Genomic DNA, 137,458 nt, shown 5'->3' on the forward strand with positions numbered 1-137,458 from the left:
AGGTGGCCAGGAGGGCAAATAGCATCCTGGCCTGCATTAGGAATAGTGTGGCCAGCAGGAGCAGGGAGGTCATAGTGCCCCTGTACTCTGCTTTGGTTAGGCCGCACCTTGAGTACTGTGTCCAGTTCAGGGCCCCTCAGTTTAAGAAGGACATCAAAACACTTGAGCGTGTCCAGAGAAGGGCAACAAGGCTGGTGAGAGGCCTTGAACACAAGCCCTATGAGGAGAGGCTGAGGGAGCTGGGATTGTTTAGCCTGGAGAAGAGGAGGCTCAGGGGTGACCTCATTGCCCTCTACAACTACCTGAAGGGTGGTTGTAGCCAGGAAGGGGTTGGCCTCTTCTCCCAGGCAACCAGCACCAGAACAAGGGGACACAGTCTCAAGCTGCACCAGGGGAGGTTTAGACTCGAGGTGAGGAGGAAGTTCTTCACCGAGCGAGTCATTCGGCATTGGAACGGGTTGCCCAGGGAGGTGGTTGAGTCATCGACCCTGGAGGTGTTCAAGGGGAGATTGGACGTGGCACTTGGTGCCATGGTCTAGTCGTGGGATCTGTGTTGATAGGTTGGACTTGATGATCCTCGAGGTCTTTTCCAACCTAAGTGATACTGTGATATTGTGATTACAAGTGGCCCACCAAATTCAGAGGAGATAGCATTTTAGTTTGTGCTGATTTCTAGGTGGATGCTGCTTTATAAAAACAAACCTGACGTGACTCTTTCCCTCCCACAGAAGCTAACGATGTTTCCTGCAGCACTCCTAAACCTAAGTCATTCCTGTTTATTGGCCCAACTTCAGCTAAAGGCTTTACCTCCCTCCAGTGCAAACTCAGGGGTCTTTCTCCTTGTAAATAATTTGCTTAGAAAACATTAAATGGGGAAGAAAGGTTTTCGGAAAGTATCAGCTGTCTGACTTCAGCTACATCTGTGTGCTGCACTAGAAATCTGTGCCTCTCATTACCAGCCCTGTTTTATGGAGTGTCCCCATTATCAGTACTGCCAGGGTGAGAGGAGTTGTCACAGCAGCCAAAAAAAGAAACCCCACCCAGCCAGCCCCAAAGCTTTCTAATGAAACATCTATTGTGGAATCAATATACTGCAATAGTTTGCCAGGAACTCTATATTCTGGACAGTGTACTGAAATCTCCTTCATAGATTGCCTTTGTAATACAAAATTTGTCAGTCCTCCACTCCTGAGTCCCTCCAAAATGAAAGCAAACTGAGAATGGTGTAAATATTCCATGTGATAACCAAACAATCAGACAAAAGCCCAAACTGATACCAGTACCTCCTCCTCATAGGATTGTAGTTTGAAGTGCCTATTGCACTTGGAAGCACAAGCCTCAGTATGTTGATAGTGTTTGCAGGAGGAGCTGGCCAAAATGAATGGGTTTTTGGAGGCAACTGTCAGCTGGTGTGATGTGACTATATTGGAGCAAGATTTTGAGAGCTGTCAAGATTGCTTGGGAAAAGCAATTTAATTTCAGGCCAACTAATATAATCCTTTTGATGCCAAGAGATTGGCTACTGCTAAGTCCAAATACGAGCTATCTCACCAGCACTTTTATTAAGGCAAACTGTGGGAAAGGTTCACTCCCATTTTGATGGACAGGATTATTAGGGAAAAGCAATAATTTGCTGAAGCCTTATTTACATGCCATTTCTATAGATGGCATTAAAGTTAGCTGCAAGGCCAGCTCTCCCCTCTCTCCCCACCTCAGGATGGTGTGGAGGTGACAAACTCTACCAAGAGTCCTCTCAACACTATTGTCAGCATTAGAAACACAGCCTGTATCTATGCCTCAGGAATAAACAGAAGTAGAGCTCTTCCCTAAAGTAACCTAACCAGAATTCATTCTCCCCTACTTGTTATTGTTTGGTTCACCTCTGTAAAGCTTTTCAGCATTTCTATTCATTTTACACTGTCCAAAGCTGAATAGGAGTAAGATAACAAATGGTTCTGGTAGCAGCTGTCACCACCTACTGTCTGTGTATGCCTGTGTGAATCTCTCAATGGAAATAAAGTACTTTAATAACACATTTTCTCTAAGCTGTCCTCATGGATAAAGTTACTTTCAAATCAGTCCATGAACAGTTTCCAATTTGGTGCCCACTTCAGCCTGCTTCTCCCTCTCTTTCCTCTGCAGTCTATGTTGGTATGCAGCAGCATGATTTAAAGACGTTTCAGATAGAAAATATTTAACAGCACACCTTCTCTGACCACCACTTGCCTGCATTAGCTCCCTTTTTTCATGGTTGTTATCAAGTTCAATCACTTTGGTGCTAGGCTTTCATAATTGCCTGTTATTTGCATATCTGAAAAACATGATCTAAAGAATACAACCTGAATATGTGGATGGATCTAGAACAGACATTTTTTGCTTAGAGTAGAGCCAAGCAGTGTATGATATTTACAACGGGTAAGGCAGCACTAACTTTAGTGGTACTGTTCACATCCAGTGCTATGCACACACTTTTCTGCATCAGAGTGTCTAACTCAAAGTGGTGCAATATCAGACTAAAGGTTTGATTTCCTTAAATCTGGAAAAAATATCTGTAAACATTTTACACTAGAAACCATGACTTTGAGTTTCCTGATCTTTGAGCTTTCAAAAAGCTGTGGGCAAAACAGCCAGGGTTCCAATCTCAGCAGCTTAAGTTTTCTGCTTTTCTCTGCACCATCTCAAATTTGCCTATATCTGAGCAGAGAGAAATTGGAAATGATCCAAAGAAAAGCAACAAAAAGAATAGAGAGGTTTAGAAAACATGACCCAGGAGAAAATCCTGAGAGGATTGAATTAATTTCATTTAGAGGAGACTGAAAAGAGGCAAGCTAAGAGGTTGCAAGTACAGAGAGCACAGGGTGGTTAGTGGCTCTTCGTGTCAAATAAGGATACCAAAACAAATGTATGGGCTATTTTGCAGCATAGAAGATGTGGAAAAACTTTGTGTCAGCTTGCTAATATGGGTGAGAAGTCCTACTTCCTGCAGATTTTTAGTCATGAGTACAGAAGTGTCTTTCAGGGATATTCTGGTCTTTGCTTCTGCTGAGGAGCCCCAGCTCTACAATTCTGTGATTTCCCAAGCACTCTGCCCACAAACCCGAAAAGGAGTTATTTAATATCTGTTCATTCTTTCACTAGGATGCCTATTAGCTAGCTTTTCCATTTCCTGTTAGGAGACAAGTACTCTTTTCCTTTCAGGTGACAAGTGTTTTTGTCCCCATCAAGCCTCGTTCCTGAATGTAGGGGGAGAAACAAAGCCGAAAGAGAATGGCACTTTCTAATCTTACTCACTCAGTGCTAGAATATTTATTGTTTTCAAATAAAATCCCCTCAATATTGTAGAGGGAAAAAGGAGTAGGAAGAGGTTATCTCCTTGTCCTTTATTTGAGCAGCAGATGCTGGCTTTTAAAATCTTTGCAGGAAGCATCTTTTTAGCATCTCTTTTACTCTTTTCTTGCAGGATACTGATAAAACTCAAGGCTTTCTAAAATGCCAAAGGTCTTTTTTCTTCGGTGGTGTTTCATTGTTTTCTGATTTCCGTTTACGACTTGCTTTGTCCGCATCGCCACTGTGATTTGACCTCTTTTTCTCTGCCATTTGTGTACTCTCCTTAGGTACTGGTGCTCCACCCCCAAGGGGGAAGGTGATATTATGAGACAGAGGTGTTGGGATGGACTCATCATCCCTCTCTGCTGTAGTGTTTTCTTTTTCCTTGGATGGATTTTCATAGTTTTGTAATCCCCATCTATGACTTACTATGATTACATCATCATCACTTCCAGTGGGGCTTGTTTTCTCTGCTACCTCCTTGTTTTCTGCTGCTCCACTTCCAGGGGGAAGTATGGGAATATGAGAGAGAGATGTTGGGATGGACTCATTATCACTCTCTGCTGTAGTGTTTTCTTTTTCCTTGGCTGGATTTTCATAGTTTTGTAAGTCCCATCTATGACTTACTATGATTACATCCTCATCACTTTCACTGCTGCTCGTTTTCTCTGCTACCTCCTTGTTTTCTGCTGCTCCACTTCCAGGGGGAAGTATGGGAGTATGAGAAGGAGATGTTGGGATGGACTCAGTATCACTCTCTGCTGTAGTGTTTTCTTTTTCCTTAGCTGGATTTTTATAGTTTTGTAAGCTCCATGTAACACTTACTAAGATTACATCATCATCACTTTCACTGGGGTTCATTTTCTCTGCTATTACCTTGTTTTCTGCTGCTCCACATCCAGGGGAAAGTATGGGAGTGTGAGAAAGAGATGTTGGGATGGACTCAGTATCACTCTCTGCTGTAGTGATTTCTTTTTCCTTAGCTGGATTTTTATAGTTTTGTAAGTCCCATGTAACCCTTACTAAGATTACATCCTCATCACTTTCACTGCTGCTCGTTTTCTCTGCTACCTCCTTGTTTTCTGCTGCTCCACTTCCAGGAGAAGGTATGAGAGTATGAGAAAGAGATGTTAGGGTGGACTCATTATCACTCTCTGCTGTAGTGATTTCTTCATGTTCAGCCATAGTTTTATCATTTAGTAATTCACATGGAAGATTTGCTATGGTCATGTCGTCATCATCACTGCTTTCGCTTGTTGCCTTTTCCTCTGACATTTCTCTTAACTGAAGTTCCCCTTTCATGAATATGAAAGTGTTAGATGGAGGGTTTGGGATGGACTCATTGCTACTCTTCTCATCTGCTTTTTCATTGTTTTCTAATTCAAAATTATGACCTAATGGGTTTACATCATTGTCATCTATTTCGTTTGTCCTCTTTTTCTCTGCTATCTCCTTGTTTTCTGCTGCTCCACTTCCAGGGGAAAGTATTGGAGTATGAGACACAGGTGGTGGGATGGACTCCTTGCCAGTGTTTAACATTTTTACCTTTTTCTTAGTTGGAGTTTCATCGTCTTCTAATTTCCGTTTACGACTCACTTGGACTGTGTCATCACTCTGCTTTGTCCTCATTTGTCCTCTGTCATTGTCACCTCTTTTGTTTGTCCTCTTCTCTGCCTTTTTCATGCTCTTCTTATTTTCTACTGCTCCAGTCTGTGGGTGCAGTATGGAAGTATGAGGCAGATGTGTTGGGATGGACTCATTGCCCATCTCTGCTGTAGTGTTTTCTTTTTCCTTAGCTGGATTTTTATAGTTTTGTAAGTCCCATGTAACCCTTACTAAGATTACATCCTCATCACTTTCACTGCTGCTCGTTTTCTCTGCTACCTCCTTGTTTTCTGCTGCTCCACTTCCAGGAGAAGGTATGAGAGTATGAGAAAGAGATGTTGGGATGGACTCATTGTCACTCTCTGCTGTAGTGATTTCTTCCTGTTCAGCCATAGTTTTATCGTTTACTAATTCACATGGAAGATTTGCTATGGTCATGTTGTCATCATCACTGCTTTCGCTTGTTGCCTTTTCCTCTGACATTTCTCTTAACTCAGGTTCCTCTTTTATGAATATGAAAGTGTTAGATGGAGGGTTTGGGATGGACTCATTGCTACTCTTCTCGTCTGTTTTTTCATTGTTGTCTAATTCTAAACTATGACCTAATGTGTTTACATCATTGTCATCTCTTTCATTTGTCCTTTTTGTCTCTGACGTTTTTATTATCGCCTCATTGTCTGATGTGTCACCTCTAGGGTTAAGTATGAGAGTATGAGACAGAAGTGTTGGGATGGACTCATTGCCAGTCTCTGATGTAGTGTTTTCTTTTTTCTCAGCTGTTTTTTCATTGTTGTCTAATTTCTGTTTAGGACTCCCTTTGACTGCAGCGTCACTCTGATTTGTCCTCCTTTTCTCTGCCATTTTTATTCTCTCCTTGTTTTCTGGTGCTTCACCCCCAGGATGAAGTATTGGAGTATGAGATCCAGGTATTGGGATGGACTCATTGCCAGTGTTTAACTTCTGTACCTTTTGCTCAGTTGGAGTTTCATTGTCGTCTAATTTCCGTTTACGACTCACTTGGACTGTGTCATCACTCTGCTTTGTCCTCATTTGTCCTCTGTCATTGTCACCTCTTTCATTTGTCCTCTGCTCTGCCACTTCCATGCTCTCCTTATTTTCTGCTGCTCCAATCTGTGGGTGCAGTATGGAAGTATGAGGCAGATGTGTTGGGATGGACTCATTGCCCGTCTCTGATGCTGTGTTTTCTCTATTCTCAAGTGTTTTTTCATCTATGTCTACTATACCAACTCTGAGTTTATATTTCCTTATTGCTGCCATCACTGGAACAAAGAAAGTGCCCTAGGAGAAAACAGAGAAAATTAAGAATGCTCCTACTGTGCAATGCCCAGGATAAGCATGCAGATTGTGGACACCATGCTGAGAGAAAGCTCTTCAATAGTTAGTAATTATCAGACTTGCTGTAATTACTCTTTCCTGTGTAAATGTTAAAGCCCCTTAAATATTTTTGGTAGCTCTTGGTAATGGCTGTTTGTTTGTGTTAAGCAGTGCCAGTGTACCAGTCTCTTACACCTGCAACAAGAGAGGAAAAAGCTGGCTTTTAATAGAAAAGGAAAAACCCAACCCCACCTCTGTGACTCTTTGACTTGCATTGTGTGTTGTTGCAGGGTGTAGAAAAACCATTATGGCCTGAGTTTTGAGAGCTGGTAAGCACAGGAGCTGCCATCAGAGGAGGGGTGTGTGTATTAAAAAAACAGGCAGATTTTTCTTACAGAGTAGCAAGAGCTCCAAGTGGAGTCCCAGCTTCAGCTGGGAATTTGGGTTCAAAGCCATTTCTTCCTAAACTGTCTGCAAAGTATACTGAAGTGCTGCTACTCAGAAGCAAGCCACCCCTCCCCTAGTAATGAACAGCCTAGTTTTCAGTTTGGGGAACCTGTAGCAGATCCAGACTGGCATAACAAGGTGCAGAATTAGGTCCATAAACCTCTTCTCAACATCAGTTCCAGTACAATAGGGAAGGTGACATGACCTGCATTTTAAACTCCTAATTGTGCTGAGAGTCAAAGCAAATGTTGACTTTCATCTGCCTCTGCTGACTCCAGAGTGAAAAGGTGGAAGGCACAGGTAATTCTCAGTTTTTCCATCACTTCTAAAAAGTTTAATTGTAAGTAGTTTAATGATGGTCATCTTTCAGAATGGTTTGTTAAGCATAAGTGCTCGGCCTTTAACCTTGTGGTATTGTTCAGTAGACCTCCATTTAGCACCAGTTTAATGTCCTTGGCTACAGGTACAGACTGTACAAAGGAAAGATACATGAGGAATGCATTTCTGTTCAGCCAGAAACAGGTTTGAAACGATAAGCAACTTGTTGAGTTTTATTGAGGAGCCTACAGTATGTGTTACTGTGCTGGTAAAAGCTGCCAGAAGGTGTCCTAGATGCTGATGGAATGTTTCTTGCAGTGAACCTGTACTGGTTACAGCAAGGGACATTAGGCAGTGGGCAGACATTTATACAGAGGGGTAAAGGGAGGAGGCAAAGGCATTTTAGGCCACATCAATACTGAATGTTAGTGTAAATCTTTCAAATCTTTGTCATGTTTTGTCCCCTTACCTGGCTAAGCCAGGACTATCTCCAGCCCTGACTCAGGGAACTTGTTGATTTTGATGTTTGTTCACAATCCTCAGGCTGAAAACTTTTCTCCACAGGCAGTTCTGCTACAGTAACTTATTCCTCCTTCTACACCTGTAAAAGAAGGAGCAAGAGGTGAGGGGATAATTGTGTGATTGAAGGGAATTTCAGCGGAATTTTTCCAGCAATGTGCTGAGCAATCAAAACTCCTACTGAGTTCAATGGGGATGGAAAACCACTGGCCCTTCCCAGATAGTGCGCAGCACTTGTCAGAATAGAGCTCAAAGGAATCTTATTGATAGCAAACTCTTTTGAATGGCAGCACTAAAGCAGCTGGGAAAGGCTAATGTCCTTGCATCTGGCAGCAATTTTACCTGTTTGTAAGCCATTCAATCCCTTGTTAAAACAAACCATAGCATAGCCTAAAGATTGGAAGCTGCATTTTTCAGTGCTGGCTTCAGCACTAGGTAATTGAGGAAATGATGATTTCTCTTCACTGTGCAGTGCAACAGACATAGTGCAGCTAGCCCCAGCACCAGCTGAGGGAGTGAGCATGATGATTTTGGTGCCATGTCATGCCAGCATAGCTGTCACATAGGGGATCTGTGATGGCCCTCCATGTGGTCCTGCAGTATATAGCTAGACTGTGTTCTGGAGGAGGAACAGGAGATTTTCACAGCCCCTTGGATGGGCTGTTGACTGAATGCCCTATAGAACAATGAGATTTGTGTGTCTACATCAGGTAGAAGTTGCAGGAGTTTTCCTCTGAGCAGTGGTATAGTACTGAGGAGCCCTGAAGGAGAGAAGTGGTCTCTTCTCCTTACCAGAAGGCTAACAAAGGCAAAGACCTATGCCTGATGTGTGTGTGTTTGATATCAGTGTGAATGGGAAATTTTCTGGACCAAAGAGTTTTGCTGTGAGGCTGTCTGAAGAACTTTAAAATAATCCACCATGGAGTAAAAAGTAGCAGAGAACCAACTGTAAAATACAGACCAATAATTCTTTAATCACTTATGGACTCTCTCTGCTGGACCAACACCTGAAATGAACTTTGCTCTATCAACTAGATTCATACTGCTGCTATTGTATTTTTGGGTATTCAAACTGATTAAGGTGACTTTGGGCTGTGCCAGGGAAGCACTGTTATAACTCAGGCAGGCTCACTCTAATCACTGCCTCAATAAAAAAACTTGCAGGGAAAAGCTTTTAGAAAATCATTCTCTTTGTCAGTTAAGTATTTTCCTGAGGCTTTGGTTCAAATGTCTAGGTTTTCTTTTGGAAGCATTTCCTGTCAAATGCTTCTAATGAATGGCTGTGCTGGAGGATCTAGGTAGGCAATTCAGCACTATGGTCAGGGGCTCTGAATTTGTGAGCTCTCAGGAATGATCTTCCTGATCAGTCCTAAGCAGATTCAGCTTTCTGCATATTTGAGGGTTAATCTTTGCTAAGAGATGTCTGTCCACGGCACTGGCAGCTACTCTAGCTCAGTATTTTGTTGGGGCTGTCAGTAAGGAAACCACATCTCTTCCAATGGAGAGGCTTGCCTGACAGCGAATATAGATGCCAAAGGGACGTGAGATCAGTCATTTATCTCTTGAAATCTGCCTTTGTCTGTTGATTTCCTTAGATATCTAAGACAACCTTCCTGGGGAGAGTGGCCTGCCTACTAGATAAGGTGAACTTTCTTATGTGAATGATCTTATGAAGCCTAGTACTTACACTTTTTGTTCTGTATCTAGTTTGATTCTGCTTTCAACACCTTCTCCTATTACATCAGATTAGAGAAGAACCTGCTGATAAATCACAGTGGCACTTCAGCTGGCACCTAGTTGTTAAATTCTTTGCCAGTTCTTTGATGAGCCCTTTTCCCTTCAAAATCTAACCTTTGGTTTCAACCAAGAAAGCTTTTGCCTTTCCACTTGTGAAGTAAACCTATCTAAACACCAAAGGCTGCAGTGCTATCTTCCTGAATCTGCATATAGCAAGGCAGAACCCCTGGGCTACATTCAGCATTCATTTCAGTGGAGTGACAGGAAAGGAATTTCTTCTAGTACTTCTCAGAGGGGATTAAGCTGCATTGAAACTGGACCATTACATTGCCATTACCAGTTCTTTGGGACAGGAATTCTGTGGGGCTGCAGTTCAGGGGAAAAAAGTCTGTTTCCCAGTTTCTGTACAGTCCTGCAGAAGTCACTGTTCCTGAGCATCACAGTTGCCCTTTCTGTCAGAGGCTATGGAGAAAGACTTAAAGGAGAGATTGCCCAGTGCTGGCCTGTTGAATCAAACTCTCCATGGTTGGAAGGTCTAGAGGGACCACAGCAGCTGGGAAGCAGGGAGAGGACATGATGATAACGTTTCTTACTCAGAAGCAGGTTCCTTACCCTGACTCTTCAACAGCAGTCCAAGAGGACCCATATGCTGATACTGAATGTACCCTGTGAACATCTTCCTAAAGCTCGGGGCCAAATTAGGCATCAGATCTAGAGATGGCAATAATTCTCCCTCCCTGCCCCCAACCCCAATCAGAGCTGGCAGAGACTTCTGTTGTGACTGTTTTGTTTTGCTTTCACTTCCTCTGCAGCATAAGGTCCAAGCTGCCTCAATGAGGATGGTCTGGCTGTATCTCATCTGCTGTCCCAGAATCTGTATTTTGTGCTCTCTGCTGTGAATGTCCAGGATGCATGGTTTTCAGAGGTTAACATCACAACATTTTTCAGCCAGAGCATGACTCTCTGCATCATCCATGCATTTTGTGCACAGATAGTCCATCTGTCCTTCAGTGAGCTCTGCTGGCAACCGCAGAATTGTGTTGGCCTGTACTCCACCCAGGCTAACTTACCCTGCTAGAAGATCCATGTAATGGCAACTGCTATATTAATATGCTCCTTAGACAGTGATGGGACTTTTCTAGACAGTGATAGGAACCAAACTCTCTCATTTGTAATAGTCTTTTTCTCCCAGGAGGCCATTTGAAATCCCAGGGCAGTCATCTGCTGCAGTTCATTTCAGTGCAAATGTTGGAACAGGCAAAACTGCATCCAAAACTATGGAGCAACTCTAAGAAAACTGTACCACTGGTACTTGTACAAGTGTTAGCCCACTCCTTCAATGTCCTCTAGTCCAGACAGAGAACTATAGTACTGTAACAAAACACAGCCAAAGCACCACAACAGCTAGGTCATTAGCTGCCCTCCTCTGTAATAATTTCACTTCTATTGAATTCCAGCTATCTTGATCCATCTCTAAGGTGAGGATGCTCCGGTTTTATCACTTAAAAATGAAGCAAGATTTCTCTGTATTAGATTTACAGCCAGACTTTCTGAATGAGCGTGCTCCAGTGCCAACAGCTATGCTGAGATCTGAACGGGAGATTTTTCCAGGCCATCTTTCAGCGGGATGACTTTTTAAGCACTTCCTTTACTGCCCAATACCACAAAGGCTCAGACAATCTATTGATGAGGCAGGTCAGCACCTTCTTAGCAGCCCATAAAGTGAGTCTCTCACAATCAGCTGTCAGACTTTTTGAGATTCTAGCCATTTCTTTAGGCAATGAAGCAACCTAGTTCTTTCATCTTGCTATTTGTATTGTTTGAAAGCCTGAGTCACATCTGATCTTTTTTAGTTTTAGTTTTCTTTTGAGGGGAAAAAACCAGAAAAAAATCCACATCAACCTTAATGTCTCTTTTGTTCTGGTTCAGTCTTCTTATTTCTTTGTGATAGACATCAGTCATGGCTCATTCAGTGCTAGATCTGAACTCCTTTCATTTCTCTTGCTGTGATAAGGGCACACTTGCCATTATTCCAGCTGCTTTGTCCACATTGCTGCAGTAAAGGTTTTGTCAGCACTTCCTCTCTAAACACTACTTTCCCCTCACTATATTTAACTTGTTTATAAAAACAATCATAATCAATTGGGCTCTGGGCTGACATTTGGCAAGGGTAATTGCAGTTTATTCATAGCACTTTGCAGGGATTTAACCATCTAGTCCTAATTGCTCTTGGAGGCTGAAACTCAACATTTTAATTGTTTATGTGGTGCTGAGTACAACAGAGCACTAATCTCATTAGGCTATAGGCATAAGAGAAATCTTAAACTGTATTATTAATTACTGTTCACAGCTCTCAGATAAGCAGTTCCCTGGGCACTTACACAGAGGCAGTAAGCTTTGGCTTGCTGTTGTGCAGAGTAACACAACTCTCATATTTTTTTTTCTATTATTCTATAGCTTATGGAAGTTAAGTGGAATGAAGGACAAATATGACAGCAACACAATGTAAGAAACAAATCTGGGTTGAAAGACACAGTGTCTGTAGGGATAATGTGCAAAAAGAAATAGGAAATGCAATTAAAATATTCAAGAGAAGTTTTCACAAGACATTAATGAAGTGGTCGTTATTTCCTTCTTGAGCACTGCTTACATGCAGGAAAGAAAGACCAGCATGAAGATCACTGCTCTGTCCAGGAAGTCTTCCATGAAATAGTTGGGCATTGATTTGGGGGAGAGGGGGGAAGGAAATAGATAAATGCCTGTATCTGCCAATTTTGGGTAGTCTTGAACAGTAATGAGCTCTGCTTCCTTGCTTTGCTGAATCTTTTCCCATTCTTCACTCCATGTTTTGTCTGTCTTACTCTTCTTGCTTGCCTTTCTTGAAGTAAGGATATAGACAGCCCTGGACCTCTAGATCTAGCTTGAGTGATTTAAGAGGCTGCTTCCCCCAGCTGCTCCATGCCACCCTTCTCCTCTACTTCTCCAGCTCCTACTGCATTTCTCTGTGGACTAAACCAGCTTAGGGTAAGCAGTTTCCCAGAAATACCTGGAGTCTGAGCTAATCCATTTCATTAGGCACTGAAGTGGGCTGGAAATAGGTACCATGAGCCAGGAGTACACAATATGTCAGGCACAGGAAAGGAGACAAAGATGGGCAGAACATGGAAAATTTTGCTCTTTCTGACTTCTCTGGAGAAATCCCATCATAGACATTGATTTAGTCAAGACTGCGCTTTGGCACATGGCTGCCAATCTATAACCAGCATGAAGGCAGTTGTTTGAAGCTTTAAGGCAGCATCTTAAAAGGTTTTAGTACTCACTGAAACAGCTGAGCCAATCTCACAAGAGAGCTAAACCCCCATTTCTTTGGAGGTTCTTCCCCTCCATGTGTTCTTTAAAGTATTATTTCAAAACTTTTTTGCTATGATGATAATAATATAGTTAACTGCAAGCAATTTAACACCAAATGAAGCACCTCAGGTAGATATTTATTGCTGTAGAGATGCACAAGGATCTTACTAACAAGTTCTTTGGGAAAAAAAACCCAACACATTAGAGCTTTAAAAGGAGAGTAGGTTATGAAGAACTCTTGATTTTCTGAAAAGATTGCTTTGAAATGGTAGGAGCTAAGTACTTGTGAAGAAGGAGTGCAGAGGGGCAAAGTTTGGTTTAGGAGGGTTGCCTCAGACTGCTGTGGGCTTGATTAGATCTGCCAATGTGCTATGAAGAGGTCTGCATCTCAGAACAGCTCTGGGCAGTCCTGCTTCCAGGATGAGGCAGGAATTGAATGAGAACTTGCAGTACAGAAGAGAGCACTCTTTCGCTTCACAAAGTAATCACACTCCTATGGGACCAGAATGTAGGAAAGCCCAAACCTAAAGGAGGCATCAGCAGATCTGTCATGACTTCTATTAACTCTTATGCAGTGCACAAAATGTATCAGCCATCAGATCCACAGCAAAGCAGGTGCCTGACACCTTGCACAGCACGTAGATGAAACACATAAGAAGATGTGTCTGAAGATACAGATGCTCTTCTTGCTCTAGCTGTATCAGACAAACCAGTTAGCACATTCTAACCCAGCCCTAGTTGCTGGTCACCACCTGTGGTGGGTGTCACCTTACTGTCCCTGAAGCTCTGCTCATTAGCTGAGGTTAGTCGAGAAGAGATGTGTTAGATGAGAGCTACCATTGTAGCTGTTGATGTTTCTGCTTCCCTTGTGCAATATTCCACTGCTACCTCTTGTGATGTTTTATATATTAAATAGTAAACAGTAAAAATTTTATAGTAAAATATCAGCTGCCACATCCAAGCTCCTAATTAGGACCACTCCAGCTGAACAAATACAACGTTGGTAGCAATCCTTCCTTTCATTTACACTAGCTATGTAACTAGAATGAAGGTGTGTGGTACATTAATGTGGCCAATCAGTTCTCAGGCTTTCTAAGTCACTAATTTTAGTTGATAAAAAAAAATCTAACATCTTTCTTCATTTAACTAATTCTTTGCTCTGGTAATGACAGAGAAAACAAATCAAAGTCAACCAAAAGCAGTAACAGCAAGAAAAGGAAGGCATGAGAATGGAAAGAAGAAAAAGAAGTCAGCAAGTAGGGCTCTGAGATAAGAAAAGGTTTTAAGAGGCCATCATATCAAGCTGCAAAGTGAATTGTAGTGGACTAAGGGGCTCTCTTCCTTCAGAATGTCCTTCCATATTGCTCTGCTTCCCTGTAGGGGAAAGCACCCTAGACAGATGCCATTAACTGTTCTTTCTTCTTGGCTTTTATTGTTGTGGCTTTTATTTCTTTGGTGTTGCTGTTCTTTCTGATTGGTGTATCTGATTTCCAATGTAAGAGCACTAAATGGCAGAAGAAGTGTAGAAATGGTAGAGTACAATGCAGGGAACAAGTGAGCAGAGAACAAGTGAGCAGAGAGCGGCTTCTGGCAAATACCTCCCACTCTTCTTGTCATAAGGATGCTCTTGCAGCAGGGGTCTGTGGAGACCACAGCTAAATGAGTAATGAGGAATCTTGAAGGCCTAGTCCAGATCTTCCACTGATATAAATTTACACTGTCCCCAAGATTTTAGCAAGTCTGCAAAGGTGGAAACTGATCACTGTTGATCTTAGGTATTTTCCAACCTTAATGATTCAATGATTCTCTTCTAAGCTTTTGACTACAAACAGGTTCCTATGATCAGAAATTAATCTTTGCAAAGAAAACCACACAAACAATATACCTCTATATCTCAGGAAACAAAGCTGAGTTCTCTTTTGCCAAGTTAGCTACAGAATGTCTGTGATGCCAACAACTTGTCTTGAAGTTTCTGCTGAAGTGACCCTTAAAAACAGTATTGAAATTCTTCTGCTTGGGTTATGGAGCCTAATAAAGAATCTGATAGCTGGTGGGAGGGCACTGAAGCAGTCAGGCATGTGAAATCATGCACAATCTGTGAAATCATACACACATCTATAACCTGAGATTTTTCTGATGCCAGGGGAAAAAAGTGCAGAACTGCTGCTGCTTAGTTCTCTCAAACTTTCAGAGCTGTTTCTAGACTTGGGTATCTCTGCAGTGAGTGATGGTTAAAGCAGATGTTTGTGCAAAACCCAACAAGGCTGTCTATTTGCCTTCAGCAAGCTGTCTTAGTAGTTGCTGTGCACTAAAGGTAAGGGCTAACCTGAAACCTAGAACTGGCTTTATTGAGCAGATCCATGCACAGCAGTGAAAACTGCAGAGTGCACAGGAGCAAAAAGAGAAATCAACTTCTCTGGTGGCAGTAAAGCCTGTTGAAACCGCCTAAGCATCATCATCAGGGACTGATCTGGCATGGAGTCTGCTCAATTGAAAATAAGAGACAATAATTTTCTTATGGCTCCATAATTCAGTTGAATAACTTGGTTTGTTATCTAATACTACTCTGTCATACAGAATGATCTGTATGTTGAAAGCCCTATTTAGGCATAAACTAATTAATTTTCATGGCAGGGACTAGTTCTGTGAAGTGCTGTGCTTCTGCAATGTAAGAGAAATTGAGGAGGCACAATACCTCACAGGGTGAGGGTGAATTTCCCATTAGATAGTAATTAAATGTTAGGAGTCCTGCTGGGACACAGAGATATTAAGCAGAGATATTAAAGGAGTTAGTCATGACTGTGCATCAGTCCCTCTTTGGCTCCTGACTCAGAGCACAATGGTGGCAGCTCTCATTGACCTGTCTGCTACATTCCTCTTCTTCATACCACCACTATGATTGCCTTCTGTTAATGGCATAGTAAGAGCTTAGTTTAGATACAGTGTTTCTGCCATACTGCTAGACAGAATGAGGCAAAATTTGGGGTCAGAATAAATGCTAAGTCATTTGGATAGTTAATCTCTCCACCTCCTTATTTCACTAGCTGCTTTAGCAAATACTCAAGCTTATTCCATTTCTCGCCATGTAGAATGATGAACTTGAAATATTCCTAGGCTAAAAAAGCCTGAGAAGGGGGAAAAAAAGAAAGGAGGGAAGATAAAACACTTGTGACACCAGGTGAAGCACATGTCAGTAATTGGAGGGTTATATTAATTGGAAAGATATTTTACTCCTTTCCAAAGTCATCATTCCAAACCTAGAAAATGTAGAGAGAGGTTTCTGATGGGTTTTTTTAAGCTGTGTATTACAACTGTGCATTTCACCCTAATGGCTTTGTAATTTGACATGCAATGGTTTAATAGTGGAAGCTGAAGCAGATCCACTAACAACTGAGAGCTAAAGCACACACAGATGAGAGCTCCTGACAGGCAGAGCTTCAATTCAGCAACTTTGTGCAGGCAGTAGAGCTGTAGCATAAAAGTTAGCAGGAAAGAAAAGGTTGTGAAAAAGGACTGGCTGAAATAGCTCAAGATGAACGTTCAAGGCAGTTCTTTGGCAGCTTTTGGTTTTTTAGTGTGGCTTCTGGTTTTAATTTCTTCTTTCAGCTTGGTGTCTTCATTTTACAGTGAAGAAATTGCCCTTTGAGCAATGATTGTAATCTCTGGCAATGTTTCTTACCTCTGCTGCATTATTTTTGTCTATATGAAATTTAACCTTGGAGTGCTGCAGGAACAGTAAGGAAATTTTCCTTCCTTGCCTTGCTGAATAGAAAGGTCCATAGCACCATTGCTGTGGGTACAAATTTCCCACTCAGGATCTGTGAGCAAATGTGGGCTTTGCCATGCTGATATGTGACAGCAGAAATCTGTAAGGGCAGTGACAGCTAAGGGAAACCCAGTGGCAGTTTTGAGCCCCTGGAAAAACAACCACAAAAAGTCTGATCCAGCAGCTGCTTCTGAGATGTTTTTGTTCATTTGATGAAATGTGTGGTTGCTTCTCACCTTTATTTCCTGTAAACTGCATTGGGGCAGGAGCCAATGCTGCCACAGACCAACGCTGATTCTGTAGCCCATGCTTTTGTAACCTTTCAGTTACACTACTCTCATGTTTGCTTTGATGACCTCCCTGAGAAAATTCTGCAAAGCTCCAATGGATGCAAGGTATTGCAACCTGAATATTGGTGTGGATTAAGGTGGTGAAGACCTTACATCAGTCGAAAGAAAACTGTCTCAAATTCCTTTGATCCAGTTGATTTTGGCAGGAGAAACTTGGGAATTGTTTGGTATGGTCCATCTGGGATGCAAACATCCCGTTAGGAACCTTGCCATTAGCAGAGACCTTCCAAGGGGTTCTCTTAGCTCTGAAATTTAGATTTGAACAGGAGGAAAGGTTTACCATTGCTTTTGTATCCTGAGGATGTGTCACTTTGGGCCACTAACCAGATCTATTGAATTAACAGTCTATGGTACGTCCAGATTTGGGAGGTGAATGATGGTGCTTTACTTCTTTGTATCATCTGCTGTTGTCAATTGCCCTGGGAGCTATGCTTCTGAAGGTCTTGCAAGGTGTCTGTGAAAGGCTGGGTGACGTCATTTATTCACCTTGGTTTTCAGTTGTGTGCAAAGCTTTGTTTCAAAATGATTTAAACCTGGTTTTACCCAGTATCAACCTGTCCATGAAAGAACCAACAAGAACCAAGGTGTCAGTTATTCACCCCAAACTTGAGAGTTAAGGAACGGGGTGAGGATGGTTGCAAATCTCTCTGGGGTTACCAAAATCCCAAAGTGGGTTTAGCCAGGGCTCAGCCATCTGCTGCTGCAATTCATTCCTGTCACCCTCCATATGTTGTGGAAAAGGAAGCCTAAGGCTGAGTGCTGCACTTGTACCTTTCTGCAAACCTGCCTGCAAGCCACCTGACAGACAAACATTTTGAGGTGGAAGCCCAACAGTTCATCAGTTCCTGCCCAAGGGCATAAATGTCTTTTTAAATCCCAGGAGCAGGAAGGTGTTCTTGCATACCTGTATACCTAACTGTCAAATACCTTGCTGCCTTTTTTATGGCTGTATTTTAGTTTTGACCATTACTGTCTTATTGTGAACCAACCCTGATGAGTTCATTTGGGAAAAAAACCAACAAACCCAACACTTGCTGCTGTCAGAGTTTGCAGAAACCAGTAGATTTCAGGTGTTTCCTTCGTGAGGCTAAGTAAAGCCATTAAAGCTTTACCCCTCAGTTATTTCCAGCAAAACATCATCTCAGAGGATGCTGGAATGAAGCTAATAAATAAGGGGAAGAAAAAGCCCACAAGAGAAGGCCAAAGGCAGGGACTTTGAGCAAGGCCTGCTTTGCATCCTGACTTCCCTGAGTTGTTGCTGCAGCTGCAAGAGCAGCTGCATTATTTTCAACCTCATTCTGAGTGATGCTGTGCAATAGCCTCGTTACAGAGGGACTAAAGAGCTAACAGAATTCCACAGTCTGCAGACTTTGTATAAAATTTCCATTCCAAAATACCATATTTAAGCTATTTTTCAATGTTTGACTTTAAATGGGCACAACTAGAGTGGATTTTTATTTGGTATTTCAGCTGGTAGTTCCTACATTGAGCGAGTATCCCTCGTGGTCACAGTCCTGCAAACACACACATGCAGCCTCTGCATTTTATAGGAGTGAGTAGTATCCGAGTCACACAACATTAGCCATGCAAACAAGCAGTTACAGAGCTGGAGCTTAGAGTTAGGATGAGGAAATGCAAATGCAGCATATATTTTACATTCAATTTTCTGCATATTCTTTCAAAACAGCAAGAAAATTGGAGTTTCCATAGTGTTGGCCATGCTTAGCATTTCAATCAGCTGGCAAAAGCCCTAATGAATTTGTTGGAGAAAAGCTGATGCAAAACATTCTAAAGGCCTCACTTTTACTGGTGTCCAGAGAATGCCCCTAAAAGTTTGTCAGGGGTCACATCTGAATACGGTCACCCCAGGATTTCATCTGTGATTCCTAAATAGTTTTGCAAGCTTAAGCTTGGATATCCTGGCAATGCCACCAATCTGCACAGATGTCACTAATGACCTTTTAAGGCCTAGGCACCATCAAGAGAACATACCTGATAAAAGACTTCATGTATTGATTCTAATGTAATGACTTCATTTATTGATTCTAATGTCATGTACTGCAGTATTCTAGTTGCTGAAACCAGTGCAAGGACAAAATGAGCAGTGTGGCCACCCTGAAATGCAGCAGCCCTCATCTTATTGAGCAGGCTGCTTACAATTCAGTTTCTTGAAGGTATGCAATTAGATGACGACCTCAGTGTTAGTTTAAAATAACATGGCTGCAGGCACATGCTTGGAAATATAACTCAAGTATCATATAAAGGCTCAGGAAATAAAAGGGAAAGAAGTCAAAGAATGTGTTTGTAAATGAACAGGATACCATTTTCATCTAGTTAGATATTCCTGTTGCCTGCCTGAGGATGTTTCATGTCTAAGGTTAGTAATATTGGGTGACACAGGCAGGTTTGTATCGGTGAGGTACTGTGATAAGAACAACTTCTGAACTGTTTTCATTCTAATGACACTTGACATGGATCTTTCTGGTAAAACTGGGCAGATCATGCGATTTCTGTGCCTCTTGGGGCTAATATGACTTCACTTCTTTTCAGTGCCACACGGATCAGCTTACTAATATTTGTGAACCACAAAGGAATCAGAAGGATGAACATCCTATATATGACTAAATGTATCTCTATTCATTAGCCAGGAAAGCTCTGCTTTGTTTCAAGGAATGATTACTGGAAATGCTTTAGCAGGTATTTTATCAGGAAACAAGATGACATTGAGTGGCAGTTTTTTACAATCAGTTGCCTTTCATTCTTCTAACTTTACTGGAGAAAAAAAACCAAAGTTACATTTTCTTTTCAGATTGTATTTCCCTGAGCACAAAACAGACACATTTGGATAAATAGATTTGGAAGGTATTATTAAATTAAATTAAGAGAAGGAAACAATGAAATAAAATTCAAGTCCCTGAAAAAAACAAAGAATATTCTTTTCACAGGCCTGGAGTGGGAATCTAATGTTCCTTCTACACTTTATCCTAGTAGGAGGATGACAGGTATTCTATCATCTTCCAAAGTACCATCTGAGCTGCCACTTCTGGTCTAAACAAGAATGGGTGTCCATCCATGGAGAACCAATTTCAAAACCCAGTTAAATGTATTAAATCTATTTCTACAGCGAGCACATTGTTTGTGCTTAGCACATTTATTACTGTTATTGCAATAGAATGAAATGATGCAGTCTGAGACCAGGTTGCTATTATACTTCTACATGTTCATTGTCAAAGACATTTTGAAATAGGCCAAGCAGAGGACAGAAGTATCCTTTGCATGAAAATGTGGATGAGGAAATGAGGCACAGAGAAATGCATCCCGCTCAGAGACATAAAGGATGCCCAGGGCAGATCAGCTTCTCACTTCCAGAGTTTCACAGCATCTTAGTAATTCCAGCTCAGACCTTACTCACCTCCCTGAGAATACTTTTAGTTCAATATTTCCAAAACAGAAGAAACTGAACCTGCTGGAAGGTGTCTTACTTGTATGTAATACCAGAAGGGAAGTCCCTATTCATAATAACCCTTCTTCTACCACTTGCATCTAAGACCACTGAGTGCAAAGAGTAATTTCTGCCCACCTTGGACCCCTGCTGTTCAGCAGGACCCAAACACAACCTGATGCACATGATTTAAAAATAAAATAAAAATTGTAAAATAGGTTTAGCAAAGGGTTTTAGGTAAGGTCCTTACTCATTTGTCACGAGACTAAATCGCTGAGCACATTGCAAGTGGAGGGGCGGTGGCAGGCAGTGGTTGCTAGGGACAAACGGTGGGGAAGATGCTGGGGCCATGGGGGTACTGGGATGTGCGGTTCCATGGGGTGGGGAAGCTGCAGGGAGGGGACAGCCTGATCTGTTTGGAGGTGTCCCTGCTTGCTGCAGTGGGCTGGACAAGGTGATCTTTGAGGGTCCCTTCCAAGCCAATCTGTGAACCTGGGAATCTGCAGTTGGAGACGAGACAGCTGAGTGTATGGCTGACATCTAAAGAGGTTGAATTTTGGTGACAGAAAGGAAGAGGGGATTTGGGCTAGGTGGCAGAGGAGATGATTGGACTAAATGTATTGGTTTCCCTAGAACGTGCTGTGTCTGGGATGTGAATTTGGGTGAGGTGAAGATAAGCAAAAGCTGCTCGGTCGTTACTCCCCAAGCCGTTAAACATGGAGGTAGACGGATTGGGCAGGAGCCCTCCGTTCCTTCCCAGGGCCACCTCCCCTGGAAGGAGAGAGGCTAGCGCTAGCTCGGGAGACGCAGATTACCCTGGTTAGCCCGCAAGGGGGAGAGCTGTGCCGAGAGAAGCGGAGCGGCGGCTCCATCCTTACCGATCCGGACGCCCTCTGACGGCGGCCCTTGCCGTGGTCGGCACAAGTGTTTGGATGTGTCCACGGTAACGCGGCCGCTTGCGCAGCCCCGCGGGGCATCCGTCATAACGGCTGGCCGGCCACTCCCTGCAGCTTCCCCACCCTGTGTAGCCCCACACCCCAGTGTCCCTCATGTCCCTAGCACCTCCGTCACCCCTCACCCCTCGCCACCAGCCTTCCACTTGCATGGTGAGCCCCCGGGTTTGGCCGTGACTCTGGCTAAAATCAAAGGTGGCCAATTTGTGCTGTAAATGGGGCCTTCCAGGCTCAGTGGCAAGTCCAGCCCACCCAGCTGTCATTATTTAGGATGGGTGATGGCTCTGTACAGGCTAACAAATTTGGTAGAGGCTACTACTCTAAACTTCCAAGATTTGATCCATTTCTTAAAAACACCTTTAAAAAATACACATCTTCTTAGAACAAAAATGTGAAACCAAATGAGAAGTAGTGACAAAAGGTGAAGTAAACTGCAGGCTTAGTATAGACACTCTTAGGTTGTTCATGTCCCCTGATTTTACTTAAAAAAAAATAAACAAAATGGTACTGGTGCAGCTGGATTGCTCATGAGATGTATTCAAAGTTGCTAGTCCTAATGGCATAGTTTGTAAGGCTGAGCATTCCCTATACAGCAATGTTTGAACTGAATGCTTTGTATGGATGTGATTAGTTCGTACAGGTGTGTGATTATGCACATGGGATCTGATTCACAGCTTTGCTTCTTCCTTGACAAAGGATAGATGTAAGCAAAAGCCTCAAGAGGTTTGTGCTGGTTAAAAATATTCATGAAGGGCAAAACATGAGGTTTAGAAATGCCACCTAAGGCTGGAAAAAAAGGAGTTTCTAGATCTTCTGAAATTTCTGCTGTGCAAAGAGTTGTAGTGTTTAAGGCTCATAAAATAGATTGGGAGTCCAGTGCCATCCAGGAGAGGATTTTTTTCCCTCTGCTCTGTGTTTGGCTATTTGTCAGTAGGTCTTCTAAGCAGAAGCTAAGTCTTGCTGACTACATCAAAGATTCTTGACTAGGTACAAGCCTTAAAAATCAAAAGCAGTCTACTTGACAAATGTTTGTGAGGTATGTTTTAGTGGAGGCTTAGTGTTTTCCTGAAAAATATCTCCCCCTGCAAAAAAAGGAACCAAACAATCTTTCTTTTGCTGAAAAATAAACAAGAAAGCAAAGCAGTTCTGTTTGATTAACACTTGATGTGAGTGAGCAACAGGTTGCAGTGGTCTCTGTATGATATAACCCAAGCAAGGAGTGCAAATTCAATACAAGGACACAAGGTATTGAGAGTATAGCTTTCATGAGACACTGAAACAAAATTCTCCAATCAAAATGCTTTGCTTTTCATCTTCCCAAAGGGCCTGTCTTAAATGTATCCATGAAAAACTGCAGGTAGCCAAAGTCAGGGAAGGCAGCACTGGCATCATGTACTCTTGCAGGATCTTCTCTGGTCAAAAGCTGAGCTGCAACATTACCTATTGAAAAGGTGGCTTTTCTAGTTCTGAGATGACTCCTCCACCTTTGAAAGGATCTAATACAACATTCACCTGTTCAAAGGTGTGTGTTGAGTTTGTGTGGTGAGGTTTTGGTAGCAGACAGAAGGCTGCAGAGGTGGACCCTGTGAGAAGTTGCTAGAAACTTGGAGGGTGGGTGGGTGGGTGGTAGCACCATCTATTTAAGAGGGGGAAAACCAGGAGCACCTGTGGGGAATGTAATGTTGGAGTAGGTCTGACCATGGCTGAGCCAATCAGTGATGGTGGTAGCACCATCTATTTAAGAGTGGGAAAATCAGCAGCACCTGTGGGGAATGTAATGTTGGAGCAGGTGCCTGAACACCAGGAGGCCATGATTCTGAGGGAAGTCTGTACTGAAGCAGACTCCTGGTGAGACTTGTGGACTCATAGAGGAGTTGTGCTGGAACAGGTATACTGGTGGGGCTGGAGCAGTTTGTGCAGGACTGGCTGCTGTGGAAGAGATGCTATGTTTGAGCAGGGGGAGAGTCTGAGGAGCTCTTCTCCTGAGGAGGCAGGAGCAGCAGAGGCAACTTGTAATGATAACTGACTGCAGCCCCCCATTCCCTGTCCTGTTGTGCTGTTGGAATGGTGCAGGCAGACAAAAGTTTGGAGTAAAGGTAAGTCCGGGAAGGGTGGAAGGAAGGCGTTTTTAAGACTTGGTTGAGCTCCTTATTATCCTCCTTGGATTTGACTGGTAACAAATTAAACAGGATTTTTAGAAGCTGTTAACTTCTCTGGCAGCTGTGCCCTTCACACAGTGTGGGCTCTCGCACTATGGGTAGATTTGCACATTCCCAGATCCAGCTCTTAAGTGGTGTATTTAGAGCATCTGTTGTAGCATTAAGGAGAGGTTTCTGCCGTGCTGTGTTGATGGAGAACATTTTGTGACATCTTGGGATAGAATCCTTCTTCTGAACGCATCCTCTGGCTTTGGATACCTTCCTGCTTGCTTCCTGCAAAATGCATTCATTTGAGAGGCTTTCTTTTTAACTTTTGCAATGTCTTTACTTACCTGTGTCACTCCTGAGAAAGGATGAAGCTGTGATATGCTGGCACATTAGTCTAAAAATGAGGGTAGTGTGGTCCTGAGGTGAAAATTAAGTGTATTGCTAATGCTTGGCTCAGTGCTGGGGAAGAAGAAGTCTGATGAAAAACAGCAGTTTCTGTTTCTGCAACTGTTTAAAGACTAATGACAAAAAAGACCAACAGAAACTCGGAGTAATTTAGTCCTTACTGCAGCTGGGCTCCTGCTCCTCCCCTTCCTGCTGTTTTTAAACAAATTACTTTTAACGTTACCTAGACATTAATGTTTTAGATTGGGTACTATTCATGCTTCATAACTACTTTTCATAACTGTTTCAAGGGGTCCAGGCCAAATTCCACTGAGGTCAATTAGAAGATTCCAAAGAAATCCTTCCTTCCCCTCCTTGCATTAGTATGCAGCTTGTAAGAGGGCTGCCATTGGCCTGTGCTTCTATCTTCAAATATTCCAAAGGAAGATTTTCCTATGGGAAGAACTATCAGTATATAATTTGTGGGTGGTACTTAAGGGGATGATACCCAGGCTAAAAGACTTCTCTAATTTAGAGCCCAATTTTCAGACATGCTGAACACAAATCTACCTGAAGTTAAATATAGGTGTTAGTGGTCAATACCTCTGGAAACCAGAACCATATTTTGTAACAACCCTCACTTTGTCTCAGGCTTGTATTGTCCAGAACTAGGTTTAGAGTAGTTTGGAAGTGCATTTCAGTGTGTTCTTTCTGCAGATGTTGCAGCAAAGTGGTATATTATGGTATAATATGTTCTGTTTTATTTGTATCTTAACTTCATGCTTGTGAGTATCTGACTCTTATAAAATTCCCTTTGAAATGGACTTCAAACTTTATGTAACTAAAGGAATCTTTCTTCACAGTAAGAGTATAGTGGGTCTTTGGTCTGGTATGCTATAAAGAAATGAAGGATGAGTTGTAAAATACTGTGAGAAAGATTGATTGGTTTGTTTGTTCATACTGTGGATGGCTAACTGGATAAATACTACTGCAGCTTGGTGCAGAAACTTGAATTTCTTTTGTGTCACTGCACTTGCAGCATGGTCTAGGAGAAATGCTTTAAATAATAAGGCCTGAAGCCTCCATGCTGTATGTGTGAAGTCCCTGAAGCCCAAAGGTCTAGCTGTAATCGTAACTTTGAGAATGCTCTTTTAATGCTTATAAATGTGATTTTTATGTGGCATGCTTTAACTGAAGAGTTTCACATCTGTCTGGGGTGTTCTAAGAAATCAGCAATGATTTCTGGTATTTGAAACCAAGCTTGAAATTATGCTGAAAACACAGTTCTTGCAGAGACTTTTCGGCTGAATTAGTTACAGTACAGTCAAGCCGTGGCACGTGGGACAAGGAACATCTGGTGATAGCCTTGGCTGATCTTACAGTAGATTGCATTGGTGAGTGTAAATAGTTTTCTGGACATAATTATGTAGTCATTATGCCCTTTATCAGGTTATGTACTTGTGATGGGTTTGGCCATCGTGACAAAACAATCCCACACTTAAGTCAAGGACTCTGGAACCATTCACTTCCAGTGAGAAATTACTTGCAGACTCATTATGTTTATTGTCTAAGGCTCCTTGTAATAGGAAATCTCTTTAGGTACCTTAGCAGTGTACATCATTCTCTTTGTATATTCCAGCTGAAACTGTTAGAAACACAAGAAGAGATCTTGAAACAAGTCAACAGCAACAAAAAAGAAATCAAACTGTGCTATTTCCAGACCCACTTCATAGAGAGGTCTGCTGCCTCCCTGGTGCCCAAGTAAAAGACATTGTAGATAGAATTCCCAACCTCGTGAGTCCATCAGACTACTACCCACTGCTGGTCTTTCAGGTGGGTAGTGACAATGTAACAATGAGGGGCTCACAATCCATTAAAAAAGACTTCAGAACCTTAGGGCAAATGCTAAAGGGATCAGGGGCTCAAGTCGTGATCTCTACTATCCCTCTAACGTCAGCAATGGATGAGGACACACTGAGGAAGGGCCAACAGGTCAATTCATGGCTCAGGGGCTGGTGCCATCAACAGGGCTTTGGGTTCCACAATCATGGATTGGTTTTCAAGGCACCAGAGCTGAAAACAACTCATGGGACACACTTGTCCCAGAGGGGGATAAGAATCCTGGGGCAGGAATTGGCAGGGCTCATGGATAGGGCTTTAAACTAGATTTGAAGGGGAAAGGGGTTAATAGTCTCCTGCTGGCCGGTGACAAACAGAGGGGCAGCTCACCAGCAGTAGAGAGAAGGAGAGCTGGTAAGGGCTCTCAACTTGCTGCCCTGAGGCAAGCCACGAATGATCCACCAGGACATCCTGTGGAAACCGAGGGGAATTGGCACAAGAGGAGGACAGGGCCAGCCCAGCTGAAGTGCTTCTATACGAATGCGCGCAGCTTGGGCAACAAACAAGATGAGTTAAGGGCCCCTGTGCTGCTGGGATGCCACGACATAGTGGCTGTTACTGAAACTTGGTGGGATGAATCCCATGACTTGAATGTAGGCATAGATGGGTATAAACTCTTTAGGAAGGATAGGCAGGGAAGGAGAGGAGGAGGTGTTGCCCTCTATGTCAATAGCCAGTTGGAATCAGTGGAGCTCCAACTGGGGAGGGATGATGAGCTGGTTGAGAGTGTGTGGGTTAAAATTAAAGGCAGGACAGGGGAAGGAGATATTACTGTGGGGGTCTCCTACAGGCCACCTGACCAGCAGATCCAAGCAGATGAGGCCCTCCACAGGCAAATAGAAGCGGCTTCCAGGTCACAAGCCCTGGTCCTCATGGGGGATTTCAACCACCCGGATATCTGCTGGAGGGACAACACAGCAAGGCACCAGCAATCCAGGATGTTCCTGGACTGCATAGAAGACAACTTCCTCCTCCAAATGGTAGAGGAACCAACAAGAAATGGTGCTATGCTGGACCTTGTTCTCACCAACAGGGAAGGGCTGGTAAGCAATGTGAGGCTCAGAGACAGCCTTGGCTGCAGTGACCATGAAGCAGTTGAATTGAATCTCCTCAGGGCAATCAGGAGGAAGTATTCCAAGCTCACGACCCTAGACTTTAGGCATGCAGATTTTGATGGCTTCAGGGATCTGCTAGCCAAAGTGTCCTGGGACAAAGCCCTGGAGGGAAGAGGGACCCAGGACAGCTGGTCAGTATTCAAGGACCACCTACTCTGTGTCCAGGAGCTCTGTGTACCAACAAAGAGAAAAGCAGGTAAGAATGCTAGGAGGCCTGCCTGGATGGGCAGGGAGCTACTGGACACACTATGACTTAAAAGGAAACTCTACAGGCAGTGGAGAGAAGGACAGCTAGAACAGGGGGGAGATAAGGAAGCTGCCCCAGCAGCAAGAGTCCTGGTTAGGAAAGCCAAAGCAGAGTTTGAATTGAATCTAGCCAGGGAGATTAAAGGGAACACTAAGAACTTCTGCAGGTATATGTATGGGAAGAAGAAGCCTAGGGAAGGTGTGGGCCCCCTCAGAAAGGAAACTGGTGACATGGTCACAAGTGATGAGGAAAAGGCTGAGGTACTTAATAACTTCTTTACCTCAGTCTTCACTGCAAGGGCCTCCAGCCACACTCCTGATGTTATGGAAGACAATGCCAGGGACGGGAAGGAAGAACTGCCCATGGTAAGTGAAGAGCAGGTTGGTGATCACCTGAAGAACCTGAAAGTGTTCAAGTCCATGGGACCCCACGGGATACACCCACGGGTGCTGAGAGAACTGGCAGAGGAGGTTGCTAAACCCCTCTCTATTCTATTTCAAAAGTCATGGCAGTCTGGGGCAGTCCCCACAGACTGGAAAAGGGGAAACATTGTCCCCATTTTCAAACAGGGTAAGAAGGAGGAACCAGGGAACTCCAGGCCAGTCAGTCTCACCTCTGTGCCTGGAAAGATCATGGAACAGATCCTCCTGGAGTCACTACTGGCTCAGAAGAATAGTGAAGAGGTGATTTGGAACAGTCAGCATGGCTTTGCCAAGGGCAAATCCTGCCTGACCAACCTGGTGGCCTTCTATGAGCAGGTGACAAAATTAATAGCTGAGGGGAGAGCAACTGATGTCATTTACCTGGACCTGAGCAAAGCCTTCGACACTGTCCCACACCACATCCTGGTCTCCAAACTGGTGACACATGGGTTTGATGGGTGACCACTAGATGGATAAGGAACTGGCTTGATGGCTGCACCCAAAGAGTGGCTGGCAATGGCTCCATGTCCCAGTGGAGGCCAGGGACAAGTGGAGTTCCTCAGGGATCAGTCCTGTGTCCAGGCTTGTTCAACACCTTTGTGGGTGCCATGGAGAGTGGCACTGAGTGCACCCTCAGCAAGTTTGCTGATGACACCAAGCTGTGTGGTGCAGCAGACAGCTGGAGGGAAGGGAGGTCATCCAGAGGGACCTGGACAGGCTGGAGAGGTGGGCACAAGCCAACCTCAGGAGGTTCAACAAGACCAAGTGCAGGGTCCTGCAGCTGGGTCGAGGCAATCCCAGGCACAAATCCAGGCTGGGCAGGGACTGGCTAGAAAGCAGCCCTGAGGAGAGAGACTTGGGGGTGCTGGTGGACAAAAAGCTCAACATGAGCTCTCAATGTGCACTTGCAGCCCACAAAGCCAATCAGATCCTGGGCTGCATCAGAAGTGTGGCCCGCAGGTCGAGGGAGGTGATCCTCCCCCTCTACACAGCCCTGGTGAGACCCCACCTGGAGTACTGCCTCCAGTTCTGGAGCCCCTATTACAAGAGAGATGTGGAGGTGCTGGAAGGTGTCCAGAGAAGGGCCACAAGGATGATCAGAGGGCTGGAGCACCTCTCCTATGAGGACAGACTGAAGGAGTTGGGGCTGTTCAGTCTGCAGAAGAGAAGGCTCCGAGGTGACCTCATTGTGGCCTTCCAGGATCTGAAGGGGGCCTACAGGAAGGCTGGGGAAGGACTTCTCAGGATCTCAGGTAGTGATAGGACTAGGGGGAAGGGGATGAAGCTGGAGGTGGGGAGATTCAGGCTGGATGTGAGGAGGAAGTTCTTCCCCATGAGAGTGGTGAAGCACTGGAATGGGTTGTCCAGGGAGGTGGTTGGGGCCCTGTCCCTGGGGCTGTTTAAGCCCAGGCTGGATGAGGCTCTGGCCAGGCTGATCTAGTGTGGGGTGTCCCTGCCCATGGCAGGGGGGTTGGAACTAGCTGATCCTTGTGGTCCCTTCCAACCCTGAATGATACTATGATACTATTTTTTTCCATTCTCTTCTAGTTATATTATCTGTGAATTCATATATGTACTGAGGAAATTTAATGGCTAGATAGCTTCTAGACAATTCTAGCTTTTAAAAAGCAAATAGAAAATCATCACTCTGTGAAGCTGAACCACTCATACAGCAAAGGGAAAAGAAATCCACGTTTGCCAAGTATATAGCTATATTGTCCTGTTTATTGTCATCTGTCCTGTGCATAAGCAAAATGTCTCCCCTGCAACCTGGTAGCATTCTCTGTCCACTCTGAAGACTAAAGGATAGGAAAAGATGCAGGGCAAATGAAGACCAAGCTGCTGTAGATGTTGATGTCTTCCAAGTGGCAAAATACTTCTGCTGTTTTATATTTGTACATGTAGGGCTCACAGACTGAAAACTGAAAACAAAGAGAGTAATCATGCACGTCAACACATTAAATCCATTGAATTTTCTAATGAAATCAGAAGTCCTGACACTTGCTGGAGAAATATTTTCAGTTGATACAGCCTTTTGAACAATAAAGGCCACCATCATGCCGCTCTTCTTTTCTGCAACTGCACCCTTGTGTCCGCTTCTCTTGAAGCATGAAACCATCCTGACTTGGGCAGATTCCAGCTGCAGCATTGATGGGCACTTTATGAAGGAGGGATTCTGTGGATTGGGTTCATTTGGGATGTATCTCTGGTCTCTCTGCTTCCTTGTGTGTGGCAGGTTTACAACACAGTGAAATTATTCCATAGCAATGGGGCCCCAGCTTTGGCCTTCCCATGACAGCTTCCTCCCAGTGCTCTGCTGCCCAAGTCAGTGCAGAATTGATTTGCTACGTGTGTGGTTTTACAGCTTACCTGCTGCACTTCTTTCTTTCCTGGCACAAAACCCAGCTGCTGAGGGTCTCCAGAGGCACCAATTTGGATGGAATAGGTTCTAAAAGAATCTAACAAATATTACTCCCTGTTTGTGATAGGTAGCACATAGAACATTCTTTGTGCTTTCTAGAGGCAATTGGAAGGGGAGAGGTCTTGGCTTTGTATAGAAAATCTCTGCAAATATTTTCTCTTCTGCCAAAGAATTTTTTTCTTTCCTTAGATCTTCAAGTCTTAAACTTCTGTATGCCTAGATTTATGATGCCCTGCTACTGTATGTATTGTGAGAGTATTGTTTAGTTGCAGGTAGCTACAGAGTTTTAACAATGACTGCAATCACTGATGCACTGTTCAGATATGACAAAACTCTATAAAATCCTTTTGCCCTTCATGTTGTTCACAAATACAACAAACTTGTTCTGCATTAGATTTTAGAGATACCCAGGGCATATACATTTTAAATTATGTAGCTAGTCCAGGAGAAAACTGTTTGTTCCTGCTTATCAGGTGTTTATTAAGCATTTCCTGAACTTATAAAGGAATGATTCTCTTCTGCTTAATCAATATGGGCCTGATTCCTTTGTTTTCACTGGTGTGATTTTGACTTCCACAGAACTACAGCTGCATCATGTCTATGTAAACAATAAATGCAGCACTTCTGTGGATCACTGTATGTAGCCTAGAGATACGAGAGAGCCTTGACTTAAAAGTCTCGTGCCAGTTACATTAAATCTTGGTGCAAACCTGAAAGTTAACATTTTAAGAAATGTGTATTATAAATAGTTTATGAAGAACATTTTTTCCTGTTTAAGCTGTTGGTATTCAAGACTGGATGTGATTTGTGAGATTCAGCACAAAGATTCAACAAAAAATGCCCAAATACGGTGATAATTTCTCCCCTGGGGATTTTATGTGTTTATGTATATGCAGCCTGTTTTCTTCAGCTGTATTTGACAAGCTATTGCACAGTACAATGAGATCCTAATTTTTACAGCCAATCAAAGCTGTGCCTTCCATGTAATCAGCTGTTTGCTGTGTAGCAAAACAAACCAATGCCCTATGAAAAATTAAGTTGTATTTCTTTTTTAATGTAGTACTCAGAATATTAGGTATATGAATCACATAAACCAGCACCTAATTAGATTATCTGCCAATCAATGATGGTGGTAGCACCAGCTATTTAAGAGGGGGAAAATCAGCAGCACCTGTGGGGTGCCTTAGAATGTGAAAAAATGGGGTCTATCATAATTTCTTTCTTTCTTTGCCAGTTAAGGACATGTACACCTAGGGACCAGTTTCACTGTATCCACCACTGGTTGGTAACACCATGTCCTGAACAGGAAGATGTATTTCGCTGTGCTACTGACAAGGACTAGTACACTCTTTTAGAGTAATTTGGTATGATGCATTGCATGTCTACATGCATAATGTCTACAATATCTAGGTATTCTTTACATCCCCCTCAGCTATTGGACTTGGTATTTTACAGTGAGAGAGTGTTCCACAATTTAATTACACGTTTAGTACAAAACATTTCCATTTAACAGTTCCAAACTGTCTCTTCCTTTTGAGTATAACCATTTTGGCTCAGCTCCCACCCCTAGCAATGGGAGTGTCAGATACAGTCCCTAAGTGTTTGAAAATGCTATTCTTTAGTCTCCATTTATCAAATGTGTCTTCCACCCTTTATTATGCACTCACTCTTTTAATTCCTGTTATGGCCTCTACCATTGTTTCTCAGGGAGAACAGCATAACCCACGGTGGCTGTGTTTTTACTCTGAAGTCTCCTTGCATTCCCAGTGTGGCTTACAAATCCCAGCAGCCTTGCTCACAGCCTAATTCTAATTTTGTCCGTTCTAGATGAGTTAACAAGGCCAGATTGTGAACCCTTACTCCTGATAACTGTTCATAAGTGGTACTTTGCTGCAGAAGACTGGCTTGAAAGTATTTCTTCATATTGGGGAGGTGGAAATTGTGTAGCTAAGAGGAAAGATGCCACTCAGTATGAGGGTACAACTGACTTCTGTTTTGTGAGCTTTGGAGATGGTAGAAGGAAGGGTTTGCCTTTTATGGGCCCCCTCCAATGCCTTCCTCAGGAGAGTTCTGGGTGTAAAAAGGTCAAAAGATCATCTTCCTGTGCTGACAGGAAAGGAATATCCTTGGGAATCTGTAATATTTATCCTCATGCAAGAGTCAGTGCAGAGAGAGAAAACCACCTTGATTTCTGTGCAACACAACCAGTCTGTTCTGACTGTAGGGCAGAGAGCTGGGAGGATGTCCTTTTGCATCCAGAGTATACTGCAATTCCTTCATCTTCTTGGCTTATGGAGTGATTAAGGGATCAGAAGCACAAGTAGTGCTCTTCTCTTTCCAGTTGCAGGAAATTATGAAGGAGAAAACAGGAAGACCCATCAGATCAATATCTGGCTCTGCTCCTGTTGTCACCGGCAGAATTTGAGATGTTTTTTGATCGTGGGTCGGTTTAAATGACACCATACCTGCTGGCAAGAGATGGGGTACACCTGTCTTAAAGTGGGGAAAGGATCAGGAGTTGGCAGGGCTCTCTGAAAGAGGTTTAAACTGGATTTGAAGGAGGAAAGGGATAAAACCAGCTTTGCTAGAGATAAGCCTCGGGGTGGCACGCCAATATTTGAGGGACGGTGTGCTGGTAAGGTCCTTTGGTCTGCTGCCTCAGTGGAGGATGGAGATCCATGCAGCAGCAAAGACACAAGGGTTGTTGATGGATTAGAAACCACAGAAGCATTTGAGCGTGGTCACATAGGAATGAGGGCTTCTCCCCCTTGAAAGGTGTCAGGATCAATAGCCCAGCTGAAGTGCATCTACACCAATACCTGCAGCACAGGCAACAAACAGGAAGAGCTGGAAGCTGCTAGGCGTCAGGAAAACTATGGCATAGTTGTCATCATGGAAACGTGATGGGATGAGTTTCATAACTGCAGAGCTCCTTTGGAGGGCTATAAACTCTTCAGAGGTATGAGCAAGAAAGATGAGGTGGTGAGGTAGCCCTGTACATTAGGGAGTGTTTTCATTTGCTAGAGATTAATGGTGGTGATGACAGAATCAAGTTTATGGGTAAGAATCAAGGAGAAGGCCAGTGAGGCAGAGATCAGTATGACAGTGGGGAAGAGTGTCTGGAAAGCTGGTGAGGCTGCACCTCGAATACTGTGTTAGGTTTTGAGCCCCTCACTACAAGAAGGCTGTTAAGGTGCTGGAGTACATCCGTAGAAAAGCAACAAATCTGAGGGAACTGGAATCATATGGTCTGGAGTAAAGAAGTTTCAGGGGAGACTTTCTTGCTCTCCTACAACTACCTGAAAGGAGATTAGAGCAAACTGGGAATCAGTCTCTTACTCCAAGAAACAAGAAATAAGAGGAAATGGCCTCATGTTTTGCCAGGGGAGGTTTAGGTTGGATTTTAGGAGAAGTTTCTTCCCAAAAGGGGTTCTCAAGCCCTGGAAGAGGCTGCAGAGGGAAGTGGTGGAGTCACTGTCTCTGGAGGTATTTAACAGACATGTAGAAGTGGTGCTGAGAGATGTGGTTTAGTGGTGTGCTCAGTAGTGCCAGGACTCTGTTACCTTAAAACTCTTCTCCAACCTAAATGATTCTAAGATTCTGTGAAAAAGAACTGCCTTGGCAAATCAGGAGACTGAGTCAATAGTATGCTGTTGCTAGCTGATAACTAGACAGTCTGTGCCAATTTCTACCTTCTGATGAGCGATGTAACCGGTCTAGATTTGTTAGCTCATGGCAATCCTTATCTGGACAGCATGTAGCAAGAGACAAGGATGGTGAGACAGCAGGAGTGATACAGTTAGTATTAATCAACCCAATACATCAGGAGTAGGTGCCTTATGAGGTTTGTTTGACAAATCCTCTCTGCTCTTGCCAGCATTAAAATGTAAACAATTTGAAGTATCCCACTGCTTGTGAGCTGAAGCTATCACTCCATTTCAGATGCTAAAAAGGAAACTAATTAGAGGAGAGGAAGGAAAACAGCAAAGCAAAGTGGAGTGAGATGAAGTGTCATTTTTTGAAGAGCCATGTCTTTCCAGTGCAAGTACCTGACTGCTTCCAAGCTTTAAGAATATAAGGTTCTCTCTAATGTAGTAATGCCACCTGTTGGGCTGTGTCACTCTGACTTCACCATTAGCAGTAGATATTCAGCCCAGAAGATGCTATTTACCTTCTGCAAAACAGCATTATTCCAGTTACTGCATTTGCTGGTGCAGCACGACAAAGTCAAAGCACAACTCAACTTAGCAAATATTATTGAGTCAAATTGAAGTGATCCCAGAGGTTGTGGCCTTGCTGTAGCCAGTGGCAGGTCTAATGCCCACACAGCTTGGCTTAAATATTTCTTTGTTGTCATTGTTTGATCCAAAGGACTAATTTCAACTCTGACATCAGATAACCGGAGGGGTTTGCTTCCGGCACGCTAACATCAGAGGGGCTTCGTAAATAGAGTCTGGCAGGCAATGAAACCATTTGGGTGCTAGGTAGACTTCCCCTCTCATGCTGAGTCTGCTCTTTCTGACATCTGAGCGTGCCTTTTATGAGTCTCATTTTTGTAGTAGGTCAAGAGATCTAAGCCTTAAATGAAGCAGGCTGTAGCAGACACAGATTTTCCTCGCCAGTGGGATCATGACCTTGCAGTGTATATTGAATTTAAGTTGAATACTGCAATGGATGGGACTTGTAATAACAATTGCTAGATGTTTTGTGGATGAGTAATAAAGAGGAGATCAGAGTACAGGACTTCAGGAATCCACAGTGCCAAGGAATTTCAAACACTACTGAATTTATGCTTTCTTTTGGCTTTGTTTTTGTGGTTTGGAAAGCTTTGAATAAAATTCAGGCCTTGTCCATTATTTAATTCCTTTGCTACATTTTTTGGCACTTTCATAGCAGCTTACTAGGGAGTGTGCATAAAATTGTACCGCTGTTAGATATCTGTTTGTGCAGCTAGGAACACAGTGGCGTTCCTTCTGTCCTAATGTATCACTGAAATGGAGATAAAATAGTGATTGCACTTACTCCTTAGGACCATCGACTTGGATTTACTTTCAGCTCTTGCTACATGTGTAACCATTTGGGCAGACTCCTTGAAGTTGTCAGAGCATACCAGTACTTGCTGCTACCTTACTCTGACTTGAAGTGGAGTTTTATTTTACACTCTTGTCATTACCCTGCTCATCTCTCACCAGCAGTAAATATGAGCAGTCCCCTTATCTTAGCAGCCAAAAAAAAAAGGTCAAATGTTTGAAGCCTGGCAGAGAGCATTAACTGCAGCCTGGCATTTGTCTGCCTTGTGGTTACCCATGTGGAGCTTTCTTCTCTTTTAGAAGTCTGAAGGTGGAGCAGGCAGATTCATTGTGTGTAAGGGTTTGTGGGGATGTGTCTGTTGCTTTCACCTTTCCCACAGAAGTGACAAACTGTCTGAGACTGTCAGGGCTGGCTTGAACAGCAGGAGCAGTACACCAGCTGCTAAATTTCCTTCCAAAAGAGAGATGGTGTGATGGAGCTTTGGAGAAACATGCCATGTGGTGCAAGGCCTCAGTGACACCATTCCTATTTTGGGAACCACAGTGTACTGATTTCAGAGTAGAATAGCATTAACCAGGTTGGAAGAGAGCTTTGAGATCATCAAGTCCAACCTATCATCCAACACCATCTAATCAACTAAACCCTGGCACCAAGCACCCCACCCAGGCTCTTCCTAAACACCTCCTGTGACGGTGGCTCCACCGCCTCCCTGGGCAGCCCATTCCAATGGCCAATAGATTTTCCCACATTATTTACTGCTCCCCTTCCATGGTACTCTCAGGAAAGTCATGGTGAGGTTGATGACTGAAGTGGCCTTTCAAGGGTTGGCAAAGTTAAGAATCTCAATTATGACATTTTATCTGAAGTACTAATGACAACAAAGCCATCAAAAATGGCACAGGAGAAATGAAATAAAACAATTGTTTGGAAATAAAGGTTCTTCAGACATCAAAGTTGGTATGCTCATAGAAACTTTTCCTGTCATGCTGATTAAGTCCTGCTAAAAACCTAAAACAGGATCAGCTCTTTTTACTGTATAGAGAGGTGAGGCCACACATCAAATACTGTGTTCTGTTGTGGGTGCCCGACTACAAGGACATTGAATTGCTGGAGTGTGTCCAGGGAAGGGAAACCAAGGTGGTGAGGGGTCCAGATCACAAGTCTTGTGAGGAATGGCTGAGGGAACTGGAATTGTTTAGTCTGGACAAGAGGAGGCTGAGGGGGGACCTCGTTGCTCTCTACAACCACTCTTTCTCTCTAGTATCAGGTGATATGATGAGACGAAATGCCCTGAAACTGTGCCAGGGGACATTCAGATTGGATATTAGGAAAACTTTCTGTATGGAAAAAGTGGTCAGGCATTGGAACAGGTTAGGTGGTGGAGTCCCTGTCCCTGGAGGTGCTCAAGAAATGTGTGGACATGGCACTTCAGGATGTGATTTAGTGGCCATGGTGGTGTTACGTCGATGGCTGGACTTGATGATCTTTTCCAACCAAAACTATTCTATGATTGCTGTGTTCTGCAGCATATTTCATGTCAACAATCACACCAGTTGGAAACTTGATGTCAATTATTATTACTTACTACACTAATGTATTGCACAATTAGTACATGTAATTCTTGAATAGTAACAAGAAGCCCAAGAAAGTTTGTAACTAGCTTAGAAATGGCATGAAATCAGGAAGGAGGACACAAAGACAGCAAGGAAGAGGGGAAAGATCTGAAGGTTTCAGTGTGAACTTGAAGTAACCATGAGCTTTAAAATGCTTTCAGAAATTGTCTGCACTCAGAACAGACATCCTGGGAGTGCATCTCGCAGTTCTCTGTTTCGCTTATCCTTCCTCACCCTCTGTCCATATACCTTTTCAGCTCTTGAAAAATGCCAATATAAATGTGCTGTGAATTATGTGTGCCACAGAAATGTTCCTTTTCTTTTTATCCTTCATTAGGACATTGTGATTTATAACGACCAGCTCCTCTGTATTGTGTCAGTTATACCAGAAGGGTGGCATTACTCTTTGGTTTGAAGCGTAGGACAGGCACTGGCAATACAAAGTACATTTTGCTTGGCAAATGTGGCTGAAGAATGGCTGTGTCCTCCTCTGGGACATATCAGCAAGGGTGAAGTGAGAACTTAGGAAGCTCTTCTTTCAGTTTTGCATCATTCCCGTCAGAAACAGGTTGTAGACTTCTTGTGCTAAAACTGTAGCCTGTACCAGGGAAAGGTTTGGAAGCGGCAGAAGGTAATTTATTCTGGCAGCTTTCTGGGAGCCATCCTGTGGATATGCAAAGGCACTCCTGGGAAAGCCTATTCTGCTGGTCCTCATGCTCTGGAAGGAGGAAGTAGAGACCTACCTAAGTGCTTCTGTTCCCTTCCTTAAGAGACCTGTGTTACTGGCAGTGCAAGCCATTTATACTTCTCCAGAGTGAAGCAATGATGAGTTTGCACATGTAGTGCATTAAAAGTGAGGTTTCTTGCATTTGGATGCCAAGGGAAAGGTTGCTGCAAGCCAGTTGTACTGGTGGAGTTTCTGAGCAGCTGCTTGCTACCCCAGAAACACAGATTGAGAGGTGAGGAGCTCTGCAATCTGGAAGCAGCTTTGCACAGCTACTGGCTGAAACCAAAGACATGGAACAGAATTCTGCTTTCAAGATTCTAATCTTCTTTTTCAACAGCTAAGTCTGTTGCTGTCATGTTTTGATGATAATGACATCAGAGGGCAATCAGTAACTTGGTCAGAAAAGGGACAGAAATGTTGAGAAGAGCCAGTTCTGATGAATGCTGTGTGGAAGATAGGAGAGGTCTTAGGCCATTAGTGATGACTGATGCTATAGGAGAAGCATCTCAATGATGTGTTAAAGGAATACATTAGGGTACAATATGAAGCCCCTCTAGACCAGAGAAATTGATCACCCAATTTCCTTCAAAGGTCTCCTTTTCACCTAGCCAGGAAGACTTGATGGGAATCCCTGTCAAGTCTCCACTTGATATCCAGTGCTTAAATGTTGCTGGATGGTTTCATCTGCAGACATTATCAGACTGGGAGTGGCAACGTTTTGGCTGTTAGTGAAAAGGAAAGCTTGTTACTAGTATTAGGCTCCTTTTAGTTGGGAGAATAGGTTGTTTTGAGCTGGCTGACTTTAGAAGAGTATTTCAGAGGTATTTAGAGAAGCACAAGGCAAGGTCATGATCAATTTCAAGGCAATTATTTCATGATTTAAGCCAGCAGGAGAGCCTAATGTGCAACCCATTTTCCTTTGTGTGCTTGAATAAAAATGAACCATTGAGAAGCACAGGCTGGAGTTTCTGATGGCTCCTGTAAATAAATCATCTCAGCTGTCAGTGGCACCCAGAGCCTTGCAAAGGAGAAGATCACTTTTCTTTTGCACTAAAGGTTAAAATAAAGTCCTGGAGATGCTGAGTGGAAGCTTTCCTGAAGCATTTCTATGGACTGCCATGGCTCTGCCATCATCCGTTCTGCCTTGCGAGGTGGATTCAGAGCTAGGAGACAGGGAATATTTATTCTGTATGGATTTGATTTCCTAGTTGGTCAGAGAAAGGTGGACTTTGCCCAGCCAGTGGGGCATCTTTGCTTGCTTAATGCACAGGGCCTTGGTGCTCGGGAAACGTTGTGGAAGGTATCTGTGCCCAGCTCCTGCAGTCAGCACAGAATTCAGAGGCTGTGCAATGGTTTTCAGATTCCTGTCATAAGGTGTAACAGTTATTTTGTGGCTGTCTTCCTGTTCACATCAGAAGCTCTCCTCTTCTTGATTCCTTCTCTGTTTTTAGCAGTTAGCTTAGTTCCATCCTAACATCACACTGCCAGGAACAGACATTCATTGCCCTTCCTCACAGGCTTGGATTTCTCTGTTTTCTTGTAAGCTGGTGTGTTCCATTCAGTATCTTGGACATCCCAGATACCAATGGATTAACCTATAATGTCCAAGGATTGTAAAGGCTTTGCTTCTTGTGGTGCAGTTGAACTAAAGGTGTTATTTAGCTGATAAGTTTCACTTGATCTGCCTGTTTCACCCTGTATTAGATTTTATTGCCTTAAGACCACTGGCTTTCATGAAATCAGAAGAAGCTGGTGTCTTATTTGTGGTACATTGCATAACTTGAGGAGCTGAGTCTATTTAAGAGATTGATGCAGCACATAAAGCTGTATCTGGTGCACATAATAACATCTGATAGGACATGAGGTACAAGTTTGGTATATAAGCTCTGAGCCATTTACATTTTCCCTAAGAAAGAAGCACAGGAAAATCCTGCTTTTTAGCCCCTGCCTGATGTTTTACCATCACTCTGTCTTCAGCTCATTTGGCATGCCTTACACAATGATATCATTGGAGCAATCAAATAGTATCTTCTAAATTAATAGTATCTTAAGTATCTAAATGAATAGTATCTTAAGGGGGCCTACAAGAAAGCTGGTGAGGGACTTTTTAGGGTGTCAGGTAGTGAGAGGACTAGGAGGAATGGGAAAAAATAGAAATGGGTAGATTCAGATTGATTGTGAGGAAGAAGTTTTTCACCATGAGGGTGGTGAGACACTGGGACAGGTTGCCCAGGGAGGTGGTAGAAGCCTCATCCCTAGAGGTTTTTAAGATGGATGTGGCTCTGGGCAACCTGATCTAGTGTGAGGTGTCCCTGCCCATGGTGGGGGGTTTAGAACTGGATGATCCTTGAGGTCCCTTCCAAGCCTAACAATTCTATGGTTCTATGACATACTAAATCTGAAGGATACTAAGGGTTTGTATCTTCCATTATAGCTTCCTTAATAGTTTTGTATTTTCTTCTTTTGAACCAAACATCACCTTTAAAAACCCACGTTGTAGATGGCTTAGGGACTTGGTGAAGACATTGGGGCATAACCTGAGCAAAAGCAGAGTTTCTGTCTGGTCATTCCATCACTACAGAGCTGAAAGAGAGAAGTTTGGACTAGGAATCAGTAGAAAAATGATCCAGATGTTTCACAGAACAAAAGCAATATACAAAAGCTGATCCTGTCCCAATAGAGATATTTCTTTCAGCAGGAGCTAAGAGCCTCCATTTTATTTGTCAAAAACCTGTTTGAAAACCATATGTTGATTGCTGCAATGACTGCTCAGAATGCCTTTAACCTGATTTTATGTGGGGGTTATATGCCCTCAAGAATTCTATTACAAATACAACACCTCTGTATACCAAGTCATAGTACAGGAGTGCATTGCTGCCTGTCTTGCAGCTTGGAGAGGCAGGTAACTTGAAAAGTTTCCAGTGCAGGCCAGATTATGTTTGAATCCTCCTTCAGCAGCAGTGCAACTCATGCATGACTTTAACCTACCATTCACTGCTGGTGTCCCATGGCTTCCTAAAGAACTAATAACAAGGTCATAGAATTGTTAGGGTTGGAAGGGACCTCAAGGATCATCTAGTTCCAACCTCCCTGCCATGGGCAGGGGCACCTCCCACTAGATCAGGTTGCTCTCAGCCACATCCAAACCTGGCCTTGACTTGACAGGTTTGGGTGACAAGAGGTTGTATAGAGAAGGCTTTGTTTAGAGTAAGCTTTTTTAATTGTTTTTATTTTTTCTGTCCATGTCAAATCAAATCTTCTGTGAATAGCAAGAAGTTTGATCTAGGAGCTGTTTTGCTCTTTTATTTATGAAATGCTTGCTTCAGGGGTGTTTGAGAGGGCAGCTGTGAGACTGACAATCATGTATACATGTTGTTCAATGTTGATTTAAGATCTTTGCCTGATTGCAGAAGTGATATGGCTACTTTCCCCTTTCATTAACAGCTGTCTTGTTTTTTCTTGCCACATCTAGCCTAGGTAATATCACATCTGTAGAAGTCAGTATAATAATGACATTATGTATGTACATTATTATTTAACCATTGCTCTCCAGGGCATAGTTAGGTCAGTCCTATTTTATTGAGAGTTTCTGTAGGCTGTTACAATCTGTTCTGTGGAGAAAACCCTGCAAATCAGCATTTTCTTGGTATTTCCAGTAGCAATGCTGTTGTATGGGGACAGTAGTGACAGCATCTCTAAATAACAAGATCCTGTAGGTATTGCAGGAAATAACACACGAAGAAAATGCAGCTAAAACACTGAATAAGTGAATGCTCTCTATAGCAGTTATTATTGCAGAGTTTTTCAAGTCATCTAGCATGAGAGTCACCGATGAATTTATGCCTGCAAATGCAAACAATATGAACCTGCACTGGTGTCCTCTGGGAACCTGTCACATGCATATTGTGTGCTGCCTTGAATTATTTTGTATATGTATGAACTAGGCAGCAAATTGTGCTTAAGGATAAATGATTGCTGGTTTGGATGTTGTTTGGGTTTGTTTTTTCCTGAGAACTGCCCCAAAAGAAGGATGAAATTGGAAGTTGTATGCAATCATGTTTCACCACTACACAATGATCTAAACCCTGAAATGCATAAATCTTCTTTTGGATGCTATTTAGTCAGAATGACCTCCCTGAGTATTCCTGCTAGCAAAATGCCTTTATAAATCAAATACAATTTATACTGACATTGATGTGGTGAACAGCATTTTGTAGATCTCTTCTCAAATACTTTTCACTCACCATTTTCTCAGAGGCCCCAAACACAAAGAGAAGGTGACACAAGGAATCCTGGCACTGTTTGCCCCCATTTCATACCACTGTCCAGACTCTCTTAAGACATTTGTGTGCTGAACACCATGCTCAGGTTAGTTTAATTGCAGCAATCATTTGTGCTGACCTGTACCAGGTAAAATCCTTTCCAGGCCATGATGTCATCTGTTAAGGCAGGTCATGTAACCTAGAATATGAATATCAGGTTATTTTTCCCTTAATTTTCTGTCTCCCGTGTTCACTTAATGATTTTGTTGCTTTAATGCATTGCAAATGTAGAGATCTCTTTTTTCCCCAAAATAGATTGAAACTATCCAAACACAATTGTCTTTAGCCACTGACTATCACAAGCTGTTTCATTATCACTTGTGCAAGTGTAGCCAAACAGCAGCTAAGAAGTTAAATATTATGGGTAAATTGTGAGGAAAGGATGAAGATAAAATCTTGATGAAGTTCCCTGGGAGAGCAGTGTGAGGGTTTCTGGAGATCAGATTTTCCTCTTGCATTTATAATATTTATTTAGTGGGTTGACCACTTCACATCAGACATGAGGCAATTTGGGAGGTGGTGAAGTCACCATCATTGGAGGTGTTTAGGAGGAGGAGACTGGATGGGGTGCTTGGTTGCATGGTTTAGTTGATTAGGTGGTGTTGGATGACAGGTTGGACATGATGATCTTAAAGGTCTCTTCCAACCTGGTTTATTCTGTTCTATGTGCTTTGTTTTCAGCAAGTTCAGACAACACAGCTGAGAATCTGTCCCTCTCAAATGCTTAGAATTAAGTATTTAATTCCCTAAGGTGCTCTAACAGTAGTTAGAGAAGGAGCATTGCTAATGAACAAATCCATGTTTATGTGTATTGGAGTTACACTGTTCTTGTTGTTGTTGTTGTTTTATACATGAATGAAGTACTAGATAAAGGCTTTAAATTATGAGTCCTAACTGTAGACTGTGAGGTCCACAAAGAATCTGTGAAGAAGACTTTCATGTTAGATTTTAACCACAGTTACACAAAAGTGAGAAAAGCAATTGATAAATTGTCAGGAATAGTATCACAGTATCAGTCAGGGTTGGAAGGGACCACAAGGATCAGCTAGTTCCAACCCCCCTGCCATGGGCAGGGACACCTCACACTAGATCAGCCTGCCCAGAGCCTCATCCAGCCTGGGCTTAAACACCTCCAGGGATGGGGCCTCGACCACCTCCCTGGACAACCCATTCCAGGGTTTCACCACTCTCATGGGGAAGAACTTCCTCCTCACATCCAGCCTGAATCTCCCCACCTCCAGCTTCATCCCCTTCCCCCTAGTCCTATCACTACCTGAGATCCTGAGAAGTCCTTCCCCAGCCTTCCTGTAGGCCCTCTTCAGATACTGGAAGGCCACAATGAGGTCACCTCGGAGCCTTCTCTTCTCCAGCCTGAACAGCCCCAACTCCCTCAGTCTGTCCTCACAGGAGAGGTGCTCCAGCCCTCTGCTCATCCTTGTGGCCCTTCTCTGGACACCTTCCAGCACCTCCAGATCCCTCTTGTAATAGGTGCTCCAGAACTGGAGGCAGAACTCCAGGTGGGGTCTCCCCAGGGCTGAGCAGAGGGGGAGGATCACCTCCCTTGCTCTGCTGGCCACACTTCTCCTGATGCAGCCCAGGATCTGATTGGCTTTGCGGGCTGCAAGTGCACATTGAGAGCTCCTGTTGAGCTTTTTGTCCACCAGCACCCCCAAGGCTCTCTCCTCAGGGCTGCTTTCCAGCCAGTCCCTCCCCAGCCTGGATTTGTGCCTGGGATTGCCTCGACCCAGCTGCAGGACCCTGCCCTTGGTCTTGTTGAACCTCCTGAGGTTGGCTTGTGCCCACCTCTCCAGCCTGTCAAGGTCCCTCTGGATGGCCTCCCTTCCCTCCAGCTGTCTGCTGCACCACACAGCTTGGTGTCATCATCAAACTTCCTGAGGGTGCACTCAATGCCACTGTCCATGGCAGCCACACAGATGTTGAACAAGCCTGGTCCCAGTACTGATCCCTGAGGAACTCCACTTGTCCCTGGCCTCCACTGGGACATGGACCCATTGCCAGCCACTCTTTGGGTGCAGCCATCAAGCCAGTTCCTTATCCATGTAGTGGTCACCCATCACACCCATGTGTCACCAGCCTGGAGACCAGGATGTGGTGCGGGACAGTGTCGAAGGCTTTGCTCAGCTCCAGGTAAATGACATCAGTTGCTCTCCCCTCAGCTATTAATTTTGTCACCTGCTCACAGAAGGCCACCAGGTTGGTCAGGCAGGATTTGCCCTTGGCAAAGCCATGCTGACTGTTCCCAATCACCTCTTCACTATTCTTCTGAGCCAGCAGTGCCTCCAGGAGGATCTGCTCCATGATCTTTCCGGGCACAGAGGTGAGACTGAGTGGCCTGGAGTTCCCTGGTTCCTCCTTCTTACCCTGTTTGAAGATGGGGGCAGTGTTTCCCCTTTTCCAGTCTGTGGGGACTGCCCCAGACTGCCATGACTTTTGAAATAGAATAGAGAGGGGTTTAGCAACCTCCTCTGCCAGTTCTCTCAGCACCCGTGGGTGTATCCCGTCGGGTCCCATGGACTTGAACACTTCCAGGTTCTTCAGGTGATCACCAACCTGATCTTCACTTACCATGGGCAGTTCTTCCTCCCTGTCCCTGGCATTGTCTTCCATAACATCAGGAGTGTGGCTAGAGGCCCTTGCAGTGAAGACTGAGGTAAAGAAGTTATTAAGTACCTCAGCCTTTTCCTCATCACTTGTGGCCATGTCACCAGTTTCCTTTCTGAGGGGGCCCACACCTTCCCTAGGCTTCTTCTTCCCATTCATATACCTGTAGAAGTTCTTAGTGTTCCCTTTAATCTCCCTGGCTAGATTCAATTCAAACTCTGCTTTGGCTTTCCTAACCAGGACTCTTGCTGCTGGGGCAGCTTCCTTATCTCCCCCCTGTTCTACCTGTCCTTCTCTCCACTGCCTGTAGAGTTTCCTTTTAAGTCATAGTGTGTCCAGTAGCTCCTTGCCCATCCAGGCAGGCCTCCTAGCATTCTTACCTGCTTTTCTCTTTGTTGGTATACAGAGCTCCTGGACACAGAGGAGGTGGTCCTTGAATACTGACCAGCTGTCCTGGGTCCCTCTTCCCTCCAGGGCTTTGTCCCAGGACACTTTGGCTAGCAGATCCCTGAAGCCATCAAAGTCTGCACGCCTAAAGCCTAGGGTCGTGAGCTTGGAATACTTCCTCCTGATTGCCCTGAGGAGCTTCAATTCAACTGCTTCATGGTCACTGCAGCCAAGGCTGTCTCTGAGCCTCACATTGCTTACCAGCCCTTCCCTGTTGGTGAGAACAAGGTCCAGCATAGCACCATTTCTTGTTGGTTCCTCTACCATTTGGAGGAGGAAGTTGTCTCCTATGCAGCCGAGGAACATCCTGGATTGCTGGTGCCTTGCTGTGCTGTCCCTCCAGCAGATGTCCGGGTGGTTGAAATCCCCCATGAGGACCAGGGCTTGTGACCTGGAAGCTGCTTCTATTTGCCTGTGGAGGGCCTCATCTGCTTGGATCTGCTGGTCAGGTAAATCTGTACTCCAAAGGAAAGCATTTTGCTATCTTAAGTCATATCTTTCAATAGCTCATGAAACTTGTGTCACATAGAAACCTTTCTTTAATGATTCAGGTACATAGTTTCTATACCTCAGCTGAGTGTTTAGCTTGGATTGCTGATTGGTAGCCTCTTTCCTTCTAGCTTTTGATTGTATGTTTTGCTCTTTTTAGAAGTTAAGTGCTTAGGTAAGGATTATAGGTAGGGTTTTATATTCCTAAACCAGAGCAAATGGAGCAGAGTTCAATGTCATGGTATTGCCAACTGCTGGCCTTTGACATTTCCATGGCTTTTCTGTCCATGGAAATTGATCTTTCTTTGCATTACTTTAATAAATGCAGATAGCACATCCCTCTCAAGACTCAGCCAAACTAAACAGTAACTAATGGCATCCTTTAAACCAGTTTTGCATGTCTTAGATTTCAATACAAGTGTAACTTCTTGATCTGCAGCATGCCAAAACATATTGAGTGACATCCTAATAATCTGAAACTGTTTTCCTCTTCATTCAAATGAGTCCAAACACTTTGTAGCTATATATGTGTGTGTGTTTATGCACAAATAAATGTGTGTATAGGCCACTGAGGTCTTCAAAACTAGGCCATGCTGGATGCAGGCTGCATCAGTGTCAGAAACTCTACTAGTGATACAGTAGTAGCAGGCCTTGGGCAGCATTATTACCACATTTATGTTCAGGCACAGCTGTTACTATCACATCTCGGTAGAGAGAGAGAAGTCTTGTACTTTGTTCTCCCAACTCTACATCCCTTTCTAAACCTGCACAATCCTTTCTGGTGCTGAAGGCAAATCTTGTTGCCCAACCCACAAGCCAGTACTGTTCTTTCCCCAGCAACAGTTTGGATGAATAGATGTTCCTCTGAGGTCCCTGGACGGAAGAAGTAAGGAGAAATGTTGAAGCATAAGGGAAGGCAGGAGAGTGAGAGACAATAGGAAAGTTAGGGGAAGGGATCTCAGCCTTGGGGACAGTCCAGAACAAAAATGATGTTGTGTATGAACTGATTTCACAGATCACTGCTGTGAGAGAGAGGTAAGGGAAAACTTCATGTGCTCCAACCACAGCTTTGTGCCATTTCTGCACAAGTGAAGATGGGTTACCATCAGGTGGAGGCTTGATGCCAAAGGTGGGATTGGAGCAAATTGGATGGAAATTATCAGCTCCCACCCAGCCCTGCCCCCTCCAAATCTCCCCCCACCCCCCAAAAAAAAACCAAAAGGTGAAGGACTAAATGGGTAGATTTTTTTTTCACCTAGTTAGCAGGAAGCAATCTGTTGAAATGATTCTTGGAGCACTCCAAAGGGGTTTTGGCATGGTGCCTTGGGAACCTGGGTGAGGTACATGTATCCTTGAAGGAGTGAGAAGAAAACTGTACACACCAGGATTTCCATGGCTCACCTAGTGATAGTAAGTTATTAGCTGTCACCACTGGGGCACAGAGCACTGGAGAGGTTGTGGAGTCTCCTTCTCTGGAGACTTTCAAACCCCCTCTGGATGTGTTCTGTGCAACCTGTGTTAGATTCTGTGTCCTGCTCTGGCAGGGGGGTGTTGAACTTGATGATCTTCAGAGGTCCATTCCAACCCCTAACATCCTGTGATCCTGTGGTTATGTCTTTGTTCAGAGTAAAAACCAGCCCAAAGGTGAAACTGCTCCAGGGTGTTATGTGGATGGAGAATGGCAGAACAGCTCAGCTGGTACCACCCTCTTTGGTGATAGTTTTGAGGCTGTTGGTTGATCTGGTCACAAGTGATTGATATTTCTTTCTCGTTTTGAAACCCTTTTTTCCCCTCTAGTGTTCCCCTGAGAATAACATAACAACATGCACAGGATTGCTCTGTCAGCAGAGTGTGTTCTGACTTTGCTTCCCATCTCCCTGAGAGCCATATGCACAGGATTGCTCTGTCAGCAGAGTGTGTTCTGACTTTGCTTCCCATCTCCCTGAGAGCCATGTGCACAGGATTGCTCTGTCAGCAGAGTGTGTTCTGACTTTGCTTCCCATCTACCTGAGAGCCATATGCACAGGATTGCTCTGTCAGCAGAGTGTGTTCTGACTTTGCTTCCCATCTACCTGAGAGCCATATGCACAGGATTGCTCTGTCAGCAGAGTGTGTTCTGACTTTGCTTCCCATCTCCCTGAGAGCCATATGCTTTCAGTAGCAGTGAGAGAGTTAAATTTCACAGTACTGAAGGATGCTGGACTTGGAAAATTAATCACAGGCTATCATAATTATTGATATTTAGCAGGTGAAAAATCTGCCCAGGCCACTGTTATTGCAGCAGACATAAATGTCACAGGATAAACTGCTGCTGTGCCCTGTCACTCCTGCCATGGACATGTAGATAGAGATCCTCAGTGGGACTGCGGGACGTGTAAATATCCTGCCCGGTGTGGCTGGGACTAGCCTTGGCTCCACTGGGATGTGCTGTCAGGTGAGGGGTGTAAAAGCTTAGCAAATTACTGGGAACCTTCAGACCTTGCCTGAGGCTCTGGGCCTGGAAACAGGAGTGGGTGTTCTCTGCTTGGTTAGTGTCAATATCCACCTCCCTTTAAAATATTAACGCAACAAAATACAGATTTGAACACAGTGTGAAGGGAAGTGTCTCCTAAAGGAACAGGAGATGTTCATGAGCCCTCTGCAAGGGCTCTAACTTAGGATGCTTATCATCTTTTAGTGTCTGGTTGTGGCTCTTCTTAAATGCATAGACCTTTCAGAATTCAAAGGACTATTTTCCTTTCCTTTCTGATGTGGCCTTCTTTCTCCCCACATACCCTGAGCCATCAACTTTCATTCTCTGCTGTGCTCCTGGAAAACATGAAGGCCAGGATCTGAGAATAGGTTTTTTTCCTCAATTAAAACCAGAAAGCAGGCAAGTGAAAATAATCTGAAGATTTCAAGAAGCTGCATGGGGGAAAAAAAGTAAGAGTCACATATCTTGTGTGCAGACAGTGACAGTCTAGTAAGTAAGATCATGGTTTCTTACTTAATTATACCTGTGTGAAAGAATCGAGTGTTGCACACAGGTATCATTTAATAAGCATGCAGGCGTGTCTGCAGCCTTTTGATCCCCCATTGGCAACACTTTACACCCCCACTCTCTACACAAGGGTGCATAGGCTTCCTGCGGCTGTAAGGAGCCACCCCAGGGGCACCCCCAAACCTACTTTTCTGCCGTGGCTTTCTCCCCGGAGGCAGGGTCTGGTGGGGACCGGGGCGGTGCGGAGCGGGGCCGGGGCGGTGCGGAACGGGGCCGGGGCTGGCCGCGCTGCTCGCCGCGCTGCCACTGGGGCTATCTTTGTACCATTCCTCATCCAGCAGCAGGGTTCTCGGCGGTTAGAGCGAGCCGTGCATCCAGGAGCCAAAACAGATGACCCCCCTCCATCCCCCCCTCCCCACACACACTCACACGCACACACACACGCACCCCTCGGGGCACCGTCGCGGCGCCGAGATCACCCGCCGGACATCAAGCGAAAGGGATTCGTCTGGAGGGCAATTTCGGCTCGGGGGAGATCTATTGGATTAGTAGGATCATCTGCTTGCGGACGGAGAGAAGGAGCGTTTGATCATTTCTATTGCTTGCCTGATGGTCGGATTTAAATGGAGGTGGCTCGGCACGGATGAGGCTGAATTCCGGATGGGGATTTCCAGCTCCCCGCTCCCCTCGCCCCGATCCGAGGAAAGGGGAGAAAAGTATAGAAAAATGGATCTAATTGGGAAGTGTCCGGGGCACGATTGGGAAACCTCCAGCTCGCAGCGGCTGGGAGCGAGCCGGAGAAGGCGAATCCAGGGAATTCCAGTTTCAGCTGCGGCTGCAGAACAGCGGCCGTGAACTGGTAACTCCTTTGATGCTCTCGGCGTGCGGGGCGAGCCCGAGCCGGGATGGAGGGAGGCGGTCGGGATGGAAGGGGGCAGCCCGGGGTGCTGAGCCACCCCCCACCCCCCTCCAGCCCCGAACAGGGCAGGGCGGCTGCGGGGCCGGGGCTCGGGGCTGAGCCCGGGGACGCTTTGCGGTTCCGGTTTGGGATCCGTGTGTGAATGTGCGTGCGTGTCCGCGGGCAGGGAGATGCCACTGAAGCTGCTGCAACCGGCCCGGGGTGCGGGGGCTGCGCGGGGGCTGCGCGGCTGCGGCGGCGAGCCCGAGCTGTGCCTCGGGGGACCTGCGGGAGGCAGGAATCGCTGCGGGGAGGGGTGGGGGGTGGGTGGGGGGAGCAGGGTCTTGGGAGGAGATTCGCGCACACACACACACAGAGCCCCGCACACGCACACCCCACATCCCCACAAGCGCGGTCCGCCCGCTGGCTCCTGCCCCCGCCGCCGCCGCCCGAGCGAACTTTTCCTGCCCCGCTGCCCCCGGGCAGGCCGGGCCCAGCTCTCGCCTTCGGCCCGGGCACGGAGCTGCGCGGTCGATGCCGCCTCCTCCGCGCAGTGCCGAGGCTCTCTGAGGCTGCCATGCCTTTCCCCTTTCCCTTCTTCAGACATCTTCTCGCCTGGCTGTAAAGTCCGGGTTTGTCTCTCCCCTCCCCGTTCCTCTCTTCCTGACGATCGCACTCGAGCCTCATCTTCACTTGCTGAAGGAAAATCAGTTTTCAACAGGTTTAATTAAAATTAATCAGTCAAATTACTTAATATTAATTGACTTATAATTACAGCCAGAAAGTTACCTTGGAATCAGAGGAAAGGATATTACCTCGGCTCGTTTGAAGGATTCATGTGGCTCTACAGCAATGACATTAACATAATTGTTTCAATACAAGAAGGAAGAGCTTGATTAAAGGGCTGCGTTCCTGCTGCTTCAGGGGACACAATCTGGGCAAGCTCTTTTCTCCTGTAAATGTGCTGAGCTTTGTAAGGAATCCCATTTGAGTTTGACGCTGGTTTTGCTTGCTGGAAGGCCAGTTTATTTCGGCTCTAACAACTGTGATATTAAAAAGCCACCAGCATACAATGGAAACATATCTTATGGCAGTTATCAATACCAAAGGGAATGTGATTAGGTGTTCTGTACATTTGAAATGAAGAGGATGATTTTTTCCCCTCCCCAGCATGAATTGTTGTAGGAAATATTTCTTTCCAGCACAGGCATCCACAGTGGCAATATTTCCATTTCTCCATAGCCTTAGTGGGCTCAGGCAGTGCTGGTAAATTCACAAAGATAATTGAGATCTGAAACCATCAATGCCCAAACCAACTTTTTTGTACTTCCTTCAGACCTAAGGGTCCTTTTAGGCTTGTTTATTTTTTCCAGCAGCAGTGTGTTTGATGCAGCTACAGAGCATTGCTGCTGGTGACAGAGCAGCACTGGGATCCTTGGGACCTTTTCTCCTACTTGTTTCCTGTTTTCCATTGGCTTAGTTGAAACAAAGGACACTTATGAAATGGCATGTCTGTTATTGCAGGCACCTGACAAGTGAGAGACTCATGGATGATAGAAATGAACGTTTAAAACTAGATCCCATGATTCAGGGCCCTGAGTTTCAAAGCTCCTGATTTCCATTGGCTGCACTGAGACTTGTGTGGGCTCAGCAGCTGTAACACGCAGCCCACTGCTGCAGCTTTGGAACTGCAGACTGGGAGCCAAAAGCTGAGTAGCCATGTTTGAAAGTGCTGGTTGGGTGTTTGGTTTGCTGTGGGCTTGTTTGGGTTTAGTTCTTTATTTTCATTATTGTTTCTCTTTCTGTTTTTCCCTTCCTTCTTCATTCCTGGTGCACACTGCTGGGTTAAAGAGGAGCACTTCTTAGTTCCTTTTGATAAGTGACACTGCTTTGCTTAGACTCCAGCTACAGACTGCAGCAACCTTCCACAGCCAGTGCTGCAGTAAATCATTAGAGGGTCTTTAGGTGCATATAAAGAGATCCCATTTATTCTGCATACTTCATGTGAATCATATGCAGACTGTGGGAAGAAAAAGGAGCCTGAGGATAATCATACTGAGTGTGCTGGGAAGCAGGATTTGGCTGAACACCTCTGTTTTGTGATGAACTGAAGTAGCAACGAAAGCCATCAGAGAGTGCTCAGGCTGTTGAAGGCAGTAAGTTGTGTAGAAGCGAGAACAAGAGCAGTCGTCCTGCTGCTGCTTTTGTTGTCTCACCCCCTTTTCTAGGGTGTGATAAGAAGATAATATCCTAGCTGTTGGTACTTAAACACCCTTAGCAAAGTGGGTTTGCTCTGGATTCTTTGGCTGGAGGTGGAGCAGTCTGCTGCAGGAGGGTTATTTACAGACTGGGACAGAGCTGTAGGCAGATAAATTGATTTGCAAGTGAAGGGAGGATTTGAACGTGGTAATGGCGGGAGTTTTAGTGTTGTATTAGTTTGCATATTGAATAGGCACTGGCACACACACAAGCATAAAGCACTCTGATTGTTCAGATGGAGTCTGGGGAGAAGAGAAGGAAGCAGAGGCTTAGGTGTGGTCTCAGTTCGTAATGGATTGGCTTGCCTGTATTGAAAGCAAAGAGACGTTCCTTTCTACTAGAGATGTGGAGCTGTGTTACAGATCCTTGGCTAGCTCTGAATGATTTGTTTGATGTCATATTTATTATAGTGTTTTTTAATCACATAAAAAACCCACACCACAAACTACTGACAAATTAAATAGTGAACAAGAAGGACAAAAAAAGAGACAGACATTCTCTGACAGAAAGTGATGAATGACAAATGCTGGCATTACATGCTCCAGAATGACTATTGAATTGTCAAAAGTACGAGGGGAAATGATCTTGACTCCTTGGTGACTCAGCTCCATGTTTCCAACCTGCCTCTGAAGCAGGAGGAGCCTTATGTTCTGAATGGGTTGGATGCAGAGGAAGGCTTCCCCAGCTCCTCTGGGGGCAGCTGGAGCTCAGCGCCGGTGACAACAGCGCTGAGGAGAAGCTGCACCTCGCGGCTGCTGCCCTCCAGCACAGTGTGAGCTGGCTCTGCCTCTGGCTCCAGCACCTGCCAAGAGAAGAGGGAAGAGCCACTGAGCAGAGCCCAGAGAGCCAGGCTGAGCAGGCAGCCTCCAGCAGCAGCCACACCCAGGGGCCACCAAGGCCATCCCCAGGCCTCAGCCCCCAGAGAGGGCAGCAGGAGAGCCTACTGCTGGAGGCTGGGGGTCACCTGCTGGCCAAAGCCACCAGCGCTGCAAACACAGCCCTGGGGACTGCCCCTGGCTCCCAGGGCCTGACCTTGCTTTTCCTGGCCCCTAGAAACCCAGCAGCCTCTCCTGCAGGAGTCAGTTTCCCTCCTGGAGCTCTGGGGCTGGAGCAGCCCAAGAAGGAGCAGCTCCAGCAGCTCCTTTTCCTTCCTGTCCTAGGAGCAAGGATTTCCCAGAGAGAAGTCTCCTGTGGGGCATCAGCCACGCTGCTGGGGGCTGGGAAAGGGCACTGGGGGCTGGGAACCAACTCCTTTGGGAAGTCTCTGAGTGCTGTCCCTCTGCTGGGCAAGAAGCTTTGGGGCCCAGGTCTGACACTGGCTCAGCAGCTGGGGCAGAGGCAGCAGCCAAGAGCAGTGTGTTGGACAAGCAGGAAAGGCAGAGCAGGAGCTGCTGCTGAGATCCCCCCAGCAGAGAGCCCACAGCCAACAGCAGAGGAGGGTTGGGTTGGTAAAGACCTGGATGCCTGTGGAGGCCAAGCATCAGCCCTCTTCTCCAGAGGCCTGGCCAGCTCTGCTGCCCTGCTTGGTGCAGACAAGGCTCAGAGCTCAGCCCCAAGGGGCCAGGGAGCTGCTCAGCACACACAGCAGAGTGCTGCTGCTGCTGCTCTGCACCCCAAAGCAAGCAGCAGGGGCTTGAACTCCTTGGGAGTGCAAAGGCACTGAACCAGAGAGAGAGATCTGCCCTCCAGGGAATGGAGACCTGCTCAGTGCTGACCAACAGCTCAAGTGGAGGGCAGGGGGTGGGAGGCAAGGGGCTGGGGCCAGACTCTGCTCAGTGGTGCCCAGGGACAGACAAAGGGCAATGGGCACAAACTGGCACCCAGGAGGAGAAGAGGCTTTGGGGTGAGGGTGCTGGAGGCCTGGAGCAGGCTGGCCAGAGGGGTTGTGCAATCTCCTTCTCTGCACAGCTCCCCACCCCCCCTGGCCCCTGTGCTGCTGGGCAAGCTGCTGGGGGTGCCCTGCTTGAGCAGGGGCTTGGACTGGCTGAGCTCCAGAGGGCCCTTCCAAGCTGCAGCAGGCTGGGCAAATGTGTTCAAAACTGTGAGCTCCCATCCAACACAGGCTGCAACACTTCAGCTCTTGGCTTAGGCTTTGCCTGTGGCCAAAGCCTCTCTTGTCAGAGACTTCCCCACCTTGGCTGAGCCCTCAGAGCCCCCAGCAGCCTCCTCCCCTCTCACACACTCTGCTGCTTCCCCTCAGGGATGGAGTCACTGCCAGGAGGAAGAGCAGCTCTTGGCCAGCAGAGAGGGAGATCTGCTGCCAGCAGCAGCTCCTCTTGGGGCAGCTCAGGGAGCTTTGGCTGCTGTGCTTCTCACCTTCTTCTTGAGAGGCCAGCTGGCACCTGGGGCCCTGGTGGTATCCACCCACTTGAGGGTGCCCAGGCGGTCGTCCCAGTCAGGGACCTCCTCTGGGGGCAGCTGGAAGCAGATCCTGGACAGGAGACACCTCACAGGGTGCCTCTGGAAGGTGACCTCCACTGCTGACTGCAAGGTGACTGTAATATCTTTGGCACAGCCAGCATGCAGGTGCCCCACCTAGGGAGAAGCAGAGAGCCAAGACCAACCTGGGATCACTGCCAAGGCCAGGCAGGCTGTGGGTGTGGGGAGCAGCAGTGCCAGGAGCAGCTCTGTGAGGAGAGGCTGAAAGCCCTGGGGCTGTTGAGCCTGGAGAAGAGCAGCCCCAGAGAGGTTCTCTCAAAGCTTAGCAAGAGCTAAAGGGGAGGGCACAAGAGGCTGGGGCCAGGCTCTGCTCAGTGGTGCCCAGGGACAGGACAAGGAGCAGTGGGCACAGACTGGACCCCAGGAGGTTCCATGTGAAGAGGAGGAGAAAGTTGTTTGGTGTGAGGGTGCTGGAGGCCTGGAGCAGGCTGCCCAGAGAGGTTGTGGAGTCTGCTGGTGTGGAGAGCTTCCAACCCCCCCTGGGCACTGTGCTGCTGGGCAAGCTGCTGTGGGTGCCCTGCTGGAGCAGGGGCTTGGACTGATGATGCCCAGAGGTCCCTTCCAACCCCAGCATGCTGGGACTGTGTGAAACTGCATCTGACTGAGTATTCATCTGGGCTTTGCTAGGGAGGAACAGCACCACAGGATGCCACCTCCCACAGCATGGAGCCTCTTCTGGCCCCAGCAAACCAGGGAGGGCATCTCCTGGGTGGCACTGAAAGGAGCTCTCACTGCTCCCTGGTGGCTCCCCAGTAGCTCCTGGGAAGCTGCCAGGCAGGGGGTGAGCAGCAGGGGGGCAGAGACAGCCAGGCAGGGGCTGGGCAACAGAGGGGCAGAGACAGCCAGGCAGGGGGTGGGCAGCAGGGGGGCAGAGACAGCCAGGCAGGGGCTGGGCAGCAGGGGGGCAGAGACAGCCAGGCAGGGGCTGGGCAGCAGGGGGGCAGAGACAGCCAGGCAGGGGCTGGGCAGCAGGGGGGCAGAGACAGCCAGGCAGGGGGTGGGCAGCAGGGGGGCAGAGACAGCCAGGCAGGGGGTGGGCAGCAGGGGGGCAGAGACAGCCAGGCAGGGGGTGGGCAGCAGAGGGGCAGAGACAGCCAGGCAGGGGCTGGGCAGCAGGGGGGCAGAGACAGCCAGGCAGGGGCTGGGCAGCAGGGGGGCAGAGACAGCCAGGCAGGGGGTGGGCAGCAGGGGGGCAGAGACAGCCAGGCAGGGGCTGGGCAGCAGGGGGGCAGAGACAGCCAGGCAGGGGCTGGGCAGCAGGGGGGCAGAGACAGCCAGGCAGGGGGTGGGCAGCAGGGGGGCAGAGACAGCCAGGCAGGGGGTGGGCAGCAGGGGGGCAGAGACAGCCAGGCAGGGGGTGGGCAGCAGGGGGGCAGAGACAGCCAGGCAGGGGGTGAGCAGCAGGGGGGCAGAGACAGCCAGGCAGGGGGTGGGCAGCAGGGGGGCAGAGACAGCCAGGCAGGGGGTGGGCAGCAGGGGGGCAGAGACAGCCAGGCAGGGGCTGGGCAGCAGGGGGGCAGAGACAGCCAGGCAGGGGGTGGGCAGCAGGGGGGCAGAGACAGCCAGGCAGGGGCTGGGCAGCAGGGGGGCAGAGACAGCCAGGCAGGGGCTGGGCAGCAGGGGGGCAGAGACAGCCAGGCAGGGGGTGGGCAGCAGGGGGGCAGAGACAGCCAGGCAGGGGCTGGGCAGCAGGGGGGCAGAGACAGCCAGGCAGGGGCTGGGCAGCAGGGGGGCAGAGACAGCCAGGCAGGGGGTGGGCAGCAGGGGGGCAGAGACAGCCAGGCTCACCTGGGGGCAGAAGTGGAAGGGGGCCTCAGGCAGCCACTGGAAGCGCAGGGCCTGCTCCCTGCTGCGGTTGGTGAGGCTGAAGGTCACGGAGCAGGGGGTGCCCAGGGCACAGGCCCCAAACTGGATGTGGTGCCCTGGGGCAGCTGTTGGCAGGGAGAGAGAAAGGTCTCAGTGTGCAGGCAGACCCAGCTGCCCCCTTACCCCACAGCCACTCAGGGCTCTGCCTTCTCCAAGCCTTCCTTCCTCGGGCACCTGCAGCCCAGGACGTGGCTGGGCCTGGGCTGTGAGCTCAGGGGGCAGCTCCTGGGCAGACTTTCACCCTCTGCACCTTCTCTGCAGGGCTGCTCTGGGCCCAGCATGGAGCCCTGAGGGACACCCCTCGTCCCCAGTCTCCATCTGGACATTGCTGATCACTGCCCTCTGGCTGTGAGCAATTCCTTAGCCAGCAGCAGTCCACCCCCAGAGGACACAGAGGATCAGCTGTGCTCTGCACAGCACCCCGGGGGCTGGCAGGCCTCCTTGCAGAGGTCCTCAGCCCAAAGCTGCTCTCTGGGAGCCCTCCCTGCTGGCCTGCAAGCTCCTGCCTGGGCAGGCCAGCTTCCCTGGGGCTGCCAAGCAAGGCTGCTCTGCAGGCTCCAGCAGGGGACAGCAGCTGGCTGCTAAATCTGGGCCAGCCCTGCGCCGGCACAGCCTGAGCCCAGCCCTGGAGATTCCTGTGCCCTGCTCCGGCCTGGCAGCCTCTCCTCTTACCCTCCAGGCTGTCCTCCTCCAGGCTGCTCTCAGGGAGGTTCTCCTCCTCCCTGTCTGCCACCAGCCCCTGGATGTTGTCCAGGCTGAAGTCCTCCTGGCAGCCTGCCCCCAGCAGCCTGATGGTGCTGGCCCCAGCAGGGTTGTCCAGCACTGCCAGCTGCAGCTTCCCTTCCAGGCGTTGGGGCAGGCTGGCTCTGAAGAGCACCTCCAGTTCTGCTGCCTGCCCACACTGCAGGAGCAGGGAAGCAGTGTGGAGCTTCCTCTCTGCACAGAGATGGACAGCAGGGACAGGTGAGGCACTGCAAACATTGCCATGCTGCACAAGAGGGAGCCCAGCTCCAAGCCCAGCTGCCTCTAGGCACAGCCTGCCTCACCAATGCTCCCAGACCTTCCTCCCAGGCTCACAAGGCTGGGACCCCAGCAGCAATCTCCCTGCTGCTTGCTCTCAGCTCAGCTCAGCACTCAGCTCTGGCTCAAGCTGCAGCCAGCCAGCTCCTGCCTTCAGCAGAGCTGACCCAGAGAGTGCCTTGGGCTTTGGCTGGCTGGCTGTGGGCTCAGGGGCTGCCTCCTGCCAGGCTGGGGACTCCCCACCTGCAGCAGCAGAGAGCTCAGATGCTCCACTGAGGTGCTGACAGCCCCCCAGGACTCAAGCCCCCATGTCCAGAGGAAGAGAAACACTTCCCAGAGCTTGCCAGAAGGAAAGCAACCCTGCAGAGAGTCCCTCTGCAAGAGCCCAGAGAGCCCCAGGACACAGCCCAGGGCCAGCAGCTGGTTGCTGCTTGGCCAAGCCAGCAGCAGGAGAGCAATTCTCCCTGGGGGGGTGAGCACATCTCATGCTCCAGGACTTCACCTTCTCCAGCAGAGTCCTCCATGCCCACAGCCTGGTAGAGGCACTTGGTGCTGGGCCTGGCTTTCAAGAAGAAAGCTCCCTCCTCATCCAGCAGGTCCAGCAGCACCTGGGAAAAGAGCAGGAGCACACTGGGGTGGGCACAGCATGGCCCAGGGCCTGAGCCCACGCTGCTGCTGTCCCACCACAGGGAGCCCAGGGTGCTGCCCCCCTTCCAACACAGCTCTGAGCACAAGGCTGGAGTGAAACCAGACCAAAGCCAAGGCTCCACAGCCCCTGGGAGCTGATGGAAACAGCAGCAGGCAGGACAGGAGGGCCCAAAGTGAGGAGCACAAGGGGACTAAGCCACAAGTGAGGCTCAGCAGAGCCTGGTAAAGCAGGAGCAGAGCCAAGCCAGTGCCAGCAGGACTGGAGGATGACCTCCAGCCCAGCCAAAAGGGGAGAAGGGAGCCTGGGGAAGCCCTGCCCCTCCAAAGCCTCTCTCAGAGGAACTCCCTTCCTGGCAAGCAGAAGGCAGCCAGGGGCTTCCAGCAGACTTTCTGAGGCCCCTTCCCAGGCTGTTCCCTGAGGCAGGGAGCAAGGAAGCAGCACAAGCCCCAGGGCTGGCTCAGGAGCGGCAAGGCCAGCAGCAGCCGAGGCCAAGGAGAGGAGGACACAAGGGAAGGGCTGAGGGCACCTTCCTGGAGGCAGCTGCTGGCAACAGGCCTCTGCCCACTGCTTTGCCACAGCAGAGGCTCAGGAGGTCGTCCTCCTGCCACAGAGGGGCTCTGAGCACAAGCCAAGGCTTTCCTTTGGGCTCCAAGGGCACCTGCAGAGCCGTGGGGCACCTGCCCACCCCCCCGGCTGCGCTGGGCCCTCTCCTCCCCAGCAGCAGCCTTGTTCCCCGAGCAGAGTTCCCTCAGCAGCTGCTCACCTGGGCAGGGACAGGGCCAGAGTTCTGCAGGACCAGGGGCAGCTTCTCCCAGGCCCCCAGGGGCAGCTTCCTGAAGAGCAGCAGGGGGTTCCCTCTCCTGTCCCTCCGCGCCGGGCGCAGGACCCTCACCTCCGGCACCTTCCCCTCGCCGCTGACCTCGAAGCTCAGGCTCTGTGCTCTGCCTGCTGCAGGGCTGCAGGAGAGGGGCAGCAGAGCCATTGCTCACTTGGCCAGCAGGGAGGCCAGGGCCAGCTGCTGCCCTTGCCCTGCCTGGGGCTCCTGGCCCCCAGGACACAGCTCCCCCTGGCTCCTCTCCTCCCGCAGCAGGAGCGGAGCGGCAGGAAGTGGCCAAGCCAGAGGCACAACTCAGTGACCCCAGCAGGGAGCTGATCTCCAAGGAGCTGCTCCTCAGGGCAGCAAGCTGCTGGACCTGGCCCCAGCTCAGCCACTCAAGGGCTGGGCCAGGGCAGGGCAGGCCCAGGCCACACAGGGGGCCCAGGGCAGAGGAGCTGAGCTCTGTCAGAGGGGAGCCAATGGCTCCTTCAGCACCAGAGCTCTTCGTGCCCCCCAGGAGATCCAGCAGATCACCTCCTCAGCACAGCAGCAAGGAGGCAGCAAGGGCAGCTGCCTCGGGGCACAGAGCCACTGCAGCCAATCCTTTGTCCTTGGCAAGCTCCAGCTCAGCTGGAGCTGCACAGCTCCACTGCTGCCCGAGTCCCCCACCCCCTGCTGGCTCCTCGGGCTCACAGAAGCCTGCAATGCTTTGCCTTGGAAGGGACCTTGGAAGCTCATCCAGCCCAAGCCCCTGCAGGCAGCAGGGACAGCTGCAGCTCCAGCAGCTTGCTGAGAGCCACAACCAACCTGAGCTGCAGTGGTGCTGAGCAGGGGGCAGCTCCCACCTCTCTGGGCAGCCTGGGTCAATGTCCCACTGCCCTCACAGTCCCTGCTGCAGGCTGCAGCAGGACATTGCCTTCCCTGCTGTGCTGGAGCTCAGAGCCACAGCTGCTGACTTCCCTGCAGCATCCCTGTGGGCAGCAGAGGCTGAGAGCCCTGGGGCTGCTGAGCCTGGAGAAGAGCAGCCCCAGAGGGGATCTTGAGTGGGAGGCTGCCCAGAGAGCTTGGGGAGTCTCCTCTGCAGAGAGTCCAACCCCCCCTGCACCCTGGGGCCCTGGGCAAGCTGCTGTGGGTGCCCTGCTCAGGCAGGGGGGTTGGGCTGGCTGAGCCCCAGAGGTCCCTTCCAAACCCCTCCCTGCTGGGGTGCTAAGCACTCTGCCCAAGGCCACTCCAAGAGCCAGAAGCTGTCAGGAAGCTCCCTCCCGAGCTCTCCTGAGGTGACTTACCTTCTCTGAGCATCAAGGCAGGCCTCAAAGGTGCACTGGTACCTCTGCACCTTCTGTGGGCTGAAGGTGACAGTGGCAAAGGCCTGGGAGCAGCTGGGCACACACAGCTGGGCAGGATCCACCTGGAACACCTGGCCAGGGCGGCTCTTCAGCTTGGGGGAGCCAAGAGAGGAGGCTTAGGAGGAAGCTCCTCCCCAGGTGCTGCTGCCTCAGCCATGCATGGATGAGGAGGAGCAGCCCCAGGCAGTCTGGCCCCCTGCCTGTTGCCTTGGACAGGCTCCTTCCATCTCAGGGGGTAACCCCAAGCAGTGCTGAGCCAGGGGGCAAGCCCAAACCATGGCCCTCAGCACCACAGCTCCACAGCTTTGAAACCCCCCTGCAGATGCCTTGGGCAGCCTGGGCCAGGCCTTGAGAAGCCTCCAGGGGAGGAAATTGCTCCTCGTGTCCAACCTAACCCTCCCCTGGCACAACCTGAGGCCATGGCCTCTTGTCCCAGCACTTGCTCCCTGGGAGAAGAGGCTGAGCCCCCCCCAAAAGGCTCTGCTGGGAGCCCTGGCTCAAAGTTGAGGGCAAGCTCCTCCTCTCTCTGTGCTTCCAGGAGAGGCTCACAAGGCCCCAGCTCTCCCCCCAAGCACCCAGGGGCCTTGAGCTAAAGCCTTGCCTGGGACACGCTGAATGCAGCCCAGCTGTCAGCTGAGCTGGCCTAGCCTGGGCAAGAGGAAGCCATGAGGCTGGGGAAGAGGGCAGCTGTCAGGCAGGCTGCAGAGTGCCCAAGGCCTCCTGTCCCTACCTTCCTGGGGCTGGCTTTGATGGAGAGCAGCACATCACAGGGGACTCTGTTCCTGTTGCAGATGCTGAAGCGCGCCGTGGCCCGCTGCCCCACCAGCACGTCAGGGAAGAGGAACTTCCTCTGGTCGGTGAGGAACACTCCCTGCTGCTCCTGCCCTCTCTGCAGGCCTGGGCAGAGGTTGCTGCTGCTGCAGATCTGGTGCCCCTCAAAGATGGCCTCGATGTCATCGACCACGAAGGCTGCGAGCGGAGCAGAGCAGAGGGAGGGCTGAGCAAGGAGAAGCTTCCTGCTGAGCTGCCCCTGGGGCCCCCTGGGGGCCTCTCCCGCCCTTGGAGAAGCCCTTTCTGCCCAGGCAGCTGCCAAAGCCAGCCCTGGCTAGGGGAGCTGCCTGTCAGGAGGGAGCTCAGGCACCCTGAGCACCAAAGGCTTTCTTCTGCTCCTTCCATGCAGCCCTCCCAGCCTCTCCCACTGCTGGAGCTGACAAGAACCTGCGAGGAGGCTGAGAGGGGAGCTCGGGCTCAGGCTGGCTGCTCTCTGCCAGGACTGAGGTTGGGTGCTGAGCAGCAGCAGCCTGGCCCCAGGGAGCTGTGGGCAGCACCTACCTGGAAGGCAGGACTCGGCCAGCAGGGTGTAGGGGATGCCAAGAGGGTTGTCCCTGGGGTCCCTGTGGCTGATGTCGATGAGCAGCTGCTCCTGGCATGGCCCTGGCGGCCCCGCGGCGCAATCCACTCTCACCAGCTGCTGCTCCCCAGCAAGGATGCAGCCAAAGGCAGGGGACACAGTGAACATGCCCAGGGTGAGGCCAGCCTGCAGAGAGAGAGCCAGCAGAGGCTGATGGCCAACAGCCTCCCCCTCAGCCTCCCAGCAAGGAGGACTCCAGGCCTCGGCCTGCAGCTGGGCCCAGGGCAGGCAGGGAGGACTCCGTGGCCCAGAGCACAGCCCAGGAGGGGAGAAAGAAGCCAAGCAGAGGTGCAGGCCCAGCATGCAGAGCGTGTCCCACGCCATGGGGACAAGCCCCCAGCCTGGGCACAGTGTGGAGGAGCCTGTGCTGGGCAGCAGCAGCCACTCACCTGCCTGCAGCTCAGCCTGGCTGCAGCAGAGGTTCCCTCCAAGCTCTGCCTCCGCTGGGCCTGGGAGGACTTCCTTTGGGGTGCACCAGAGGGGAGAGCAGAGAACATCCCTCAGGCTGAGCTCCTCCTGCCCCCCTGCAAAGCCAAAGCTTCCTCCCCCTGCAGGAAAGTCCTCCTGCTCTTCGTGCCCCCTGCACCACCTGTGCCTGCAGCTGATGGACAGATGGGCTCCAGCCCCAGGGCCAGGAGGATCCCCAGGAGGATCCTGGGGCCTCTTTCTACACCCTGCTCACAAGCCAGTTGCACAGGCAGGCAATAAGCCAGGGCTCACAGGAGATGGACTTGCTTGGCTGGAAGGGACCTTGCAGATCATCCAGTCCAGCCCTGAGCCCAGCACTACCAGGGCACCACTGTTCCATGGCCCTCAGCAGCAGCTTTGAAAGCCCTCCAGGGACAGGGACAGGGACTCCACCACTGGCCTGGGCAGCCTGGGCCAGGCCTTGACAACCTTCCAGGGGAAGAAGTTCTTCCTCATGGCCACCCTAACCCTCCCCTGGCACAACCTGAGGCCTTTTCCTCTTCTCCTGTCGCTTGGGAGAAATCACCAAGCCCCACCTGGCTCCAAGCTCCCTGCAGGGAGTTGGAGAGAGCCAGAAGGGCTCCCCTGAGCCTCCTCTTCTCCAGGCTGAAGCCCTCCCCCAGCTCCCTCAGCTGCTCCTCACAGCCCATGTGCTCCAGGCCCCTCAGCAGCCCTCTTGCCCTGCTCTGGCCACACTCCAGCCCCTCAATGGCCTGGGAGCCAGGAAGCCAAAGCCGAGGCCAGGAGGCACAGCGCAGCCTGGTTGTGTGTCCTGCCTGCCACAGCCCAGCCCTGCTGTGGGGCCCCCTCCAGCAGGAAGGCTGCTGCAGGCCTTCTCTCACCCTTTCTCTGTGGGCTCAGCTGCCCCCTGCTCTGCTCTGCAGATGAGGAACTGGAAGGGCAGGAGGCCTGTGTTGTGCAGCAGGAAGCTGCAGGCTCTCCTGGTGCCGCTGGCCATGGCCCCGCAGTCGAGCAGCGCCGCAGGGCTGATGCTGTACTGGCTGAGCACAGCTCTGGCTGAGAGCCTCACTGGGATGCTGGCCATGGGCTCCCCTCCTGCACGCAGGCTGGGCTCCAGCACCTGCAAGCAGAGAGCGGCCTCTGTCCTGGCAGCACAGCCCAGCCGCCCAGCAACTCCTGCCCTGCTTGGGAGGCCTCCTCCAGAGCTGCATTTCCAGCCTCTCTGCCCAGCCTGGAAGGCCTTGGAAGAGTCATTGCTCAACCTCCCTGCAGGCCCTCAGCAGCTGCTCAGCTGAGCAGCACCACAGCAGGTGCTCCAGAGCCCCAGACAGCCTGCCCTGCAATGCTCCCAGGGATGGGGCAGCTACCCCCTCTCTGCCCAGCCTGGGCCAGGCTCTCTCCCCCCTCAGTGTCAAACATTTCCTCCTGCTCCTCCTCTCCAGCCTCAATCTCCCTCTTCTACTTCCAAAGCATCAGCCCTGGGCAAAAGTCTGGCCCCAGCTTTCTTCCTGGCCCCTCCAGGCCCTGGCAGGCAGGAAGGAGCACAGCTGCTGTCTGAAAGCCTTTGCTGTGCACAGAGGAGAGAAGAGTCCCCAGCTGAAGCTCTCCTTCCAGCAGAGCCATGTCCTCCTGCCCCCCTCAGCCCGGCTGTGCTCACCCTGCCCGCCCCAGGCAGCTCACCTGGCACAGCAGCACGGCTTTGTCCTCAATGCTGAGCTCCCTCTGAGGGTGGAAGAGCAGCTGGACAGCGACAGGGCGCTCAGAGAGAGGCAGCAGGCCCTGCTGGGGCTGCACAGTGAAGTGGGAGGCCAGGTCCTGGGTGCTGGGGCCTGCGGGACGCAGCCTGAACCTGGGCAGGGAAGGAAGGAGGAAGGGAGGAGAAGATCTCTGCAGTGAGCAGCCCAGGGGCCAGCAGCACAGCCAGCACTGGGCATGGCACCAGTGACAAGCAACAAAAGGCAAGAGGCCAGCCCCAGCTCCTGGCAGAGCCAGGCAGTGCTGAGTGCTGCCAGCTGCCCTCCACCCCCAGGCTTTTCATCCTGCTCTAAAGAGTCTCCTGAAGAGAAAGGACTTGGCCCTGGAAGGAGGGCAACAGAGCTCAGCAGGGACTGGCCTCGACTTCAGGGGCACAGAACCCTGGAACCCAGCATGGAGGGGTTGGAAGGGACCTCTGGGCATCATCAGTCCAAGCCCCTGCTCCAGCAGGGCACCCACAGCAGCTTGCCCAGCAGCACAGTGCCCAGGGGGGGTTGGAAGCTCTCCACACCAGCAGACTCCACAACCTCTCTGGGCAGCCTGCTCCAGGCCTCCAGCACCCTCACACCAAACAACTTTCTCCTCCTCTTCACATGCAACCTCCTGGGCTCCACTTTGTGCCCACTGCCCCTTGTCCTGTCCCAGGGCACCACTGAGCAGAGCCTGGCCCCAGCCTCTTGCCCCCCACAGCTCCTTTAGCTCTTGCTGAGCATTGCTCAGCTCCCCTCTGGGGCTGCTCTTCTCCAGGCTCTCAGCCCCAGGGCTCTCAGCCTTTGCTCCTCACAGAGCTGCTCCAGGCCCCTCAGCATCTCTCTAGTCTCTGCTGGACTCTCCCCAGCAGTTCCCAGTCTCTCCTGAACTGGGGAGCCCAGACCTGGAGCCAGGACTCCAGATGTGCTCTCCCTAGGGCAGAGGAAAGGCAGAGGAGAATGTCCCCTGACCTGCTGGCCACACTCTTCTTCCTGCACCACAGAGCCCAGGGGCTGGGTCTCTCCTTCTGCTGCCTGCTGAGCTGTGAGCAACTGGGCTGTGGCTGGAGCCTGGAGCTCAGGACAGTGCCAGTGCTCACCCCCAGCAGGGCAACAGCCTCCAGCCATGCAGAGCAGCAGACTGCAGGCCTGGGCAGGTGGTGGCCCCAGGCACTCCCAGAGCAGGCAGCTGGACCAACCTGTATGCAAGCTTGCACTGCCCTTGGTTCCTCAGGGTCAGCACTTGCTTGGCACTCCCCAGGACGTTCAGGACTCCAAAGTCCAGGCAGCCCTCTGCACCTGCAGGACACCCCCAGAGCGAGGGAGGGAATGGGGAGGAGACAAACATTTGGAGATCTCAGCTGGGACCAAGCCCTGCTCAGCAACTTGCCAGCCTTGCAACTTTGCCCTGGCTCCTTTGCTGCCCTTTCTCTTCTTCTTGAGAGAGGAGCTGCAGGGCTTGGCAGCCAAGGAGCTCAGCCTCCACCTCCCTGCTTCCAAGCACAGATCCAACCACTTGATGTGCTGTGCTGAGCCCTCAGCAGCTGCCAGCTGCTTCTGCACACCCCTGCTGCTCCAAAGCCCCCACATCAAACCAACAGGAAGGGGCACACTTCAAGGGCCAGAGATGAGAGAGGCAAAGCTCTGTGTGGCCTGACAGGGCTTTACTCCACACAGCTGGCAAGAGGCCTGTGTCATGGATCCGTGCCAGACTGCACTGCTGTCCCCTCCCCTCCCATCCCCACTCCCATCCCCTCCCATCCCCACTCCCATCCCCTCCCATCCCCACTCCCATCCCCACTCCCATCCCCACTCCCCTCCCCTCCCCTCCCCCCTTGCCAAGGCCATGCAATCCATCTGAACTCCTCTGCTCTGGGGCCAGCCACTGACCTTCAGGCAGGGTGATGTTCAGAGCAACTTCGTAGGCCTCGGCCAGGACCTGGATGTTCTCCACCTGCACCACACCCTGGACATTTTCTGCATCTGAAACCTGAGGCACCAAGAAACAAACCCTGCTGGAGTCCTTCTCCTCAGTGTTTCTGGCAGGCACCACCTGAGGAGCTCTTGTCTCCAGCAGCTGTGTGTAAAGCCCCTGGGAGGCACCCACAAGGTGTCCCAGAGCAGGTGGCAATGACACCCAACTCTCTCTCTCAGCACACAGCAGCCTCCCTGCAAGGCAGCCTCTCAACCACAGGCAGCAAAACCCAGGCAGAGATTTCTTTGCTCTGCCTTAAGAGCCTGAGCAGGAGACTCCACAAGCTCTCTGGGCAGCCAGCTGCAGGGCTCCAGCAGCCTCACCAGACAGATGCTGGAACCTCCTGGCTTCTGCTTTCTGCCCATTGCCCCTCGGCCTGTTGCTGGGCACTGCTGCCAAAGCCTGGCCCCAGCCTCTTGCCCCCCACCCTTCAGCCCTTGCTCAGCACTGAGAGCTTGCCAAGCAGCATCCTCCAGCCAGGGGCTCTTGCTGCTAAGGGCCCAGGCAAGGTGGGGACAAAGGCATCTGCTGAGGGCTCCTCCTTGGGCCTTCAGGCACAGGCTGCAGGGCCCAGAGCACTCTGCCCAGCGCTGCCAGGCAGGGCCCTGCGCCCTCACCTCCAAGCGGATCTTCTTCTCCACGCTCAGAGGCTTGCTGGCCCTGAAGCACAGCTGCACGGCCAGCTCCGAGCGGGGCCCGACCGTGCCCTGGCTCTGCGACACCCAGAAGCTCTGGCCGAGGCTCTCCAGCCCGCTGAGCCTCCAGGCCACCGGCAGGGGGCAGCTGTTCCGCAGCAGCAGCATCCTGCTCTGCTCCCTGCAGAGACACCAAGGCTCCGTGCCAGCTGCTGGGGGGCACAGCGGCAGCCCTGCCGCCGGCAGCAGCCCTCCCCGCGGCGCTGAAACCAGCCTTCGGGCTCGGCTCTTTGCCACAAGCCCCAGAGGCCAGGCCCTGGGGCAGAGCCGGCCGGCAGAAGGGGATGCCACGGGAGGCAGAGCCAGAGCAGCTCCTCCGCTCCCTCTGCACCAGCAGGGGAGATGCAAATGCAGCGGGGGCAGCAGCGCTGGGGGCTGCCCTGGCACCTCCAAGGCAGCAAGGAAGGCTGAGCAAGAGGCTGGCAAGTGCTGGCAGCCAGAGGGCTGCTGGCCAGGCTCCCATCTCAGCAGCCACACGGCAAGGGGAGGGGAAGGCAAGTTGCAGCAGAGCCACCCCCGGCACAGCGCCCCTGGCCTGACTGACCTGTGCAGAAGCACCCTGGCGAAATGCAGCTGCCTGGGGCTGACCTCCAGCTTCACCTGCACCCCCTGGCAGCACAGCTGGAAGACCACTGGCTCTGGGTTGTCCTTGATGCGGCAGATGAGGCTGTCCTCCACCAGGCCAACTGCAGTGGGGTAGGCCCAGACGCTCAGCTCCTGGCCCCAGCCCCGCAAAGAGAAACACAGAAGAGCCTCCAGTGAGCAGGAGCAACGGCTCCTGGCCTCTGCTGCTGCTGCTGCTGCTGCTGCTCCCACCTGCCTGGCCCCTACCTGCTTCTCATGAGGCTGCAGCTTCATGCTGGCAGGCTCCAAGAGGAAGGTGCCCCTGCTGCCACCCCGCTCCCAGGAGAAGTGCACCTCTGCCTCCCAGGGGCTGACGTTGCGGATGGAGAGCTGCTCGCGGTTGCCAGCCTGCAGCACAGCCTTGGACCTGGCCACAGAAGGGGCAAAGGCTGCAGGGCAGCTCCAACAAGCAGCCTCAGAGAAAGCCTCACCTCCAGGGGCACTTTGCATGCTGCCTGCCTTCATTCCCAGCTTCCCTCAGTGCCCAGCCCACACTTGCTGCCTCCATCCCAGAGCTGTGCACAGGCCACCTCCAGAGGCCTTCTGCACACCAGGACCCCAAAGGTGCCTGCACAAAGAGCAGCACAGCAGGCACCTGGATTCCTCCCCTCCTCTGCTGGCTTGCCTTCCCTGCAGGCTTCCCAGAAAGGCTGGGACAGGAGGTTTGAAAGAGCTCAGCTCCTCTCTTCCACAGCAGCCAGGAGACTGCCTTGGCCCAGCTCCTGGCTGAGCCTGAGGCTGAGGGGGGGATTCCCAAGAGGAGTCCCAGCGTTAACAAATGCCTCTTGGCTCGGGGCTGGGACAGAGTGTGGAGAGGAAAGGGCAAAAAGGGCAATTCCTCAGCCTGGCCAAATCCTCTCCTGGCTTTTAAACACTTGGAACTGCACTTCCCTGGGGGGTCCAAATGCCACCAGCTCTCCAGAGCCCCCCTGCAGACAAAACTTCATTCCTAACCCTGAAAGCAGGGAAAGAGGGAAGTGAAGAGCAGGAAGATGGCAGCAGCTCCAGGGACAAGACTCTGAGGCCAGACTTGATCCAGCAGTGAGGATCAGGGAAGTGGAAAGCCCATTTCTCCTGCTCTGCAGGTGTCTGTGTTCCCTGCTGACAGCTCCAACCATCCTGGCTTGCTGACACTGCAGAGTCATGGAGGCTCTACAAACCATCAGCAGAGAAAGCCTTCCCTTCAGGCTGCCCACAGAGCTCCCAGCACTTGAAGTACCACCACAAAGCTGCTGAAGCTGAGATGGGGGCTGACAAGTGACCCCCAGCTGCCTTCAGGCTGCAGGCAGCATGTGGCTCTGGCCACCAAGGCAGCCCCCAGGCAGGAAGAGCAGCTCCATCCCTCCCCAGCTCCTCCAAGCCTCCTGTGCCTGCTAGGTGCTCAAGCTGCCAGAGCTGTGCTCCTCCAAAGCCACCAAAGCCCCAGCTCTCTGCCTGGGCCTGCCCTGAATCGTGCCCCTGGGAGCAGGTTCCTGAGAGCACAAGGTGCTGCAGATCCCTTCTCAACCCCCCCTGCATGCAAGCAGCACGGCTGGGCTGGGCAGCACCTACCGCTCCCTGGCCTTGCCACACAGCAGCGGCCCGAAGTGGAACACCCTGGTGCCCAGCACATACTCCTTGGAGAGGATGGCCTCAGCTGCCTTGCTCTGCCTGCAGCGAGGAAACACCTCCCTGGGCACAGGGAGTGAGGAGCTGTGAGATGCTCTGAGCACAACACCTGCTCCCAGAGCCCCCACTCTGAGCGCTGGCCGAGGCAGCAGCAGCGCTGCCCAGCTCCAAGCACAGCAAGAGATGCTGGGGGGCTGAGGGGCTGAGGGGCAGAGTCTCAGCTCTGAGCTCAGGGGCAGCAGAGCGGGATGGCCCCAGGGGCCAGCCTTACCGTGGCTCCTGGCTGATGGTGGGGTACAGGCAGCTGCCCCTGCAGTGCAGCTGGTAGGGGCGCTTGGTGCCCAGCAGCTCAAAGTGCAGCCTCTGCTCAAAGCTGCCCAGCAGCGCCGAGCTGAAGTGGACCTGCAGCACCACCTGGCCCTGGGCAGGCACTACCCAGCGGTAGCTGCTGCTCCTGGCAGGGAAAGAGGAACCTTCAGGCACTGCTGAGGAGCAAAGGAGAGCAGGAGGAGCTGGGCACTTGCTGGGGGGGAGCTGGGCTCAGCAGCCTCCTTGGCAAGCTGGCCCTGAAGCAGAGGGATCCCTCCTCCCCCACGGCTCACCTGGCACAGCTCTCTGGGGCTGGCACAGTGCCCGTGGGCCTTCGGCCCTCCTCAGAGGGATGGATGGAGGCTACCGTGGCTGACCTGCGCAGAGCTCTCCTGCCATCCCCAGAGCTCCGCTTCCTCCTCACAGCTTCCTGGCTGCTGGAGGCTTTTGCCCCCCTCCAGTGGCCTCTGCCTGGGGCTCCCTGCTCCTCTGAGAACTTCAGCCCAAAGGGAGAGAGCAAAGGGAAATGTGCCCTGAGAGCCAGCCCTGCAGGGGGGGCTCAGCAGAGCACAGGGGCAGCACCCCCTCAGGGGAGGCTCTCTCCCTCCCAGACTTGCCCTGTGCTCAGGGCAGAGAGCAGAGCTCTGTCTCTTCTGGACAGCCAGAAGGGATGGCTGCAGGCCTGGGGCCCTGGCACCTCTTCACTGCCCTTCCACTCTGAGCCTTTGCCACCCCCCCTGCCCCCAGCCAGCCCTGGCACCTTCACTGTGCGCACAGAAGCAGCCTCCTCTTCTGGCCCTGGGGCACCTTGTGGCAGGAGGACAAAGTGCTGGTTGGCCTCTGCCACAGGCAGCTCTCTCTTGGCTGGGTAGTGAGCCACAGAGTAGAAAGCAGTGGGGGGCAGGGGGGGCCCTGAGGGACCCAGGCCCAGCTCATCCAGGACCTAGGGCAGAAGAGCAAACCTCGGTCATGCTCCCGGCACCTCCATCCTCACCCCTCCTGAAAGACACTCAGCTGTTGGCCAGCTCTGATGGAGGGAGGTGGAGCACAGCCCCACCCCCAGCCCAGGCTGCTGGGCAGGCTCCAGAGCAGGGCCAGGGCCCACAGGGGGCACCTGCAGAGGAATCTCTGCTCTGAGTGGCTCAGCTGAAGGAAGCAGTGCCCTGGAGCTGGCCTGGCACCACCTTTCTCTCCAGACCGGGAGAGCAGCTGGCAGGCAGGAGGCCTGCACAGAGAGCACTCCCTGGCTGCCCCCAGCCAAGCCACAAGGCTGCTGTGGGGCAGCAGCAGCAGCCTGGGCAAGGCTCTGTGCCCTTGGCACCCGCTGGGACACAAGGCCCCAGGGCCCCCCCGGGGCAGGCTCCGGCGCTGAGCCTCGCGGGGCTCTACCTGCTCCGGCCTTGGCAGCCTCCTGCTCTCCAGGATGGTGCTCAGCACATCTGCACAGCTCAGCACCTCGATGTCTAGGCAGGGCACCCCGACTGCCTGGCCGCCGCCTGCCCCTGCTGCACCTTCCCCTTCCAGCTGGGCCAGCTTGCGCTCCCCCAGCCTCTTCTGGAGCTCCTTTCTAGACTTCTGCCTCCTGAGGCGGGGGGAAGGCTGCTGCTGGCCTGCTGGCTGCAGCACCCCCGGCTCTGCAGGGACACCCTGCACCCTGTCCCAGCAGGACAAGAGATGACCCACATGCTGCCGTGACGCCTCGTAGCTCTGGAACCGCAGGGCCAAGCTCTGCTCGCTCTGCTCCCCTGAGCAGCTGTCTGCCAGGCCCAGCTTGCTCTGCTGCTCTTCTTCTTCCCTGCCAGGTGCAGCAGAGGCTGAGCACTCCTGGGCACAGCCCTTCTCGGTCCTCCTCTTGGGGATGCTCTGCTGCCTGCCGGGGGCCTCCTTGCTGCTGCCGCTCGATGTCTTTGTGCTCTGGGCAGGAGGAGCAGGAGAAAGCCATCAGCATTTCCAAGCTGCAGGACACTGAAGATCTTGGCAAGAGCAGCCCAAGCCTCACCCCAGACCTGTGCTAGGTGCTCTACAAATCCCAGGCCAGAAGGCAGCTGGCACCCACTGGAGCTCCACTGAAACCCAAGGCCTCGGCGCCAGACCCACGAGGAGGCAGCAACTGAGGAGCTGCTCCAAGCCCAGCAGGGGACTCCAGAGGCCTCCTTCCTCCTGGGCAGGCCCTGGGGCTCCTTTCTGGGCTGCTCAGCACCCCTGGCTCTTTGGCAAGAGACACCTGGGCCCTGCTGCTGGCCCTGCTGCTCTCTCCTGCCAGACAGGCAGGAGCAGACCTCACTTCCCAGAGGGGACCTGGCTCAGGGCTGCAGGGCACAGGCAGGGCAGGGAGAAACGCTGGAGCAAAGCCATCCAGGCCTTCCCAGGGCATGCCTGCAGTTGTGTGGAGCCAGGACTCAGAGGCAGCCTGATCCCAGAAGAGCAGCTCAGCCACAGGGCCGTGGCAAAGCCCCCAGGGAAGCAGCAGCAGCAGGCAGCAGCTGCTGTCTCCCAGCACAGCCCCAAGCAGGAGCAGGCTGCCCAGCAGGGCCTGGGGCTGCTGGGCTCTCAGCAGTGCTGCAGCTCAGCAGCAAGGTGCCCAGGGCTCTTGCTCACACAGCCACCCACCTGCCTGACCAGGCTTCTCTTCCCTTTGCCTTTGCCCTGCTGCTCCAGCTCCTCTGCCTCCTTGCAGCGCTGCTGCTGCTCCTGCTGCTCTCTAGCCAGCTGCAGCCTGCAGCGAGGCAAAGGGAAAAGAGCTCTTGAGAGTCACCACCACAGCCCTGGGCTTCCTCAGCCCTTCTCCCTGGGCACAGCCTGCTCCTTCCAGAGCACAGTCACAGCACCCAGGGGCTGCAGGAGCTCCCCTCCTGCAAAACAGGAGTCCTGCTGGAGCCCAGCTGTGACCCAGGCAAACCTCTGCTCTCTGGCCTCACACAGCTGTGCCTCACACAGCCCCACAGCACATCCCCCCTGCTTGGGGGAGGGAGGGCTGAAGGGGATGGAACCGAGGCCACGAACTCAGAGAGCCTCCGAAGGGCGAGGGCAAGGCAAGCACAGAGCCCAGCTGCCTGCAGCAGGCTCTGAGCCCGAGGCCTCGGCACCAGCAGGAGCAGGAGATGTTCTCAGCCCCCAGCAGGAAGCTCTCTCCTCCGCCGGCAGCCAGGCAGGGGGAAGGCACCACCCCTGTGCCGCTCGGCATCGCCACTTTGGGGCTCTCCTCCGGACCCCCCCCGAGCTCAGCCCAGCTCCCCAGAGCAGGGACACCTCTCCGGGAGCCTGTGCTGGGCAGCTCCCCACAGAAGGCTTACAGACCTCTGCTTCCTCTGCCGCTGGAGCTGCCGGATCCTGCTCTCCAGCTGAGCTTGCTGCTGCTGCGGGAGGGCAGCAAACTCCTCCTCCCCCAGCTCCCAGAGCAGGGCTTCCTCCCTCCTGGCTGCAGCTTCCTGCTCCCGGCCTGCAGCAGGGGTCAGAGGAGAGAGCATCAGCAGAGCTGTGCTGGGGGAGCCGAGAGGAGCCCCAGCCCAGCCCCCTGCCGGCAGCTAGCAGGGAGCTCCCAGCCCTGCTCCCAGCTCCAGAGCCCCAAGCTAGCGCCAGGCTGGCAGCTCCTCTGCCTTGCTGGGCTCAGGCCCCAGCGTGGGGCACATCTGGCTGCTGCTCAGACACTGAGCCCCAGCAGCCTGCACTTGGGCCCCAGCTTCAGTGCTGCAGCCTGAGAGAAGTCTCCCAGCCTCAGCCCTGCTGTGCTGGCAGCAGGAAGGAGGCTGAAGGCTTCCTACAAACACCTCTCCCCAGCTGTGCTGTGAGCCAGCTCCACCTGGGCAGGGCTGAGGGCTGAGGGGAGAAGCCTTGGGAGGCAGGGAGATGAGGAGCCTCACCTGCCCGCTCCTCTGCAGCTGCCTGCCTGGCTTGCCAAGAGCCATAGTCCTGCAGCAGGTTGACAAAGTAGATGTGGGGTCGGTTTCCCACAGCCTGGAGCAGGCAGAGGAGAGCAGAGAGCGTGCTGCCTGCACAGAGGCTCTGCAGGCCATCAAACACCACTCCCTGGCAGCAGTCCCTCAGCTGTGGAGAAAGGCCAAGACAAAATCAGCTGTGCCCTGCCTGCAGCTCTGGGCCACTGGGTGAAGCCCCTTGGCAGAGGGCAGCAAGCAGCTGTCCCCAGCTCTGAGCTGTCCCCAGGGCCCTGCCAGCTGCTGGCATCTGCAGCTTCCCCCAAGGAGAAGAGAGCAGAATAGAACAGACCAGGCTGGAAGAGACCTTCAAGGTCATCACGTCCAGCCCCTCACCCAACACCACCTAATCAACCAACCCATGGCACCCAGCACCCTATCAAGTCTCCTCCTGAACAGCTCCAGGGATGGGGACTTCACCACCTCCCTGGGCAGCCCATTCCAATGGGCAATCACTCTCTCTGTGGAGAACCTCCAGCCTGAACCTCCCCTGGCACAGCCTGAGACTGTGTCCTCTTGTTCTGCTGCTGGGTGCCTGGGAGAAGAGACCAACCCCCATCTGGCTACAACCTCCCTTCAGGGAGTTGCAGAGAGCAAGAAGGTCTCCCCTGAGCCTCCTCTTCTCCAGGCTAAGCAACCCCAGCTCCCTCAGCCTCTCCTCACAGGGCTGTGTTCCAGACCCCTCCCCAGCTTTCTTGCCCTTCTCTGGACACCTTCCAGCAACTCAACCTCCTTCCTAACCTGAGGAGCCCAGAACTGGACACAGGACTCAAGGTGTGGCCTAACCAGTGCAGTGTACAGGGGCAGAATGACCTCCCTGCTCCTGCTGGCCACACTCTTCCTGATGAAGGCCAGGATGCCCTTGGCCCTCTTGGCCTCCTGGGCACACTGCAGGCTCATGTTCAGCCTACCATCAACCAGCACCCCCAGGTCCCTCTCTGCCTGGCTGCTCTCAGCCACTCTGACCCCAGCCTGTAGCACTGCCTGGGGTTGCTGTGGCCACTGTGCAGCACCTGGCACTTGGATGTGTTCAATCTCCTGCCCTTGGACTCTGCCCATCTGCCCAGCCTGTCCAGGTCCCTCTGCAGAGCCTCTCTGCCCTCCAGCAGATCAACTCCTGCCCCCAGCTGGGTGTCATCCCCAAATGTACTGAGCCCAGGAGCCCTCCAACAGCAGGACTCCTCCTCCTCTCCCAGCCCTCTCCAGCAGGAAGCTCTCCTTCCCCCCCTGGCCACGCACCTGCAGCCTCTCGGAGAGGATGGCCACCAGCAGCTCCTGGGGCAGCACACAGCTCCCCAGGCCCAGCTCTGCCACGCCGCTGCCCCTGGGGCTGAGCCGCAGCTGTGCCGGAGGCGCCGAGACCAGAGGAGAGCCAGAGGAGCCCTGGGGGTTGAACAGCAGCACACTGAACATCCCCAGAGCAGAAAGCCCCCTGGGAACCCCCTGAGCCATCCCAGCTGCTGGCCTTGGAGCTCTCACTAGCAAGAAACTCCAAGGCAAGCGTGGGCCAGAGGCTGCAGGGGACAAGCCTGCAGAGCACAGCCCTTGAGCAGCAGCCCCCAGCGCTGGCAGCAGCCCACAGCACAGGAAGGACAAGCAGGAGCTCAGGCCCAGGCAGCGTGGGGCCAGGAAGGGTCCTGCTGGGCCAGCCTGACCTTCAGCTGCCCAGGGCAGTGCTGCAGTCCCCACCCCTGAGGCACTGCAAAGCCACAGAGATGGGGTGCTGCGGGACAGGGTGCAGTGCTGAGCTGGCAGTGCTGGCTCAGCAGCTGCATTTGATCCTCCTTCAGCCCTGCCCCAGGCAACACAGCTCCCAAAGGGAAGGGAAAGGGCCCTGGCATCAGCCAGCGCAGGCCAGGCCTCACCTGGGAGCCTGAGGACTCTGCTGCAAGCTGTCTCACCACAGACATCTTCCTCTGGCCTGCCCCAGCTCTGGCCTGGCCTGGTGAGCTGAGGGAGTGCTGGCTGCCTCTGTCCCCAGGGCTGGGCTGGCTCAGGCTGCGGCTGAGCCTGGCCTTGGAGTAGCGTCGCCACCCCAGGGAGCCTGCAGAGGGCACAGAGGACTCAGGGGGCTGCTGTGGGGAGCAGCCAGGCACCTTCCAGAGCAGTGGGCACCCTGGCAGGGACAGTGCATTTGCAAGGCACAGAGCTCTGGATGCACTGCCCAACCTCTGCTGCCCATCTCCATGGAGCTAAGAGCTCCACGGGAGACAACCCCAGCAGGGAGCCAGAGCCTTCTTCCTGCCAGCAGCTTGCAGGCCAGGCAGCTTCCCAGCTGAGCACTGCAAAAGCAGCCCAAGCAGAGCCCAGCTGGTGGCCACAAGGGCCAGGCTGGAGCTAGCAGGCAAGAGAACAGCTCCGAGGAAGATGCTGGGGGCTGCTCCAGCCCCAGCAAAGGAAGCTGGGCAGAGGAGGCAGAGTGCCCCTGCCCGAGCCCTCGGGCTGCAGCCTGAGTGCCCAGAGAGGCTCTCGGAAGGGCTCTGCCCTGCTCCGTGCCGCAGCCCTGCTCCCCAAGCCCCCCGGGGCCGTGCCACTGCTCTGGAGCCGGCAGAGGCGCAGCGCCGGGGGCTCCCGCAGCGCCGCTCCGGGCCCAGCCTGGCTCCTTACGGCCATCCTGTGGCTGCTGCGGGCTCTGCTGGCTGCCGGCGCTGCACAGCTCCCGGGCTCGCCGCCCTGCCGCGCTGCTCCCGGCCGCCACGGCCTCGCTCACCACAGCGTCCAGGGACAGGCAGGCGGCGCCGTAGTGCTTGGCCAGGGCGGCCGCTGCCGACGTCTTGCCTGCAGAGAGAGGGAGGCTGCTTGGGGACCCCTGCGGCCGCAGGGCTTGCCGGGGACAGGCTCTGCCAGGCCCCCACGCAGCTGAGGGCTGCAGCCCACCTCAAGCCTGCGCCCAGGCTGCCGCTTCCAGCCCTGTGCCACCCCCGCTCGGACCCTGCCCTGCCCTGGGCTGCTTGCCCTTGCCTCGGGCAGCAGCTGGGCACAGCTCGGGGCTGGGGAGCGCTCCGCAAGGCAACGTGGAGCACGGCAGCCACCGTGGGGCCATGCGGCCACGGGAACAGGCTCACCCTCCTGGGGGGAACGAGAGCCCAGCTGCCTGGGCACAGGAGGAGCCACAGCCCTGGCAGCAGCTGCTGAGGGCCTGGGGCCAGCCCGGCAGAGCCGTGCCTCACCTCCCGGCACCTCAGCCGCTCAAGCCAGCGCCATGGGCCGCCAGGACACATCTCCCCTGCTTCCCCCCTCCTCACAGCCCAGGCTGCAGCTCAGCTACCTGCCAGGGGTGCCCCATGGACGATGACCACGATGCCCCTGCCCTGTGGGGCTGCAGCTCCTTCGGCAGACGCAGCGCTGCCCAGGGCCAGGACCCTATGGACTGGGCTGGCCTGCGGCTCTTCTGAGGCCTCCCTGGTGCCAGTGGTGCTTTGCTGATGCTCTGCTGTGCACACACAGGTACAAGAGTCAGCCTCCTGCCCTCCTCTCATCCTCCTCATCCTCACCAGCCCCTCGGCTCCCGGCAGAGGAGACTCTGCTCAAGCCAATGGCACACCCATGGGCTCGCCCTGCCCTTCCTCTCAAGCCTGTGCAGATCAGGCTCTGCCCTGGATGCTGCTCCAGGTGCCCACAAGTGGATGGGCTGGCAGAAAGAGGAGAGCAGAGCATGCAGCAACACCCAAACGGACTGAAGCCCGGTCTCCTGCCATGAACTGCCCACATGGCCCTCATGGGAGCGTGGTGCCAAGCTTGCTGAGCAAGAAGGGCAAAGCCAGAAAGGAGCATCTGAGACAGTCCCAAGGCAGAGGCTCCATCTGGGGCTCATCCAGGAGCTGGGTGCTTGAGGAATGGCACTGCAGCAGATGTGGCTGGGCTCTGAGTTCCCCAGAACAGCCCTCAGGAGGTCACCCAGAGCCTCCTCAGCTTGCAGTGCCAGAGAGGAGAGCAGCAGTGCTGCCCTGCCCAGCACAGCTTCCCCATCACCCTGATCCCAGCAGCTGCTGGGGCAAAGCTGAGGCTCATTTGGCAAAGCTGAGGCAAATTGCCCAGGCCTTTCACTTGGCCCTGCTCCCCCCTGCCAGGAGCCATCCTCATTGCTTCCCCAGGCAGGGCAGAGAGGAGCTGGCTTTGGTTGCACTGCTGGCTGTCCCAAGCCACAGTTTCACCAGGGCCTTGCTCCACCCAGCTGGGGCATGAGGACTGCTGGAGCCCCAGAGAATGAGGCCCTGGAGAGCTGGGGGCTGGGCTCCCTGCTGAGCCCCCACTCACGACAGCCGAGAGCAAAGCCTCACCCTCGTCCTGGGCTGTGGGCTGCTCAGGCTTGGCCTTGGCCTGCTGATCCTGCAGCCTTTTCTGGCCCCGAGACAGCTGCAGCAGCTCTGGAGGCAGCTGCTCCCCCGGGGCACGAGGAGGCAGCAGCAAGGTGCTGCGGCAGTCGAAGCCTTCCAGCGCCCTCAGGATCTGTGCATGGGGAGGAGAAACCACCCCTGGGAGGCACTGCTGGAGCTCCAGCCCGGCCCGGCCCCGCCCACAGCCCCAGCCCCAGCCCCAGCCCCAGCCCCAGCCCCAGCCCCAGCCCCAGCCCCCCCCAGCCCGCCCACAGCCCCGCCCACAGCCCCAGCCCCGCCCACAGCCCCAGCCACAGCCACAGCCACCCCCAGCCCGCCCCCGGCCCCGGCCCCAGCCCCAGCCCCAGCCCCAGCCCCGCCCACAGCCCCGCCCACAGCGCCAGCCCCAGCCCCAGCCCCAGCCCCAGCCCCAGCCCCAGCCCCAGCCCCAGCCACGGCCACGGCCACGGCCACAGCCCTGCCCACAGCCCCAGCCCCAGCCACCCCCAGCCCGCCCCCGGCCCCGGCCACAGCCACGGCCACAGCCACCCAGCCCGGCCCCAGCCCAGCCACAGCCACCCCCCCAGACCGGCCCTGGCCCCAGCCCCAGCCACAGCCACAGCCACCCCCCCGGCCCCGGCCAGCTTCCCCCTCTTGCCTTCCTCACAACTGCAGGACCAGCCAAGCCCCTCCACAGCCTGCCAGCAGAAGAGGCTAACTCTGAACCACCACCCCCCCAGGCTGTGCCCTGCCTCCTGTCTCCATCTCCCTGGCACAAGGCTGGGAACACTGCAGTGCCCTGAAGCTGCACAAGGTGGATGTGGGGAGCAGAGCTCCTCTCTTTACCTGCTCCTCAGCAAGGTACTGCAGGTCATACTCCAAGGAGTAGAACTCGATGGGGAAGCTGCAAGGGTTCTTCACCACCACTGTGCCCTGTGCCCCAGGGCTGGATGGCAGCACTGGCCCCAGCTCCAGCACTTCAGGCTGGAACTCCAGCCGTGGCTCCAGCCCACTGCCTGAGACCAGCAGCTGGAGGTGCTGGCTGCTGTGGCAGATGTGGATCTTCAGAGTGCTCCTGTAGAGCTTCTGAAAAGAGAGAAGGGCAGAAAGCTCCTCCATGAAGTGCCAGGGCCTCAAACTCACCCTGTGCCCCGAGGCCAGGGCTGGCAGTAGCACCTCTGAGCTGAATGGAGAGCAGAAAGCAGGACAAGGAGGGCTGCTTGGAAACTGGAAAAGGCAGAGTCAGGCTCAGGGAAGGGAGACACTTGGCATGCTGAGAGTGCTGAGCCCCTGGCCCAGGTTGCCCCACGGGGGAGATGCCCCACAGCAGCACAGGGCTTTGCCTTGCATTTTGGAGAGGGAACCTGGAGCAAAGAGCTGCTCAGCCTGAGCCTGCTCAGCATAGCCCAGGGCCCTCTGATCCCCCAGGAGCCAGGTGGGAGAGCTGCTGCTAGCCCAGGCTGGGCTGGGCAGAGGGACTCCCCAAAGGACTGGCCCTGCCAGGAGAGCAGAGCAGGCTGCTGGCTCAGGAGTGCTGCTGCCAGCAGCTGAACCTCTCCCTGCTCTCTGTGCACCTCCAGCTCTCCTCAGCTGCCCTGGAGCAGAGCTCCTTGGAGCCTGCCCCATCAGAGGAGGTCTTTCAGCACTCCCTCTCCCAGCAGCTCCACAAAAGGCTGCTGGCTCTGTGGAGCAAGGGCAGGGGCAGTGCTGGAGCACGGAGCTGTAACCTTTGCCCTCTGCAGGCTGCTGGCAATCTGCCTCTTGTGGGCAGCAGGAGTGCCCAGAGGTGGGAGATGCCCCATCCCTGGCACCACTCCTGGGGCAGTGCAGTGCTCAGCAGAAAGGTCTGCAGGCTTGTGGTGCCCAGACCCAGCCCTGGCAGCGCTGTGGCGGGCAAGGAGCAGCTGAACAAGAGGGGCAGAGGAGCTCTCCCTGGCCAGACAGGAGGGGAGTCCTCTGCTCAGGGCTTGGCTCCCCAAGCCCCCTCTGCAGAGGCTGCAGCAGGGGAAGCTGAGCTTGCAGCAAGCTGCCCGTGGGGGCAGGGCTCAGCTCCTGCTCCCAGCCTGGGCTCTCCTGCCCACACTGCCCTGCCAGACCTCCTGGGGGGGACACCAGCCCAGCTCACCTCTTCCACGGGGCAAAACCTGACTCGCAGGTTGCACCACTGCCCAGGGGCCAGGACTCCAGCTGAGGGAAGCACCTCAAAGACGCCGGCCTTGGCCTTGGGCTCCTGCAGCAGCTTCCCACGCCTGCTGGCTGCCAAAGGCTTGTCCACCTGAGCACAGAAACCAGGGGCTGAGGTCTCCTTGCTCTGGCAGGACACAGCTGGCTTCCTGCAGTGCTGGCACTCCTGGCCTCACAGCACCCATCCCAATCAGGTGGGGCCAGCCCTGGCCTAGAACTGGTGGCCAAAGGCAGAGGCAGGACAGGCAGCAGGGGAGGCTGCTCCTGACGAGAGGAGCAAGGGCTGAAGGTGGCAGAGAAGGGAAGCAGCAGCTGCTCAACAGGCCCAGGGCACCCTCCAAAGCCTCCTCAGCCCAGCTGGAGCCCAAGTGCTGAAGCAGCCAGAGGAGCAGAGGAGGCAAGAGAGAAGCAGGAAAGGCAGCCCAGAAGATGCAAGTGGCAGAGTGTCTGTGCTTTACCTTCTGAGCAGGCTCCTCCCTGCTGAGGAACCACTGACAGGGCACTGGCAGCTGGTTGTAGAGCCGAGTGGTCTCCTCCTGGCACTGCCCACACTGGAGAGGGGAGAAGTCCAGCCTGGCCCTGGAGAGGCAGAGGGAGGGCACAACCCCCCTGGCACGCAGGAGCAGACGAACCGTGGGGCCTCCTGTCACCTGGTGAGGCACAGAGCAGCCAGGTGAGCTCCAGCTGGCCTCTGCTGCTGGCCCCAGCCTGCCCCCGCAGGGGGTGAGGGCAGAGGGAGGGGAGGAGGCACAGGGCACCTGGATGGGCAGCAGCAGGGCCGCCTGGCCCAGCGGCAGCCTGGCACTCTGGGGCTCCAGGCACACGGTGAAGCTCCTGCTCTGGGAGCAGGGCAGCTGCTCCACGCGCTCCAGCTCCACGCTGAAGCCTTCAAGAGATGGACAGGAAGCAGCTGAGGCACAGGGGACAGCAGCTGGGGCACCAGCAGCCTAGGGCCACCTGAGTGTCCTGCCTGGCAGCCCTGGCAAGGACTCTGCCTCTCCAGAGCAGCTGCTGCTGCTCCTTCTCCCCCGGCACCGCTGCAGGCCCAAAGCTTGGCACAGCCAGAGCCCAGGCCCCAAGGGGGGAAAGGAAAAGGTTTCAGCTGAGGAGCTGCAGCAAGGCCAGGGAAGGACACTCAGACCTCTTCAAAGGAGAATTCCCAGCTAAGATTTGCCCATGCCCTGCTGCTGCCTAGAAACAACTGAGGGAGGCCTCTGGGCACCCTGCAGAGACAGCAGGGCAGCGCTTGGTGCTGCTGCAGCCTTGCCTCAAGGGCCGCTCCAGAGGCCTGTCTGGATACAGCACAGCCCCTGCCAGGCTGTCTCCTCAGCCAGGGCTGAGCACAAGTGCCACGACCTCAGGAACTTCACACCAAGCAGCTCAGCAGCACCCAGGCTGCAGCTCCTTGCAACACAAGGCCAGAGAGCACCCAGAGAAGCTCAGCTGCTGCTGCTGGCAGCCAAGAGCAGAAGGTGCTGAGAGGGGAGCAAGGTGAGCAGCCCACCCAGCCCCTGCAGGGCAGAGTTAGGGCAGCCACAGGCAGGCCAGGCCCCTGGGCACTGCTGGCCAGCAGAACTCAGGCTCCAAAGCAGCAGGTCCCCAGCAGGACAAAGCTCCCCAAGAGCTCTCCGTGGCAGTGGCTCAGGCTGAGCTGCCACAGGCAGCTCTTGCAAGGCCACAGGAAGGGTCCCCAGCACTGCCTACCTGTGCCACACAGGAGCTGCCCAGGCACTTGGAAGGACACAGGGAAGTGCCCCAGGCTGGTGACCTTCACGCTGCGCCTGTGGATGCCACCCAGCCCCACGCAGCCAAAGTCCAGGATGTACTCAGGCAGCTCAGCTCTGCAAGGAGGAGGGAGGGCACTCCTGAGCCCACAGCCTGGCCACGTTGCCATGGCATGGGAGGTGCAACTCCAGGGCAACGACTCAGCTCAAGCCCCTGGAGCCCAACACCTGAGCAGCTGGTGCCAAGACTCTGGCCGCTGCCAGGGAAGGCAGGGCCCAGCTTCTAGCAGGTCCCAGGGGCACCTTCAAGCACAGCTGGCTGCCAGTGGGCACTGCCCACAGCTCCTGGGCCACTGCACACAAGTCCACTGCACCTCCACTGCTCTCAGTGCAGCTGCTGAGCCTGGCCCACAGCCCACCCCTGAAACTGCTTCAGGACCTTGTCAGCAGAGTTCTCCCTCCCCCTCCCCCCCAGGAAATCTTCACCACTCTGCACCCAGCTCTGTCCCCAGAGCCCCAGGGGCCGCAGCCACCAACCCCTGTGAGAGCCACAGGAAGGTCCTGTCCAGAGCCATCCCACTGGGAGAACACAGCCAGGATCTGTTCTGCACAGCGCCTTCTGCCTGAGCTGGAGCCTGCTGCTCCCACTGCTCAGCATCAAGGAGCAGAGGGAAGGACCAAGCGACCTAGGGGAGCCCTGCAGTCCCCCCAGCAGCCAAGGTCCCTGAGGGAGACTTTGCCAACCTGCTCTTGGGGTCAGATGTGGTCTGGTGGCACCAGGAAGCCAGCTCTGAGCTGCCTCTTTCAGGGCTGCCCAGCAGGGATGGTGTCTGGGCTGGCTGGAGGGGCCTCATGGTCTGCACTGGGTCCCCTCAGCTCTAGGCACAGAGCCCAGCATCTGTGGGGAGCTGAGAGCAGCTCCGCAGCTCAGGGAAGCGAGGACACTCAGCTGCTCCCAGGCAGCAGGGCACAGCTCTCAGGAGCAAAGCCTTGCTGCTGGCCACAGCTGCTCCAGGCTCTGCAGAGCCCAGCAGCTCTCAGCAGCAGGGCTGCACTGCTGGCTGTCACCCCCAGAGCACCTGCAGACGGCCAGGGATGTCCTTACTCACTCGAGAAGCCTGCGGCGAGCAGGCAGCCTCAAGGCAGCTTCCTTTGGGGCGCTGCAGGCCACAGCTGCCTGCTGCTCCAGGATGTGCTCCTTGAGCAGGATGTCCTCCAGCTGCACCTGCAGCCCAGTGTCCAGCTGAGGCAAGGAAAGACAGGGACTGCTTAGCCAAGGGCCTTCCCAGGGCATGGGCTCAGCTCCCCAGGAGGCTCCCAGCCTGCTCTTGTTGGGAGGGCTGAGGGAGTCCTCCTGCCCCACTGCCTGGGACACCTCCAGCTCTCTTTGGCAGGACCTTGTCTCCAGAGCTCCCAGCTCCAGCCCCTTCAGCTGCCCAGGCACTGCAATCCAAGCTGATCTGGCCAGACACAGAGGGACAAGCCAGGGACCTGCCAGAGCTCCAGGCAATGGCCTGCCCCCAAGCAGTGCCAGAGCAGCCTGGAGCAAAGCCCTCTTGCCAAGGAGGCCAGGAGGAAGCTGCTGCTGCTGCCTCTTGGAGATGAGCAGCGAGATCACAGTCCCAGGGCTGGCTCAGGCTGCTGCTCTCAGGCTCTGCACACCTGGCAGAGCTTGGCTGGGGGGCAAGAAGCAGCCTAGAGATGGGGCCCCAGCAATTCATCCCCAGGAGCAGGGCCTGCAGGATTACCCCCAGGCTGCCAGGAAGCTCCTCCAGCTCCAGCAGGGACAACTAGCAGAGCTGGAGAGCTGAGCTGATGATGTCCCAGCTAAGTGTGGCAGGGAGGGCCCACCTGTTAGCAGGGCACCCAGAAGCCTGCTGTGGGCTCCAAGGGGATCCATGGCACAAGGGGGAGAGGCTGGCAGGTGCCACAGGGGGCAGCAGCTGTTCTCACCGTGGCGTCCGAGTCATCTGGGGGTGGTTCTGTGGCTGCAGTCTCCCCCAGGGCATCTGCTCTCTCTCTCTCCTTCTCCTGGGCCAGCTCCCCTCTCAGCTCCCTGAGAATCTGCTCCCATCTCTTGTTTCCTGAGGGCAGAAACCCCCCCTCAGGTGGCAGCGTGGGCATCTCAGCTGGGCAGCCCCCTCCCCACAGCGCCTCTCCCAGCAACGCTCCTCCAGCAGCTCTGGGCACTGGGAGCTGCTCCTCCTGCCTGCAGCCTGAGCTTCAGCCCTGCCCAGCTTCCTCCCCCAGAGCAGCAGCTCGGCCCCTGCCAGCTAATGCCCATCCAAGCCTGCCCAAAGCCCTGCCTGCGTCTCGCCCAGCAGCTCGGCAGGGCTGCAGCAGGGAGTCTGCCGGGACACAGCCCCCAGGGACTGCCAGAGACTCAGGAAGCAACCAGTGCTGCTCTGAGAGCCCTGCAGCCTCCAGGCTTGGCTGTGGGAGATGGGGGAAGAGGCAGGGGAGCATCCTGAGGAGCAGCCAGGCAGTGCTTGCCTTGGATGTTCCTGGGCAGGTGCAGGCAGAGCCTGGGAAAGCTTCCCTCTCCTCTCAGGCAGATCTCCTCTGGTTGCAGGTGACCCACTTGGAGCTGGAAAGCCTTGCAGAAGAGCCCAGGCACTTCTGGCAGGTAAGAGACTTTCAGCACCTGCTGCTGGCCGGCTTCAAGGCAGCCCTGCAGGGAGAGGAGGGAGGGAATGCAGCAGAAAGGCTTGGCTGGAGTTGAGGGCACAGCTGGCCTGGAGGGTCTGAAAGGCCTCTTCCAAGCCCAAGGATCCTGTGATTCCATCCCCCTCAGCAGAGGCAGCTCCCAGCCCTGGCTGCTGCTGGGGGATCTTCCTCTGCTCTTCTCCTGCTCCCCATTTGTTCCCTCCAAGCCCAGCCAGGGCAGTGCAGGCTGGCACAGGCACAGGCACAGTCCCTTGTGCTGCCCCCATCCTCACCGTGCTGGGCACCACCAGGGGCACGCCGGGCAGGGGGCTGCGGGCAGTGGCCGTGCCAGGGCTCAGCACCACGAAGGTGAAGGGCAGCTTCCCACTGTTCTGCAGGGTCACCTCTGCCTCCAGGAGCGAGTCCCACAGCTGCAGAGAGGAGAGAGGAGCGGGCAGTTAGAGACAGGCCTGGCACTGGGCATCTCCTGCAGCTGGCACTGGCACAAGAGCCAACGCAGGCAGCACAGCAGAGCAGCAGGAGAGGAGGGCACTTGGCTCTGCCAGCTTCACCTGGGGACCCCCAGCCACAAGGGAGCTCTGGGCCCTGCACAGGAGCTGAGCTTTGGGGCACCCTGCAGAGGGACAGCACCGAGCATGAAAGCAGAGAGCAGCCAAGTGCCTTGAGGAGGACTTAGCATAGAAGGGTCCAGGCTGGCAGGGACCTGCAGAGCTCAGCCAGTCCATCCTGCCCCCAGGCAGCAGGGAGCTCCAGAGCTCAGCCAGTCCATCCTGCCCCCAGGCAGCAGGGAGCTCCAGAGCTCAGCCAGTCCTTCCTGCCCCCAGGCAGCAGGGAGCTCCAGAGCTCAGCCAGTCCATCCTGCCCCCAGGCAGCAGGGAGCTCCAGAGCTCAGCCAGTCCTTCCTGCCCCCAGGCAGCAGGGAGCTCCAGAGCTCAGCCAGTCCATCCTGCCCCCAGGCAGCAGGGAGCTCCAGAGCTCAGCCAGTCCATCCTGCCCCCAGGCAGCAGGGACCTGCAGAGCTCAGCCAGTCCATCCTGCCCCCAGGCAGCAGGGAGCTCCAGAGCTCAGCCAGTCCATCCTGCCCCCAGGCAGCAGGGAGCTCCAGAGCTCAGCCAGTCCTTCCTGCCCCCAGGCAGCAGGGAGCTCCAGAGCTCAGCCAGTCCATCCTGCCCCCAGGCAGCAGGGAGCTCCAGAGCTCAGCCAGTCCTTCCTGCCCCCAGGCAGCAGGGAGCTCCAGAGCTCAGCCAGTCCATCCTGCCCCCAGGCAGCAGGGAGCTCCAGAGCTCAGCCAGTCCTTCCTGCCCCCAGGCAGCAGGGAGCTCCAGAGCTCAGCCAGTCCATCCTGCCCCCAGGCAGCAGGGAGCTCCAGAGCTCAGCCAGTCCATCCTGCCCCCAGGCAGCAGGGACCTGCAGAGCTCAGCCAGTCCATCCTGCCCCCAGGCAGCAGGGAGCTCCAGAGCTCAGCCAGTCCATCCTGCCCCCAGGCAGCAGGGAGCTCCAGAGCTCAGCCAGTCCATCCTGCCCCCAGGCAGCAGGGAGCTCCAGAGCTCAGCCAGTCCATCCTGCCCCCAGGCTGGCAGAGAGCTCCAGAGCTCAGCCAGTCCATCCTGCCCCCAGGCAGCAGGGACCTGCAGAGCTCAGCCAGTCCATCCTGCCCCCAGGCAGCAGGGAGCTCCAGAGCTCAGCCAGTCCATCCTGCCCCCAGGCAGCAGGGAGCTCCAGAGCTCAGCCAGTCCATCCTGCCCCCAGGCAGCAGGGAGCTGCAGAGCTCAGCCAGTCCATCCTGCCCCCAGGCAGCAGGGAGCTCCAGAGCTCAGCCAGTCCATCCTGCCCCCAGGCAGCAGGGAGCTCCAGAGCTCAGCCAGTCCATCCTGCCCCCAGGCAGCAGGGAGCTCCAGAGCTCAGCCAGTCCATCCTGCCCCCAGGCAGCAGGGACCTGCAGAGCTCAGCCAGTCCATCCTGCCCCCAGGCAGCAGGGAGCTCCAGAGCTCAGCCAGTCCATCCTGCCCCCAGGCAGCAGGGACCTCCCCTGCCAGGGCGGCCGCGCCCGGGGACCTCCCCGCTCAGACTTCCCAGCTCCGGTGGGGTGGGGATGGCCATTCCAGAGCAGCTTGGAAGCAGAATGCATCACTCCAAGGTGGTGCTTCCAAGGCCTGGAGCCAGCACAGCAGCTAGCCCTAGGGCTCAGTGGGCAGCCCCCAGCAGAGAGGGCTCCAGACAAGGAGAAGCCTGCGCTACCTGCAGCCCAAAGTCCAGCTCCGTGGTGTCCAGGTGGTAGCTGAGGAGCGAGGCCTCCCCACGCAGCCTGAGCTCGTAGCTGGGGCCTCCCTGCACCCTGCAGAGGGCCCTGGCACAGGCCACAACGTTGGGGTGGCCAAAGAAGCTGAAGGTGACCTGCTGGCTCTGGCCTGGCTGCAGCAGCCCGTAGAGTGGCAGCACATCGAACACCTGGGGAGGAGAGGGGGAGAGGCTGAGCAGGGGAGGGGCTGAGTGGGGGCAGAGGCTGAGCAGGGGAGGGGGCTGAGTGGGGGCAGAGGCTGAGCAGGGGAGGGGCTGAGTGGGGGGAGAGGCTGAGCAGGGGAGGGGCTGAGTGGGGGCAGAGGCTGAGCAGGGGAGGGGCTGAGTGGGGGCAGAGGCTGAGCAGGGGAGGGGCTGAGTGGGGGCAGAGGCTGAGCAGGGGAGGGGCTGAGCAGGGGAGAGGCTGAGCAGGGGAGGGGCTGAGTGGGGGGAGAGGCTGAGCACTTGGATTGGGAAGAACTTAATCAATGCACCACACTAAAGTCATCTGGGAGGGATCCTGGCAGCAAGAAATTCTCTCTGCTGCACAACTTGGCTTTCCAACCTTCCTCACTGGCTGGAGGATCACACCAGGTGCTAAGCTGAGAGGCCTTGCAGCCAGGGGGGCCTCCAGCCCAGCTCCTCTGACTCCTGCTGCTCCTCACTCTCTGATCTGCACTCTGCTGTCTCTCCAGATGCTACAGCAGAAGCCACTGGCAAATGTCCTCTCCAGCACTTGCTTAGTGACAAGGTGAAGAAGATGTGCAGCTTGTGGCCAGCAGGCCAGGGGACATTCTCCTGCCCCTCTCCCCTGTCCTGGGGAGGCTACCTCTGGAGTCCTGGCTCCAGTGCTGGGCTCCCCACTTCCAGAGAGACAGGGAACTGCTGGAGAGGGTCCAGTGGAGGCTGCAGAGCTGCTGAGGGGCCTGGAGCAGCTCTGGGAGGAGCCCTGGGGCTGAGAGCCTGGAGAAGAGCAGCCCCAGAGGGGAGCTGAGCAATGCTCAGCAAGAGACAAAGGAGCTGTGGGGGGCAAGAGGCTGGGGCCAGGCTCTGCTCAGTGGTGCCCTGGGACAGGACAAGGGGCAGTGGGCACATAGTGGAGCCCAGGAGGTTCCATGTGAAGAGGAGGAGAAAGTTGTTTGGTGTGAGGGTGCTGGAGGCCTGGAGCAGGCTGCCCAGAGAGGTTGTGGAGTCTGCTGGTGTGGAGAGCTTCCAACCCCCCCTGGGCACTGTGCTGCTGGGCAAGCTGCTGTGGGTGCCCTGCTGGAGCAGGGGCTTGGACTGATGATGCCCAGAGGTCCCTTCCAACCCCTCCATGCTGGGGTGCTGTGAATGCCCCCAGAGCTGCTGCACAAGGAGTGTTTTGGCTCAGCCCTACACCATGTCCTGCATGGCCTCTCCATGCCCAGCTGCCTGGAGGGATGTGAGGCCACTCTGTGAGCAGTGCTGAGGGCCAGCAGTGGCAGTCCCAGCTGTGGAACTGCTTCTCCCACTGCAAAGCTGGAAGCCAGGCAGCTTCCCACTTGCCTCCTCCAATCCCAGCCTGTGGGGCTCTGTCTCCTTCAGCTTCATCAGCTGCCTCATCCCAGCTGGGCTGGGAGCTTCCACAGCACCTTCCAGGGCCCCCTCCTGCTGCACAGCACCTTCCAGGGCCCCCTCCTGCTGCACAGCACCTTCCAGGGCACCTTCCAGGGCCCCCTCCTGCTCCGTGGCACCGGACAGCAGCTGCAAAGCAAGCACCAAGGGCTGCAGTGAGCAAGTGGCTGCTCTGGGTGAGAGCACTCTGCTGCAGGCTCCAGCACCTCATCAAGCCAGGGGCAGCTGAGATGGCAGCTGGGAGCAAATCAAGTCTGGCTATGGCCATGGCATCTGCTGAGTGTGGCTCCAAGGCCAGCCCCAGGTCAGGCCTGGGCTCCATCCTCACCTCCTACACACAAGCTTGCAGGAGCCTGGCAGAGAGCCCAAGGGGGCAGCTGGCAGCCTGGTGCCAGTCCAGCTCTGCTCCCTCCTGCCCAAAGAACATGTTGAGAAGCTCCTGCCTGGACAGCTTAGGTTCTCCAGGACCAAAGCAGGGACACAGCTGCCCCTGAGACTCCCCAGAACAGGCAAAGGAGGACTGAGGGAGGGCTTGGCCCAGCTCTCCAGTTTCAGATGTGCTTTGGTTTCATTCCATGCCCTGATGGCTGCTGGAGAGCTGAGGAGTTCCACCAGGTCATTATTCTCCAGACACCCTCCTGAAGAAGGCAGCTGAGATGTTTTCCTGCCCTGCAGCAGCTGGCAGCTTGTCTTCAACCTCAGAGGTGCCAGCTTGCAAAGGGAGCCTTGGCTCTGGCCTTCTGAGCCCTGTTTCTGAGAGAGGCTTCTGGGCTTGCTCCTCCAGCTCCAGAGGCTCTGCTGCTTCAGGAAGCTGAGAAGTGCTTTGTGCTGGGGCCTGGCCACCAGCAGGCTCTGCAGGAACGCTGCTGGGGCATCCTTGGGCCTAAGCAGAGCTACAGCTCCCTGGCAGACAAAGCACTGGGCAGGGCTGAGTCTCCCCTTGGGTCAGGTCCCTTCCTGAGCCCTGACAGCTCTGGGGCTGTCTCTGCCATCCCAGCCCTTGGCTAAGGCCAGGATGTGCCAATGGCTGGGGCTGAGCAGGTGGCCCCTGGGGATCGGTGCTGGGCTTGGCACAGAAGGAAGCTCAAAGCCTTCCCAGCAGCATGCAGGTAAAAGCCTCATTTGACACTGGGAAACAACCCAGCCCAAACTCTCCAGAGGCCAGGAGGAGCTGAGGGAGGCCTCCCCCAGCCAGACTGTCCTGTTTGTCCCTCCCCAGCAGCCCTGTGTCCAGCTGCTGGCCCTGCTGCCCTTCCTGCTCTCAGGTGGCCGCGGGGCCATGAGAAGGGAGGTTGGCAGCAGCAGGGCTCTGGGGGCAAACTGGGAGGTGTCCCAGGAAAGCTACCTCTGCTTCCAGGCAGTCCTGGGCATCTGCTGGCTCCTGGGCAGGGTCCCCCACTGCCCCCAGGGCTTGGGCTGGCTCCTCCACACCCCCATGCCCGGAGCTGCTCCCTGCAGAGGCCGAGCGCTGCCCGCAGGCTCTCTCCTCCTGCGCTGCTGGGGCCGGGAGGCTGCACCTGGAACAGAAGCTCCCTGTGAGCAGGGACTGCAGGGGCAGGCAGGGGAGACTGCCCCAGCAGCTCCTCGCTGGCCACTGCTGCTCTGAGCTCAGCACTGGCTCTGGCCCAGCAGCTCCAGCCCAGGATGGAGCAGGGCCAGGCTCTGGGCTGCCCAGCTTGGCACAGGGGCAGTGCAGGCACCTGGCTGCTGGCAGACAGGGCAGAGGCCAGGGCTGGGGGCCAGGAAGGGCACCAGGAAGGGCAACCAGACACACACTGTGCAAAAAGGGAGACTGAGAAGCAAAGGGGCAGAGCCCAGCAGAGACCTTCTGGTGGCCTTGCAGCACTCCCAGTGCCCTACAAGGAAGCTGGGGACAGCCTTTGGAGCAGGGCTTGGTGTGCCAGGCCCAGGGTGGGGGGAGGCTTGAGCTCAGAGATTCAGAGCAGACACAAGGCAGACATTTGGGATGCTGAGGAGAGGGAGACACTGGCCCAGGGTGCCTGAGGAGGGGGCAGATGCCCCATCCCTGGCACCACTCCAGGGCAGGGGAAGGTGGAAGGAAAAGAAGCTACCAGCCAGGTTGCAGCCAGGAAGCGATGGAGCCCTCAGCCTCTGTCCTGTCCCTGCAGCAGCCCCAGGAGCTGAGGCTTTGTCTCTAAAGAGACAAGGTGAGAGCAGGGGCTGAGGGCCCTGGGGCTGTGCAGCCTGCAGAAGAGCAAGCCCAGAAGGGATCTTCTGAGTGCTGGGCAAGAGCTCAAGGGCAGGGGGCAAGAGGATGCCTGTGGTTTGGCAGCAGCAGAGCAGCTGTGCTTGCGGGGACAGAGGAGTGGCCTCTGCTTGCCTGAAGGTGGAGGCTCTTGGAGCAGGGGCTGGGGGCCAGGCAGGCTTCACCTCTGAGCAGCCAATCCAGCCCCCACACAGCCAAAGTTTCTCCTCCTGCTCAGATGGAAGCCCCAGGGGGCAGCAGGCTCCGTGCCCTGGCACTGGGCACCGGGCACTGGCCCCAGCCTCCTGCCCCCATCCTTCAGCTCCTGCTGAGCATTGCTCAGCTGCCCTCTGGGGCTGCTCTTCTCCAGGCTCAACAGCCCCAGGGCTCTCAGCCTGTGCTCCTCCCAGAGCTGCTCCAGGCCCCTCAGCAGCTTTGCAGCCTCCCTGGGACTCTCTCCAGGAGGTCCCTGGCTCTCCCGAGCTGGGGAGCCAGCACTGGACAGCGTCCCGGGGGCAGTTCCTGTGTCGGTTCTTAGGACTGGAATGAGAAGAGGTGGGGCTGGCAGGGCAGGCAGAGAGCTCCCAGTTTGTCTCTGCTTGTCCCAGGGCCCAAGCAGGGCTTTGGAGCTCCAGAGACAAAGCAGGACTGGGAGGCATGGGCTCCAGGAGAAGTGCTGCCAGCGTCTCAGAGGCTGGCTTGCAGAACAGTGTCTCCTGCCCAGCATCACAGTGCTGCAGGACTCCTGTGCCCTGAGCAGCCAGCCTGAGCTCAGCTGGAGGGCTTGGTCCTGTTCCCACCAGGGCAAGGGGAAAGCAATTGGTCAGAGCCCAGGGAAAGCACCTTGGTCTCTGCAAAGCACAAGCAGGACAGCAGGAAGGAGAAGAGCTGCAAGGAGAGGGCAGAGGTGGCCATACCTCAGCTGGCTGCCCTGGCTGTCTGGCAGCAGCTGCCAGCAGTAGGAGACAGGCAGCTGGCTGCAGTTGGTCATCTCCAGGCTCTGCACAGCTCCAGTGCCGTTGAGGATGCAGCCAAAGTCCACAGCCATGCTCTGGAAGTGCAGGTTGGGGCAGCAGACTTCTCCCCGCAGCAGGACCTGCTCCTGGTGAGGGTGCTCCAGGAACTGGATCCTCAGAGCCTGCTCCACTTGCCAGGAGTGCAAACCCTCTGCATGAGCAGGGTTAAAGCTGATGCAGAGCTGAAGCTCCTGCCCTGCCTCCAGCTTCATGGGCTGCAAGGAGAGGAAGAGCATCCAGCAGCCGTGGGATGCCGTCCCCAGGGCTCAGGGCATGAACCATGGCAGTGCCCAAGTGTGGCTCCAGCAGGGCCTGCCTGTGCCAGCCCCACCCCACTGCTGGCCCAGCCCCCCTCAGGCTTCAGCAGAGGCACCAAAGCCCCCCCCAGAGCAGCACCCTGGCACCAAGGCTGTTTGCCCTGCTCCTCCCAGCACTGCAGCCTGGCCCTGGCAGGGCTGGCACCGGCAGGGCACAGGAGTGGTGCCCATGCCCACATCACCACCTGTCTGGCAGGGCCTGTGCCCAACCCCTGCCACTGACACAGGGGGCAGGCAGGGGCTGGAGGAGCATCCTCAGCCCTCTCAGAGGCAGGGCTGCCCTTGAGGGGAGCAAGCTGCTCCTGAGGAGCAGGCAGACAGCTGAGGCTGGCTGCTGGGATGGCTGCCAGGAGGCAGCTTGACTCGCTGGCTTGCCCAGAAGGGGCTGGAGCCCTTCCCTGCATCTCTTAGAGCCAGGACTCTGAAAGGAAGCTGCAGCAAGGAGCCAAGCAAGCCACAGGGCAAGAGGAAAGGGCCTCAAGTCGCACCAGGGGAGCTTCAGTTCGGCCATGAGGAACAAGTTCTTCCTCAAAGGCTGTCAAGGCCTGGCCCAGGCTGCCCAGGGCAGTGGTGGAGTCCCCATCCCATGGCAGAGTCCTGGGGATCTGGTGCTGAGGGCCATGCTTTAGTGGTGAGCTGGCAGTGAGGAGTTCCCAGTTGGCCTTCTTGAGCTGAAAGGTCTCTTCCCACCCAAAGCATCCCATGGCTCTCTTCCCCATTCAGAGGGTATCTTCTTCCCTCCAGCAGCTCATTTCCAACCTGATTTAGCTCAGGCCAGCCCTCTGCTGACTCCACAGCAGCCAAGTCTCTCCTGGAGGCCCTCCCAAGAGCAGCACAGCAGCACAGCCCTCCCTCTTCGCACTCCAGCAGCAGCAAGGCCCAGGGCTGCTCACCTGAGCATCTGCAGGCAGGGGCTGCTGCTCCACGTCGCAGATGGAGAAGGGCTGCCCTAAGGCCAGGACCATGCTGAGTGGCAGGGGGCAGATGTTCTTCAGAGCAAGAGGCTGGGCCAGGGGAGTTAGGACATCCCCTGCTTGCTGCAGCCACAGGAGAGAAGCATCAACCAACCTCAAGTGCCCAGGCACCTCCTTCCCCTTCTGATGCCTTTCCAAGCCTTCAGCCCCCACAGCTCAGCACAGCTCCTCTGGACTCTTTGGGTTTGTTTCTGCCCTTCTGGAAGGGCTTTCTCTAAGCACAGCACAGCTGCTGCTGGCTGCAAACCACAGCACTGCCCAGGGGCCAGGGGCACAGCCTCATGGGCCAGGCAGGGAAGGGGACCCCGAGAGGAGGCAGCTGCTGCCAAAAGATCAAGCCCAGAGTGTGAGCCCAGAGCATCTGACTCCAGTGGTGTGTCCTCTCTTGGGGACAGCAGCACAAGAGGAGTTCCAGTCACCTAGCTTGCACCCCTTGCAACCTTTCCAGCTCCAGGAGCCTCCTCAAAGCAGGGCTGCTGGGCAGGAGGCAGGGGAGGGCCTGCAGCAGCCTAAGGTTGGCTTTGACCAGGCACAGCCAGCCAGCACCCTCCAGGCACCTGCTGCCCCTGCTACAAGATGCTGAAGGGCATCTGCCTGAGGAGCAAAGGCTGAGAGGCCTGGGGCTGCTGAGCCTGGAGAAGAGCAGCCCCAGAGGGCATCTGAGCAATGCTCAGCAGGAGCCAAAGGGAGCAGGGGGTGGGGCCAGACTCTTCTCAGTGGTGCTACACCAAGGAGGGCAGAGTCGAGCTGCTGAGGCTGTTCCCAGCCCCAGGGGAGCCAGGAAGGACCTCAGTGCTAATGGCCAAAGCTTGGTCCTGCTGCAGTCTTCAGCCAAAGCCCTGGGGACTGGGAGCAGCTCTTTCCCCTCCTGCTTGCAAGCCCAGCACAGGCAGCCCACAGCTTCCAGCCAGCAGCCAGGGCTTCAGTGCCAGGATGCCAGCCAGAGGCTCACCTTCTCCACGTGGAAAGAGATTGCTGTGGAGGACATCTGCAGGGCAGGAGCAACGAACTGGCAGCTGAGCTCCACCTGCAGGATCTGTCTCCTCCTGGCCTCGCCGCCCACCGCGGCCTGGCACAGCAGCTGCTCCCTCACCGCCTGCAGGGAGAAGCCACAGGGCACATGGGGGCTGCCAGCAGGGGGCCAGGAGACAGCCTGCAGCTGCCAGCCACGGCCCTGCCACTGCCCTCAAGTGACACTCCCTGCTCCCTCTTTGCCCCTGCCCTCCACAGCCTCTGCTGCAGCCCAGTTCTGCTGAGCTCCAGAGGCCATCCTGCTGCAGCCAACAGCCACACAAAGCTCTGGGCAGGTCTGTGCTGCCTGGGACAAGCCCTGCCCCAAAGGATTCTGCCCTGGCTGTGCACAGCGCTGCAGAAAGCTGGAGGAGCTGCTGGGATGGAACTGGAGCTAGTCTCAAGCTGTGCCAGGGGAGGGTCAGGCTGGCTGGTAGGAAGAAGTTCTTCCCAGAGAGAGAATTGGCCTCTGGAATGTGCTGCCCGGGGAGGTGGTGGAGTCACCGCCCCTGGAGGTCTCCAGGGAAAGCCTGGAGGAGGCTCTCAGTGCCAGGCTCTGGTGGATTGGACAGGGCTGGGTGATAGGTTGGACTGGGTGATCCTGGGGGTCTCTGCCAGGCTGGTTGATGCTGTGACTGCAGGACAAGTCCCAGGGGAGGTGACCTGATGGGGAAGGCTCAGCCCTCGGGAGGAACCTCACCTGGGGAGTGCTGGAGAAGGCTTCCAGCATCACCTCCATCGTCTGGCCTGGCCTCAGCTCCATAACCTCGGGCCGAAGCTGAAACACAGGGCAGGCAGCTGCGAGGCTCTGGGGGGGAGCTCTGGCCTCGGTGTTGCTGAGGGCAGGGAGCTGTCCGCGCTGGGCAGGCAGGGAGCAGCCTCCTAGGCTCCAGTAGAGGCGCTGGGAGCGGCGGCCTCGGTTGGTGACCTGGAAGCTGTAGCAGCAGGGAGCCAGGCTGCAAGAGGAGCAGAGATGGACAAGGTGAGCAGAGCTGCTGCTGCCCAGCGCTCCCCCAGCTGGTGCCGCTGCCGTCTGACCACACAGCTGGCAGTGCAACCCCCTCGGAAAGGCTGAGCCGGCTCAAAGCTTCAGCAGGAGCCAGCCCTTGCCTGGCCCCGAGCTTCTCCCCTCCCAGCAGCTGCCCTGTTTGCAGCCAGCCAGGAAGAGCTTCCTGCAGAGCTGTCCCGACGGGGCACAGCCGAGCCCAGCCCCGGCTGCCCCAGAGCCCTTCCTCCTTGCCGCAGGCCCGGAGCGGCAGCGGCAGGGAGAGGACAGAGGCTCCGCACGGAGCTGGCTCCGGCCTCGCCGGCGGCACCAAGGCAGCAGCAGAGCTGCTGGGCAGGGCCCTGGCCGCTCCCCGCGGTGCTGCTGCTGCTGCTGCTGCTGCTCAGGAGCTCCTCGGCTCCGTCTCAGCTCGCTGCTCTGCCGCTGCTCCGCTTTGTTTCCAGCGGCAGTTCCAGAGAGGGGGGGTGGGAAACCCTTCCCTTTCCCCCCTTGCTTCTGCCCGGTGCCGGCCGGCTGGGGGAGTGCTGCTGGAGCCTCCCCTCCGCCGCTGCCCAGCGGCTCCACTTTCCCTCTCGCTGCGGACAAGGGGGAAGCTTAGCTCCTGCTTTCGCTTTGCCTCTGCCATTGCACCCAGAGCGCGGCTTGGGCTCAGGACATTGCCTGCCTGCAGCTCCCGGCACAGCCTCTTGCCCTGAGCAGAAGTTCCCCACCTGAACATTGCTGTGTGAGGAACCTGCCTCTGGAGCTCAGGCAAAGCCTCCGGAGTTTGGGGTTCCCCCCCGCCCCCCCTTTGCTCTGCCTTTGCTGCAGGCAGCAGCTCAAGGCAGTCCATCTTGTGACCGAAGCAGAAACTGCAGCTCCTGGGCTCTGGCTCTGGAGGGGAGCTCAGCTTTAGAGTTGTCTTTTCCCTTCCTCTGCCCAAATCGTTCAGCTGCTGCTGAAGGTGCCTGGGATGGGGATCCTTCCCAGCCGGGCCCAGGAGCCTGGACAAGCTGTACCAAAGTTGTGCTGGCCTTCCCTGGGGGCCTTTTGGCTGAGCCAAGTCATCAATAGCATTCTTCACGGTCCTGCCCCTGAGGAAGGCTCCCAGCCCTCCCCAGCACATCCTCTCAGCTGCTGCGGGCAGGGCAGCATCCCTTGGGCACTGCAGAGAGCTGCCCTGGCTGAGCCCCTGGCAGCAGCAGGAGCTGAGGGACACCTACCTGAAGCGAGTGCCCAGGCTGAGCTGCGGAGCCAAGGGCCTGTCCAGGACGATGGTGCTGCCGACGCCGAGGGCCCGCACGGGGATGCCGTAGCCACGGCTGTGCTCCACCAGCACCTGCACCTCGGCCTGGAACTGCCCTGTGTCGTCCAGCTGGGCTGTGACAGACACAGACACCTGGCCCTCGGCGGGGATCACTCCTTGGCTGGGCTCGACCCTCCAGCAGCAGCCTCTGCCAGCCTGCAAGACAAGGCAGAGCCCAGCTGAGGCTGGAAACCGGGGCCCTCGGGGCGAGGAGGTGAGGGGAACAGAGCAGAAAGGCTTCACCTGCCTGCAGCTGAGCCAGGGGGGCTGCAAACAGCACCTCTGCAGGAGCTTACACCCCCCTGTGCCACCCTCCTCTCACAGACTCTCCTCAGTGCCCCCCATGGCACAGTATCACCAAGGCTGGAAGAGACCTCAGGGATCATCCAGTCCAGCCTGTCACCACAGACCTCATGACTAGAGCATGGCACCAAGTGCCACCTCCAATCCCCTCCTGAACACCTCCAGGCATGGGGACTCCACCACCTCCCTGGGCAGCACATTCCCATGAGCAATGACTCTCTCAGTGAAGCTTTCTCCTCACCTCGAGTCTAAACTTCCCCAGCCCAAAGGACACCCGGCCTCAAGAGAAGGTTGGTTCCTCCTCCAGTCTCCTTGGAGGCCTTTTGCTCAGAGGCCTCTTGAAGTACTGAGGGGCTGCAAGAAGTTGACTTTTCTCCAGCCAGTCCCAGGGAGAAGATCAGAGAATCACAGAATGGTTTGGGGTGGAAGGCACCTGCAGGATCTTCTAGTTCCAAGCCCCTGCCCTGGGCAGGGACATCTCCAAGTAAAGCAGCTTGCTCAAAACCCCATCCTCAGTTCAAAGCTGAGACCCAGGCTTGTTCAGCCTGGAGAGAAGGAGGCTGAGGGGAGACCTTCTGGCTCCCTGCACCTCCCTGAGAGGAGGCTGGAGCCAGGGGGGGTTCAGCATCTCCTCCCAGGCAGTAGGACAAGAGGAAATGGCCTCAAGTTGCATCAGAGGAGCTTTAGGTTGGGCTTGAGGAACAATTTCTTCCTCTGGAGGGCTCTCAGGGCCTGGCCCAGGCTGCCCAAGGCAGGGGTGGAGTCCCCATCCCTGGAGGCATTTCAAAGCCTTGGAGCTGTGGTGCTGAGGGCCACGGTTCAGTGCTGAGCTGGCAGTGCTGGGTTCAGGCTTGGCCTGGAGGATCTGAAAGGTCTTTTCCAACCCAAGGCATTCTGTGATCCCAGAGCTCCAAAACCATGACTCCCACAGCCAGGGAGCTTCCACAAAGGAAAGGGAGAGCTTGGAAACAGGCTCCAGGCTCACTGCTGCTCCAAGATCTCCTCAAGCTCTGTTCTCCTGAGGGCTGCCCCAGCTGAACCTGCCCCCAGAGCCAGGCTCCTCTGGCCACCTGGGGGTGGAACATCTTGCTTGCTCTCTCAGGCAGCCAGCTGGGAAAGCTGCAGATGCAAACCAAGCCCCAGGTGGCCACAGAGCAGCCATTTCCCTTGGAAGCCTCTCCAGATACTCACCACCTCTGCCTGGAAGGCTGCAGGGATGGGGCTCTGATTGCAGAGCTGCAGACTGCGGGAGACGTCCTGCAGAACTGGGATGCTGCCAAAGTTGATCTCTTGGGGCTGCACAGAGACAACTGGGCCCTGCCCAATGCTCACCAGGTGGATTTCCTGCTCCAGCAAGCAGGGAGGGGGGAGAGAGAGGAAAAAAACCACACTCTAGGGAAGGCTGGCAAGGGTCAGACAGCTCTGAGGCTGCTCCTGGACAGGAGAGAGCTCTGCCTGCTGGCAGTTGGCAGTGTTGGAAGCCTGACCCAGGAGGCCTGCAGCAAGGGTGGGCTCTGGAGGGAGCCCAGCTGAAAGCCACAAGCTGCTGTTGTCAGGGGGAAAGAAACCAGCCTGCCCAGCCTGCTGTGCCAGCAGCAGCTCTCCTGCCTGTGCCCTGTGCCTGCTTCCAGCCCTGCTGCTGCTCAGGCTTGCCCCAAGCCATCCCTTTGCTGCAGAGCCTTCTCAGCTCATTCCCAAGGCAGCCTTTGCCTCAGCAGCACTCTGGGCTGTCCCTGGGTGCTCCTCCCCAGGAGCCCCACGGGAGCAGCAGCTGCTGCTGCTCTCCTCACAGCAGAGGAGGAGAGCCAGGGAGGCTGCTGGCTCATGAGCCCATCTGCCCTGTCCCCAGTGCCCTGCTGTGGCACACGCTGGTCACCAGCCCAGAGGGCACCACCCTGCCTCTCCTCTCGCCGCCACCCGCTGCCAGGGATCCCTCTGGCACAAGTTCCCTCGGCCCTGCCAGCAGCCCTCTACCCTTCAGGCCCCAGCAAGCCCTGGGGCACAGAGCAGACTCACCAGGGGGTGTCCTGCACAGCCAAAGACAGCCACAGAGGCAGGAGTGTCCTGGCTCCCTAGCGCCTGGGCCACCAGGGTCAGGGGCATCTCCACAGAGCTGTGAGGCTGAATGATGCCACAGGGCACAGGGCTGGAGTACAGCACAGCAGCCTCCTCCTGCTGCTCCTGGAAGGGGGAGGAGCACAGCATGGCATGGGCTGGAAGGGACCTTTCAAGCTCCTCCACTCCAAGCCCCTGCACTGAGCAGGGACATCTGCACCTAGAGCAGGCAGCTCAGAGCCCCCCACAGCCCGGCCTGGCAGGGCCCCAGGCAGCTCAGAGCCCCCCACAGCCCGGCCTGGCAGGGCCCCAGGCAGCTCAGAGCCCCCCACAGCCCGGCCTGGCAGGGCCCCAGGCAGCTCAGAGCCCCCCACAGCCCGGCCTGGCAGGGCCCCAGGCAGCTCAGAGCCCCCCACAGCCCGGCCTGGCAGGAAGGCACAAAACAAGCAGGGAGCCTTGGACAGTCTCAGCATCCTCAGGGGCTCCCAAAGCTGCTGTACTCCCCAGCAGCCACGTTTGGGCTGGCAGAGCAGCTTTTTCCCACCCTCTGAGCTCTCCTGCATGACAGCACCCCAGAGCCCAGAGCACAAAGTGCTTCCCAAAGGGCTGCCCAAGGTTGCTCTGCAGGAGGGTTCCCATTGCCCTGCTCCCTAAGGTCCCATTCGGGTTGGGTCCTGTTCTCAGCGCACTGGAAAGCATCAAGGTCTCTCTCTCCCAAAGGCCTTTTCTCCCCAGCACAGCCTGGCTGAGCCCTGGGGGCAGGAGGTGGGGGTGATGCCAACCTGAGGCAGCAGTGCATAGCAGCCTGGCAGGTCGCTGTCGTTCACCAGGGTCAGCAGCTGCTGGGCAGGGAGCTGCAGGTAGCAGCGGCCGAAGGTCACCACGGGCTTGGGCACTCGCAGAGCAGGAGCCACAGACCTGGGCAGAGAGAGGGCCAAAGGCAATGGAGACACTGGCAGAGGAGAGGCTTCCTGACTCCTGAGATGGCCTGGCAGGGAGCAGAACACAGCTGCCTGGGGCAGAGAGGCTGCAAAGTGCCCCCAGCAGCCTGGCCTGGACCTGCGGTGCTGTGGCCAGCAGGAGCGGGGCAGGGATTGGCCCCCTGGGCTCAGCACTGCTGAGGCCACACCTCACATCCTGGCAGCAGCTCTGGGCTCCTCACTCCAAGAAGGGCACTGAGGGGCTGCAGTGGGGCCAGAGAAGGGCAACAGAGCTGGGGAAGGGGCTGGAGGACAGGGCTGGGGAGGAGCAGCTGAGGGAGCTGGGGGGGTTTGGCCTAGAGAGGAGGAGGCAGAGCAGAGCCCTCCTGGCTCTCCACAAGTCCCTGAAAGGAGGCTGGAGCCAGCTGGGGCTTGGGCTCTGCTCCCAAGGAAGAAGGGAGAGGACAAGAGAAATGGCTCCAGGCTGTGCCAGGGGAGGGGCAGTGCCAATCATTCACAGGATTGCTGTGCCCTTTAGGCAAGGGCTCAGGGCCAGGCCTGTCCATTCTGGGCAGATGCTCCTCAAGGTGGCTGCTGTCAAAGCCTGCTCTTCCCATCTCTGGCTGGCCAGAAGCAGCTCCTGGAGCCAGCCTTCTCCTGTGCAGCTGGAGCCAGCAGACCCCATGGCAGGGGCTGGGTGCACCAGGAGAGCCAAAGGGCTGCAAGGAAAGTGCTGGTACCTGGCTGTGAGGGGCAGTGAGAGCAGCTCCTGGCCCACACCATCCACATCCACCACCAGTGCCAGCTTGTAGGTGCCCAGGGTGTTGGAGCACAGGGTGACCTGGGGGGAGAGCACAGCACCAAACACTTCCCACAGCTGCTCTCCTGCCATTGCCATGCCCTGGGAAGCAAAGGGAGGGCTTTGCCCTAGGTCTGCTGCTCCATGTGCAGAGCACAGGCTCTGGCAGCACCACAAGGCTGCTGGCAAGAGCTGCTTGGAGAAATGTCCTTGGCAGCTGCCAGGCCCTGTGTGAGAGGAATGCAGGCACCAGCAGAGCCATCTTGTGCTCAGCACTGCCTGGCAGCTAAGGGCCCAGGCTCTGCTCTTCACTGAGCAGCACAAGTGCAGGGCAGAGCTGCTGACTCCAGCAGAAGCACTCCAGCTGTGCAGTGGGAAGCTGCTGCAGAAGCTTGGCCCAGCAGAAGCTGCTCAGCTGCCAGAGCTTTTGCAGTGCCACTGAGATGACTGCAGGGAATCCAAGTGTGGGGCAGGAGCTGCAGCTTCTGCCTGCAGAATCCAAAGGCTGCTCCTTCAGGAAGGTCCCAGAGGCCAGCCCTGCTGCAGGGCTCTGCCTGGCCTCCCCCTCCCAGCCAGCAGCACTGAAGCCCTCTCCCAGAGCAGGGAAGCCTCAGCCCCAGCTGCCGAAGCCCCTCTGGCCCCACCGCTCCCTACCTGGATGTCCACGAAGCTCTTGGCACAGATGGTGCCTCTGCAAGGGCTGATGGTAAACTCACAGGGCCTGGGGAGCCCCGTGGCTGCCCTCCTCCAGGAGGGGAGAGAGTTGTCCAGCAGCTGGGCAGCGCTGGGCACGCTGGGCTCTGCTGTGCCATCCCCGGGCAGGCGGAGGGCGAAGGCCAGGGGCAGCGGGGAGGCGTTGGTGAGGCGACAGGACAGGCTGTGAGGGAAGCCTAGGGGAGAGGACACAGCTCTGCACCTCTGCACACAGCTCCTCTGCCTCCTGCTGCCCAGAGCCTGGCATGCTCAGACTGCACTGGGGCTTGGGCTCTCCTCACTCGGAGCTACAGCTGCTGGGGAAGCCAAGCAGCTCTGTGCTGGCACTGCTGGGGGACAACTCATTCCCCATCAGGCAGCCAGCTGCCCTCCTGGCCAGGAAGGCCAAGGCTCTCCTGGGCTGCATTCAGGAGAGTGTGGCCAGCAGGGCATGGGGGAAGCCTTCAGCTGCCAAGGCCTCAGCCATGCCAGCAGCTAATGAGGACACTCCTCCTCTTGGATCCCCTGGTTCTGCCTGCTGGCATTCCTCTTGCTTTGGCTCTTCACAAGGAAACCAAGAGGCAGAGCAGGGATGGAGGGAGGGGAGGATGCAGCTCAGCAAAGGCCAGCAGTTCTCTCACAAGTCCAGCAGCAGGAGGAAAACAGAGAGGGATCCTGGCCAGGCTGCTCCTGGCTCTTCAAGCAGCCCAGAACTGGCTTCCCATGCACACCTGAGACCCCCTCAGGACAAAGCCTTCTGTCAGACTGAACTGCAGCACCAGAATCTGCATCTCAGGCAGCAGAGCTGGGCTTCTGCTGGGCAAGGAGAAGGAGCCCAGGGCTCTGAGCACACCAGGGCCTGAGGCAGAGCTATTCCTTGGCCACATTGCCTGGCAGGGGAAACCCAGTGGCCCTCCCAGCCCCAATGAACATCTGACACTACAGCTCGGGGGGGTGGGGGTGGAAATGGTGTCCAGGCCTGACAACAACATTGAGCCACAGCAGGCACAGGCTAGTCCACAGCTTCAACTCCCTTCTCCTGCAATCCCAGCCCCTGGGCCCTCCTGGGACTGTCACAGCCATCCTGCTGCCAAGGACTGGCAGCCTGGGGCTGATGAGGGACACCACAAGACCCCGGCTGCTAGTCCCTGGGGCCTCTTGGATCTCATGATGGCAAAACACTGCCTGAGCAACCTGCAGCCCTGCTTCAACATCCTGAAGGCTGCTCTGGAGGGCCACAGGTGCTGGAGGCTCTGAGGCTGCACTCTGGGGCTGCAGAGCCCTCAGGCTGTGCTCCAAGGCCAGGCCACACTCACCATAGGAGACGTCCCCGAAGCGCAGGCAAGGGACATCGAAGTGCAGAGAAGGTGCAGAGACACAGCCCCTGTGGGGACACAGCAGAGGAGGCCTTGGCTTGGCTGCAGAGCACTGCAGAGCCTGCAGCTTGCACTGCTGCTGGCATGCAGCAAAGCTGCTCTCACAGCACAAGGGGCTTCAAGCAGCCTCTCACCTGACAGTCAGGGTCACAGGCTCAGGGGATCCTTCCACACGGAAGCTGAACTCTTCTCTGAAGTGCCCCAGGCTGCTGGGACAGAAGCAGACCTGGACACCCTGGGACCCACCTGGCAAAACCAGGCCCTGACAGGGGGAGAAGCTGAAGCAGGAGCCCAGAGCTGTACTTGGAGGGACCAAGCTGAAGGAGGCATCGATGGCTCCTTTGTTGTGCAGAGTCACCTGCAAGACATCCAATGGGAACACCTGAGGAGCCTTCCTCCCTCCCTCCCTCCCTTCCCTCTCTCCCTCCTTCCCTCTCTCCCTCCCAGCAGGCTGATGTGTGTCCTGGTCAGACACCTCACAGCTGGGAGAGGCAGAAGCTGCTGCCTGCTGCTGCTTGGCAGAAACCAAAGGACAGTTCTGCCTGTGGGGGGTTCATGCAAAGCAGCCAGAACTGGAGAGAATGAATCCTAGAAGGGGTTGGGCTGGAAGGAACCTTCAAGCTCATCCAGTTCCAGCCCCCTGCCATGGGCAGGGACCCCTCCCACCAGCCCAGGCTGCTCAAGGCCTCATCCAGCCTGGCCTTGAACACCTCCGGGGAGGGGGCACCCATGACCTCCCTGGGCAACCTGTGCCAGTGCCTCCCCCCCAACACACTGCAAAGAATTTCTTCCTTCTCTCCAGGGCCAGGCTGCCCTCCTCCAGCTTCACCCCATTCCCTCTCACCCTGGCACTCCCAGCCCTTCTCCAAAGTCCCTCCCCAGCTACTGGCAGCTGCTCTAAGGTCTCCCTGGAGCCTTCTCTTCTCCAGGCTGAAGAGCCCCAACTCTCCCAGCCTGTGCCCACAGTGGGACTTCCCCCCAAGCCCTGCCAGCCCCTGCTGCTCACCACATAGCTGTTGGTGGAGCCAAGCAACACCTGCCCAAGGTCCAGCTGCTCCAGGCTGAAGCAGAGCCAGGGCCCTCGGCCTTCCCCTTGGATGTGCAGAGGCAGCCTGGCCTCCCGGCCTGGGGAGAGAGTTCCATTGGATGAGGCCTTGAGGGGGGCAGGGACCTTCCAAGGGCAGCCAGCCCAAGCCCCCTGCCCTCAGCAGGAGCAGCTGCAAGCAGAGCAGGTGGCTCTGAGCCCCAAACCACCTGAGCTGCAGTGGTTCCAGGCAGGGGAAACCTGCCCCCTCCCGGGGCACTTTGGGCCAGGCTCTCAGCACCCTCAGGGTCAAACATTCTAGGGGGATGAGGAGGGCAGCCAAGGGGCTTGGAGGAATCAAGGAGCAACAGGAACTGACTCCCCACTGAAACCTCCTGGGGCTCCTCTTTCAGGGACCTTGCCTCTGGGACAGACTCCAGCCTGAGAGCACAGGGCAGCAGCTGCTTTGCAATGCTCCTCTTGCACAGCCCCAGGAGAGGAAGGGCCAGCAGGGCCTGGCAGGAGCAGGCTCCTCTCTGCCAACACAGAGCATTTGCCCAGCTCTGCCTCCCAGAGCCCCAGAGCAGCTCAAGGGCTGTGTGCAAGCAGCTCTCCTACTGCTCTGCAATGCCAAACCTCTCCTGGAGATCCAGCCCTGCTGCCAGGGATGGACATCTCCCTCAGCAGAGCAGAAGGCCCAGAGGCAGCAGCTCAGCCCTGGCAAGGTTTGCAAGCAAGCCTTCCCTTGCCCAGCTCTGACAAGTGCAGCTGGGGCAGGAAGCCATTTGGGGAACACAAGCCCTGGGCTGGCACTGGAGGTGGCACTGGCCAAGGGAAGCAGGCCCAAGTGCTGGGCAAGTCAAAAGCTGATCCCTGGCATGGGTGTCTGTTGGCTTGGGGCAGGAAGGAGAGCAACAAAGCAGCAGAGCAGGGTTGGTGCTTTCAGCACCCTCCAGGAATGGGAGCTGGGCTGCTGGACCTCCACGGGCTCTGGAGCTGAGGCAAAGCATCAGGCTCCCTGGAGGAAGCCTGCAGCAAGCTCCCACCCCTGAGACACAGCCTGAGCAGCACCCTGCAGAGGTGGAGAGGAAGGACAAGGAAGCCTGAACCTGGCTGCAAGCACTCCCTGCCCTGGGCCAGCACAGCAAAGCCACCACCTCTGGAAGGGCAGAGCTGGGGGCAGGGATGGCTGCTGCCACCCACAGCCTGAGCACACTGCAGGGAGACAGCAGCAGCACAGAGCTCAGCCAGCAGGCTGCTGGGGCTCAGCTTGCCAGGGAGAGCCTTCTCCTGCTGAGCAGAGCCAGCCCTGAGCAATGCCACCCAGGGGAAGCACAGCCTCAGAGCTGCCAGGGGACAATGCCCAGGCAGGGAGAAGCAGCTGCTGGCCAGAGATGCTCCTGGGGAGGGCACCCCGCACTCAGGGGGAGGAGATCCAGGGGCTGGGAGCACTCTGGAACTCAGCTCCTACCACCTCAGGAGCCCCAGGATGCCTGCAGGCAAGGAGGACTCCTCTGGGAGGGAAAGGGGCTGGAGGGGCTTAGGGGCCACTGAAGCTGCTGAGGTCTGTAGCTCCTCAGCCTTCACAGCCTCCTCCCAGCAGAGCAAACCCAGGGCAGGAACCCTGAGCCCTTCCCTGCCTCCCGTGGGATCTGGGATCCAGAGGCAGTGTCCTGAGCCCTGGCCTTGGCCAGGAGAGCAGCTGGGAGCCACAGGGACAGCAGGCACGGGTCCTGTTGGCCACTGACCCTTCCTAGCAGCTAGAGCAGGAGCCAGGGGGCTGGAAGGTTGCTGGGGCCTGGCCTGCAGCCTGGGGCAGAGAGCAGCAGGAAGAAGCTGTACCTGAGATGGCACAGTAGAGCCTTGCTTCATAGACTCTGGCTGCCTGGGGCCTGAAGGTCACCTGGATCTCAGCTGAGGAGTTTGGCCACACCTCTCCCTCCTGGAAGAGAAGATGGCAGCAAACCATTGATCTCCAAAGCTTGCAGCTCAGGTTTGCAGCCACAGCCCTGCAGCCTCCCTTCAGAGCAGCAAGGCAGAGCGAGGAGCAAACACCACATGTGCTGGGCTGGGGAAGGAGAGGCAGACACAGGCACAGCTCTGCATGGGAACCTGCTCCAGAAGGGAGGGAAGCCTGGGAAAGCAGGAGCCTGAGAAGGCTGGGCAAGGCAGAAGGGGAGAGAGCCATGGAGCAGCCCACTTCTAGCCAGCCCCAGAGCCCAGTGTGGAACATCCCCAGAGCCAGTGAGGAAAGATTTCCACTCCCAGGGCTTGAGGCCAGGCTACACTTGGTGTCCCTCCATCCTTACCTGGAGCCCCAGGAGCCTGCACTGGGGGCAGCCAGACTCCTGCCCCTCACCTGCCTGCCCCTCACCAGCTCAAGAGCAGGTTCAGCTGGTTGTGGAGAGGCAGTGCAGCTGCCACCAAGCAGGAGCCCTGGCACACACTCCCAAAGCAGCTCTGACACACCACAGGATGCTCCCAGTGCTGCTCAGCTCCCACTCTCTCCAGCAGCCCTACTGCTCTGCCACAACCTCCTGCTCCCATCCTGCTGCTGCCAGCTGCTGTGCTGGGACAGTGCAGTGGTGCTGCTGCTGCTGGCTCTCAGCCTTCCCTGGGCTCCAGGAGGAACCAGCAAGAGCAGCTGAGCCCTTCCTTCCCAGCAAACTCATTTCAGCTCTTTGGGAAGAAAGAAAGGAAGGAAGAGGTTGGGATGGCTGCAGGGTTTCCTGCCAGAGGAGAAGGGATCTTGCCCTGCTCAGGCAGCAGCATTCTCCACCTCAGAGCACACAAAGGCTGCCAGCAGGGCTGGGCTTGGGGCAAGGATCTTGGGCTTTGGCTGCCAGAGACAGAGCAGCAAACTGCTCTCTGGCCCCAGGGGCACCTCAGCTCCCAAAGCCCCTTGCAAGCTGCCAGCCTTGGGCCCAGGCTCAGAGGTGACCCTGGGAGGGAGGTTCCCAGCCGGTGCCATCCCAGGTTCCAGGAGGGGATTGCTCCTGCCACGACTCAGCTGAACTTTGCCTCCTCTCCTTCCCTTCTTCAGCTGGGTTGGGACCTGGCAGTGCTGTGACAGCCTCTGGGAAGCCCCAGAGCCCACAGGGAGGGGATGGCCTTGCAGCTGAGCCTGCAGAGCCCTCTGAAGGCTGGCAGGACGCTGAGGCAGTGCCCTTCTGTTGGAGCCCTGGCAGCAGAGCTCAGCTGCCAGCAGGCTCTCGCCCTCTGCCGGGAGCCTGCAGCTCCCAAAGGCTTTGGGCACCGCGCTGCGCCCCCGGGGCTCCAGCCCTGAGCTCTTCTCTCTGGGCACAGCGAGCCGGGGGCAGGCTCTGCCAAGGGACCTCCCCCAGGCAGGAGGAGGAATGGGGGCTCTGGGCTGGGGCTTACCAGCGGCTCGATGGTGAAGATCTGGGAGCGCAGCAGGGCCTCTGCTTGCGCCTTCGCCCTCTGCTGCTGGCAGATGCGGGAGAGCCGGGAACGGCGTCCTTGGAGAGCAGGCTGCTTCCTGGGCTCCTCGGGGGGATGTGGCTTGAACTGCCCCTGCAGCCTGCAGCCCAGAGCCAAAGCCCAGCAGCCCATCAGGCAAGGGCAGCGGCAGCAGCCCTGCAGAGGCTCTGCCAGAAGGCCTCGGGGAGGCACAGCAGCGGCACAGCAAGGGGCTGCCCCCGAGCCCCCGGCTCCCAGCCCCAGCCCAGCACCCCTGCCTCTTCCCTGCCCACTTGCACTCCATGCTTGCAAGCTCTGAAGAGCTCTGTGCAAGCCAGCAGCCCCCCCAGAGCCTTCCTGCCTCACAGCCACTGCCACAGCTGATGGAGGCTCCAGCAGCAGCAGCCTCCAGTGGCTTTTCCTCCCCTAGAGCTGCCCAGGGCTGCTCTTGGCACAGCCTGAGCTTGCACAGCAGCCACACACTGGGCAAGGCAAACCAGAGAGCAACCCGGGGCTGGCCCAGCCCCACTGAAGCTGCCTTGCTCAGAAGCCCCTGAAGAGCCCTCCAGCTGAAGGCACTTTCCTCCCCAGCTGTGGCTTCAGACTAACTGCAGCTCCCTCCATGCCCCCGGGGCTGGAAGGACACCCAAGGCTTCCCCAGCTCCCCCAGGCTTTGCAGTGTGCTTCCCAGCTCAGCCCCTGGGCTCCAGGTGTTCCTCTGCTGCCTGATGTGGCAATTTCCCAGCTTCCCCACAGCCAGCCTTTGGAGAGCCTGCCCCATCTCCCACCACCACAAAGACACAGGTGCTGGAAGCCAAGGGGGCTTCCAAGGGCTGCCTTGCTCCACCCTCCCTGCAGAGCCCTCCACCTCCCAACTCTGCTCAGCCTCTAAGGAAGGCTGGAAATAGCTCCTGGTGCTGGAAACTGGGACAGCAGGAGGCAGTTAACGGCCTGCAGCAGGATGGCCTCAACCTTCCGGGCCCCTGAAGGACTCTGCCCTGCACAGGGCTGGGAAAGGAGCCTGCCAGCTTGTGCCAGCTGCAGCAGGAGAAGCTGCAGTGAGTAGCAGCAGAGTTGTGCTGCCTGCAGCTGTGCTCAGTGCTGCTACTCAGTGCAGCCCAGCACTGAGCCTTGCCTCAGCCTCGTGGACCCTCTGGAGCCCAGAGATCTCTGCACCTCAGTGCTTTGTGCCCCCACAAAGGCAATTTGCTCTCTGGGGAAATCCAGGCCCTGCAGTTCCTCCCCAAGACACCATCCTCAGCTGGAGTGTGGATGCAGCTGGGAAGGGAAGTGCTGAGCTCCAGTACCCCAAAGCCCAGGGGTCCAGGCCTTGGTGCTGTGGGGGCTTTCCTGGCCTCCACCACTGCAAAGCACCCAGAGCCCTGGAGGCCAGCCTTGAGTGTCACCCTTGGAGAGGGATCTGCCTGCAGTGCAGCTTTCCAACCCACCTCTGCTGCTGCTGCTCCTCCTCCTCCTGACTAGCAGCAGCCTTCCACTGGAAGTGAGCTCTCACATCACTGCCATTGTGGATGAGCAGGGTGCTGCGGGTGCTCAGCGACAGGTAGGTCTTCTGCATGGCCAAGGAGCTCCTGTCCAGCCTGATGTTCACATCCACAGCTGTGCCACTGAGGCTGCTGTGAATGTCTTCTCCTGGAAGAAAGCAGAGGGGAGTCTCTGCTCATCTCACTTGCAAGCTACAGGAGCATTTGGATCCTTTCTACCAGCCCCAGACAGCTCCAGTGCTCGCTGCAGGGCTGCAGCACCACAGCAGCACCCAGGGAGCACAGCAGGCTGCCCAGGAGCCAAGGGCAGCAACAGGCACAAAGCAAAGCTCTGCTGCAGGCAGAGGAAACACACCCCCAGGGCATCTGTGAGCAAGGCTCTGCTTCTGCATCAGCTCTGCTGAGCCAAGGCTGTGGGCAGCATTTGGAGGTCACACCTTGGCTCCCCACTTACTCCTCAAGGGCCTGGGGAGGCTGACACTTCTCCTGGGGCCTGAGCTGGGCTTCTCCTGCCCCAGGATAAATCTGACAGCTCTCCAAGGAGGCAGGGAGCACTTCCTGCCCAAGCCCAAGAGCCTTTTAGTCCTGAAGCTGTGAGGTGTGGGATGGAGATGGGGAGAGGAGAGTGCAGCAAAAGGGTCTGAGGCCAGCCCAGGGAGAAGCAGAGCAGGGGACAGAGGAGTGCCAGAGGCCCTGGGCACCACAGAGTCTGGCTGAGCCCTGCCCTCCTCCTGTCACCCCTCAGGCCCAGCACTGGCTGGGAACCAAAGCTGAGCCTCTGCAGGGGCAGCCAAGGACACAGAGTGCAGGCAGGCAGTGCCCAGCACTGACCTGAGTCACAGTGCAGGCTCAGGACCCCGCGGTGCTCCCCGCTCCGCAGCGGCAGGAACTCCACAGCCACCTGCACGGCGTCCCCGACCCCCAGAGCTCCCACACAGGGCTCAGCAGAGAATGGGCTGCAAGAGAGAGACAGCAGGGCTGCTGCAAGGAGCCTGCAAGAGACCTTTCAGCTCCAGTCCAACCATGCTCCCATTGCTAGGTCACCACCAAACCCTGGCCCTCAGCACCGCACCAACCCCCCAGGGATGGGGACTCCACCACTGCCCTGGGCAGCCTGGGCCAGGCCTTGACAACCCCCAAGGGGCAGAAATGGTTCCTCATGGCCCAGCCCAAACCTGCCCTGGCACAACTGAGGTCATTTCCTCGTGGCCTATCACTTGTTCCTTGGGAGCAGAGCCCAAGGCCTGCCTGGCTCCAGCCTCCTGTCAGGGAGCTGAAGGATCCCAGAAGATCTGCCCTCAGCCTGCTCCAGGCTAAATCAACCCCAGATCCCTCAGCTGCTCCTCACAAGACTTTTGCTCTAGAGCCTTCCCCAGCTCTGTTGTCCTTCCTGGAGCCAGCCCAGCACCTCAATGTCCTCCCTGTAGTGAGGGGGCCAAAAGTCCTTGCAGTACTCAGGCTGTGAATCCAGTACCCAGTGCAGGGGTACACTGCCCTGCTCCTGTTGGCCACACCACGGCTGACCCAGGCCAGGATGCTGTTGGCCTGCTCAGCCACCTGGGCACAGGCTGGCTCAGCTTCAGCCTCTGTTGAGCAGCACCCCAGGTCTTTGCTGGGCATCTTTCCAGCCACTCTTCCCCCAGACTGGAGTGTGGCAGGGGGTTGCTGTGAGCCAGCTACTGGACCTGCCACTTGGCCTTGATGAACCTCATGCCATTGGCTTGGCCTTTGACCCAGCCTGGCCAGGTGCCTCTGTAGGTTAACAAGCAGCTCAGCACTGCTGCCCAGCTTGGGCCTGTCTGCAAACTGACTGAGGCAGCCTCAATGTCCTCACCCAGGGCATTGAGAGAATGTCCAGGAGAACTGGCCCCAGCACTGAGCCTTGGGGAACACCACTGGGGACCAGACACCCAGTGGAGTTAGCTCCCTTCACTGCAGACAGCAGAAGGAAAAGCAACCCCCCGGGATCAGAAAGAGAGCTCCTGGCTCAGTGCTGAGGAGATTCAGCCCTCAGAAGGGCCTAGAGGAGAAAATGATATCAGGTCCCCCCCACACCACACTGCACCCAGCTCCCTGCAGTGAGGCTGCAGAGCCCAGCTGCTGGCAATGCCACCAGAGCAGGGCTGCTGGAGAGCACAGGGCTGGAAGAGCTGCTGGCACTCAGAGCTTCCCCCTGGCTTCCTGCCAGCCAGAAACCTGGCCTGCAGAGCTGCAAAGGGCAAGGCAGCTCCTGGCCCAGGAGATCCCAGCCTAGGAAGCAGCCAGGGCCGGGCCAAGCCTGGCCTGCAGAGCAGAGCAGGATGCTGAGCTCCTCACCTCTGAGTGCTGAGGCTGTAGTGAGCCTCCCGCTGGCCCAGGTTGCGCAGCAGCAGAGTCCTCTGGGTGCTGTGCCTGACCGGGCAGAGGGAGAAGTGCAGCTGCTGGGGGAAGTCCAGCACAGCCTGGGCACCTACAGCCCGGATGGGCACAGGGAACTCCTCCCTCTGGGTGACACACAGCAGCTGGTGGCAGTAGTCCTGCAGGGAAAGGAAGAGCCTCAGCAGGCTGCAGGCAGTGCCGGCCCCGGGGCAGAAGGGAAGCTGCTGGGCTCTGGCTGCCTGCCAGCTGTGGCATCTTCAAGAACTCTGCCAACCAAACCAAAGCAATTCCATGCTTCTAGAAGCACCCCATGCTCTGTGCTGAGCCTTGTGGGAGCACCCCCTGCCCCCATTTTGCAGGGGAACACGGGCATGGCTTGGAGCAGCTACAGAAACAAGGAGCTCTGTGTGCCCAGCACCCACAGCATGGCTGGGAGGGTGCTGGAGCACTGGGCCAAGCTGCCCAGAGAGCTGCCCAGAGCCACAGACCAGTGGGGCTTGGAAGGCTCCTCTGGAGATCATCCAGTCCACCCCCCCTGCTAATGAGGCTGTGCCTCTGTTGTGGAGTCTCCTCCTCTGGAGAGCTTCCTAACCCTCCTGGACATTGCCATCCTGGGCAAGCTGCTGTGGGTGTCCCTGCTCCAGCAGGGGGGTTGGGCTGGGTGAGCTGCAGAGCTGCCTCCCAGCCCCCACCATTCCATGACTCTGAGAAGCAGCAGGCACGAAAAATGCTGGCTCCAGAGCTCAGCTTCTGTTGTCTGCCTGCTGTGGCCAGCAGGACAGCCAGGAGGTGAAAGCAGTTTGCCAAGGTGCTGCTCCACACTCTGCTCAGGCCCACTTTGCTTCCTCCAAGCCACAGGTCACTCTTGAACAGACTTTTGGATTCAGCCAGGCAGTAAAGCCATGAGGAGGCAGCAGTGGACACAGCCTAGAAAGCAGCACCTTGAGAGGCTGCCCCCAAGCCTCACCCTGAAGCCAAGGAAGGTCACCCGAGGAGCCCCAGCAAGGAGAAAGAGCCCTGCAGCACCCAAGTGCCTCCTGCCCAGGAGAGCAGCATCTCCAGCATGGGAAAGGCTTTCTCCCGGTCTGAGAGCCAGTGCAAGCCTCCTGAAAGCAGGAGAGCTCCTCAAAGGCCAGCCCAGCTGCCCTGCTCTGCAGCCAGCCCTGCAGCTGCACCTTCCACTGAAGGCAGCAACCTCTTGAGACCTGCAGCCTCACCTTGTGCTCCTCGGGGGTGAAAAGGATGCGGTAAGTAGAGGCCATGCCAGGTGCTACCTTCTGCCTCACACCCATGGGGCCAAGCAACTTGAAGTAAGGAGAGGTCTCCAGGATGACCTTCACCCACTGAGGAACCTGCAGGGAAGACACAACTGGGATTTTGCCACCTGTGGCACTGTGAGGAGAAACCTGGCCATGGCCAGCTGCATCCTTCCTTCCCAAGGCACTTCCAGCACAGAGCACCAGGCTGGAGCCAAGTGCCTGCTGCCTGGGCAAAGGAGCTCTGGGACATGGGCTGCAGGCCCAAGCCCTGCTGTGAAGCAGAGCCAGAGGAAAGGAGAAACTGAGGCCCATTTTAATGAGGAAAGGGGAAAGAGCAGCACAGTGTCTGGGGTCAGTGTGGAGCACACCAATGTCCCAGGGGCCTCTTGCCAACACTCCCAAGCCAGGCACCAGAGCAGGAGTGGCTCTGTTCTCCCCAGCAGTAACTGAGAGGGACCACACTTTGCAGCCTTCCTTGCCAAAGGGCCTTCTCTTTCCAGCCACAGCCCTGGCAAAGCCTCTTCTCTCAGGACACACTTGGCCTGCTCTTGCTCTTCCCCCACAGCTTTTGTTCTCCCTTTGTTTCCCCCAAGAGGCAGGTGTGGGGAGGAGCTCCTTCCCCTGCTCTCATGCAGGCTGCTTCTGCCTTCCCAGCTGCCCTCCTCTCCCCTTCCCATCTTGCTCTCCATTGCAGAGCAGCAGCTTCCAGGAGGCTTTGCTGTTGCTGAGCCCTCTCTGCCTCCAGCACCCTGCCTGCTGCCTGGCAAGAGAAGCCCCTGTGTGCACAGGCTTCTCTCCTGGAGCCCTTTTGCACCCAGCTCCTCTCCTCCCTCCTGCCTCTTCCCACCAGCTTGCCCTGGGCACCTGCCCCACTCCAGCAAATGTTTCCCCAGCTGAAATCCAGAGAGTCTCAAACGTTCCCCTTGCCACAGGAACAAAACTGCTGGCATCTGGCAGCATTTCCCTGCTCCACTTCTTTGGGCAATCTCCTCAGCACCACCAATTCTTTCCAAGCACAGGTGGAGACCTTCAGGAGGAGATGGCTCTGGATGTGCTGTGGTGTTCCAAAGGGAAAGCAGAGCTCCAGAAAAGCCCCAGCAGTGCTGAATGAAGCTCAGCAGGACCCCAAGTGGCAGCTCAAGGCCTCCCCTTGCTGCTGCTCCATCAGTCTGTTCCACTGCTCTTTCCAAACACCTCTCCTGGAGCCCCTCCCTAGGCCTTGTCCCAGCATCAAGTGGAGAAGACAGCCCCTGAGCTCTGCCAGTGAATTGCAGAAGCAGCTAAGCAGGCTGTGAGAGGTGGAGATGCCCTCCCCAAAGCCAAGACTAACCAAGGAGCCCTCAGGCTGTGGTGCACACTTGAGCTCCAGCACGAGAAGAGAGAACAACTGGAGAGCCCCCCACATTCTCAGCGAGCCAGGGCTTTCAGAGGCAAGGCTGCTCTCTAGGCAAGCTCCTCTGGGCTAGCTCCCAGCAGCACATGGCAGTGTCAGAGACAGCATGCCCAGAGAGGGCAGGTTCCTCCCACCCCCCAGCACTTACCCTGCCCTTGTTGCGCAGAACCAGCGTCGCTTTGTAGACCTGGTGGGGGAGGTAGTTCTGGAAGAGCACCTCTGCTGGGAGAGGCTCAAAGCAGCTCTGCTGCAGGGCAGCTGGCAGCTGGGGGTGCACAGAGAGCAGGCAGAGGTTCAGCTGCTGGCAGCAGGACTCCTGAGCAAGAAGCCTACACTGCTCTCCAGCCCAGCCCAGCCTCTTGGCGAGTCCCTCTGCCCAGCTCAGCCTGGGCAAGCAGAAGCTCTCCCACCTGGCTCCTGGGTGGCTCAAGAGGAGCTGGGCTGTGCTGAGCAGGCTCAGGCTAAGCAGCTCCTGGGCTGTCTCTCCAGGTTCCCTCTCCCAAACACGGGGCACAGCCCTGTGCTGCTGTGGTCACACAGCACCAGAGCACTCCCTGACAGTGCTGGCAGCACTCATGGAGCAGCTGAGGGCCAGCAATGGACAGGAGGCTCCAGGGGAAACACTCTGGGGATGATCTTTGCTCTGAGGCAGGGAGGCCGAGGCCCACACAGCCCCAAAGAGCTTTGCCAGTGTAAAGCCTGGGAGCTGCTAAGGAGAGAACAGCAGCAGAGGAGGGAAGGCAGGACAAGGAGAGCTGAGTGCTGGCAAGGTTCAGCTCCCTTCTCTGCAGCACTGGGCAGCTGGAGGAGGACTGGACTTGGCAGCTCCTTCTGCCAGGAGCTTTCAGTGGCTCTTTGGTCCTGCTCTGGTGCTGCTGCTTTTGTTCCACTCCACTGCAGCAGCAGCCTGGCAATGCACACAAGCAGCAAATGCTGGCAGAGCAGAGGCACTGCTAGGAGAAAGTTCCTCCCTCCTTTGCCTCCCCTCTCCCAGCTGTGCTGCTGCCACTCCACAGCCCCAGGCAGCTCTCCTGCTGCTCCACACAAGCCATGGCCAGGCTGAAGCCAGCAGCTGCAGCATGCTGCCAGTTCTCTGGGTGCCCAGCTGAGGGCTTCCCAACCTCCCGGGCTGGCCAGGGCAACCCTCAAGCAGTATGTCACAGGTGTGCTGCTGGCCATTGCTGCTCAGCAGCCTCCCTCCCTGCTCTGCCCTCGGGGCTGTGTGCTCTGGCCAGCAGCTCTGGCAGCAAAGCAGCTTGAGGCACAGCTGCAGCAAACACTGAGCCAGACAAGGCACAGCCAGGGGCTGAGGCCCCTCTGCAGCTGGCAGGAGCCTGCAGCCTGCAAAGCCAGCCCCCTGGGAGGGCCCCACCCTGCTACTCCACCCCAAAGCACCACTGCAGCTGAGTGTGCTCAGTGCTGAGCAGCTCCTGCAGGCCTTCAGCCCTCCAAGGCCAAGGCTGGCAGCAGCAAAGGAGTCCCAGCCCCAGGCCCTTGGCAGCGACCACCCCAAGCAGCAGCTGCCTGTGGCAGCAGGAGGATGGCAAATGGCAAGCTCCTGCCCTTGTGTCCTGCCCCAGCCTGCCCCCTGCATGGGGCTTGAGTGCCAGGGGCTCAGCTCCAGGAACACCCCCAGCTGCAGCAGAGCTTCTGCAGCACAGCTCAGGACTTGAACAGCTCAGCAGGGAGCAATGGCTGAGCTTTCTCCTGGCAGGAGGAACTCAGCACTGCCAGCAGCTGCACAGCACAGCAGGCCCTGGCCAGCCAGCTCTAGAGAGAAGCTGGAGGCAGGCCTGCCACCAGCAGGCTCCTCTCCAAATGCCTCAGCCAACAGCAAGGAACAGGGCAGGAAAAGTTTACCTTTGGACAGGAGGCCTCACTGGAGTCTGCAGGCTGGGGAATCAGGGGCAGGGTCCTGGCCTCAGGCTTGCCCCTCCTGGGAACAGGGGGCAGCTTCCCCTCCTGGCTGCTGCCCCTCTGGGTGGAGACTGGGGGCAGCTTCCCCTCCAGGCTGCTGCCCCTCTGGGTGGAGACTGGGGGCAGCTTCCCCTCCAGGCTGCTGCCCCTCTGGGTGGAGACTGGGGGCAGCCACATCTCCTGAATGCTGCCCAGCCTCTGCTTGAGCTGGGGCAGCCTCCTCTCCTCAGCCTTGCCACCTCTCTGGATGATCTGGGGCAGGCTCCTCTCCTGAGTGCCACCCAGGCTCTGCCCCATGAGCTCAGGCATCTCCTGCAGGAAGGAGGAGGGAGGCAGCTGAAACACACACCACCAGCACAAGCCACAGCAAGCCCTCTGCTCCTCTTGTCCAAGTGTCACTGAGGAGTAATCTGTGGTCAGAGCTACCAGGCCAGTCCTGGGAGCCTCCTGAGGGACCTGCTGCAGTGTTTCACCCCAGAGCATTCCTGAGGCAGATCAGAAGAGAGCAGCTCCAAGCAAGGGGCTCTGTCCCATGAGCTGCTGCCTGATTTGCTGGGGCATGCCTGGGGCTTGCTGCTCTCTGGGCACTTGTTCCCTCTGTAGTGCTGCTGGCTAGAGGCAGGGAGCTCTGAAGAGAGCAGGGCAAGAGTGCTCAGAGCTGCCCCAGCTCTGCCCTTGGCCCAGGCTCCCCAGCCTGCCCTGTGGAGCTGGCACTGCTGGGGGAGGCAGAGGAGGGCAGAAAAGCAGCCCTGTGCCAGGGCTGAGGTGCAGAGGAGTGTCTCCAAGTCTGAGTTCTCCTTCATTCTCTCTGCCCTGGCCTCACAGAGCCCTCCACAGAGACATCTCCTTGAGAGACCCTCAGCAGCAGGGCAGCTCCAGTCAGCAAAGGGGACATGGATGGAGAGGAAGGAAGAATTGCCCTGACTCCACTGTTTGCAGGGCTGGATCTGTGCTCCATGGAGGCTATCCCAGCAGGGTGGGGGTTGGAAGGGACCTCTGGGGCTCAGCCAGTCCAACCCTCTTGCAAACACAGGGTCAGCCAGAGCAGCTTGCCCAGGATCACATCTGGGTGGGTTTGGAATGTCTGGGACCTCTCTGGGCAGCCTGCCCCAGGGCTCCTTCTTGACCACAGCAGCTACTTACAGTTCCAGGCTGCTTTGCCTCTCTGGCTGGCTTCAGGTGGCCAGGTGCTGCCACTGTGCCCTGGAGCCCCTCAGGCATTTTGGAGGGCCTCCTGGAGCGCTGGTTCTGCTCAGTGGCCATGGCTCAGCTCACCTGCAAGGAGCAGCAGCAGACCTTTGAAAAGCCAGAAGCCCACTCCCAGCAAAGCCAAAGGCTCCACAGTGTCTCCAGGCTGGGGCATCCTTCCCCAGGGGAGAGCACCTGGGCTGCCCTGCTGCTGTTTCTGCCTCGGGGAGCACAGAGCTCCACTCCCTGGGCAAGAAGCAGAGCTGCTCAGCAGAGCTGCTCAGGGCTGCTCTGCTTGGCTTCAGGGACAGAAATGAGCCAGCAAAGATGACTCCTTCCAGACACACAACTACCACAGTGCCCACCAGCATTTCTCCATGGAGAATGAGGGCCCTGCTCTTCACTCCCTGACACCCAAACTCAAGGCTCCCCACAGGCACTCCAGAGGCTGTAGCAGCAGAAAGAAAAGCAGGAAACCACTCGAGGAAGCAGCTCAGCAAGAAATGCTGCAGGGGTGAGAGCAGGGCCACTTAAGGCTTCATCCTAACAGCAGCAGAGGCTCTCCAGCCTCCTTAGCCTACAAGTAGCATGGCTTAACAGGTCCCCCTGAGTGAAGCAGGTCCAGGTTAACTTCTTCCACTCAGCAGCATGGCCACCACCTCTCTTCATCAACCAAAAGCTATCAACAGTGAGCTCCACTCTGCTGAGGGGCACCAGTGATCCACAGCCAAGCTGGCACAAGAGGCACTGCCAGCAGCCCTAAGCAACATCCTCTCCCCCTTGCTGAGCCAGCTGCAGATTCTGCAGCAGCACTTCCCAGTGTCCAGCACAGGCTGTTGATGGTCACATCCTGAGCAGCTGCCTTCCTGGAGCCTCCCTGAGAGCTCTGAAACGCTCAGGAAACCTCAGTCCCAACCAAGCTGCTTTCATCTCAATCCTCCAAACCTTCTTGGGCAAATAATTCTCAGTGTGCCTGCCCCACCCCCACACTGGGGCCCAGCCTCTGGAAGAACAGAAACATTCAGCTCAGAGGCATCCAGCTGCAGAAGGGGAAGTGACCAAAAGCAGCAGCAGGAATGCAGCCTCCAGCCTGACCTTGGCAGGCTCAGCCTGGTGCCGGCTCCCCAGCACACACACACACTGCTGGCTGCCAGGACAGGGAACATTACCAGCGGCTGCCCTGCTGCAGCACTGCCTGGGACCCCGTGCTGGTGAAGCTTGGACTTCACTGAGTTGTTTCCCATCCCTCAGTTCAGAGGCAAGGCTGGACAACCTGTCCTGAGTTACCTGCAGCCTCCTGAAGCCGTCCAGCCTCTGGATTTTCAAGAGAGAGATGCAGGAATTGCTGCTTCTCAGGAAATCCCCTAGGGTTTTAAAATGCAAGGAAAGGAGAGTTGGGCTGGGGGAGCTTTGCAGTCTCTGCTACCTAGGCAGCTGCTGCATCTTTCATCCTCAGCCTGCACAGCGTTTGCTAGGCAGAGGAGAAATCCTCTCACCCCTCACTTGCAGATGGGGCAGCAGAGGTGAAAACGGAAGGCAAAGACATCCCAAAGCCCAGGTGCAAGGGAAGGAGGATCAGACTGGCAGCAGGGAGACAGGCAGCCTCTCTCCCCTCCGCGTTTAGTCCCAGCCTGGAGGCAGACACAGCAGCATCCCATGGCAACAAAGAAGACCCAGAGGGATTTTGTGTTTCAGGGAGCAGTTTGTCCAGCTGTGGGGGCAGGGAGAAGGGGCTCCAGTTCCTCCGGGGGTGCCCAGCATGGCAAGTGCTGCAGCTCCAGGGGGCTCTCCCCCAGCACAAGAACCTGCGCTTGGCTAAGGGGCAACCTCCTGCCTCCCATCCTGCCCCGAGCAGCAGCTGGGTGCCGGCAATGGCCTCAGCACTGCTGTGCGGGACAGCGGCGCTCAGGCTTCCACCCTCCCTGCCCGGCCCTGCTCCCAGCCCTCCCTCCTGAGCTCAGCAGCCAAAGTCCCCCCGGGCTGGGGCTGGGGAGGGGACACAGCCATCGTCACCTCGGCCCGGGGCCGGCACCAGTCTCTAACGGGACCCAGCAGCACCCACCAGGACCCAGCAGCACCCAGCAGCGATCCCACTGCCACACAGTCGCGGCCGGGCTGTGCCTGGTTGCCACAGCGACAGAGCCTGAGGCCACCCAGCGGCCCCCTGGCAACCGCGGCACAAAGAGAGGAGTGCCCAGCGCTGGGACCAGACGGCAGCCAGCGGGCACAGGGCTGCCCAGAGCCCACAGGGGAGCTGCCTGTGGAGCCCTGCTCCAGCTCCCCCAGGGCAGGCCCAGAAAGCCTCTCGGGCCCCAGGGCTGCCAAGCTGCTCCTGCGGGGAGCCCCCACACAGCTCCTGCTGCCCCAGGAGACACAAACCGGCTGCCTGCCCCTCTGGCCCTGCTGCCCTGGCTGAGCCCAGGCTGCCACTGGCCTCCTGTGCTGCAAGTGCCCCTTGCTGCCTCCCCTCCAGTCTCTCACCCACCGGCACCCCGAGGCTGCAGGCTGCTCCCAGGCTTCCCAGGGAGGCTGTGGCTGCCTCGTCCCTGGGGGTGTCCAAGGCCAGCTGGGATGAGGCCTCCAGCAGCTGAGTCCAGTTGAGAGCTGTCCCTGCCCAGGCTGGGAAGGTTGGTCTCTGAGGCCCCTTCCAACCTCAGCCCTTCTATGCTCTTTCAGACACAACTCACCCTACGAAGCAGTCTTGCTTTTCACTCACCTCAGAGAGGGAAGAGCACTGCAGGATGCACAGCCCAGAGTGGCTCCCAGAGCCCCTGCTCAGGCAGCATTGCCCCTGGCAGCTAAAGGTCTGCTTGGTTTCAGCAGCAACCTGACTCTGTCAAACTGCTCAAAGGAACTACAGAGCCTGCAGGTCCCCCACACTCCCAGGGGGGGTCAGGGTCGCTGAGAGATGTCTGTGTTCCTCTTGGCCCCACACTCCCTTGCTGCCCAGGAGGCCCATGGTGGGCTGCAGGACACGGTCAGCATGCTGTGCAGCACTGCTGCAGGTGCTGGCAGGGACACTGCCAGTGCCCTTCCTTCAGCTGGCTCAGGATGTCACCCAGCTGCTTCAGCACTCCTCCAGGCGTGGCTGGAGACCGGGGAGCACAGTGCTCAGTCAGCTCAGCATCTCCCACAGCCATGCCCAGGACCTGCTTGGCCAAGCAGAGGCCCCAGCCAGGCGCCAGCTGCAGTTCCTTGACCCCCAAACCCACCTCCTCTCAGCCAGGTGTACCTGCTGGCAAAGATTCTGCTCAGCTCCTCCAGGACATGGTTGAGTTTCACCTGCAGGTCCTTGAGGCTACCTCTGGCTTCTGGGTCCAGCTGGAGGAGGGACAGATTGGAGAAGCCATCAGGGTCCCTGGTGCAGCCCTGGGGGACAAGGCCCTGGGGGTGCCTGCAGAGCATCTCCCAGCAGCAACAGCAGCTGAGGGAGAGCAGACATTGACCACAGCCAGAGACTCCAAGAGCCCCTGCTCAGGCAAAGTTGCCACCCTGCAGCCATTGCACTCTGCAGCCATTGTGGCTCCAGAGCTGACCGGCACCGGCACCGGCACCTGCACCGGCACCGGCGTGCTTGAGCTGAGAGCTTCCTCTGTTGGTTTATAGTATTTAGGGGAAATACAATTGATTGTATTTATAACTATAGCACTGAAATAAATACATGATAGTATCGAGGTGGAACAGATCTATGTATTGATTAGTTTGTTTTAACAGCTAACAACAGACCCCTGAGCCATGGCAACAACTCAGCCAAAGGCGATCAGAAAATCACTTGGTGCCCAGACAGAGCTGGTGCACAAACACACAGGAGTCCAGGCTGCTGGCTGCAGAGAGTGCTGGAGCCTGGCACTTGGAATGGAGGGGGAAGGAGACAACACCTCTGTCAGGTGTGAGCAGGTGAACTTTCTCCTCCGCCTGCTGGCTGAGCTTAAGGCTGGAGTGGCCGAGCTGCAGGATGAAGGATCTAGGCTCAGGACTGCAGGGGAATGTCAAAGGCAGTTAGAGATGTGGGAGCAGACTCTGCAGCCCTCCCCTGTTGCGGGAGGCATCCCTGGAGACAGGGAGGGATGGGTACAGGTCCCTGTCAGGGGAAGCAAGGGGAATCCATCCCGGCCCTCTCCCCCCCCAGTCGCCCTTGCACAATCAGTATGAGGCCCTGCAGGCCGAGGGCAACGGGGAGGAGAGGGCTGAAGGGGAACCATTGAAGGAGATGCCTAAGGCCAAGCAGTCCCCACCAAGTGTAAGGACCAGCACTGTCCAGACAAAGAGAAGGGTTATAGTTGTTGGGGACTCTCTCCTGAGGGGGACTGAGGGAGCCCTGTGTCATCCTGAGCCATCCCATAGGGAAGTGTGCTGCCTGCCTGGGGCCCAGAGAAGGGACATCAGCAGGAGACTCCCTAAGCTGATCCAGCCCTCTGACTGTTACCCATTGCTGGGAATCCAAGCTGGAAGTGATGAGGTTGATAAGAAGGGCAGCAGGACAATCAAAAAGGAACTCAAGGCCCTGGCACAATTGATTGATGGGGCAGGAGCTCAAGTGGTGTTCTGCTCAGTCCCCTCAGTGGCAGGGGAGTACACTGAGAGGAACAGGAGAGCCCACACCATCAACACTTGGCTCAGGGGATGGTGCCAGCAGTGGAATTTTGGGTTCTTTGATCATGGGGCAACTTCTCCTGCACCCAACCTGCTGGGTCCTGATGGGGTGCAGGTATCCAGAAAGGGCAGGAGGGTACTAGCACTGGAGCTGGCAGGGCTCATTGGGAGGGCTTTAAACTAGGTCTGAAGGGGGTGGGTGAGGAAAGCAGTCTCTCTGGAGAGGAGAGAGTGGGACACAAATGAGGGTGGATTGAGAAGTTGAGAGCCCAGCTGCAGTGCAGCTCCACCAATGCACCCAGCATGGGCAACAAGCAAGAGGAGCTGGAAGTCCTGGTCCACCAGGAGGACTAGGATATAGCTGCTAGTACAGAAGCATGGTGGGATGATTCACACAAGTGGGGCACTGCACTGGGGGGTTCCAGGCTCTTCAGGAGAGACAGGGGAGGGAGAAGAGGAGGAGGGGTGGCTCTGTGCGTTAGGGAATGGCTCGATGCCGCAGAGCTTGAGGAGGAGGATGAAAGGGTTGAGTGCCTGTGGGTTAAGATCAGAGGGAGGCCTAACAAATCTGACATCCTGGTTGGAGTCTGTTGCAGACCACCCAGCCAGGATGAGGAGGCTGATGAAATACTCTCTAAGCAACTGGAGGCTGTCTCAAGATCATCAGCTCTTGTCCTTGTGGGTGACTTTAACCTGCCAGCTATCTGCTGGGAACTGAACTCAGCAGAGAGGAGGCAGTCCAGAAGGTTCCTGGAGCGCATGGAGGACAGCTTCCTGAGGCAGCTGTTAAGTGAGCCTAGCAGGGGTCAGGCTCTGCTCGACCTGCTGGTCTCCAACAGAGAAGGGCTGGTGTGAGATGTGATGGTGGGAGGCTGCCTAGGGTGCAGTGATCATGAGAGAGGGAAGGTTTCAATATGCAGGGAGATAGGGAGGAGCAGGAACAGAAGCCTCGCTCTGGACTGCCGGAGGGCAAACTTCAGCTTGTTCAAGCAGCTGACTCGGAAAGTTCCCTGGGCAGCAGCCCTCAAGAACCAAGGGGTCCAGGCTGGTTGGCCCTACTTCAAACAGGAGCTCCTGAAGGCACAGGAACTGGCAGTTCCCATGGGCTGAAAGATGAGCCGAGGGGAAGGCTCTGGGCCTGGATGGGCAAGCAGCTCCTGAAGGCATGAAGGGAAACAAGAGGCTGTATCCCCTTTGGAAAGGGGGGAGGCAACTGGAGATACATTTAAGGATGTTGCTGGAACGTGCAGGAGACAAATGAGAGAGGCAAAGGCCCAGCTGTTACTCAAGCTGAACTCTGCTGGGAAGGAGAACAAAAAGCAGCTTTCTAAATACATGAATGCTAAAAAGAGGGCAAGAAGAACCTGCACTCCTTCTGGGACCTGGAGGGGAACACTGTGACTGAAGAGGAGGCAAAGGCTGAGGTCCTGAACACCTTCTGTGCCTCAATGTTTAACAGCAAGGCAGGAGGAGCTCAGGGCGAGTGGCCTCCTGAGCTGGGCGATGGGGTCAGGGAGCAGTGTCATGGAGACTCCAGGCCTGGCAGCCTGAGCTCAGTGCCAGGGAAAGTGATGGAGCAGATTGTCCTGGCGGCAATAACTGCGCACCTGAAGGACGGCCAAGGGCTCAGGTCCAGCCAGCATGGATTTAGGAGGGGCAGGTCCTGCCTCTCCAACCTGATCTCCTTCTATGACCAGGTGACTGCCTGGTGGGTGTGGGGCAGGCTGTGGATGTGCTCTGCCTGGACTTCAGCAAGGCCTTTGACACCGTCCCCCACAGCAAACTGCTGGCCAAGCTGTCAGCCCCTGGCTGGGACAGCAGCACTCTGAGCTGGGTTAGGAACTGGCTGGAGGCTGAGCCCAGAGAGTGGTGGTGAATGGTGCCACAGCCAGCTGGCAGCCAGGCACCAGTGGTGCCCCACAGGGGTCAGTGCTGGGCCCCATCCTCTTCAACATCTTCATTGATGATCTGGATGAGGGCATTGAGTCAGGCATCAGCACATTTGCAGATGACACCAAGCTGGGGGCAGATGTTGGTCAGTTAGAGGACAGAAGGGCTCTGCAGAGGGACCTCGACCGACTGGACAGATGGGCAGAGTCCAACAGGATGGCATTCAACAAGTCCCAGTGCCAGGGGCTGCACTTTGGCCACAGCAACCCCAGGCAGAGCTACAGGCTGGGGTCTGAGTGGCTGAGAGCTGCCAAACAGAGAGGGACCTGGGGGTGCTGATTGACAGCTGCCTGAACATGAGCCAGCAGTGTGCCCAGGTGGCCAAGAAGGCCAAGGGCATCCTGGCCTGCATCAGGAATAGTGTGGCCAGTGGGAGCAGGGAGGTCATTGTGCCCCTGGACTCTGCTTTGGTTAGGCCACACCTTGAGTCCTGTGTCCAGTTCTGGGCCCCTCAGTTTAGGAAGGAGGTTGACTTGCTGGAAGGGGTCCAGAGAAGGGCAACAAAGTTGGTGAGGGGCTTGGAACACAGCCCTGTGAGGAGAGACTGAGGGAGCTGGGGTTGCTTAGCCTGGAGAGGAGGAGGCTCAGGGGTGACCTTATTGCTCTCCACAAATACCTGAAGGGAGGTTGTGGACAGGCAGAGGCTGGTCTCTTCTCTCTAGCAACCAGCCCCAGAACAAGAGGACACAGTCTCAGGCTGTGCCAGGGGAGGTTTAGGCTGGAGGTTAGGAGGAAGTTCTACACACACAGAGTGATTGCCCATTGGTGTAGGAAAGCAGAAAGTATCTATGGAAGGTTTCAGGACGAGAAAGAACAACAGGCCACTGATACTGGAAGGATGGCTTGATGATAAAGAAGAGCTGACCGTGGTAAACAACCTGACGTGCCAGACAAGAGGACGCTTGCCTCCATACTGGAGAAGACCAACCTGATATGGGATGAAGATAACAATGGACAGCTGCATATCAAATGAGAAAACCCAATTAGCAGCAGTGGTGCAAGAATGTCAGGGAATTGCTTTCCCTGCCCGATTTTTCCTATATAAGCTGCTTGTTCTGTACCAATAAACGATTCCTGCCTCACCAACATGGGAGTCCGTCCATGCTTTCCGAAAGAGAAGGACAGCTAGAACAGGGGGGAGATAAGGAAGCTGCCTGAGCAGCAAGAGTCCTGGTTAGGAAAGCCAAAGCAGAGTTTGAATTGAATCTAGCCAGGGAGGTTAAAGGGAACACTAAGAACTTCTACAGGCATATGAATGGGAAGAAGAAGCCTAGGGAAGGTGTGGGCCCCCTCAGAAAGGAAACTGGTGACATGGCCACAAGTGATGAGGAAAAGGCTGAGGTACTTAATAACTTCTTTACCTCAGTCTTCACTGCAAGGGCCTCCAGCCACACTCCTGATGTTATGGAAGACAATGCCAGGGACGGGGAGGAAGAACTGCCCATGGGAAGTGAAGATCAGGTTGGTGATCGCCTGAAGAACCTGGAAGTGTTCAAGTCCATGGGACCCCACAGGATACACCCACGGGTGCTGAGAGAACTGGCAGAGGAGGTTGCTAAACCCCTCTCTATTCTATTTCAAAAGTCATGGCAGTCTGGGGCAGTCCCCACAGACTGGAAAAGGGGAAGCATTGCCCCCATCTGCAAAAAGGGTAAGAAGGAGGAACCAGGCAACTCCAGGCCAGTCAGTCTCACCTCTGTGCCTGGAAAGATCATGGAGCAGATCCTCCTGGAGGCACTACTGGCTCAGAAGAATAGTCCCTGACAAGTTGGCCTGAAGGTACCAACTGTGCTAAACCTCCCGAGGAGAAAGTAACTCGTGCTGAGGAAGCTCCTCCTTACAATGACCTTTCTGATGATGAAAAGAAATATGCTTTGTTCACAGACGGTTCCTGTCGTCTTGTCGGGAACAAGCGAAGGTGGAAGTCTGCAGTGTGGAGTCCAACACGCCGAGTTGCAGAGGCGAAGGATGGAGAAGGAGAATGCAGTCAGTTCGCAGAGGTAAAAGCTGTCCAGCTAGCTCTCGACGTGGCTGAACGTGAGAGATGGCCAAAGCTTTATCTCTACACCGACTCATGGATGGTAGCCAATGCTCTATGGGGTTGGCTAAAGAACTGGAAGAAGAGTGGTTGGCAGAGGAAAGGAAAACCCATTTGGGCAGCCGACCTGTGGCAGGACATTGCTGATCGAATCGAGAGAATTCCAGTGAAGGTGAGACACATCGATGCTCACATTCCTAAGAGCAAAGCTACTGAGGAACAGCAACACAACCATCAGGCAGATCTGGCTGCAAGAGTGTCTCAAGCAGCCATGGACTCTAATCTTGATCTCGACTGGACACACCGAGGTGAGATGTTCTTAGCTCGGTGGGCTCACGATTCGTCAGGACATGAAGGCAGAGATGCAACATACCAATGGGCTCGTGACAGATCCATAGACATTTCCATGGATGCTATCACAGCTGGGTTAGGAAGTGGCTGGAGGCTGAGCCCAGAGAGTGGTGGTGAATGGTGCCACAGCCAGCTGGCAGCCAGGCACCAGCGGTGTGCCCCAGGGATCAGTGCTGGGCCCCATCCTGTTCAATATCTTCACTGATGATCTGGATGAGGGCATTGAGTCCATCATCAGTAAATTTGCAGGTGACACCCAGCTGGGGGCAGGAGTTGATCTGCTGGAGGGTAGAGAGGCTCTGCAGAGGGGCCTCAACAGGCTGGACAGATGGGCAGAGTCCAAGGGCAGGAGATTGAACACATCCAAGTGCCAGGTGCTGCACATTGGCCACAGCAACCCCAGGCAGTGCTAGAGGCTGGGGTCAGAGTGGCTGAGAGCAGCCAGGCAGAGAGGGACCTGGGGTGCTGGTTGATGGCAGGCTGAACATGAGCCTGCAGTGTGCCCAGGCAGCCAGGAGGGCCAATGGCATCCTGGCCTGCATCAAGAACAGTGTGGCCAGCAGGAGCAGGGAGGTCATTGTGCCCCTGTACACTGCACTGGTTAGGCCACACCTTGAGTCCTGTGTCCAGTTCTGGGCTCCTCAGGTTAGGAAGGAGGTTGAGTTGCTGGAAGGTGTCCAGAGAAGGGCAACAAAGTTGGGGAGGGGTTTGGAACACAGCCCTGTGAGGAGAGGCTGAGGGAGCTGGGGTTGCTTAGCCTGGAGAAGAGGAGGCTCAGGGGAGACCTCATTGCCCTCTCCAACTCCCTGAAGGGAGGTTGTAGACAGGCAGAGGTTGGTCTCTTCTCCCAGGCAGCCAGCAGCAGAACAAGAGGACACAGTCTCAGGCTGTGCCAGGGGAGGTTTAGTTTGGAGGTTAGGAAGAAATTCTTCCCAACTAGAGTGATTGCCCATTGGGATGTGCTGCCCAGGGAGGTGGTGGAGTCACCATCACTGGAGGTGTTCAGGAGGAGACTTGATAGGGTGCTTGGTGTCATGGGTTACTTGATTAGGTGGTGTTGGATGATGGGTTGGACGTGATGATCATGAAGGTCTCTTCCAACCTGGTCTATTCTATTCTATTCTATTCTATTCTATTCTATTCTATTCTATTCTATTCTATTCCCCTTCACAAGGGGAGGATTAGGTTGGACTCTAGAAGAAATTGCTCCACCAAAATGGTTCTCAGCTCCTGGTACAGGCTGCTCATGGAGGTGCTTGAAGCCCCATCCCTGGAAGGGTTTTGAAGAGGCAGAGTTGTGGTGCTGAGGGTCAGGCTTTAACACCAGCCTTGGTAGAGTTAGACTCCATCATCTCAGAGGTCTTTTCCACCTGAGATGATTCTCCCTTGTCTCTGTCCAGTTGATCTCTGGTGTGTTCATATTACCAAAGGGCAGGAGCAATGTGCACAAACTCCCTCCTCCCAGAAAATCTTTGTCAGTTGTTCCTGATGCTGCCAAGAGTTTCAGCTTCTCTGTTGATGGCATTGGTATTAGAAACAAAAGCATTCACAGAATCACAGAAAGCATCTGGTTGGAAGAGACCTCCAAGCTCCTCCACCCAGCACTACAGGCTCAACACCAAACCCTGTCCCTAAGCTCCAGCTCCACAGCTGTTGGAACACCCCCAGGGATGGGGACTCCAGCACTGCCCTGGGCAGACCATTCCAATGGCTGAGAGCCCTCTCTGGCAAGAAATAGTTCCTAGCATCCAGCCTGAGCCTCCCCTGCTGCACCTTGGGACCATTGCCTCTGCTCCTTTCCCTTGCCACCAAGGAGCAGAGGCTGTCCCCTCCTGGCTCCAAACTCCCTTCATGGAGCTGCAGAGAGCAAAGAGGTCTCCCTCACCTTCCTCTTCTCCAGCCTGAACACCCCCAGCTCCCTCAGCCCCTCCTCTAGCCCAGGGGCTCCAGGCCCTTCCACACAGTGGAGCTGCAGCTCTTCCTTAAGAACTTCTGGTTCCTGCTTTAAGGATTGATTGAAATGTGTAGCTGTGGCACTCTGTGGCATGGTTGAATGGCCACAGTGGTGTTGGCTTGACAGCTTGAGCTGATGGCCTCAGAGGTCTTTCCTAACTGAAGAGATTCTCTGATGTTTATGATCCTAATGCAAAGGCTGGGGCACCTTCCCCTGGGGACAGGCTGAAGAGTTGGGGCTGTTCAGCCTGGAGAAGGGAAGGCTCCAAGGAGACCTTAGAGCAGCCTTCCAGTACCTGAAGGAGGCTACAGAAGAGCTGGGGAGGGACCTCTGACAAGGGCTGGGAGTGCCAGGATGAGAGACAATAGCTTTGAGCTGGGTGATGGAACAGCCACTGAACACTGGCAAGACACATACACAGTCAGAGGCAAGACACTGGAACAGGTTGCCCAGGGGGGCTGTGGATGTCTGCAGCCTGGAGGGGCTCAAGGTCAGTTGGATGAGGCTGTGAGCAACCTGGGCTAGCAACAGGTGTCCCTGCTCTGAAAGGTCCCTTTCAAGCCAAACCATTCTGTGGTTTGTGACATGAAACACCTCACTAAAAATCTGCAGGCTGCCAAATACTCTTCCTTCCTTTACAGGCTCACAGGATGTCAGGGGTTGGAAGGGACCTCTGGACATCTTCCAGTCCAGGCCAGAGCAGGAGCAGAGAATCCAGCACAGGTCACCCAGGAACACATCCAGACAGGGATGGAAAGGCTCCACAGAAGGAGACTCCACAACCTCTCTGGGCAGCCTGCTCCAGGCCTCTGAGATGCTTAGAGTATGGAAGTTCCTCCTCATGTTGAGCTGGAACCTCCTGTGCTGCAGTTTCCATCCATTGCCCCTTGGCCTATCCCAGGGCACAGTGAGCAGAGGCTGTCCCTGTCCCTTCCTTCCTGACCCCCTGCCCTCAGCTCTGGATAGACATTATTCCTTTACTTTGACTTAGCAGTGCCCAAGACCATTGGTTGCTCCTAGTGGGATGTGGGGGTTTTTAACCATGGGTTGTTACCTAATTAGCACTAATTAGACTTTGCAAACATACAAATGTTGTGCTGCAGAGGATGAGAGCTCAGTACTATTTTTACATCTTGACACAAAAGCTTCCTAGTGACAAACAAAATCCAGAACAATTACATTGTTCATGTTCTTGCCTACAGCTAAGAGGCACTCAGCAGTGCCCCCCAGCACCCACCTCACTCCAGCCTCCCTTCAGGGACTTGTCGAGAGCAAGAAGGCCTCCCCTATGCCACCTCCTTTCCAGACTGAATACCCCCAGCTCCCTCAGCTGCTCCTCCCCAGACTGAATTCCCCCAGCTCCCTCAGCTGCTCCTCCCCAGACTGAATACCCCCAGCTCCCTCAGCTGCTCCTCCCCAGACTGAATTCCCCCAGCTCCCTCAGCTGCTCCTCCCCAGCCCTCTTCTCCAGACTCTTCCCCAGCTTTGTTGCCCTCCTCTGGGCATGCTCCAGCCCTCAGTGTCCTTCTGGGAGTGAGGACTCCAAAAGCAACCCCAGTATTTAGGAGGTGGCCTCACCAGTGCTGGGCACAGGGCAGAATGACTTCCCTGCTCCTGCTGGCCACACTAGTGCTGACCCAGGCCAGGATGCACTTGGCCTTCTTGAGCCCCTGGGCACACTGCTGGCTCATGTTCAGGCAGCTGTCAATCAACACACCAGGTCCTGTTTCTGTTCCTGAGGCCTTATCTGCAGCCACTCTGCCTCAAGCCTGGAGTTTTGCAGGGGGTTGTTGTGACTCAAGTGCAGGACCTGGCACTTGGCCTTGTTGAACCTCAACCTGAGCTGCAGCAAGAGAAGTGTGGCCAGCAGGGCCAGGGAGGGGATTCTGCCCCTCTGCTCCACTCTGCTGAGACCACAGCTGCAGCTCTGGGGCCAGTGCTGGAGCCTCTGTGCCAGGAAGGCTCTGGAGGGGCTGGAAGGTGTCCAGAGAAGGACCACGAGGAGGAGCAGAGGGCTGGAGCTGCTCTGCTGTGAGGACAGACTGAGAGAGTTGGGGTTGTGCAGGCTGGAGAGGAGAAGGCTCCCAGGAGACCTCATTGTGGCCTTGCAGGATCTGCAGGGGGCTCCAAGAAAGCTGGGGAGGGACTTTTGAGGGTGTCAGGGAGGGATAGGACTGGGGGGGATGGAGCAGAACTAGAAATGGGGAGATTGAGATTGGCTGTGAGGAAGAAGTTGTTGCCCATGAGAGTGGTGAGAGCCTGGCACAGGCTGCCCAGGGAGGTGGTGGAAGCCTCCTGCCTGGAGGTGTTTGCAGCCAGGCTGGAGGTGGCTGTGAGCAACCTGCTGTAGTGTGAGGTGTCCCTGGCCATGGCAGGGGGGTTGGCACTGGCTGAGCCTTGAGGTCCCTTCCAGCCCTGACAATTCTATGATGCTGTGATCCTGTTGGTCTCAGCTCAGTCTTTCCAGCTCCTTCTGTAGAGCCTCCCTCCCCTCAAAGAGGTCCACACCACCTCCTTCTGTATGGTTTGCAGTGATCATAGAGCAAAAGGCAGGCATGAATCTTCAGCAGCATTAATCACAGGAGCTGAAAGCCTTCCTCAAGAGGGACAGACCTCCTCTTCAGTCTACCCCTGTGCACCACTGAAAGGAGGTGCTGCCTAGCAACACTGAGCATTAATATCCATGGTGTGCTCTTTGGGGATGTAATTTGTCCTCAACTTAGTGAGACTGTTGTGTTATGGTGGGCTGGGATCCATGCTGTTCCAGTTCAGAGCAGTTACATGACTTGCTAGCATAGCAGCAGGTAGAAGTGTAGGGGCTGCATGGGTGAGGCCTTTCTCCACATGGCTCTAAGAGAATCAAACATCTCTCTGCTGGCAATTCATTGGGAGAGGAAGAGAAGGGGAACAGAGGAAGTGAATTTACTTCCTCCACTACTGCTTCACAGAAGGCATACAAGTGAAATGGGAGCTCCTGTTGCACAAAGACATTCCAGGGCTACAGGCCAATTAACTTCAAGGAGTTGATTACTCAAACCAAGTGGCCTGTTTGCAGCTGCTGGACCACATCACTTGAAGGCTCAGGCTGCCCAGAGGGGTTCCCAGCTCTTCCCAGGCAGAGTGGCTGCCCAAGGGGAGGTGCTGGGGTCATAATGCCTGGGGGTGCATAAGAAGGGAGTGGATGAGGGACTTGGTGCCATGGTCTGGTTGGTTAGTTAGGGTTGGGTGATTGGTTGGGTTTAATAATCTTGAAGGGCTCTTGTTTGGATTCTGGACAGAAGGGTGGAGTCCAACAGGATGGCATTTAACAGGTCTGAGTGCCAGGTTCTACACATTGGCTACAGCAACCCCAGGCAGTGCTGTAGGCTGGGGACAGAGTGGCTGAGAGGGACCTGGGGGTGCTGGTGGACAGCAGCTGAACATGAGCCAGCAGTGTGCCCAGGGGGCCAAGAAGGCCAATGGCATCCTGGCCTGCATCAGGAAGAGTGTGGCCAGCAGGAGCAGGGAGGTCATTGTGCCCTGTGCTCAGCACTGGTTAGGCCACACCTTGAGTCCTGTGTCCAGTTCTGGGCTCCTCAGTTTCAGAAGGACATTGAGAGACTTGAAGGTGTCCAGAGAAGGGCAACGATGCTGGGGAGGGGTCTGGAACACAGCCCTGTGAGGAGAGGCTGAGGGAGCTGGGGTTGCTTAGCCTGGAGAAGAGGAGGCTCAGGGGAGACCTCATTGCCCTCTCCAGCTCCCTGAAGGGAGGTTGTAGCCAGGTGGGGGTTGGTCTCTTCTCCCAGGCAAGCAGCACCAGAACAAGAGGACACAGTCTCAAGCTGTGCCAGGGGAAGTTTAGGCTGGAGGTGAGGAGAAAGTTCTTCATAGAAAGAGAGATTGGCCCTTGGGATGTGCTGCCCAGGGAGGTGGTGGAGTCCCATCCCTGGAGGTGTTCAGGAGGGGATTGGATGTGGCACTTGGAGCCATGGTTTAGCAGTCAGGAGGTGTTGGGTGACAGGTTGGCCTTGATGATCTCTGAGGTCTTTTCCAACCTGATTGATTCTCTGATTCTCTGCCCACGTGAGCTAAATGCCTGATGCCTAGGAGAAGGCAGGAGTCTAGGTGTCGACAGCTCCTTTTGATCCCTGGCTCTCAACTGCTGTGTTTAGGGAGAAGCAGCCAGGTTGCTCCTGGGAGGGGGCACTCAATTTTGCAGCAGGCAAAGTGAGGCAGCAAATTAGCAGTGTTTCTAGAAATCCTTTGCCCCTGCTTGCTGGGTGGCATTGAATCTCACAGGTGGTGAGTGGATGAGGTAAAGAAAACCAACAAAACAACAAAGCCCCCAGGCTCTGGCTGAGTGAGGAGGTGTGAGTGCAATCAGGAATGCACAGCAACTTGAGAGGCTTGAAGCCTTTCACTACCTAAATGAAGGTTTCACCTGCAGGAGTGTCCCAGGTGAGGCAGACTCTCTAAGAGCTCTGCACACTGACATAACAAAATGATAACCTTTGGGTTTTAAGAGTGGTGGTGTTAAAGGTAAAAGCTTGGATGCAGAAGTTAACTGACAGGAATCTTTTCTGTCTCCTCCAAGAGCTTTTTCTCTTGTCTGAGACAGTTCACAGGCTCACAGGATGTCAGGGGTTGGAAGGGACCACTGCAGATCTTCCAGTCCAAACCCCCTGCCAGAGCAGGAGCATAGAACCCAGCACAGGTCACCCAGGAACACATCCAGACAGGGATGGAAAGGCTCCACAGAAGGAGACTCCACAACCTCTCTGGGCAGCCTGCTCCAGGGCTCTGGGACCCTCACAGTCAAGAAGTTCCTCCTCATGTTGAGCTGGAACCTCCTGTGCTGCAATTTCCATCCACTGATATCCAGGATATGGATATCCAGATATGGATAAACATTTATTAAATCCTCTCTCAGCCTTCTTCTCTCCAGACTCAACAGCCCCAGGGCTCTCAGCCTCTCCTCCCCAGGCAGTGCTGCAGTCCCTTCAGCAGCCTTGCAGCCCTCCCTTGGGCTCTCTCTAGCAGTCCCTGTCCCTCCTGAATTGGGGAGCCCAGAGCTGGATGCAATATTCCAGGTGAGGTCTCAGCAGGGCAGAGCAGAGGGGGAGGAGAACCTCCCTGGCTCTGCTGGACACCTCCTCTGAATGCCCCCCAGGACCCCCTTGGCCTTCTTGGCCCCCAGGGCACATTGCTGTCCCATGCAGAGCTTGCTGCCCACCAGCACTCCCAGCTCCTTCTCCCCAGGACTGCTCTCCAGCAGATCCCCTAATTAATCACCCAGTTAATTTTATACTGGAAGTCAATTTTGGTATAGGCAGCAACAAGAATTCTTTTTCATTATCTCAAAGCAGTTTGTTAGGGATCATGTCCATGACTGAGGCTTAACATAAAATAGAATCATAGAGTCACTCCAGCTGGAAAAGTTCTCTAAGATCATCAAGTTCAATCATGAACCTTACTGCACCCTGCCCAGGAAGCCACATCCCAAAGTGCCATATTCACTCATTCCTGGAACACCTACAGGCATGGGGACTCCACCACCTCCCTGGGCAGCCTGTGCCAATCCCTGACCACTCTGGCAGGAAAGACTTTTCCTGATCTCCAGACTAAACCTCCCTTGGTGCAACTTGAGGTTGTTTTCTCTTGTCCTGTGACTTGCATCTAGGGAGAAGAGCCCAACCCCACTCCACTCCAATCTCCTTTCATGGAGACTCCCATGAGTCTCTTCCCCATGAGTCTCTCTTCTCCAGGCTGAACAGCCCTACTTTGCTCAGCTGCTCCTCTGCAGCCCTGTCCTCCAGACCCTTCCTCAGCTGTATTGCCCTTCCCTGTACCAGCTGCAGGACTCCAATGGCCTCCTTGTAGTGAGGAGCCCAAAATTCCTCAAGGTGTGGCCTCACCAGTGCCCAGCACAGGGGCACAATCATAGAATCAACAAGGTTGGGAAAGACCTCAGAGATCATCGAGTCCAACCTAGCACCCAGCACCCCCAGACAACCAAACCATGGCTCCAAGTGCCTCATCCAATCCCCTTTTGAACACCTCCAGGGATGGTGGCTCCACCACCTCCCTGGGCAGCACATTCAAATGGCAAATTACTCTACCAGTGAAGAACTTTCTCCTCACCTCCAGCCTAAACTTCCCCTGGCACACCTTAAGACTGTGTCCTCTTGTTCTGCTGCTGGCTGCCTGGGAGAAAAGACCAACCCCCACCTCCCTTCAGGGAGTTGTAGAGAGCAATGAGGTCTCCCCTGAGCCTCCTCTTCTCCAGGCTAAGCAACCCCAGCTCCCTCAGCCTCTCCTCACAGGGCTGTGCTCCAGACCCCTCCCCAGCTTTCTTGCCCTTCTCTGGACACCTTCCAGCAGCTCAACATCTTTCCCAACCTGAGGGGCCCAGAACTGGACAGGAGGAGTTAGGTATTGGGTGAGAGGTTGGACTTGATGAGGTCTTTTCCAACCTGATTGATTCTGAGATTCTATGATTCTATGACTCCAATCACTTCCAAACCCACCTGTGACAGTTTCTACCTCCTCAGAGGTCACAAGTTCAGGATAATGCTGGGAAGTGCTTCCCCAGGCTCTCATTTGGTTTCAGTGTCATTTTTATTCCAGGCCTTTTGTCTCCTTAGCACCAGAACAAGCTGAACACAAGCAAGTGATGCCAAACACTGCCCCACAGCCTCCTCAGTTAACAGCAGGAAGGACTTGTTGTGGTTTAGGGAGTTCAGTAAGCAGAATGTCCTCACCAACAAATCAATGATTTGATTAATCAGTTCCTAGTTAGTCAGCAACACAGAGAGAATAAATGCTGCAGACCACCCAGACTGTGAGACAGCAAAACCTCTCATGAAAGCCACTGTTGTGCTCATAGTAAAGAACTTCTTCCTCATCCAATCCAAACCTACCCTGCTCCAGTTTCAAGCCACTGCCCCTGGTCCTCTGGCTGCATACCTTTGGAAACAGCTCCTCCTCAGCCCCCTTCAGCCACTGGAAGGCTACTGTAAGGTCTCCTTGGAGCCTTTGCTCCCCAAGCTGAACTCCTTCAACTCTCCCAGACTGTCTTTAGAGGAGAGATGCTCCACGCTGCTGCTCTCAGCTTTGTGGCCTTCCTTGGGGCCTCTTGGTATAGAATCATTGAATCACTAAGGGTGGAAAAGACCTCAGAGATCATCAAGTCCAACCTGCCACCCAACAGCTCCTGACAACTAAACCATGGCTCCAAATGCCAAGGTTGAACACCTCCAGGGATGGTGACTCCACCACCTCCCTGGGCAGCACATCCCAATGGCCAATTTCTCCTCAGCTCCAGCCTGAATCTCCCCTGGCACAGCTTGAGACTGTGGCCTCTTGTTCTGCTGCTGGGTGCCTGGGAGAAGAAACCAACCCCCACCTGGCTACAACCACCCTTCAGGGAGTTGGAGAGAGCAAGAAGGTCTCCCCTGAGCCTCCTCTTCTCCAGACTAAACAGCCCCAGGGCTCTCAGTCTCTCTTCTCATGGGAGATCCTCAAGTCCCCTAAGCATCCTCCTGGCTCTCCCTTGGACTCTCTCCAGCAGGTCTCTGTCTCTCTTGACCTGGGGAGCCCAGAGCTGGACACAGGATTGCAGCTGTGGTCTGAGCAGGGCAGAGCAGAGGGGGAGCAGAACCTCCCCAGCCCTGCTGGCCACACTTTCCTTGCTTGCACCCCAGGACCCCATTGGCTCTCTTGGCCCCCAGGGCACATTGCTGTCCCATGCAGAACTTGTCCACAAGGACTCCATGGAGCTGCTCTCCAGCAGGACAGCTCCTAACCTGTCCTGGTGCCTGCTGTTACTCCTCCCCAGATGCAAGACCCTGCTCTTGTCCTGGCTGACCTCCATGAGGTTTGCCTGCAGCCAGCTCTCAGCTCTTCCAGAGTTCCCTGGATGACAGCACAGCCTGAGGGGTGTCAGCCACCCCCACCCCCCAGTTCTGACTTCAGCACCTCACAAGAATTAAAGATGATTGGTGAAACTCAGGTGGTTGACACCTGAGCAACAAATGATTTGGCATTCTGAAGGTCTCAAAAGAACCTTGGTTTGTTTTGCCCTTTCCCTGAGGACTCCTAGCTGATCTTGCCCTGTCTGCAAGCACAGGTAGCATGAAGATTGATGTGAGAAACTCACCTTGTGTGGCTGGCAGTGGGAGAGGTTATCAAATTGCTGGCTGTGAGGCACAAGGGGAAATGGTTTGGAACAGGGGATCAAAAGAAGTGAAGAGAGTATTTCATTGTCTGGAGCTCCTCACAGGAGCCCTGAGCAGCATCCAGGCTCCCACAGGCAGCACATCCTTGAAGAGGTTGAAACAGGACCTGGGAGTGCTGGGGGGCAGCAAGCTCTGCATGGGACAGCAATGTGCCCTGGGGGCCAAGAAGGCCAATGGGGTCCTGGGGGGCATTCAGGGGAGTGTGTCCAGCAGAGCCAGGGAGGTTCTCCTCCCCCTCTACTCTGCCCTGCTGAGACCCCACCTGGAATATTGCATCCAGCTCTGGGCTCCCCAGGTCAGGAGGGACAGGGACTGCTAGAGAGAGTCCAAGGGAGGGCTGCAAGGCTGCTGAAGGGACTGCAGCACTGCCTGGGGAGGAGAGGCTGAGAGCCCTGGGGCTGTTGAGTCTGGAGAGGAGAAGGCTGAGAGGGATCTGATCAATGGCTATCAAGAGCTGAGGGCTGGGGGTCAGGAAGGAAGGGACAGGGACAGCCTCTGCTCACTGTGCCCTGGGATAGGCCAAGGGGCAATGGATGGAAACTGCAGCACAGGAGGTTGGGGATGAAAGAAGAGAGCCCTTTGGTTTCAACTTCCCCCTGTGAAGATGAGTCTGATCCACAGAGGCTAAGAAGAAGAGCCCCAGAGCCCCTGCAATGATGGTAGAGAGGGGGAAGCCAGACTAGAGCCCAGGCCAGGAGGAATGGCCTGGCCCAGGCAACCCCCGAGGGAGCCCCAGCCCCAGGGTCCCCCAAGGGGAGGGAAAAAGCAGCCAGAAAAGGTCTGAAGAACCAAAAACCAAACCTTTAGTGAACAACACAAACAGAGGGGGGAACCGCGCCGCAGAGGGGAGGGGACAGGGCCGGGAACCGCGAAGTGGGGTAGGGGGAACCGAGCTGCAAAAAGGGCCGGGGCCGGGACGCTGCGGACGGGCCGGGGCCGGGGCCAGGGAAGCCGCGGACGGGGACCGGGGTGGGGACCGGGGCAGGGACGGCGCGGACGGGGACCGGGGGCAGGAACAGGGGGCAGGGACGGCGCGGACGCGACGGGGGCAGGAACAGGGGGCAGGGACGGCGCGGACGCGACGGGGGCAGGAACAGGGGGCAGGGACGGCGCGGACGCGACGGGGGCAGGAACAGGGGGCAGGGACGGCGCGGACGCGACGGGACCAGGGACGGGGGCAGGGGCGGCGCGGACGGGACGGGACCAGGGACGGGGGCAGGGGCGGCGCGGACGGGACGGGACCAGGGACGGGGGCAGGGGCGGCGCGGACGCGACGGGACCAGGGACCGGGGCAGGGGCGGCGCGGACGCGACGGGACCAGGGACCGGGGCAGGGGCGGCGCGGACGCGACGGGACCAGGGACCGGGGCAGGGGCGGCGCGGACGCGACGGGACCAGGGACCGGGGCAGGGGCGGCGCGGACGCGACGGGACCAGGGACCGGGGCAGGGGCGGCGCGGACGCGACGGGACCAGGGACCGGGGCAGGGGCGGCGCGGACGCGACGGGACCAGGGACCGGGGCAGGGGCGGCGCGGACGCGACGGGACCAGGGACCGGGGCAGGGGCGGCGCGGACGCGACGGGACCAGGGACCGGGGCAGGGGCGGCGCGGACGCGACGGGACCAGGGACCGGGGCAGGGGCGGCGCGGACGCGACGGGACCAGGGACCGGGGCAGGGGCGGCGCGGACGCGACGGGACCAGGGACCGGGGCAGGGGCGGCGCGGACGCGACGGGACCAGGGACCGGGGCAGGGGCGGCGCGGACGCGACGGGACCAGGGACCGGGGCAGGGGCGGCGCGGACGCGACGGGACCAGGGACCGGGGCAGGGGCGGCGCGGACGCGACGGGACCAGGGACCGGGGCAGGGGCGGCGCGGACGCGGACGCGACGGGACCAGGGACCGGGGCAGGGGCGGCGCGGACGCGGACGCGACGGGACCAGGGACCGGGGCAGGGACACGGCGGACGCGACGGGACCAGGGACCGAGGCAGGGGCGGCGCGGACGGGACGGGACCAGGGACCGAGGCAGGGGCGGCGCGGACGGGACGGGACCAGGGACCGAGGCAGGGGCGGCGCGGACGGGACGGGACCAGGGACCGAGGCAGGGGCGGCGCGGACGGGACGGGACCAGGGACCGAGGCAGGGGCGGCGCGGACGGGACGGGACCAGGGACCGAGGCAGGGGCGGCGCGGACGGGACGGGACCAGGGACCGAGGCAGGGGCGGCGCGGACGGGACGGGACCAGGGACCGAGGCAGGGGCGGCGCGGACGCGACGGGACCAGGGACCGGGGCAGGGACGCCGCCGACGGGACCTCCAGCTTGGGCTGGGGTCCTGGCTGCTGAAGTTTTCACTGGATGGGGGCTGGAAGGAGAGAGGTTGCTGCCGAAGCCTGGGAGCACTCTGGGGCTCCTCTTGCTGCACTGCCGTTCACAGGGCCTGAAGGATGCTCCGGGGCTGCAGAGAGAGGAGAGAAGGGCATCAGGCAGCTCTGGGGCACAAGCAGCAAACGCAGCTCCCCTCCTGAGGCACACCCAGGCACTGGCACCTCCCTGCTCTCCCGCCCTCCCCCCAGCACCAACCATGCCCCTGCCAGGGCTTTGCCTCGCAGCTGGCACAGGGCTGGCACAGCAGCAGGCTGCAGGCTGCCGCGGGGCAGGGCTCACTCCTGGCTGAGTGGTTCCCAGGGCAGCCTCACCTGGGCTGCAGAGGACAGGGCAGCTCTGTTCCTGCTCTGGAGTTCCACTGCCCACTCTCTGGGGGGCAAAGGGCTCTGGGAAAGGCAAAGAGGCCATTGGCACCCAGCCAGGCTCAGGGCAGAGGCCACAGGCAAGGTGCAGCTGCAGCCATGGGGCAGGGCCCACACTGGGGAGCACAGGCAGCTGCTGGCAGCTCTCTCACCTCTCAGCTGCCTCCTGCTTCAGGGCAGAGGCTTTGCAGTCCACAGGGAGCCTGGGCACAGAGGGTGTCCGTGGGGCACAGGCCAGCTTGCAGGGCCTGCAGGCAGGGCAGAGATGGTTAGTGCCAGGGGGGATCCTGACTGCCCCTGGCACGGGGCTGGGAGGCACCTGGGTGCTGCGTGGCTCCCTCCCTGGGGGCCAGGGGTCGCACTCGCACCGTGACGGCCACGGCGCCCTCCTGGGGGGAGGGACCAGCACCATGGCGGCGACGACGACGCAGGGCTGAGGGCACTGCCCCTGGGGTCCGCACAGCACCGCTCCAAGGACAGCACTGGCTGAAGAACACAGCTCCGGGCTCCAACGTCCTGAGGGCGCACTCTCGGGAGAAAAAAAGGTCAGGCAGGGAGGGGAAGCGGCGGAGGGGGAGCCGCAGGCTGGAGAAAGCCTGGACACCCCCAGCCCCCCACCCGGGACCCTGCTCCCACAGCCCCCCTGTGGTAACTCCCACCGGTACCCCGAGAGCTGCCCTTCCAATACCCTCCAGCCCTACAGGTTCCCAGCGTCTGCAAGGATCCTACATCACCCTGGGGTCCCCACAGCCACCCTAACGCTCCTACAACCGCCCCGGGACGCCCCCACATCCAGAGCCCTGA

The 137,458-nt window shown here is 55.5% G+C and overlaps 1 protein-coding gene across 1 annotated transcript; it reads right to left on the minus strand.

The window, feature by feature from the left end:
* Positions 1-51,567: 51,567 nt before the first annotated feature.
* On the minus strand, positions 51,568-114,879 carry LOC137457709 (hydrocephalus-inducing protein homolog). The gene is made up of 63 exons (XM_068169553.1): positions 114,760-114,879; positions 111,848-111,964; positions 110,265-110,399; positions 109,006-109,205; positions 107,521-107,645; positions 106,636-106,837; positions 105,149-105,308; positions 103,610-103,709; positions 101,750-101,868; positions 100,878-101,101; positions 100,684-100,751; positions 99,329-99,564; positions 98,616-98,716; positions 97,738-97,873; positions 96,917-97,081; positions 96,092-96,244; positions 94,515-94,753; positions 93,007-93,262; positions 92,248-92,391; positions 91,215-91,358; positions 89,942-90,219; positions 88,128-88,299; positions 86,714-86,911; positions 85,148-85,357; positions 83,182-83,319; positions 82,736-82,913; positions 82,196-82,326; positions 81,352-81,485; positions 80,223-80,359; positions 79,277-79,404; positions 78,977-79,168; positions 78,460-78,609; positions 77,181-77,420; positions 76,299-76,467; positions 75,287-75,451; positions 74,626-74,796; positions 73,884-74,062; positions 73,258-73,401; positions 71,947-72,130; positions 71,369-71,525; positions 70,697-70,802; positions 69,476-70,000; positions 68,847-69,029; positions 68,380-68,582; positions 68,049-68,231; positions 67,721-67,840; positions 66,377-66,536; positions 66,090-66,262; positions 65,468-65,666; positions 64,766-64,865; positions 64,075-64,174; positions 62,832-63,000; positions 62,033-62,271; positions 61,112-61,184; positions 60,644-60,848; positions 60,042-60,280; positions 59,252-59,403; positions 57,912-58,104; positions 57,002-57,107; positions 56,152-56,415; positions 55,402-55,544; positions 53,491-53,709; positions 51,568-51,976 (listed from the first exon to the last, which is right to left on the minus strand). Exons 1-63 carry the CDS (start codon positions 114,877-114,879, stop codon positions 51,818-51,820), a joined length of 10,812 nt encoding a protein of 3,603 aa, XP_068025654.1. The 3' UTR covers positions 51,568-51,817.
* Between the last annotated feature and the right edge of the window lie 22,579 nt (positions 114,880-137,458).

Source organism: Melanerpes formicivorus, unplaced genomic scaffold, assembly GCF_026170545.1.
Source record: "Melanerpes formicivorus ecotype bairdi unplaced genomic scaffold, bMelFor1.0.p_v2 SCAF_193, whole genome shotgun sequence".
Classification (NCBI taxonomy): domain Eukaryota; kingdom Metazoa; phylum Chordata; class Aves; order Piciformes; family Picidae; genus Melanerpes; species Melanerpes formicivorus.

Excerpts from the sequence above, each read along its gene's own strand:
- LOC137457709 (XM_068169553.1), bottom strand. The coding sequence starts at position 114,879 with ATGGCCACTGAGCAGAACCAGCGCTCCAGGAGGCCCTCCAAAATGCCT. Across the intron at positions 107,646-109,005 it reads TACAGCCTCAGCACTCAGAG|CCCATTCTCTGCTGAGCCCT; the intron begins GTGAGGAGCTCA and ends TCTCTCTTGCAG. Across the intron at positions 86,912-88,127 it reads AGGACTGCCTGGAAGCAGAG|CTGCTGTCCGGTGCCACGGA; the intron begins GTAGCTTTCCTG and ends CTTGCTTTGCAG.